Source organism: Barbatula barbatula (assembly GCF_947034865.1).
Source record: "Barbatula barbatula genome assembly, chromosome: 23".
NCBI classification, from domain to species: domain Eukaryota; kingdom Metazoa; phylum Chordata; class Actinopteri; order Cypriniformes; family Nemacheilidae; genus Barbatula; species Barbatula barbatula.
Window position 1 is genome coordinate 14,643,606 of NC_136786.1, and position 144,179 is coordinate 14,787,784.

Below are 144,179 nucleotides of genomic sequence, written 5' to 3' on the forward strand. Positions count from 1 at the left end.
TATTTTTTTTTAAATATTAAGGCTTTGGAAGTTACAGCATTTAAGCAGCTTTCTCAACGAGTGCTGTCTTTTTATTCATTTTTCTTAACGTGCGTCATTGCCTGTTTCATTTGCTTGAGCCGCAAGCGTGTTACACAAACTGTGAAGTAATGAAAGAGGGTCTTCATCACAGACAGGCTTGTCCCTCATGTCAGTTTGATTAAATCTGCCTTGTTTTGATGAATTGGGGCAAATTCATTAGCGTTGGGTGTGTGCAGCTCTGGGTCAGGGCCAGTCATTGCAAGCGCTCCCTCCACAGAAGGGCGGCGGTTGGTTAGGTGCCGTTCACGAGAGTTCAAGGGTCACTCGTAGAGAAACTTTCCTACTTCTTAACTTAATAAATCCCGACAGCCTAATCATGGGCACGCCTTTGTAAGGTTAGCCTCTGCAGATCCGGAGGGTCAAGGATGAGAGAAGAGGGTGCGATTCAAGCATCTGGAGAGATCCAGAGAGAGGCCAGCGGGGAGCGCCTTAGTGGGGGGGAGGGAAGGGTGTCACAGGCAAAGACCGCAGGGGAGTCTAAAGCACTTCCATCTCCTGCCATCTCCTGCAGCTTGCGATGGGAGAATATGATAAAGCCCCTGCCAGGATAATAGGCCCCGGCAAATGTCGGGGCCTGTGAAGAACATGGGGCCGGATCAAGAAGCTGAAGCTAACTTCAGGGAGAAACCTGAAAGCCAGGAGACGGGGCCCGCGGCTCGGCCGTGTAGGGGGCTCAGCGAAAGGGCGGGTGTGTGTATGTGACAAAGGCCACGGATGAAGGCGAGAGCCACCTACAAAGCCCAGGCTGTCTTGCAGGATTTGGGTGCCGTGTTGCTGGTAGAGATGATGCTCCCCTCTGATATCCTGGGGGAGATTATAGGAGGAGCGAGAAGATAAAAGAAATCTATAAACATGCAACTCCTAGTATCTGAAACCGCATGTAGGAGGGAGACGTCATGTGAGAACTTCTTGGCTATGACAGCTCACGTCTCTTTCTTGTTCTGCCTTTCTCTCTCGTTCCGCTGGGTTCTTAATAATGGCCGCTCTCTGACACAGGTCTGTGGCCTCCTCGGTTATAGACTCATTTGTTTCCCACCTCCTCGATGGCTCCGTTAAAATATCTTGTGGGAGTCTCGTTTAGTTTATAAGGTCTATTGATTCAACTCTTGCCACAATCTATTATGCTATTGTCTTGCCTTAAGTGTATCATCTGTACTATTCATGAACAGTTCACTATATATCAAACTCATGTTTGCTTTAGGACATAATAGATACGTTTCCATGTTCTTATTTATTTCTGATCTGTAATTTGTGCTGCGAGCAGACAGATTTCGGGAGCTGGTCATAGACTGACCAGACTATACAAGTTCTCCAGGGTCACCACTATAAGGAAACAGGATTTATGAGTGGTTACCAAACAGTGATCAAGCGAGGCAGTCTGCACGTCTTGAACATTCAATTTTACCGAAGACAGCTGAAAGGTTTAAAGGCCAAACACATCATCCACCCTCCCCACGTCCAAACCGCGGCTAAATATGTGTACATGCATCCCTTAATGATTATCAGGGCTGTTACCTCATAATCTATGGGAGGAAAATTCCACTCCTCCAGCGCATGGCCATGGATCATTTTGATGCTCTTCCTGAGGTGTCTCTGAAATGTAGCTGTTCGGAAATGATGCCGCGGATCGGACCTCTGTTTATTTAATTTACGGTGCTATGAAACTGGAAGCATTACTGTGTCATAGTTTTTCTGGAGTGTTAGTTGAGGTCAGGTCAGTGAAAAAACAGCTCGATGGAGGATGGCGACTGTCCTCTTGATATCTCAAGCAAATAGCTCATTTGGATTTCCTTAATAAAAAAGCCATTTAGGAAAACAAATTATTTTGATTTTCTTGACTGCAGAATTCATAAATATGTGTGATGACTTAGGAACGCTGTGCATTTACGTCCACATTACTGTCTGATGCTAAAATGGAATTATCGTCTCATCTTCTCAATTTCGTTCTTGGTAATTGACATGGCTCATCTCTAACAGCACCGCAAAGAGTTGATGTCAGCGTTTGGGTAAATATTGCTCTCTGTGGCACAAACAAGTTCTCAGTTACATCCCAATCAATTATAGTCTGGGAAAGATCTTGGATTACGGCAGGATGTGTCATCATGCTTTAAGTAAGCTAAGAGCAGCCTAAGCATTTTGTCTTTTCATTAATGCTAATGAAATGCTAATGGGTCCACTTTTGGTAATGTTTTAGAGAGCGCAGGCTTGAAATGGCAAATATACATTCCTGGGGATTAGAAATGTGAAATGTTACGTTCAAAACATGGTTTCAGTTCCAGCTCTGTTTTCTCACATGGTTTTACATAGACTGCCTTGGCACTGCAATTCGGTGCAGGATGTTGTTGAGTTGGGTGAGGTTGGGGTGTGGAGGGATGACCTCGCCCTTAGCACTATGTTTGAAGGCGAGTCTTAAAATCAGGTATGATCAAAGTATTGATTGCCTTGAAGAATCACCTCAGTCAAAATTATTAATGAATGGGCAACCAAAATCATTAATGAGGACAAAATACAGTGAAATAAACAGCATAAGACCTCCCCTAGGCATTATTAATAGATCCTTGGGAAGGAACAGAGAGAGAAAATGGAATGTTTGCCCGGTGAGTAAAGTGTGGTAGTCTTAATGGTGAACAAATTCAGTTTTAAGTAAATTTTATATTGCATTAGATTTTTAATACTTGTATTCTTCGCTATGGGCTCATTTCTCAGATGTTAAAATAAATAAATAAAAGCTTCAGAAAATGATCCGCACAGTATACAACAGCATGAAGTTTTATAGAAACAGAGTTTGCATTTTGTGCTTTAAAAATGAAGTCTTTATTTTGTTTGCTTCAACTGAAAGAAAACTAGGTGTTTCCGGTATTGACATATACATAACTATATGATATTAAAAACCATGATTATTGATTATTGACAAAAATTATAATATTGTAAATAATTCATCATCCGTTTACATTTTTGCTTTAAAGGGACAGTTCAACCCCCAAAAAATTTCTGTTATCATTTACTCACCCTCAAGTTGTTCCAAATCATATAAATGTATACAGATTAAAATTTCCAGTCTGGGTTTGGAAAGGTCATAAAATGAAAACTTCTTAAAACTTATCTTCAAATCTTCAGAATTCCACTTTTGAACAAACACCGAATGCAGCCGAACATGTTTTTTTGAGGTCGACTTTTGCTTACATACTCCATCACTTTAGTGGTGTTTTAAAAGGGAAGAAGATCTTTGATCAAAAGGTTTAAAACAATCGTAGGTAAAATTGCTCCAGAACTGTTTGCTTTCCTCCATTCTTAAAAATATCGTCTTTTGTGTTCAACAGAACAAAGAAACTGATAAAGCAATTTTTCCTATAGGGTAGTCGATGGTGGCCAAGAACTGTTTGGTTACAAGCATTCTTCCAAATATCTTTCTGTGTTCATCAGAACCAAAAATTATACCGTTTTGAAGAATTTAAATGTTTGGGTGAGCTGTTCCTTTAAGGGACAAGCTGATTCAATATATCAGTGGCTCTGTAGTGACCTCTGCTTCTTCAGCGTGTGCTCCATGCTGAGATCATGGCCTTTAAGGTTCCTGTACAGTGTCAGTCCACCCTTCATTAGCCCTCTCTCTCCGCTCTCCCCCATCTCTTGATCTCTTCATGCTCGCTCACTTCTACATCTGATGCAGGGAATTAAATATAGAGAGATTCTGACCGTTCCGCATGGGCCTTGACATGGCAGAGCCGAGGGATGAGAGGGTTCGAGACATCGAGAAAGACAGAAGAGAGAGAGAGATCACCAAGTGTCTCAATCCCCACTGTTTTCCTGTCTTAACAGCACTCGCCCTTAGATCCATAGGATCCGTATTAGTTTCTTAACGTTTTAAACCTTTTGCTCAAAGACATCTACTTCACTCTTAACACCACTAAAGTGATGGAGTATGTAAGCAATAGTTAACCTCAAAAATACATGTTTGGCTGCATTCGGTGTTTGTTCAAAAATGGAATTCTGAAAATGTGAAGATAAAACCCAATTTTGAAGTTTAATGACCGTAAGCTTTCATTGTATGACCTTTCTAAAGCCAGACTGTGAACGTCACAATGCTGTTGTGAGCGGCTTAATGCTTGCAATTCTATACATAGGAACGCCACAACATTACCATGGCCACTTTGTCCTCGCGCCCTGTGCTCACGACCATTATTCTTGGTTTCCCTGCCAGGCGCTCGCCGTATCAAAATAATTCAGCAAATAAATATGGCAATCAAAACAGATGGGCAGAGAAGCACTCGGCCTTATTTTAATGCATATCAATTTGATGGCTTGGAATAGTAGAATACGGCAGTGTGGATAGAGATATTTATGCCAAATATGCTATTTTCATTTTTGTGATTGTGTTTGGTTCTAGCAACGGTTCCCACTGGGTTACATGTTGCTGCACCCATCACAGTGAATCACACCTTCATCTATAGTTTAAACACACTCACTGCTTTAGTTTTCAACCGTCTACAGGACCTCTAGCACACGCATTCACACAGCAAAAGCCACCGTCGCCAACCAGAGCAATGTGTCAATTTGACCCGTGAGTGTGCTTGTCATCTGCTACCAGCGTGATTTGCGGAGTAAATTTCATTTACGTGTACCCGCTCTGAAATATAATGTATATAAACTTACACTGCAAATATCTACATCACATATTGAAGCATCTAGGGTATTTTGGTTAATGTCCTCATGAGATTCCGCCCAGATACTCCAGATAAGGCGAATAGATGTGGATCGGCTCCTCCCCGGCTGGCACGCTTTTTAAACATAGCGTGCTGCATAAATATTTCACTGATTTGTTTATTTATTTACTTGAGTCGTTTTATTAGAAGGAATTTTTCTTGGAAATGCCACAGCTAATTTCCTGGCGTGGGGAGCGGGATCCAGAGGCCCAGGCAGAGTTATGGCATACACAGCGCATTTGTGTGATGTGAGCCAACACATTAAACTCGCGGGAGAAACCGGCCCAGACAGACAGAGAGAGAGAGAGAGAGAGAGAGAGACAGAGAGAGAGAGAGAGAGAGAGAGCGAGAGAGAGCAGGGCAGAGCCACAGTAGCTGTGTATCTCTACAGAGGAAATACCTTTTTTTCCACTTTCATTTGACTTGCTAGCCTGCAGCTGTTTAAAGCATGACACAAGCAGTGTATCTGAGGAAGAGATATGCTTCGCATTAAACATACAAATCAACAGACGCCATTGCCTGAACCCATTATCGTCTAGAGACCCTATCTGCTGCTTAATTAAAGTGGATATATTTATATATCCAAAACAGCATTAGTTTTTACTATTTTCCATTTTTAAAGTTATTCCCCGTGTGTGAGTGTGTGTACAGTGTGTGTCAAATACATATTCATTTACTTTTTCATATGTCAGACAAAAACACCTTCAGCGACGTCAAAAACACGATCACAGGCTTTCCGTTTTGTTGTCTTTTTATTCTTTTTTCTTCCTGCGTGAAAATATGTTCTTTATTGTTTGGCAAATGTAATGTCATCTTGCTACAAAACACACTACACCCGTTTTTGAATCTGTCATAACTCTTAAAAGCCTGATCATATTTTTACGCCTTGCTTTCTTTTATATTTTAAAACACAAGTCAATAGGTAACGTTCCGGGGGAGCGTGTTTGTCAATTTGCCGTCATGCTTATTATTTGGCTTCGCTTCTGATGTGGAGATAGATGTGTCTTCACGAATTTGCCTGCAGTTCCCTGCAGAATAAAGCTCTCACAGGGACTTAAAGAAAAGTGATAGGAACAGATGCACACTCAGACCATGTAATGCGTTCAGACTTTTTCTTTGCAAATAATAGTTTGATGTGGCTGCTAATGTGGAAGAGGGTCTTAACCTGACTGACAGAATGCAAAGGGAGCAGGGTAAGTATTTATAACTCTCCTATATTGGCTGCAGTCACCAACTGGTGGGTGGAGTTTATTCTTTCTAATTGGCAATGAAAGTTTATTTTGTGTTTTTATGTATAAGGTTATTTTCATCGTTTCTGTAGATTGAAGTCAAATAAAATATTGAGCTAAAAATATTGGGAAAGCTTAAACTAAATGGAAAATGTAAATAGTAATAAGTTTTAAGCCCAAAAATGATTATAAAAAATAAATTAATTAGTCTTAAATGCAATGTAAAAAATAAACATTCTTAGTTTCATCTATATGATGCACTGTTGTGTACTGTTGTGAAAAATGCTAATAAAAAGATCTGAAATATAAATAAACAAATAAATTATAAAATGTCAAACGCATAGACCAAAATTGCTAAAACTTATCTAAAATTAACATAAAAATCTAAAATAAAAAAATAAAAGCTAATTAAAGATATTAATAAAAATAAATGAAACTAAAATAAAAAATCTGTCTCCTTCTGTCAGGACGGTTTTAGTTTTCCTTGAATATAAGTAATAAATAGGAGTAAGTCAGTTAATATGTTTTTCAAAAATGTCATGATAAATATTTATTAGTTTACAAGTTTGTATTGGCAAATCTGAGTACAGTATGGGGGTTTTGCGTGTACGTTTTTGTCTTGCAGAGACATTTGAGATTGAAGACATATCTCTGTTGTGTTTTTTATTTAATATCTTTAGGCATGCACATGCACCTGTCACAAAACCATAACAACATAACAATTTGATTGGATTAGTCATATTTTATATCTGCGAAAATGGTACATTTTCCACTGTTCAAGTCATTAAAAGATGTTTTTGTTAAAGAAGTAGGTTTAGGATCAATCCTGTCCCCAACATGAGCACTGTGGATGAAAGAAACATGGCCTGACCCTTAGGCCATAGGTTCAACAGACATAAAAATATGGAGTACATCATTGCATGTTTATTTTGTGAAAGATTTGTCAACAAGTTGAAAATGCTGCCATTTTATTTTTACATAGTACCTCATCAAAACCACATTGAGAAAAACAAACAAACCACCCTTGCTAGGAGCATCACATTCTCAAAACGGCACTGTTTATGTCATGGAAAATGAAGAACAGGCCAATTTTGAAATTCTGCAAGCCTTTTTATCTTTTCTTGGCATTGGGCGCGGATCTGTTTGTCAGATGGAATAGTTTGACCCATTATTCTGTATTACCAGCTGTTTGTGGCAGTAGCTTGCTTTACCTTCAGGTGACCTGTTAAAATACACTTAGTTTATACATGGTACGGATAAAGATGTGTGTCTTGAAAGCCAGCTGAAATTTTGCTTATTGTTGATTTGAAGACCCCAGAACGATAAATGTCCTCTTTAATAAAATGGTTATAGATAACGTAAAACTGTAAATTAGGACAGGCGCTTTTTGACTATGTGATGTCGTAATGGGTGTACTGTGTTTGGGCAAAGACGTCAACACCCCCTTCTGATGTAGCTCAGACTTGATGTTCAGTGAGTTTAGTAGCTCTCCTGCCTGCACATTTAAACACGACCACAGCTCGATCTCACTATAAATCCCCCCCGCAAAAAAAGCGAATCCCCAGCCAAAGATGATATCGTATTCATGCACGGTGGGGTGCATCTCCAATCATTAATCTCCGTCCAACATGTGAGAAATCCTGGAGATGAATAACCGGCCAGAGAGTGTGCCGTGACCCCAGCGCTAGAACAATGGACCGTCATGTGCTTTGCAGCTTAGCAGACGGTACGGAATTTCTGTTTGGAAGCAATAGCTACTGTCTATATAATATTTAAGACCTATTCACGGAGTAACTGGCAAGGAATAAAAGAGCTTCCGCTGCTAGCATCTGCTGGAGGAGGATGTGCTCCTCTGCCTACTCCTCCTCTCCTGCCTCTGTGCAAATAGCACAACATAGGAGACAGTTGTTTCTGGCTGCCCCTATGCCTGTCATGGCTGTCAAGAGAAATCCCATGAATTATGGCTCTTCCAGATGTAAGAGATTTCTAAGTTGCCTTGAACAGCCTGCGGTTTGCGGTGAGAGACAGACAGAGAGAGAGAGAGAGAGAGGGGGAGAGAGTCCATACTGTCTCATTTGAATTGCTTATGGTCCGTGTTTTTCTCTTTTCTTTTATTTCGTTCTTTTTCTGTCTGTTAAACAAATCTTCTGTTTTGTACCACTCAAGCAAAGATGAAATGAACAATACAGTTCAAAAGGAAGGAAAAACATGATCGTATAATCTTACTTTATATTGTTTCCGAAAATTCTTTTATGACCAAGGGAAGTTTTTCCTGTCATGGAAATGTTTGTTTAAAAAACATACAAACTGTTCATAAACATAAGATGTTTTTTACATTTGTATTACACTAGCCATATAAAACGGACAACCTGACAGTTGGTACATTCTAGTTATGTCAACTTTCTTTCTTTCTTTCTAGCTTTTCCTTTCCTGACACACATTTCTTTTCAAAGACACATGATCTAAATATGACTCCTAACTTTGGCGTTTTGTCAGAGGTGCTCATTACGACGTTGAGACAGGACAGTTTATTTGAAATTATTAAAGCATTAGGTTCGCTAATGTATCAGTTAAAAACAAAAATCAATAAGTGAAACCGAATCTGACTCTGGTTGGAAACTCTTCTGGCTGGATATGTTTTCCTCGCCCTGCTCTTAAATGGTAATGCAATTTGCCATCACTAAAACCTTCTCTGTAATTGCTGATTGCTCTGCTCTGAGCTGAACGCACATATTAGATATGCTCTCCTCTTCCTCACATCACACACACACTTTGATCATTGGAGCCTTCTCAAGCACCTGGACAGAATTATTATTTCTTTTGCCTGCTGTCACACAAGTCATTGCTGTTCGTCCTGACTCGGTCTGCCTTAAACACTCTTAATGACGGGCTTAGCGTTGGGTTCTCCAGTCCTCACGGGCACCCATCAGTGAGCCCTGCGAGAAAATGAAATGGGCTAAATGAGCTCAGTTATGGGCTGGATGGTTCTGCGTGGCTATTTTAACATCTGCTAGTGATTCCAGTGAATTCTTCTGATCAGGGGTCAGGTAGAGGTATAATTGTTTTAATTCGGCGGTAACTTTACTGCGTTGAGTGTTTGTGTGTGTGTGTGTGTGTGGTTTCGGGCTTTAGTACATCAACCTCTCGTGCTGCTTTACTTTCACTTCAAGCTCATAGTGAACATCCGAGCTGAGGAACTCACAAACTATACTACAAAACCTAAGACGCTGCCTACATGGACGACTATATTTATATGCTGTGTTTTAGCCATGATGGAAGCTCAAATAAGCTCATATTATAATATTTGAAGAGTGGACATAAATAAATTGTTACTTGCTTTAAGTGCAGTTTTTAATGAGTTTTATGTTAATTTAGATTATTTGTAGTTTATTTATATAATAATAATAATAATAATAATAGCAACAATAATATTTATGGATACAAATCACAAACAATGTATGCTTATTACAAAAAGAAAACAAAGCCCCACCCCTAAATGTCACTCGGCCATATGTTAGAAATGTATATTTACACCATAATTTTCATTTTTAAAGGAATAGTTCACTTCACAATTTGCTCCTATTCTTTTTTCCATTGTAGGAATACAAATTTTAAGTTTTTTTATTTGTGTTTATTTACGCAACTATTTTCTTGCTTCTAACTCACCATCATAAATTTCATTTCCATCGTTCCATCGTTTAATTGCAATCTGGGAATGTTTTTACCACAGACATGCAAAGCTGCCTAAAAGAAGATGTATTAAGAAAGAGAAAAAGAAAATAAGATGGGAGATCCAGAGGGATGGATATTGCTTTCATTTGATGGGAGCATTATGTAGGTCAATCATCTCTACTTTCATTACAGGTGGCACTTCCATATTACTACAACTGTCATTGGCTTTTTTGTTACAAGTTCAATTCCACTGATAACAACAAGCCGCTTCCTTAGCGTTTTCTCAGAAGTGTTTAATATATTCATCAGCAACATATCCTGAAGCTGTGAAAGTAAATCTCTTTGTTCTATGTGAATTAAAGAAGCACCGATGCACAGCCCTGTTCCGCTGGAGCCTGAAATCTGGCATGCCCTTGAAAAACTCGACTAAATCAACAGGATTGTGCACCGGTTCAGCTGAGGAAATGATTCTGATGCTTAGAAATTCAGAGCCATTAGCATTCCGATGGCGATGGCATTAACTTTAAGACACAATCTGCACTGCTTTCAAGTTGAAACGGGAACCCTGAACTGAAAAGCAGACAGTTTTGTGTAGCATTAGTGGCACCACCAGACAGCTTCACACTCTTCTTCTGGTTTTTCCTTTATGTACATCTGCACTTTGTCAACGGCAAATGGCAAAGAAAAGTCTGAAATGTTTGGGATTTACAAGGTGACAAAAATGGCATTGCATTATAGTTAGAGCATCTGTTTTTGCATTGCCTTAGACTTCCTAAGTGGACGTTTGGGGAATTTATGAGGTAAAAGGATGGATAAACTGTCTCCTTGTGAGATGTCTTTGCCGGGATGTAGTCGGGAATGTGAGGTTTAACATTTTATTACCAAATATTTTAAATGCAGACTGACTGCATTTAAACACTTTGCAAAGACTATGCAAAGTCAGTTAAACATGATTTGTCAACCCTGTTTCTGTTTACTGTGTCCTGATGGTGCGGCACGCTTCAGTTTTCTTAACTGCGCTGTCATTGTTTCACAGTTAATTACGATCTTGTATAATGAGAGATTGACTTTATGGCAACACTTAAGCGTGTCTTTGTACTATTCTCTCCTTCAGGATCCTGTTACTTAGCGTTTTTTAGTTCTGTTAATGAGTCTGAACACAATTTGCCCACCATTTTGACATCTTAATTGCTGCTATTTGATCCGGGAGATCGGGTTGCCTCACAGACGCAGCACTTAGCTTGATCTTATAGATTATTGCACCCGGAAGGTTGTTGCCTTAAATATAACAAATAGGTTGAGAATTAGTACATCTTCAAGTTGTTTTTGTGTTTCGTTTCCAACCTGCAGAGAATTTCTATTAGCTTTTCTTTGGAGTTTTGCTTTGTTGTCATGGTGCTGTTCCATCACAGTTGTCTTTGCAACATGTGTACATTTTCATGTATAGTATATAAATGTCATTCAAGATGGAGACTATTTGAAAATCAAAGTGTGCGGGAGTTGGAGTCTGCTGGTATCCACATTGCCATGTTTGATTTCGGCACAGATACTCTCACCAGCTCACATTTAGTTCCCAAACTTAAAGGAACACTTCACCCAAAGATGAAAATTCTGTCTTCATTTACTCGCCCTCAAGTTGTTCAAAATCTGTTTAAATTCCCTTGTTCTGATAAACACCGAGAAATATATTTGGATGTATGCTTGTAACCAAACCCACTATTGGCTACCATAGGAAAAATGGCTTTATACATTTCTTTGTTCTTTTGAACACAAAAGAAGATATTTTGAAGAATGTAGGAAAGCAAACAGTTCTGGGGCACTTATGACTACCTACTGTGGTAGTCAAGAACTGTTTGGTTACACGCATTCTCTGTGTTCATCAGAACAAAGAAATCCACACAGATTTGGAAGAATTCAAGGGTGAGTAAATAATGACAGAATTTTTATTTTTGGCGGAACTGCCCCTTTAAAAGTATAAAACTGCTTTTGCCAGTGTTTGGCACCCAACCGTGATGAAGTACTTACTTATGTTCTGATAAAAAGATTACTTGAATCACTTTCAGCTACTTTCTCTGCTTATGATCCCAACATGTGCATCCCTTTCTACTTTCACACAAAGCCAGCGTGGAAACTTTTGAAAGGCTTGGCCGATTTAACATAGTGTGCTTTTCGTTGTGTTCCAGATTTACAATGCGAATGTGAATTTGTTATAAACTTAATTGAAGTTTTTCATCTGAAATGCCACAGGCTTTGTTACATGTGTGTGATAGCTTGACTTATTGATTATGGAGCACGGTGTGCCCGGTTTCAAAGGGAAGAGTAGCCGTCCCATGTAACTTCAGAGAATTCATTTGACTCGGTAAGACCCTTCATGAGAAACATGTGTCTGTATTCTACTTCAGGTAATAAGATCTGCCTCCGCTTGTAATGAAAGGGCCCTGTAACATCCACAGACGCACATGCACGTGTTGACACACAAACACGCGCTCATACAAGTGCTACCCCAGAAACGAAAAAACAGAAACAATTTCTATCTTTGCTCTGTGGAATGACATTTTTCGGGATTCGTCTCTGTTCTCTGTACTCTAATTGTGTATATGTGTGTGTTTGCTTTGGAGTGGCCTGGGACACAGTTATCTGTCTGCATTGTACAGATTACTATCCAATGTGTCAAGATGCCATACAGTGTATGGGAGAAACACTTGTGCTAATTTATCAGCACATGGTGCTGATTGACAATCCGTCTGCCCCGAGGGGCTGTGGGAAATGAGAGGGATTGAGAGTCAAAGCGTGAGAGAAAAATAAGAAGGTGACTGAGCTGAGGAATGGCGAGAAATAGAGAGGATGAGTTAGCACGCGGACACCCTCAGGAGGCCGGTTATGTGTCTTTTTTCCTCTCACCCTCATTTCGAACCCCAGGACGACTGGGTCCCTGGTCGTCTTACAAGGTCCGATTGAGTTTCAGCCCTCGTTCAAAAGAGCCAGGGCCGTCTTTTATTTTCTCTGAAGTGTTCTGTTCATAACAAGAGGTGATTGGATGGCGTATTCCTATGGTATGCGAAGTCATAAATTTGTATGATATCATCTGTAGGGTGTTTTAACATAAAGCTCCTTTTCTGAAGAATCAAGCGCTACCCCTTTTTCTTTTTAATAAAAAACAGTTGATAGATATTTAATTTATATCTTAGGGGTTGTTTTAGAGACGATTTCATCGGACGCACGCATTGGCCCGTAGTAAATTTCTGGTTTGTGTAATTGTTATAATATAACAATTTATGTTCTATTTAAATTACATTAATATTACTTTATATTACTATTTTAGTGTATATTAATTGTATTAAATTAAATTAAAACTACTCAGTAGTTATTGATTCTTGGCTGTGGTCAACCGGAAACAGAATGTTTGTCGTCACCAATGTACAACAATATACACGTTTTCTTGATAATATTTAGAATTTCACGAGTATAAAATAAATAGAACCGAGCAAAGCCCTGAATAGGAAGAAGTCTGAATTTAAAAGAAAAGTTTAATATGTGAAATGCTTCTATGGTTATGTAGATGCTGTAGTCTCTTTTGTGTGTGTGAAGCAGTGGAGCGTGATACACTCCATGTTTAGAGGTCGAGGTGACAGGATGGCAACCTACTCTATCATGCTCTCTCGCCCTCTGATTTCTCTGCTGACTCTCTCTCTCTTTCTCTCTGCTTTGGCCTCTAAAATAGATGCTGGTGAGAGATATAAACCCTGTTTTTTGTATATGCATTTTCCTTTACCCGTTCCTGAAATTCAAATATGAGAGTCAAAGAGGGTTACACAGCAGCCTGCTCTGTTGGCAGAAAGCTAGCCCTTCACATTTAAACTTTAAAACATAAAATAACACAATAAACTTCAAGAAAACACTCAAAGTGTACTATAAACACTGAGAAGAACAAAATGGAAGTTTCTCAAGTCAAACGCTTTTGGTGAGTAAAACTTTCGTTCATAACAGCTTCCTGAATCCAGAAAGCGAATCTTATCTCATTTAGTGGTTGGTGAAAATGTTTCACCTTGTCACGATACTTATAAGAACAAACAAAAAAAAATGTAGCCGTGGATTCTGATGGTTTACAGCTAAAATATTTGAAAGTGCAAATGAGGGAACATGTTGTGACAGCCGAACAAATTGCCAATAGATGTTAGATTCAGAATTGGTGTCCTAAAAGGGTGACGACTCTGCTTCATTTGGGTTTCCCACCTTGTATGATAACGCAGAGCGGGATTAAAAATGTGCAGGTGAGGCTGTGCGCAATAGAGCTCCCTGTCACTGCGCTCCCTTATTAAGATAAATATTGCGATGGGGGGATTTTCAGCAGCGGCTGGGAAAAAAAGGACAGACACATTTATCTTTCCTCTGTTCGTGTTTTGGGTTTGTTGGGGAAATAGGTTTAAGCCCCTTTAACTCACCCCAATGTATGGAAATGTATGTGCATTTTTAAAGCGGGGGCCAAATTTATTTTCCCCCTACACATCTGAGTGGAGAACTGATAGACCCACAGATGGCATGATAGATGGACATATACATATAGAAACAAACAGACACGCATACATTCCCTATATATCCCCCCCCTGTCCTTCCTGTAGCATCCCTTCGCACCTTTAATATATCCATAGTTTTACATAATGCTTCTGCTCTGTGCCTTCGAGATAAAGATTGTATAGGTCTACATATATATGCAACAAAACTGCTGTTTAATGGGGGAATAAGCAAAGATTTTATCTGCTCTTTTTACCTTAGCATTTCTCCCAGACATCAACAGAGATGTTAAGGTCATGTTTTGGGTTATACAGGCTTTTTAAGAAATGAACAGGAATGGTTATTATTTGCTGACTATATTGGGACTTGTAATTGAAACGTATTCAACCATTTGGGAAATTCAGTGATCAAACATTTATATTTGAGTTTATGCAGATATTGGAATACATCTGCAAAAATTGTTTACCAGCTGTCAGACATATGTTTTAAAGAAATGAATTGAAAAACATTGTTAAGATATTATTAGTGCATTTTCAATGAAACCAAAAAATGTATTTCAATATATATTAGGAGTATATCACACATATTTTATATATTATTTTAAATATACATTTAATGCAATAATGTGCTATAGGTGTTCACCCCATGTACACCATTGTAAAAGCATTTCTGCCTTTGACACGAAACTAAAATATGTTTTCTTAATAAAAAACTGTCTTGGCAAAATAATATGTTTTTGAATTTGTCTCTTTGAATTGGTTTGAAAAAGAAGGGTCAAAAAGCTCATTTTTTTCTTTGCGTGTTCTTGCCATCTAGCATTGTGTTTATTCTAGACACATCTACAACAAACTAGTTTAATTTCATCTTTTTGCTCGGGGTGTGAAATATTTTCAGTTTTTATTTATTTCATGTATTTTATTTATTTTGTTTGTTTTTCATTTCCAGGCGGAGAGATTCAGGTTCTGTGTCACTAGCCGATTGTCTGTCCTCCATTTCCACTCAAGTAAGACACATGATGTCACGATACATCAACGCTAAGACCGACGGAAAGCGCAGGTGTGTTTTTTGCCCACCGTCAGCAAAGACGAGCAGAAGAATCACCTTTTCGCCATTTATGCGGGGAGGAAATTTGCAACAGGGCAGAAGCCCCTTCAAATAACCAAATGTAATGCTTTGGATTTATTTTTGAAAGGTGCACACGTGACTTAATCCCTTTACTAAATGTTTATAGGCCGATGGCAGACTGGAGGTTTGTGGGTGAACTAGCATCAGCGCGCTCAGAGGTCCTAGGAAATGACCTGCAGTCAGCCAATTGAGGATATCCTTGAACTTGACTGAGGCGGAGAGAGGGGGAAATGACAGGGCTGGATGTAAAACAAAGGCAGCCGGGCCTCAGCTGCCCACTGCCTCGGCATCGGCCTCCCACCGCAGAGTCGGGGGCGAGTCCCACGGGAAACCGCTATAGGCTGGGGAATCTCGTAGGTTAAAACGGGAGGGGGGTGCAGTGCGGTCCACCCACAGCATTTTGTAGGTAAAGACCGAAACCACGTCAGGCCTCTCTTCTGACCGCATACGCTTCAAAACCTGTCCGGCAGAATGCTTTTAATAGCCCCAAAGACTGTCAGAACAGCAGCTAATTGCCCATCTAAGACAAGCAAAGGTCTTCCTTGCAAATTGGTGAAAAGCATCTGCCCTGAATTTGATAGGATCCTTTTAGTCACACTTGTATCTATTATACAAACGCTCAAGCTGTAGACCAACATAAGAAAGTGAGGAAAACAATGTGTGTAATTGTGACTTAGTGTAGCAACAGTTACCGCATTTTTTGACGGCTCAGATCTAAGGTAAACAAATTCAGTAAACGTATCATATTCTGTGTGTTTTATTGTTGCTGAAGCCTCATGTATTTTAATACCGGTAAAGTCCCGACTGGATTCCAATTAAAAACAGGTTTTCGTCTGCCCTGGGGGAAAGGGGCTAATTATTCTGTTGTGGCGGAGGGGGGTATATTAGCTGTACACAGCTAATATACAGTATACTTTCATCTTTTGTGTTCTTGATTCAGTTTTAATAGTGTTAGCTCAAAATAATTGCTTAATTAGAGTAAGTGGGTAGAAACCGAATGCGGATCCTTCTGTCTCTGAGGAGAAACCTAGAACTATGAAACAGACCCCGTGGATTTAATAAAACCAAAGCCCGATAGACAGGCAAACCTTGAGAATGTGGAATGATTATTTTTCATGTTTGGGGGAGTTTTGTGTTAAGTAGTGGGGTCCAAAAATATGGCATTTCTAGTTTTTTTTAGGCAAATCTAGTTTATCATAAAATTTATAATATTAAGTTTTGAGGGTTTTTTAAATTAGATTTCGTAAATATTTAAAGCGAAGACAATGTTTTTTGTATTTCCTGTAACATAAGCAGGACATACTACCTCTTTATATGTCACTATGTAAGTTGTTATAATTTGTGACATTGTCAAAGTTATCATCTTTGGAGTTATTACTCAATAACTCTCAAACTTGTGTATATATTAGGGCTGTCATTAATCACGATTAATAGAAACCAGAATAAAAGTTTGTGTTTACATAATATATGTCTGTGCATTGTGCATATTATCTTTGTATTCATAAACACACACATACACGTATGCATTTTTAGCTAATATTTGCAAGTATTTATATTTACCAATCATTTAAATTGTATATAAATGTTTATATTATTCTAAAATATTTGCATATATGTATATGTTTTTCTGAATCTGGCCCTGATATAGATTTTCTGAAAATATGCACAGTTAACAGACATAAATGATGTAAACACAAACGTTTATTCTGGATGCGATTAATCACGATTAACAGTTCAACAGCCTTAGTTTATATACTGTGTGTGTGTATATATATATATATATATATATATATATATATATATATATATATATATATATATATATATATATATACAAAGTCCATTCCAACTCGATTAATACACAATTGCGAAAGGTTTTAGCTCAAACAGCTTGCGCTGATAATAAAAATTAAAATGATTTAATTTAATTAAAAAAATGCTAAACAGTAGCATGTTCACTAGTGGTCTCATGCTTTTGGACCCCACAGTATGTCTCCATTTAGATTTTCCCCTTTGATGTCATTCATATCTTAATATATTGAAAATTACCAAAAACCCAAGAAGGCAATCTTGAGTCTGAAAACATTTGCCCTATTAAAAAGGAGCACTTGTAGATAAGAAAGTAAGCTAAAAAACAGACTGCCTGATTTGCCACAACAGAATAATTGTTCGTCCTGCCAATTGAGTGTTATACAATATGTAATATATGGGTATTTTGTACAGCCTCTAGCCACCAAGATGTTTTCAATTTAGCATGGCTCTACGATCATGATATCACTTTCACAGAGCCGTTCCAGATCAGGATGGCCACAGCCATCCGAGGTGATCACCTCGTCCAACTCAAAGCCTTTCTGGAGGAAGAGTAATTCCACAGTTGCTGATGTACTGAGAAAGCAATCTGCAAAAATACCCCAGGGTCATGTCTTTGGTCGGATGATTTGTGTGAAATGTCATATATTAAATATAAGTTCGACATTCAGCCACACACTGTAAAAACTGCTGTTTCCCCCCAGTCTTGTTTTAGGTCAAAGCAAATGGTCACAAAGGAGACAGAACTCTTTCACCGTCGCACACCTTATACACACACTCCATCTATCCGGTCCAAAAATGACATGCAGCTGCGTTTCATTTGCAAATGCGAGCAAAATTTCCTTTCATTTGCTTCCGTCTCTGTTTTTTCTTGGGAATTCAGGGACACTGCTCAGGATGCAGGGCAATTCGCTTCAAATTGATGTTCTCCCGCAGCCTCAGCTTTATCTGGTGTGGGTTTCGTCTGCCAAGCAGTAAGACAAAGCTTGTAACTAATTCATAAAGTCCAGCCGTCTCCCGAGAGGTGCTCGAAAACGAACGCCGTCTCTGGGGATGTCAGAAAGCCGGTCAAGCCAGGAATCCTACTGTCCATTCAACTCCATGAATTATGACAGAAGAGCTACAAAGCATGTCGTTCTCAAGAAGGACAATTGATGTTCTCCTTTTTATTCTAGCCTTTTTTCTTTTATTCTGTCTTCGTATAGTGTTTGTTTTAGTGAGTGATTTTTTGGGAGAAAGTTTGTTCTTGAGGCGATCATAACAACCGGCATTTTGCATAGTTTTGAGCCCTCTCGATACTTCCAGGCACAATCTCGAAATCCCTTCGCCTCATATTTTGAGTGATTATGCTATAATATGGCTTTCAAGATATGATGTAATGAGAGAACCAGCACTGTTTTTATGTTCGTACTAGGATATGATTTTTGATTTTGTTTGTTTAGATAAATAAAAGGAAATGGATTTTGAGCCTCGGGTTGTTGTCGTGTAATCTTTACAAAATCTAGATGATTTGCATATACAGCCAGCCCGGAAACAGGTCATTTTTTCAATGCGGATCTCCTTGCAGGGCCAGATTTCATTGGACGTTGAGAGATGACTGATTTATCAATTGAACCTTGAAGGTGTTCTGGCACAGGTAGTCCCGCAATGGAGCTTTAGATCACATGTAAAGTTCGTGAACACACACGTGCGTGTGGTGAAACTTCAAAGCAGAACGTAAATACATTATCAGACTTCTCTGAAATGGGCATATTGTACATTTGTGTAAGGGAGGAGACAAACCCATCATCAATTATTTGTTCGAAATTGTATTGCTCCCAACTAGACTTTAATCTTTCATTTGGACTGCACAACATCTAAATTCATACGAGGCGTATCAATCCCTACCTTGAGGACTTTGATGAGTGTGTTTTGCGGGATTTGTGTGCTTCTTTATGCATTTATAAGCATTTTGAGGATGGGGAAAACACAAATATTCACCAGAGGCATGTGTGATGTGGGCACATCCAAGAATACATAATGGATCAGACAAGAAGCTCATTATGAAGATTCGCCGTGGGTCAGAGTCTTGGTAGCACAGGATGGCGAATCTTGAACAATGGATGTCTTAAAAGGGAGAGAGATCAAAGGGTCCAAACAGCCCATAACAATCCAATTGAAATGTTTTCAGCGTATCATAAGGAGGTAATGGATGGACGCGCGGCAAGAAAGAGGAGGCCATTTTGAACGCGGCCAAAAATTACAGTGTGCTGAAGAGTAGATGGAAAATTCATTTGACAGATTTCTGCACTTCTCAGTCGGGTGTTGTGCTCATCCCGAAGCTGGTCATTATAGACGCCCGAAGGCATTTCGCACACATTCTTAATGAGCCTGCAATATATTTTTCTTGCTTTTTTTGGTATAATTTGTATAGGTATGACTTTAATACTATAGCACAAAAATGTCAATGCCACAGATTTTTCTGTACTTAAGCTAGTCATTGTTAAGCAGTATTGTGTTATGGTATGAGACTTCTCTTGAAGTACTGTATCGTTGTGTTCTGTTCTCTCCAGAGTGGGTTTGTTCAGGTGGTTAAGGTCAGATTGATGGACAGCGGGGTGGTCACCTGCCCCCTTTAGCCTCATGTTTGTTCCCCTCTCACACCAATGATGAATATGCACTTATGCATATAGACAGCATGTCAGTCACACGCAGCATCCGCCTGTACAAGGGCATGCTGGGTCCAGACAGGTACCAGAAGTGTGTTCATGACATGCATCAAAGGAAATGGTATTTTACGTCTTTCAATGCTGTTTTAAGAGCTTATTCAGTCGGTTGGTTTTGTCTAAAGTTGCGGTATTTTTTCTCAGGTTGTACCGGTGAAATGGTTCACCAAATATAGAATTCTGTCTTTATTTACTTACCCTCATGTGGTAACAAAACCATATGTCTTTCACACAAAAATCTTTTTTAGATTACCAGTAAAATCAAATAAACCATTTTTATCTATTCCTCACAAAGATATGAAATATACTGGTCATATAGACAAATTTTATGTTCTGAAATGAGGCTTTACAGGCTATGCTCACAATTAACTTTCATCATAGGGATCTATGTTAAGATTATTTATTTTGTGTCTTTTACAGGAATAAAATAACATACAGTGGTTGAAATTATATGAGGGCGAGTAAATTATGTCAAACAGTAAGTTTATTTTTTAGCTAAACTGTTTCTTTAATATGTGGTTGAAGGGTTCAGGACTCATTCTGTCCAAATGGGTGAGAGGATGCAACCACTGTGGAGTGAGAGAGTCTGCAAATAGCAGGATGTCAGATGCAGTTCTCTGTTCTTAACATGCCATTTTCTACAAGTACGTTCGGTGCGTCTGAGAAACTCTGAGACAATTTCATCTGTGATCTGACTGTTATTTCCAGAATCCCATTTTTCTTGAAGAGCAGCGACTGCTGATTCTTGACTTTTACTTTCTTTTCAGTATAGTGTTATATTCAATTTAATTGAAAACATTGAACTCTTGCCTATGCAAATCATGTAATTTTGGGGTAGTCTATGAAGCAAAAACAATACAGTTCATATAGGCAAAACATAGGGGAACATAAACTTAATGATGACATTGTTTCCCCACGTATAAGATTAAGCAATTTAAACAAATACATATGAAATTTGAGTCATTTTGTGAGTGGCACAGCAAAGACAATAAAGTGTGTAAATTGGAGTATGCAAACATAAAATAAATATATCTGTATCAGTTATATTCAATGACTGTAAAAATATCCCAGGCAATGCAGATGAAATTGGATCATTGCTGTTGACTGTAATCACTTCTATACGTGACACACAAATGTACATTTTGAAGTATAAGTAAGACTGGGGCTAGTTTTCACAAAGTGTGAATGTAAATGATTGAACACAAGAAAACCCCATTTATTTACAATATATGCACATGACAAGTATTGAAAACCCTGTCATGAATTACTCAACCTAAAGTTGTTTCACCTGTATACATTTCATTGTTCTGTTGAACACACAGAAATATATAAGGAAGATATTTTAAAGAATGTCAGCCACTGAGATTTCTAGGGCAGCATTGGCTACCATTAAAATGGTAGTCAAAAGTACCCCAGAACGGTTTGTTTTCCTAAATTCTTTTTCATAAATGACAGTTTGGGGCACGTTTAATTACAATATTTGTTGACCAAAACTATGAGTTGCTATTTCTGTTACCTTTGACAATGTCAGTTTGTGTGATTTTTTTCGGTCATTGTAACAAATTCTTGTCATGTACCTGTACATGAATTGGCTTTTTAAAGTAAACCTTCACCGAGAAGCATTTACTGCAGTAAAAAGTGTGACACCTAACCCCGGTCACCTCTGCATATTGTTTTTCTCTCCGTTTTTTCTCTCTTAAGGCACCAGTATTCAGCTCCTGCGTGCTCTGTAACCCTGCAGAGAGAGAGAGAGCCGTCACACTCATTCATTCGCCCTGTGAAGTGTTGTCCCTCTTTATAGCAGCTCCGAGCACATTGATTTTACTATAGTTTGGCATTACCTGCGGTAACTAATGTGCAGGGGTTTACCCTTCGGGAGCAGCTGGACCGTATGCATTAATTCGGAGCCCCTGTTTGAGTACGCGACGGCATATGCTGTCTTTTGTCTATTATCCTTCTCGTCTGTTATTCCCAAATATTGACATCGGCCGTTTTTATTAGCACTAACCGCTCTCTAGCCTTCCAGCCTCATGCACGGCTCTATTTCCTACTATTGATTGGCTTCTTGAAGCCAGCAGGTAGCTGTCCTCTCCGGCTATCCTGAGGAATCACATCCAATGACTTTATACGCACAATTTACACGGTGCGCTTTAAAGAGAATATTATCCTCCATCCAAATCATCGCCCCCCCTCAATCCCCCCGACCTGGTCAATATCCCACAATGCCGTGTTTTGTGCCTCGTCATGGGCTTGTTATTAAAAGCAACAGAAATCAACATTTCAGCAATAATTCTCTCATGAAATGATCGTGGTGCGGACAGGCTGTACCCGTTACATGTTATTATAACAGAGAACTGTTACGGCCTGTTTACACGTGCTGTTTTTGCGCGTACGTTTGTTGAACAAGGCTCGGTCGCGACGTGTTCAATATAATCCGAACGAGAGTCTGAAATGTTTTGCGGTGTGGACTGTTTTCTATTACGATCAATCAGGCAACAGACAACAAAGACACTTTCATTTTAGAATAATGAAGTGAAAATAAAAGGCAGAAAAAATTTCAGCTGGCACAGTATAATGTTTAGCATGCCAAATATGGCATTTTGTTTTTGTCCTTTCTGGGGTTTAAAATGGTTCACATTAAAACGTTCAAAGAATTTTTTCAAGAAAGGTCAAAAGTATAACATAATTATACCGCATAACAGAGCTATAGGAAACATTTGCTCCGAATCCAGATGATTTTATAATAAACTGCCTTCAGCAGCAGCAGGGCAATGCCTGTTCGGACCAAAGCTGTTTTTGTGGAAAAAGAAATCATCGTCTGAATGTAAATGTTGTTAAAGGTAGGTCAAAGAAGCGGGCTTGTTTAAGTTTGTTTAATTTATTCAGCTCTCATTAACCCCTTTAATTTGGGTTTGTTTAAGTTGCCTCCCGAGGAGAGTTTTGCTTACGAGCGAGTCAGCCGGTACCAAACACACAAGCCCACCTGTGAGGAGCGGCCTACGCCTTCGTCTACGCCCCCCGGCTGAAAGATCTAACTCTACCTTAAAAATATCTTGGTTGTTGGTGAATTTGAGCAAAACCAACGCCACATACGAACGACTTGTAATATCCACAAATGCCTGCGATAACTTTCGCACGCTTCGCTGGACTACCTTAAGAGATTTTTGCTTAAAAAAAAATATTTGCTCTAGTGCTCATAAACAAGTTTCTCATTTCTCGCTCTCCCCTGAGCAGAAATGTGGGCTGTCACAAAAGGTGCATTCATGGGAAAAAGAAGAAGAATCCCCTCACCCGGATCCTCAGTGGCAGGAGATGAGCTGCTCGGTTCCAGAATTAAATTATTTTTAAATGCAGCTTATACATTTTACATGACCTGTGCTTCTAACTCTCTCCCTCTCTCTCTCCGTCTCTCTCTCCACTTCCTCTTTTGAAGAGCACAAATGGTGGGAGTCAGGATATGAACCCCAGGAATCACAGACTTGCTGAAAGTTATCCATTCTGGCCTGCTCGTGCCGTGCTCCCGAGCCCACCTGAAAGCCCGACCTGCTGATTTCCCCCTCATGTAAAAACAGCCCATGGCGGACTGACCCCCCTACACCCCCTTGAAAGGACTCATCGCTCCCCTGCAGGAAAGACAGGAGTGCCGGTCGACACTGCAGACACACAAAGGCAGGTGTGGTAGGCGAACGGTTTGCGTGTTTGTGTTCCGATACTGCGGTTTGCTTTCTGTGCAGTCTAGCTTGTGCCATGTGTGTTTGTCTGGGTTTCTCAGTCCCTGTACGGTGGGGGTGTGTGCATCTGTGTGTGTCTGTCTATCTATCCGTCTCTCTCTCTTCCTCTCTCTCTTCCTCATTCTTCTACTGAGTGTGTGTGTGCGTGCGTTTGTGTGTGTGTGTCTGGGGTTTAATGCCAGCAGGATAGAAAGAAGCCTTTGCAGACTAAGGTTTGATGTGCTGTTTGTCTTGGCTTGCCTCTTGCTGAGTGTTGTGAGGTGGTTCTTTTTGGATTTATCTGTATTTCCGATGTTCCCTCCTGTCGTGAAAGAGAGTGGAGATGGAAGACGGTCCCGGGACATTTAATCTTTAGGGAATTTCATGGTAGTTAGTGCTTGTCATCGATGGAATCGAATGTAAAACACTGTCGCAAATCTTTATTGGTGGTACAGATGTTTAGAACATATGCAAGGCCAGATTTCTGTTTCCGAATGTCGTGCAGATAATGTAACATGTCATAACGTTATCTCTTTTTGAGGAGATAAAACAGCTCTGGCTCTCGTGGGAGACTTGAAGCTGAAGTTTGGGGGGGCTTTGGTGCTTTGTATCTGTTTATTTGGACCATATGTGTTGGGGTGTGTGGGTGAGTCTTGTTTACATGCGCGTGGGCAACTACACGTGGACTGAATGTGCGTTGTGGATTTGCGCCGAAAATTTCCCCAGGTCTCTCTTTGACTTTCTTTTTCATTTCCATTGAATGTCAAGGAAGTAATCAAACCCATCAGGTCAGTCGGGTCTCGGTCCGGTGACAGGCGTACAGTCGGGGCCTTTCATTTCCACAGCCCAGCTGCTGCCACATTTGACATGACTGCATTAGTCCAAACCCTACATCTTTAAAGCCTTGTCCAAACATATTTTAATGCGGTTCATATATTTTTAGGCTAGGTCAGACTCTGTGACGTTATTGAAGTTTATGATCTGACAGAAGGCTTTTTTCTCCTTGAAAATTATTTTTTGCCTAAATGCGTCCTACAGCCCTGCATATTAAATAAATGAATCGAGGACAAACGCTGATGTCAAATAATACAAAAACACGACTGTATGCACCGTCATTTGATATAAAATTTAATATGGAAAATCATTTGTAAAATAGAATAATCCCTCCAGATATGACTCTAAGGCCTTCATAAGCAAGCTTTAATATTTTGACAAGCTGCTCAATCAGATGTTTTAAGGACATTAAATGTGGCAGGCCGCCTGTTACCCAGGTTTCTGTGAAATGGTGTATTTTCTTTCTTTCTTGACCCATTTTCCTTTGTTCTGCGTGCGAACGTAAGCAAGGCACACGTAACCCCTCCTGAATGATGTCTAGAAGGATTAGTCCAGGACTGGGCCCTGACAGATATGTTCAGGGAACAGCGAAAGTCACCTATTCTACAAAATGACTTTCCTTCATCCGCTGCATCCTTAACCAGCATGACATCTCATCCATTATTTTCATTTACAATAAGATTATCACTTAAAAGAGAATATTTATGATAATGTTGTATGGCTTGCTTTATATGTAGTTGTTTTCTTATTTATTACATTATTATTGAATACGTGTATTTGTTTATTTTTGTTATATGAACCACTGAAAGCATAAGGTGTTTTTAATCTGACTCTCCAGAGAGATGGATTTTGTACGTGTTTTTATATTTATACAGCATTTTGCTTCTTTTTTATTATGTTTAAGTATGCAGAGTTATGACATTGCATTAGTTGGAAAAGACTACATAAGAAAATATGCACTTTTGCCGAACTGAAAATGCATGTGACACTACAGGGATCCTTTTAACCATTCTGAGGTGGTTAAAAATGGTGAAAAAGAAAAAGTGATGCAGTGTAGCATATAAAATATATATTCAGCCTTGTATTCACATCCGTTTTTACCTTTAGTCTCCGTATTGATAAAATAACAGCTCGTGGACATGTTATGCACAACGCACATTATGTATGAAGTATTTATGAGTGGCTGTTCATACACATACATACATTTGTGCATGTAAGTGTGTGCATGCAAGTGTGTTTGTGAAATGTATATGATGCACCCCACTTCTAACAGACAATAGGGTCTCCCTCAGCCTCTCTCTCATTCTGTCTCCTTCCCTCTGTCTCTCTCTCTGAGATGCAATCTGCACCACAACCTCTGTTCTGAGCCTGAGCAGGTTGCTGTCAGTTTAAAAATGACTGTAATAAAAGTGACCATGAAGATGGATCTTGTGATTTTGCGTTTCTAATCAGTCATCTGTGAAGAGGACTTTTGCTTTGATTCAGCAGTGCCCTGACAGGTCAGATTGATAGTGCACAGGGGATAAAAAAAGGAGTAGAGAAGAAGAAGGTTATTAACTGTCTTGCCATTAAAGTTGGAGATCTGGGTCTTTGGCCTGTGAGACAGACGTGATTTAGGCGGAAACCTCTCTCAGGTGAGAAGAGAGAGTCTCATTGTCCGGTTTCACTCCTCACACTTCTGCTCCAGCAGATTAGACTCAAATTATCTCCTTTGCAGCGCTGGCAGTGAGGAAGAAGCCCTCATATAGTGCACATATGACTGCTTGCATGCGTATGGAGTATGAAAGTAAGGCAGATGAGCTAGACATAGCAAAACAAAACTCTAAAGACACATATTATAATTTAAATAATAATTTTAAATGAACTGCTCAGCAATAGTCCTTATTTTAGCATAATCAAATCTGTGCTTGTAAGGCCTACAGACCGGGTTACTAAATGTTGTAAAAAATATAAATTATTCAGTTATCAGAATAATTCAGAAAACACGCATGACAGACAGCGCAGGCTGGAAAGGCGTCTCGCAAATGAATTCAAATGGCACAATGTGTTTTGTGCATCTGACATATCATAGGAAGAAATCAAAGCACCGAAATTGCTCGCTTTAGAAACCCGGGCGAAGGCTGTCAACACCTCCTCGACATCAGCGCTTTCAAACAAAGCTCACGGACGGGCGCTTACCTTATGCATGACAATCCATCGAGTCTCTTTAACCAATCCACGATAGCCTTCGTACACCTCCACCGTAATGAGACACACAGTTTTTTAGCCACCCCATTCCTTTTTTCCAAGTGTCCTCAGTGCTGGTTCTGGTGAAACAGCGGTGCAAACAGACCCCAGCCTTTTTCTAAGACACCAAGGAGTCGTTTTTAGCCGTCTGGGCCGCGGGTGCATTTTAAATGTGAAGAAGCTGAGAGGAGCTTGAGATTCTTGTCCATGGGGCTCACAGTGCACAAACCAGTATTGCTAGATACAATCCTGGTACAACCATGTAACGTATTAAAAATTAGCTGGTAAATACATAAATATGTAAACCATTTGATAAGGAGACTTTTAAGTGTGTATGTCTTTAAGCCTGTTAAATATGATATTACAAGGTGTGATCTATAAATCAATCAGCAAGCCTAACTGATTATTGTGATCAATAAGTAATCTGTCTGGCTAATCTCCAGCTCGGGCACTCAGATTTATTTATATTGCTTTTAATGAACTGTGACTCGTTGTATTATGTAAGTACTATCGCTTTAACTGACCTGTTTTCTGTGACATTTGACTCATCGCTTTTTCCTCATGAATAGTGTTTTGCTGTTTATATTAGGTGTATTTAATTTACCTTTTACAGTATATGGGCATACAGGAAATTGTGGGCAAAGAGATCTTTGATGCCATTGCAGATTCACCGCTTAGGCTCTCGTGTGTAATGCATCCTGACATTTTGTTTTTGACCGAGTGCATGTAATTTAAGGGCATGATATGGAAAGCAGACAACATTCAAATGATTTTGAGGATTGAACTGAATCAGTGTTTTGAGATGTGTTCATTTGTTGACTAATTTGCAATGTAACTCAATCAAGAGTGTTTATTAGTTATAGCATTGTTTATGTAGATTTGCACAAAGCATTTCATAAACACACACTTTCTCTAGTCTCTACCAGGAGTGTATGAAATAATAAATATCAATAATAATTGAATGTGCTCTTGTTTATTAATTATTTAAAATTATGTTTTTAACTCTTAGGTTTCTGTATTTATGATACCGCAAAGATTTAAAACCACATTATATCACATTCATTCACCAAATAGCTGATGGCGTGTTTGACATCAAGCATCAAGATTTAATGTAATCCAAATATTGCTTGCAGTTGCAGCTTCTTTACCAGTAAGGAAACAATGCCGAGTTTGTTCTTCTCCTAAAGGCGCTTGACCAAGTTGACTGTGTTATCATCCTGTTTGGCTGATGGGTCTAGAATCTGTCATGTTGCCATGGTTTTGCTCTCTCGCCTCTCCTGTGCTGACCAATGGTAACCAGGTAATCCGCTAAATAGAATGCACCACTGTGTAGGGGGGAGAGGGCAGCTTATAACCCCTGGAGAGGCAGAAGAAAACATCTAGCCATAGTAAAGACTCATTTGGACTGAAAAAGCTGGAAATGTAATTATCTTGCACACAAAAAGACAAATAATTTAATAAAGTTCGTAAGACGAAAAGCACGGTTTCTACTCTGCTTTAGAGCATTAGCCATAACCCAGTGAAATATACACTCTTCTGAACGGGGCGATGGCTCTAACTGATTTGTGTTCTGAATGATTTTGGTTTTAGTGTGTGTTTAAGTGCAGACTGCCCAGTGGGCGCTTTGGTCCAGAGGGTGTAACCTCTGTCATGTGGAGGCTGGATTTTCAGCAGTGTTACACACAGCAGGAACAATCTTGTGCTTTTAATTAATTAGATGATTATTTCATTGATTAGTGAAAGAATATTTTTGAAATAACAATATTTAAAGGGCTACATTTAGAGCAATTTATTTTTATAATTTGTATTAATTGGGTAAATTTTATTATTGCTATTATTGTTTTTTTATTATTGTTAACTATTATTGTTATTATTGTCGATAAGATGTCATTATTATTATTAATATCGTCATCATCCTCATTATAAGCTATCTGTCCGTCCAAACAAAAGAACAAAGAATGCAGGTGCATTTTAAATAAAATCAAAGTCGTGTCTTTCATTCAAAATTGATAAATGATCAAGAAAAAAATACCTCACAATCAAATGACATGCCTCGTTATTAATAAATAAAAGCCGGCTGTACATTCAGGTGCTCATTGGGTGGACAGTGCCTGGCTAAAGCTATATAGGATAGATGGCCGAAGATGCAACTCCTGGCCGTTTGTCTATTAAAGAGGGATCAACAATAAAAACCTCCGCACCACGAGGAGCAAAGGGCCAAGTGGGAGGGGGCAGTGGGGGTGAATGGACTCAAAGAGAGGACCAAGTATGTCTCTGAGAGTGTAGTTTAGTGTACATTTCCCGATGAGATCGACCAGCCAACTGAAGTCACTTTTCAACCAACCATTTTCCCCTCTCAAACGTCTCGCTAAATAGTCCACAGTCACTCTCATTGATTTTCTTTATCAAATAAACAGAATGGCACTGCGTGCCTGACCGCCTCCCTCATCCGTGATCCCGGGACCTGCAGCAGCTGAGAGCTCGTGTGCATTTCCCAAATTTTAACAATCCCCTCACTGACATCACACATGACTATATAAATGATCATATTGATGCCTGTCATTAAAAGTGCGTCTTTCCCAATTATTCCCAATTATTTAAATATTCCTTAAGTGACCAGTAACGCTTGAACAGATCATTGATTGATTTATTTAATTTATTTTAAACGCATTTTTGATAGCCGTACTTACAACAGCAATATGTTTTAAATTAGATTTGGTTCACATTTCTTTATTTGTCTACAAAGCAAGACGTTTTTTATTTTTACTATTTTATAAGTGCACACTGTAGGCTATGCAGTTTCTAAAAGCAGTATGTTTTTCTACAATTTTGCATCTGGAAGTGCTTTTTTAATATAAATGTAATTGAATCGCTTGTTTCTGTTCTCACAGCTCTCGTCCATCTCATTCTCTTTTTGATGAAAGGTGAAAGCTGGGCTGATACCGGTCTCTTGTCGTATATCGATTTTCGTTTATATAATCGATCGAATGTCCCAATACATTGATCGAAAGTCCACTGTTTTACAAACAAGCATTTGTGAATCTCGATTTTACGTTGAAAGTGATTTCACCACGACGTTATGCACAGACACGCTGTTATTTTGACCATATGTAATTCTGTTTTTTAATAAAGCATTGCGCTCTTTTTATCTTATTTTGTTTTAAAGTTACAAGACCGTCGTAATTGTTAAATGCTTTCTGAATTGTGTGTCATCCGAAGAGGCTTGGGTTTTATGAAATTAAAGTTAGATAAGTCCGCATTGAGGGAGGCAGCACCCAATCCCCAACTTATTTCCCATTTTCTGTTCCAGCATCACCGCGCAACGCTCTTTTCAATGACAATGTGCCAAATCTAGGCATTTTCAAAAGAGTTTCCATATGCTTTAAGCGGAGCATCAGAGACAGAGGACACCGGGATGCCCTTTTATACCAAAGGTAGAAGCTTTTTATTTTCCCTTTTAGCTTTGTTTGTTATGAAAAGATGTAAATATACAAATATATTTATACATGTAAAACAAATATGATGCGTTTAAAGATGAAACGTGTAATGTCGCAATAGTATAACTGTAATTTAAAGGACGCACCGATTTGGTCGGAGACAGATTACGGAGAATTTGTGTTTATAGTGGATGTTAGGCATCTTTCTTTCGTTTTTATGAGAGAATGTGAGATTCCACGGTGGGACACATTCGAAAGGCAAAGGATTTTAATTGTGTTTGTCCCACTGTCTTGTGTGGGAAATAACATTGGTATTTATTTAAAACTGAAATTATTTTTCTTGTCGCATGTATTCTGGATTTTTGGTTATTTTGGGTGTTGTTGTTGTTGTTTACGCAGTCGAAGTGTGATTGATTTTGTAAATGCTTGACTATATCCACTTTATCAAAGTAAGTCATTCAACGCGATTTTACAGCTTATCAATATTTTTTATGCATGCATATGTTTTCTTTATGATAACGCGTTTTTGGCTATTTATTATAAAAAAGTGCGCTTTTAGCGTCTTCCACAAACAGTGAAAACTTTGAAAGTTTTCGTGATACATGTGTGTGCGGTTTTTTTTGGTGATAGTGGCCGGCTTATTTCTGTGTTGGTGGAACATTTTTGGACTGTTTTCGCGGCTAGTAAGGGTCAAATACTGTCAAAACCTGACCTCTCGGACCCCAGAGGGCGCCAGGCGTTTTTGCCAAACCTTTCATTTCTGGGGCAGGACAGTCATTCACTCATACAATACGAGCAAACAACCGAAAAACTACCGAATACCCGCAAGTCATTGTTAGACATCATACGTTTTAGAAAGACGATTATAAGAAATCACAGGTCGCGAATTGTATTATGATTGCTTTATTGACATTTCACTGAAATCAATATTCATGCAGTTTTTTGTCTCACAGACACGCTTCAAAATGTCAAAAAGCGAACAAACATTGTGATATTATTTGTGCATCTACATTAACGACATTGCATTAAAATCAGATAATAAACACATCACCAACGATATATTGTATACACTACACATTATAGCTTAAAAATATAAAATAACAAGAAATGTCTCTCAAAAACACATTTTATCAAAGTACATTCATTTTTAATTCAATTATACAAATAAGGTTCGTCATACATCCTAAAGAGAAAGAACAGCAGAAAGTAGGCTACTAGGGAGGAGACGATCAGATTTGAAAGTGCTGGAGATAAGCACCGCCAGCCTTTCAGCTCCGACTTACTTTCTCCATTTTACCGTGCAAAACAGTTCAAACGAGAGCACAGCTCTGCTAAAAGTACGCTAATGTGGCACACAGACATATCCGTCAAAGCATACTTGCATAAGAGGTGAAACCTTTAAATCAATAGTTTTAAAGTCCTCCGCGGTCAGCAGCCGAAATACAGTCGTCGGTGGTTAAATGTGAGAAATAACCTTTACTCCTGCGCTTTTGCTTTGCCTTTATATGAAGGTAAAATCTGAATCTCCGTGTCCTGCCGCATGCTCGCCTCGCTCTTGTTTCTGTTCTCTCGTTCATTCTGCTGAAACACCACTTGGATCTGGCAGGCACGAGTCCCCCGAGGACTAGAAACAGTGGATCAGGGGTGAAGAAGTAACGCCTCTGTTGACCACCTCTCGCCCATCCAAAGACCCACAATATCCAAGACATGCCAATCCAAGAGCTCTTGTTTTACTGCAAACACAGCACTGGTATAGCATCCTTATCGTGCGATCCGGAAACAGAGGCTCGTTCAATTCAACCCCTTCGATTTTTTCATAAAGAGGAGCCGATCTCTTGATTTTCTCCACGATTAACATCTTGTCGGGTCTCCTTTCAATGTCGACATTTTAGGAGACATCACCAAAACAGCTGGTCAATCGGAGCATTTGCATGAGAGTTTGAATATGAACTAAATGCCCGATGAGTAAGGTTGTGAGGTTCATAAGCTATATGTGAAATAGGTTATTATTGGCTTTAATTCCGAGGCCCATTCACTGTCTAGTTTTTGTTTTGCCCCAGGAAAGCTTTATTGTGACTATTTTCTAAAGGTGATATTATCTATATATACAATAGTTATCTGCTCTATATTTTTGTTTGCGACAAAACGTTACGTTTCGAAGTATTACTGTCATCAAACATCTTATAGGCTTGCTATATATCTTGCAAAATCAAAACAACATTATCATATTGTAGTTCTCTTACAGTGCAACGAAAAAAAATAAGTAAAAATAAAATGTTAAATTAATATATTTTAACATTAAAATGATTGGTAATGTTTTAATTTGTTTAACATTCTAAATGTGTCACGCGGATACCTGTTCTCATATTTATTCTCTTGTTGTCTTTTCTTCATTTACATTCATTCATTCATTCAGTGTTTACACCGCAGCTTTAACAGAAATAGTATTTAAAATCGCGTTTTTTCTGCAGGGCCTAATCATTAAAATACGTTTGATAACATTTTGTTAAATTATATGTTACATTTATTCTAAAGGATGCTATTGTAATACTGCTGCTGTCCATATAGCCTACATATTTCTGTTGTTTGAAATCTCACAATTTTCATATAGACTACCGATGCATTTACATAGCCTCTCCGAGATTTTTACCTCTCTAAAATGTTCTTTATTCGGGCGACACTGGTAAAAAATTATACTAAAGATGAATAGATTAGAATATATATTTTGCATTGGTAAAAACTCCGAATAAGATTCCCATTCCACGATGGCGTTGTTTTGTAAATCTCTGCAATTATTTTATTAGTTTGAAATACGTAGCTTTGATAAAATATGACATATTTAAAAAGTGCATATTATCTTATTGTCCCACCAAATGTTCCAGGCCTGTTACAGGACGTCTTGCCCACCGAAAAAGATTTTCCCCCTATTAGATCATTGTAAAAATCTGACCCGTTCAGCCCTTCGGCTCTCTAAGTTGAAACAGCGCGTCATTTGCAATGTGGAGACTGTTGATCACCTAACTAATTACGTCTCTCTCTTTCTGCCTCGCGCGCTCTCTCTCCCTCCCTCACGCGCAAACTCCCCCTCTCTCTCTCTCATTCCCAGAGTGCATATCGAGAATAGACACACAAAGACATGCGCACTCAACTTAATCAGCCATTTTTTTAAACAGGACTAAAACGATAATAATTAGCAGAATAAAGACATATCGGATTTTCATTTCCTTTCCTCCTTTCCCTTACCCCTCCACAAGCGAAACTGCTAGGCAGTCGTCGACACATCTTTTACACAACCGGACCCAAAGGATCGACTCATTCTCTTTCCTACTATAGTATTTACGTTTTTTCCAATAAAGTTGGAGGATTATTGTTATATTTTTCCTTTTTATCCTTTTTGTTACCTACTTTCGCTGTCATTGGATGTGATTTTCTTCAAAAACCCACATCAAGAGAAGAAGCGGAGGGAACTGCGGGGGAAGAAAGTAAGTTTTTTTCTTCAACTTTTATTGAGTAGTTGGCGTTAAATTTAGGTCGAGTATTGATTTTCTTTCGCGACCCGTCTTGCCGAATCTGCGTTATTTCGCTTTCGGAACACGGCTTTGCCCGATGCATTTTCGACAAATGTCAGTCTAAATATTTTCCTCTGTTTTGGAAAAACAGTCGTTTTGTTGAGGAGCCGCGAACTGTCATGCGATATGCTGTAACACAGAAGGCGTTACCGTGTCCCCTTTAAAACGTTTTAACACCTCTATTTCGCTTAACTTGGAGATAAAACGCCACAATCTAAAGTTTTAACAACACCTGGACGTGTTTATTCGCTTATACGAGAGAAACGTGTTCGGATTGTTGTGCTCGGGTCTGTTGTGTTCGCCTCTGGAGTTAGACTCGCCTCATCCCAGCAAACCCTACAGCGGGGCATTTTTACATTTTAACAAATAGTACGATGTATACCAAACACAAGATACGTCACGTAGTTCGTAATAACCCCCGTTCAATACGATATCAGTCATTTAAGGTAAACATGTCCTTTAATACGCGAAGGCTAAGTTATACATTTTTATGTCGGCTACCGTAGAGATCGCTCCGGACCGGTAATGTCTTAAGAAACGACAGAGAAGGTGCACAGTTACCTCATGGAGACAAAATAGGCTTCTTTACATATTTTACGATTACCTGCAACGTTTAAATGAGTCTTCACGCTGCGTCTCGTGTGATGGTAACGATAGGAAGGACTGAGCACTAACATCAGCCGAGGGTCCTTGCCATATCCCCGGACTCCCAGCCGTGGCCGTCGCGAAATCGGAATAAAAAGAAACGCGATTACTCATATTTTCATTCAAAAACATCCCGTGTTTAAACGACGTCTGTCTTCCGTCTTGCCCGTAAGTTTCTTCTCCTTTTATCCTCTATCATTTCACCGAGCAGTTGTCCCCGAGTTTATAGTAAACCACGGGATGTCGGTAGATTCTTAAAGTTCAGAGTTTTATATATTTTTGGTTAAATGTTAACATTGACATTTGAAGACTGTGACATTGTAGTGAGCGCTTGGCTTTTGGGTTGATGCTGAGTGTGAGACAGTCTTGGCTCCGATTGGAACGCGACAGTGACAAGGGCATCGATCGCTTCCATTGAGAGCACAGAAAAAAACACAGGCGGTGGGAGGCAGAGCACAGAGCCGCGGCGTGTATCGCTGTATGCGCTCTCAGCTCTGTGTTCCAACAAAATCACCAGATTTTCACCGACCGGATCTCTTTATTTGTAGGATTTTATGTTGTTTTTGGGGTTACTCATCACTGTTGGCAATATTTTTCCTTGTTTGTGTATTAAAATTAGCTGCTTTTGGGTTTTCTTCATTAGACAATGTGGATTTGTTGGCTTTTTGTAGTAATGCGATCCTTTGTGGATACCTGGATTTGTTTGCAAATCGGAATTGCGTCGGACATCTGTGCAGCTTTTTTTCTGGATGACGATTTTTTCGCATTTATATTATTTTAGATTGTTTTAAAATGTATTGTTTTTACTGTTCTTGTTATTAATAATCGTATTGTTGTTTTATTGTTATGGATAATATTGTTATTGTTGTTATTATAAAGACATGGCTTGCCTTAGTGTGGTCTATATTTTCGTATCAAACGTACATTTTTCAAATTCGAATTATTTGTATTTGTATTTATAAACAAATGTGTGTTTCATTTTGAAAATATGTTGCTATGCTGTGTTGCAATAACAGTAGAAGAAAGAATATTGTTTTTAGCAAAAGAGACTCCGGGACTACAGAAAAATGCTTCCTAGAAATAAGAGGAAAATGTGCATTAGTGTTTTCATTTTAGTTGTATGATGTTTGTGTGCGTTTAATTACAAGTGCCCGTGTAAACACAGTCATGTCTGTTTTTATTAAAACTCTTTTTGGTGTACTTGTTTTGCTCTGATTTAATATCAGGGTGTTTTTCAGTTGCTTTTTCTGTTTGCAGTCACACAATTTTGCACAGCGTACAGATTGATTCTAGGCATCTCGGAATATCGTGAAGCCAACGAGAGAAGCCCTTAATAACTCTTGAGACTCAGACATGTTCTGCAGTAAGATTGGCTGAGGCTTCTCCAAGGGTCGACAATGTGTCATTTCCATGAAGCCAAATTGCCCACTGCCTATATGATATTAATGTGCAAATCAATATTTCAGGGATTAAATTTCCCTTCTTCATTTTTTATGGTTTCTACCTCAATAAGTCTCAAGTCTAATAGAAGAGGCTGGATGATTTAAAATCCGCCTCTGCGGAGTGGCTAGCTACAAGCCTATCACTGCGTTTTGCTGTTCACTACTGCAAATCCTATGGCAACGTGCAGAGGTTGACTGCCACTGCTTTGTGACATTAAGACACCCAATTTGGCTAAAAGGCTGAGAGATGACTGCGTGTTCGGTTGAATGCTAATTTGTGGTTATCCCAGTATTGATAGTTGTAAAAGAGAAGCCCAATTCAAATACACACACACACACACACACACACACTGGCAAGTCATTGTTTGCATACACGCATACGTAGACACACAGGAGCATGCACACACATATAATATATGCACATATTTTGACAGCGTCTATCATTAAAAATCGAAAGACAACTATCAGCTGCTGTTTTTAGTTTTCTTTTTACCAGAATTCTGTAACAATATTTTTTCCCTTAAAGATCTTGTTCGTGGTGCCCACAGAGAAATTCAGTTTTTATTTTCGAATGTGGCGATATGAACCGTTTAGAGCTTCAATCCACTGGTGTATGGCTTGTTATCACGTTAGGATCATGGAAATTTGTTGTTGATCAGTAATACTGTGAAGAAGCAGGACATTTTCTGCTTGTTTGTTTTTTACTGACATTATCATTGTCATGTGAGCTCTTTGCTGTCTATCATTAGGTTTTTATCTTGCACCATCTGGGCTGTTCTTCACAGGGTGGCATGAATTTCATATGTGATAAAAATGTTTTAAACCTTTGAACAAACCGTCTCATCTTAAACCTTTGAACAAACCAATTTAATTTCGCCGGCACAGAAGGAAAAAACATACACGGTGAAGGACAAAGGCCTTTTTAATCTGGCTGCGGCTGTACGATTTCCTTTAAGATTCGCTGTCAATTAAATTTTCAAAAGTCATTTGGGTAATATTGTTTTTTGTTGTCATTTTCTGGAGAAATGTTTTAGTTGTGCTGTATTCTTCGAATTTAAAACAAGAGTGAATTATTTTACCATTCAAGAAAAATCTACCCCGCTGTTGAAAAACAGATTATTATGTACTCATTTTCTGGTGCTTGTTGTGGTTTCCCAACCACATTAACTGTTTAATAACCTCCTGTGCTTGTGTGCTTGTGTGTGTACTCCTCATGATTGCCGTAGATAGCATTGAGAAAATTGTCAGATTGTTGTTAGGGGAACTATAGGGCTTTTGTTGTCGGCCCAATTGAATTTGGTTCGGAGGATGCAGTGCACGCCTGGGTCCGCAGAGCAGTGGGTGGAAAGCTGAGAAGTCAGGAGCTGGCTTAATGTATTAAGGGGGGCCTTTTTGTGTCAGCCCCAAGGCATTTCTGAGGAAGCAAGAGCCTCCCCTGCTTAGAGGCTTTCTGAAGGGTTAAACACTTGGATGGGGTTCAAGCTCCATTGCGCCTAGGGAAAGTGCATTTGAATATGTACAAGTTTCATGTAATTAGGACTTAATTTTATTAACATATGCAAATTGTCAACGCAGAGGTTTGTTCAGCTGGTGGAAATCAGCTGAGCACAAACGGTTCATTGTTCCTGCAGCAAATAATGGATTTTGAGTCGGACGGTGGAAACGCATAACCAGCTATCTAATTTAAGTTGTACCATGGCAAAATTTCATTAGTATCCATGGAGATGGGGTTAATTGTGCTGACTAATGGCCTTGGCTACGATGATGGCCCCCCAAAACAGAAATAGCATGCCAACCTACTTAATCTGCCACACAATCACACTTGTTTAGACACGTTTCCCTTATGTGGGAATTTGCATATGCAAATTCAGGGTCTTCCTGATCTAGTTCGTTGTGTTCAGCTGTCAAACACACGGAAAGACGACGGGGAAAAAAAGAGCGAGGGCTGTTGCTGATCTCACCACAGAATGGACGGCATTATTTAGGCTGACAACATTCTTTCATAATTTGTTTCTGATTAATAGACCAGACTGAGGCTTTTTCTGTTCAGGCTTTTTGCAAAGAGAAGGTCAGGTCAGAAAAGAGTTTCCACAGCAACTAAAGATCTATTCTTTTCCCTTTGGCTAATTAAATCACATTCTTAAGGCCTCTCCACTTTTTTTGAGCAGAGTAGTTGAGAAAAAAATACAGTCTCAGTTAATCTCTAGTTTCCTTCAGCTATAGATGGGGAAGCCTGCTCCAGTGCTAGTTCTCTTGCAGTAATCCTGTTTTTTGACAGAAATGTAAACTGATATAATTGCTTTTCAGGAAAGGGAATGCAGGGTTTGTACAAGTGTAAAAAGCATCGGAAAAGGATTAGCATTTTTTTGCATAATGCACGCCAGCTTTGAATGGGGCACTGAATGGTTGACTGAGTGACTTAGATGAAAGCGAGATGGAAACGATGCCTTCTCCTCCTTTATTTCTAGGCCTCGGTTGTCCCCGAAGATGTTTGTCGAGGACTCGAGACAACAGGCGCAAGCTTCATATTTCTGAAGCCTCCCAAGGTGCCTGCAGATTTTGTCATCATGTGAAGTAATATGTATGATAATGGTCTCTCTCTCTCAACTGGTAAATAGCAGCCCCTATGCTTTATTCAGTAGCATTCGAGCACAAAAGAAGGGGTAGGGAGTGGATTCAGCAGAGATGTGATTTCGTTCTTTTTCAATTCTAGTGTCCTCACTTTCAACAGGAATAGATTTAATTGTGAATGCAAAAATGTATATACTTTTATTATTTTTTTAGTGCCCCTAAACTAAACCCTGAAAGGTATTGAGGACACCATGCATATATATGTAATAGTTTTTTAAATTTAAAAATAGAACAGGGTTCATATATTATGGATAAGATGGTTTGGAGATGGTTCACGATGGTATCGCGGGGGTCGGCGTGACGTGAACACAGGATGCTTCCGTGATCTCAGCGTCAGTAACGTCTCCAATGAACTGATCCGCTAAATGAACAGCTGCCGTGAAAGATACTTTTACATGTTTTGTTGCGTTCTACAAGACCTTGATCATCTTTCACTGACCTGTTATAGACTAGTGAACCTTTCAAATGCAAATGTTTAAGGAAAAGGAATCGTTTCTGGTGTAAGTGCTCGCAGGAACAAAGCAATTCCTCTTCTTTTCTGTCTCTTTTTCTAACCAGGGGTGAAAAGGAAGTGTAGCTTCGAGTCAATTGTGAAATGCGGCCGTGTCAGTCGTGTTTAACCCCGTCGCTAAAGAAAAGGGTAGACGCGGATGACGCTTCTCGTCTGTGCATTTCAAACAGGGCTCAGAGTTAGACAAGTCATGCTTTAGTGTCTGGTCGAATCAGGCGTGTACTGACAAGCTCAACCAGATGTTGATGCGGGCCCGGTTGCCAAGTGAAACTTGTATGCTGTCCCCTGCTAAACCACCCCCTCCACCCCTGCTGGCCCGCGAGTTGTGGACGGTTTACTCTGCAGCTTGGATGCAAAGCGGAATTACACATGATCCCCGATGTGTGAGAACACATGACTGATGAGGACATGGTCATTTCAAACAATCATAAGGCCTGTTATGGGAAGCACTTGTTATCGTGAGGAAATGTAATTTTTGTCCTCATTGAGAACTTTCATTTTTGTACGCAGTTATCTAAATGTTTTTGTTGCTCTTGGTTCGCTGCCAGTCGGGATCACATTACTTTTACTGTCAGCTCGCGTCTCTTCGGAGAGGGGGATTTTCCCCTTCGTATTCTCAGGCCTTCTTTGGGTTTTCATGACGCCCTCTCGACAGGATATTAAAAAAGGGAAAAAAGAAAATGGTAGTCTAACTGAAGCAACATTTATGCATCGCTATGGAATAAACAAAAAAATAAATGTGTGTGTCCTGAAGTGATATAAGCATCTGGAATACAGTGGCAGTCCTGTACAAGCTATGTTTAAACATAGCAATGTATACAATTCAAAGCTTTGCAGCAATAGTTGCATTTATGTTAATTCTGTTGTGTTCGTATAGCCTGTCAGATTTATATACCTGCTTCTGGGTCAGTTAGCAAATTGTGCAAATTAGCAAATTTTTACAAATATAATCAGAGAAAAACAGTTGTGGAGGTTGTTAAAGCCTGTGATGTTCATGCCATATGATATCAGTTTGTCAAATGTTTTTGTGTACATTTAACAGTATTGTAAAAATAAATTCAATTGTATTTTATAAATTGTTGTGCATTTTAATTTTTTTTATAGTGACAATCCATGACCGTTATTCTGTATGTTCTTCTCAGAGCAGGTAAAGGTTATCCTGAACAAGTGCAATACACTTCTAGTTTCTTCCCCCATATGATCGGGTTGAAGCTCCTCCATTCAAACATATGTACATTCAGAAAAATCATGCAAACTCTCGTTGCCAATCTCAGTTGGATAACAAGCCCATTATTAGTTGTCAAGAGAGGGATGAGACCATAATTGAATATGTATGACCGGTAGTGCCTTATGTAAACAGATAAATGAGAGCCTGCCCTCATGAATATTCAGGCAGCTCAGTTCATCTGGCCCTGTGATGAGGATATTAACATGGCTATTCCACCTGTATGTGTGTGTGAAAAAAAAACGAGTTTTCCAGACATGACACTGAACCAGTGTTTGTGTTAGTCTAGAGACTGAGCAAAGCTGCTTCAGTCCCCAGAGAAGTATTTGGTTAATAGTAGACTTCTCATATCCTGTCTTGCTTTGGTCTGGCATCTGCATTGGAATCATCTTTAATTATTTGCTTTTAAGGGGGTTAGACTTTCCATCAGGTCAGATGAGTAGCAGGGACTGAAGGATCGTTTTGTGTGGGTGCTCAAGGTCCTAATTTGTGTCTTCTCTTTAGTTTTAATGGCATGTAGCAATAGAGCGACAAGATTAAATGCACGGCTTGCAGAGCTCACGACAAAGAGTAGTCGGCATGAAATGAAAAGAACAAAGTATCATCACATCGAACTGAGAAAATAACAGTGGACAAGGCACAAGATAACTGCCGTTCGTATCGTCTGGTCTGATATCTGGGGTAGTTTGGGCTTTTGAAGAATCAACAATTTTCTGCCTCGACTCGTCCCTGAGTTAAATGGAGACAATAGGGGGCCTGTCTTGCCGTAGCCTTAACAATTTAAGTTATGGACAATCAAAGAAAGTATGGAAGGTGTAATAAAAAAGACCTATAGATAGAGAATGAAAAAACCATTAAGGAAAATTGAGGTCCTTTGAGGTATTTTATAGAAAATCAAATCAGAAACCTTTGCAAAGATCAAGTGATGCATACAAACGGTGGACTGAAGAGCTGTAAAATCTGACGAAGGATGGAACGGGGGGAGACGGACTGAAAGAATTTCAGAGAAAAGCAAAGATTATTTTCCATTTAATGCCAGACTCTGTGAGGTTTGTTGAAACTAATGTATATGTGCCATTTCATGCGCTTGCATCTGGGATTTTGCATTTCAAAACACTCCCTTACCACAGCTCTATGCTTATTACTGCATGGCATTTGATAGCAAAACAAATCATTCTTTCCCCTGACTATTACCATTCAGAGCTGTAGGTATAATGTGTTTTCTTTGCTTTAATTAGTTGGCGGTTACGCTGATCCATGGCTTGTTTTCGCTTCTAGGTTGTCATTGACCTTAAAATACCCCCAGTGTCTTGTTGAGGCCGTAGACATCTGAAAAACATAACACAATGTGGCCTGCCCCACTGCAGCCTGCCGATAATGTTACAACCGGGCCAAACTGGTCCATATAGGCTCTCAAATGGCACAAGTGGCAATAACCACAGACTCTTTTAATGTGTCTCTTCATTAGCGCTGCTCACGGATACTTTTCGGTCTCCTGCCCTTTTAATCTTAGAAAGAAATTTTTTTTGGCTCCCCCATACTGTACCATTAAATTAATGACTTTTTTTAATGAGTTAGAAAGGGATTAATCATTTTAGTGTGTGCGTCATTTTGTTTGGTAATTGTAGGAAGCAGACGGAGCAACTTGACTGCCAGATTTGTTGAAATTAACTTTGAAAATTGAATCGGTAGTTTGCGTGACATTCTGTTTATTTGATAATGGAATATCGTGGCCCTAATTTCGACTCACTCTAATTACATCTGACAGTTGTTTGTTTAGAGTGAAATCCAATTGAAGTGTTCACTTTTTCGAGCCGAATACTCTGGTTCCTTCTTAAAGAAATAATGACCCCATGATGGCACTGAAAACAAATGTTGTTTCGTGGCCATAGAAGGGTAAACTCGCAACAGCTGTCAGAACAGAGTTTGTTTAAAAAGCGAATGCCTTTGGTCTAAAGTTCATTTGGAGAGCGCACTAATTAAATATAGGCCCAAACCTTAAGTTAATTAGTAATTCTCTGGCTCCAGAAATTAGGGATATCTGGAGCACGATCTCTCGGCCTGCCTTATAAAGGCATTCGTCTTGCATGGCAGATCTTAGTTAGCAGTAATTCATGCTTTAATAGATTGTTTGACATGTTTTGTTAAATTCCTGAATGAAGAATGCCAGTGGTTAGCACATAGCTTACGGCGCAGGAATGCATGCAGGGATACCTGGCCTGTGATTATGTTTATAATACTAGATAATTACAGGACTTGGAAACTGGATGCACCGTCTTTACAGAGCAGCTTGAACTTTAAACTTTTATTGTTTCTCGGGGAAGATGACAGCACGGAAAGGTCAAAATCTGCGAATGAAAAATAGGCTCTTGTTAGAAATGGCGTCTGTTTACTGCACCTGGCCTGCACAGACAAGTGTCAAAACATTCATCAGGTTAATGTTAGTGAACAAAGGAAGACCATAGAAATACAACACCTGTCCAACAGGCTTAACGGGTATATTTTTAGAATTGCCCCCTCCCATACATGTGTGTGTATAATTTTTGCCTGTTCTACTGTGGTGAAATATGTGTTTGCACTGTTCTCAAACTGGCTGGGGAATATTTCGCGGATTGGTCATCTCTGTCGTCTTGGCTATATACAGGACTTATTTACAAACATAAACAAACATGTGATTTGAAGCACGAATATGTGGGTGCCACTCGTTCTGACAAATCTGCACAGTTTTAATTTCCCTAAATTTCGTTAGTTAGTTTGTTTTTATGTTGTATTGGAAGAGGGCAGCAAGCTTTTGCCTTTGAACAGATGTGCGTAAAACTGTGATTTATGTAACTGGTAAGCGCTTTCATATTGTATGTATTGTACTCTGCAAGAACATGTTTGACCAGTAGATTAATATTTATTAAGCACAGGGAAATCAAGGGATTAGTCAGTCATCATTTTAACTCTAATCCTGCCCGACAAAAAAACTAGACAAAGAGGCCGATTACTGAACACGAGCTGGCAAAGCTACAATTAGATTCTCTGCTCTTCTTGTTGAGAACGGAAAAAAGCACAGAGACACACACACATGCAAAGGAAAAAAAGCACAGAACTTTTTCCCCTCCCGTGAAAAACGCAGAAAGCAAACATATTCATCACTTGTGTTTGTGTGGACAGCAGAAAGATCACGAGATGAATTCACGTCAAGGCAGTGAATCAGAGAAAACAAGTCTAATTTTAGCCATTGCCTCCTTTGAGAAATGCACTGCTTTGCTTTGTTTCTACACACTTCTAGTTAGGGCTGCAACAACGAATCGATAAAATCGATAAAAATCGATTATTAAAAATGTTGGCAACGAATTTCATTATCGATTCGTTGTATCGCGCGACTATAACGCGCGCCACATGTTTGAGTGGCGTGAGCGTGGCGTTTCTGTTGCGTGTCAGCTCTGTGGCGGCTGCGTCGTGTTTTCTGTATCTTTGCACACCAGCACCGTGCCTGACGCGGCGCTGGCGCGCTGCTGCTGCTATAGGTGACATAGAGGGAGGCCGCCGACAGACAAGGGTCTTGTATTCACGACATGTTTAAACTTTTTTCACATAACCTACACCTTCCAAAATCCGAAAAATGAGTAAGTAGGCTGTCTGTTTATTTAAATAACATTTCCAAATGTTTTGTAGCTTTATTACCTGATGTTGGACCGTCACTCAGATGACACACTAGACTACGTTGTTATTGTAGTGTGTCATATTTTTTTCCATTTTTAATCACATTGTTAAGAGCATAAAAAACAAAAATAATTCAGTCACCAATACATTTTGGGGTTTAATACGAACCACAATTCGTATTAAGATGATTCTCAGATATGTTATTAAAGATGTAACGTAATCAATTGATGCACGAGTTTACTTTATGCAATATGTGTTTAAGATGGACATAAATTAATATTCCCATTCAATGCAATGTATCTTTTCATTGGATATAGCCTAAGCATTTTCTTGGAGGAAGATTTTATGGAAAAAAGTAGTTAATTGGAGTATTCATTTGCAACATTTTAGTAATAATATCTCATACTTAATAGGAATATTAATGTATAATTTATTTCAATATTCACTTGTTGTTTCTCCAATAATGCATTATAAACATGATTTAAGTCCTGATGTTTTCTACAGTGGACATGTAAACCCCGTAACGTGTAGATGTTGGTTTAATGAAATTCAATTTGAAAATACGTTCAAATAAATGATGATTAGCTTTCAAACATCAAAATGGCATTCATTAATATTTATTCGTGTACAAAATTACATATAAACATCTTTTCCTATTCTATTTTGCCTGGAAACGCTTCCAACACGCTTGCGTGTCTCGTGAAAAATAGGCGTCGATTCAATTCCTAGCATGCGCGCGTTTTCCTTGCGGCTCGTCTCACGCAGGCAGTGTGCAAGCTCTAACCTGTTAACATGGGAGCCGATTTAAAAACGGTCACGCCAGGCTTCTGAGACGCTCACGCCACGCATCTAGTGTGTCACAGGACTAAAAAAAGTTGATCGCGCCGCGCAGCATAGCGGAGAAAAAATAAATTAAAAAAGCAGAGCGGAGGTAGAGGAAAGACCATCAGAGAGACCCGAAAAAATTCCAGAAAAAAACAGCAAACCATGAGAGGCTTCTTGATGGGAAATGCATCATGTAAACCACAGCCAGCTGTAATAATAATATAATAAGTAATAATAAAGCTTTTGAAATATGTTTTGCAATGTCAGTTCTATTTTTCAATAAAGGGTTGAAAATGAATGCTTTTAAAAATTTGTATCCGATTCGTCGATTAATCGAACAAATAATCGACAGATTAATCGATTATTAAAATAATCGTTAGTTGCAGCTCTACTTCTAGTGAGTCTGTCTGCGTTTGCTTATAATCTCTGTCAATGTCTCTCTTTGTTTTTATTTGTTTGCTTGATGTGTGTGGAAACATTAGTGTGCTTTACTTATTAGGCTGCAAGACATGGGATTGGTAATGTTAATGAAAAGTATAACACGCTCATTTGCATGCAGTTTAGCAAAATACACAAGAATAAGATGGCTGATGCATCTCAGGTGGGCAGGCGTGGAGTGGTTTTCATTACCGCCCACTTTCAACCCCATCCAAGTTACAATGCAGTTAACTGGTGAAGTTAACTTTGCAAGGCCTCCCATTGGGTGCAGATCAAAAGCGAGAGAGAGAGAGAGAGAGAGAGAGGTGGAGTTAAAAAGATGATATACCATCACGTGGACACGGGCACCAAAAAGAGAAGATGTGAAACCAGATGTGGGGTGAAAAAAAGGCTAAAGAGGAAGACTAGTAAGGAACCTGCCAGCATATCTTCCCTTTTCCCCCTCCTTCTCTGTTTCACAGTTGAAAAAGAATGTTAATGATTTTTTTGCCCCCCCCAGTCCCACCCCCCGTCCTCCTCAGAGACACAGCCTCATTGTTTGTTGCGAAGACCTTTCTTTCAAACTTAATTACCTTCTCCCCTTTTTGGTGACTTGGACTGAAAGTTTGCACTGTGTCAGGAGAGGTCGTCACACATTCTTTTTTACCGGCCTTTTCATTATTCCCGGGTGTGCAGGCATTTCTGTCCGTGCTGGGACGGCAGGGGAGGGAAATGGAAGAGCCTCCGAACTATCCGCAGGAAGCTTGAAGCCGTTTAATGCGGCATAATAGTCTGGACATAGACTGGCCTTTGTTTGTGCGGTTCATTTCGAATCAGGCGTAATTAACTCCAGAGTGTTTCCAGATTGTCAGCGAGGAGAAATTGCAGCTTTCCCTGCTTTGAATTGGGAAAAGACATTAGCTATGTAGATTATGTTTCCCTTTGATATTGGCCCTCCTGTTAAAAGTTTTCAAATGGGCGAGGGAGGCGTATAAACTCAAGCACGGCTGAGGCACAACATTCCTTTTTTCTCTTTTAATAAAGGGTCTAAAGTGAAATTAAAGTAACGTATGAACAGGAATTTCTTTTTTTTAGATCTTGTTTCCATAGTAAAAATGTATCTTGTCTTCTTAAAATTGTGCAATTCCTTTGTTAAAAGCAAGCCACTGAAAGGTAATTTGTACAACAAGATTCCGCAGCTAAATAGATGTGTTTTTGCTGATGTGGATTTGCCACACCCGACAGTAATGATATGGTGCGTATTGAAAATGAGGCCCCTTAAATGTGGTTATGGCACAGGGGAGATCTCCTACTTCTACTGTTACACCTCTGGGCATGAACAGGGTCAGGAAAAGCCTTTGTGAAAAAAGGGTCATGCAAAACCGCATTTTTTCCCCACCGCTTTTCTCTCTCCTCTTTGCAATTCTCTTTTTTGGACTTAAACAAGAAAGAATTAAGCCTCCCGGTGTCCTCGGAGTCCAGAGAAGCTCTTGATGTTTGGATAATACCACTTTGATGGATTTTTTGTCAGTTCTTTCTGCATGGCAACAAATAAACAAGTATAATTAGACTTGTGAAGACCCATTCATGGCTTTGTTAGGATTAGATATATGTGCAGTTTGCATGCTGTGCCTCTCTTTTGTCTTTCCCTAACTCGCTATGACATTTTGATAGAGGATTTGGTGTTGATAAAAGCCCCGGCAGAGGCTAGGGTGACCTTTCCTAAATCGGATATAATTCAGAGAGGTTTTACCAATTTTTCCTGCTTTTTTACGCTCTTGTACTGTAGTTCCACTTCACTGACACGCTACACACATGTGCATGCTAACGTTTAACGTTTGTCTGTGTCTCCGAAAAAATACAAGCCGAAAAACTGTTTAGTAAGAAAGGGTAAGTGAAAATCTTTTCTAGAGGGGGTGTGTATGTTGGATCGGGGTGGGGGAGGCGCCTTTTTTCCCAAAACTTAGCAAACCTGGCTTTCCTCCATTATTCCTGTCTCTTGATCAGATCAGATTCTTTTAATCACTTCACAGGCAGCGTCTCCACAGAGCACCGAGAGAGAAACCGAGACAGTCTTAATTAAAAAACAGAGGTAGAAACACTGTTTGCCATATTTTACTTCTAATGGGAACGGGAGCCATATCCATGCAATAAGATCTGTCCTCATTGTTTTGAAAGAGAGAAAGAAAGTAAGAGAAGAGAGAGCACTCCGGTTCCAAGAAAAAAACATGTTAGTATTTGTTTTTTCTTTTCGTAGCCTTTGCTTTTTACACCGAAAAGAAGTGGAAAAGCAAGACAAGAGAGACACACTGTTTCAGAGTAAAGTTACACGTCGGAAGAAGTGAAGAACGGTTTATAGAAATGGTGCGCATTGCTCAAAAGGTGTTAACAGGGGAAAAAAGCAGTCAAAAGAACATAGAGCCCATTTTTAAGAGAAGGTATGTATTTAAGATTAGTTTCTTTTTTTAGGAGGGAAAGTGAACATGTTAACTATCGTGATGGTCTGTGGCTGGTTTGAAGAGATGCCTGCATGTAATTCTCTTTGAAAAGATGGAAGATGATGTAAAACAGTCATTCTTGCGGGCTCATCAGACATCTTGAGCGCTTGAGGATGTCTGGATAATACACTGCGGCTCGCTGTAGTTAACAGTGATTTTTTGAGAAGAAATTGATGGGCACACTTAAGTTGCCAGGCTTCGCTGTTGATTGTCAATGAAACAGCATCTGATGCGGAATATCAATATGAAAGCTGGAGGTGCTCTCAGCATCCCAAGATACTTGCCTCATATCAAAACACTCGTAGCTCTGAGCTGTTTAGCTCTTTTGTGCCTTGCTTTATAATTTATAGACATGTAACGATTCACATGTATAGCCAAAAATGCAACAGACACAGTCAAATCCAGAGAAGCCTTCTCTCAGCACTTCAAGTGTCAGGTAATGCATAATTCATTTCAAATGGTGCGTTTTATGTCCGCGGCTGAATTAAGTGATGTTGTTGCGATGAAAAATCAAATCAAAATTTTGGAGTTGGTTTATGCCACCTGAATGAAAGAAAACGAATTTGGAAACCGAATGTATAATTACATCTTCCGCATTGTATCAGTCTACGCTGTGTTTGTTTTTGCTGAATCTTAACAGAAACAAATCACAGACAGCCACTGACAAGGTAGACACATGAGGGGTAGGGTGTGTGTGTGTTTTGTGAATGTTGCTTGTTTTGAGATGTACGGTGGGTTTCGTGTTAACGTCGGTGGAATGTTGTGTGTGGCTCCGCACACTCATCCAGCGCCCACAGGCCCTGCAGGCACAGCTGCCGGCTCTGTGATGTGCTTTGTGATCTTACACCGAGAGAAGCAGAAATTATCACAGGAGAACATTGTAATCTAGCCTTCACTTCCCTGCCAAATGTGTGTTTTTGGAGACGCGCATTCTTCTCCACTTGCATAAATGACCCCCCCGCCAAACTACTCCCCTATACACACACCTTTTTCTTTTTGTGTGTTGTGTGAAGCTAATTCTAATAGGTGCTAATTTTGTACTAATTGACAAGCGGGATTGCTCTCAGGGCATTTATGGGCAATATCAGGAATTTATTTTCACAGCAATGTGTGAATAACCCCCAGCCCATTGTTCATCACTAAATTATATTTTTTTGCTTGTTTACCCTGATAGTTTTTTGTCTGCATTTTTTATGTTTTATTGCTGTGCGTTATTGGGTGGCATGCAGTAGATGATAAGATTACACTCCATTTGACTAGAAATAACAAAAATTTGATGTGTAATATCCATAGGACATCCAGCAAAATGTATCCAAGGGTTGATTAAAAATGAATCCCCAAAAGTTCTTGGCAAAAGAAGCAATTTGCACAAAGCCATATGTAGTGGGCATGGCTGAAATTGTTGCCTAATTATGAATCGTCTTTCTCTCACATTCACATTTGACAAAATGTGCTTTTCCAAATTGTATTGTGTTCAGTATCCTATTATCTGATTTCCTATATTCTTGAGAATAATTCGAAAATAAAACCTGCCGCAGCAGACAAGGGCTTACATTTTAACATTCTAAGCCTGTCTTGAGTCTATTTAATTTTAATTGAAAGCACAGCAGTTGCAAGCCATCATTGTTGGCCTTTACCTTAAATCTCTACCTATTTTGCACACACTGCTATCATCCTGTAATGCTAAAATTTTTCTAGCTAGTTTCTCACCGTATGCTATCCAGGCCTCACTATGGTTGGGACACATTCTCTGTTTTTGCATTCTATGTGCCTGGTTCCAGTCTTGGCATCTGCATTGCCAGCCTTAGGAATAAATCTTCTGTGGTCCGATATCTGCAGAGAAGAAAGATGATTGAAGGCTTTTCATCAGAAAGGTGCAGGTATGATTTGTGAAAGCCCGGAGAGACCCTGATTGAGGTGGTTTGGAGATGGGCAGCCATCCAGGATAGATAACATCGCAATGGTATTTCAAATGGTTTTCTTTATGTGCTAGAACTTTTTGTTAGCTGCCAAGAATGAAAAATGAAAAACAAAAAGAAGATAAAAGAAAAAAAAAGAAATTGCTAGATGGCTGGTCTGGGTGTGCAAAATATTAATTTGTGTTTGCGGTGATTGTCAGAGAGGCCAAGGTATGGGTTAGAATTTGGATGGCTGTTTAATCAGGGCTTGTTGGATACCTGCTGGGGGATCTATCTAAGGAAAGATTTGGAATAAGCTGATTTACTGAGTAACATAGGAACCAGAGAGATATACCGCCTCTTTCTGTCAAAGTGGTCGTAATTTGAATTTGGTGGGCTCTTTTCTTTGCTCATTGTTATTATGTTGCAGTGGTAAAGGGGCTTACAGAAACTTGTTTGTGAGTGAACTGATTTTAGAGGGGGATTAGCTGCTTTAGTTTACAAGTTTACATTTTAAAATATCTGCTATTTTAATACCTTATCTTTTTCGCTGATAGCATTTTGGAAAACTCTTTTTACAATTTAAACTCTCCTCGATTGAAATCATTTGTGTCTCTGTTCATTTAAAAAGAATACAGCTTTATGCAGGGTCTACCTGTATGTAGAAAGATATCTGCTGCTCATTTTCAAGCTAATTCATGCCTAATTGATGTGTAGGAATGCTCTCTGTATTATAAAGGACTGCAAACGCTGAAGATCAGATACGCTATCATTATACACATTCTAATGTCTTTTCTCTCTTTTGTTTTTTATTCATGCAGGTCCCTGACAGGCTGGATGAAATGAGATCCCCATGTAGCGATTGCCATGGAAACTTGTGACTCCCCTTCTCTCTCAAGGCAGGAAAATGGGCAGCAGATATCAAAGCTACGTGAGACGACACATCTTGATAATGAGGTGCCAGAGAAAGTCCTTGGGATGGAGACTGACAAGGAAAACAGCCCTGCAGATGACAACCTGAGGACGGAGGAGAGCCGTCGAGAGATTGCATTGGGATTTGGCGTGGAGAATCCAGTAGGCGCCACTACTAAAGAGATCCCCTGCAACGAATGTGCCACTTCCTTTTCGAGTTTACAAAAATACATGGAGCACCACTGCCCTAACGCTCGCCTTCCTCTTCTGAAGGATGAGAACGAAAGTGAGGTCAGCGACCTCGAGGATAGCGACGTCGAGAACATGACAGGAGAGATAGTTTACCAGCCCGATGGCTCAGCTTTTATTCTTGAGGACTCCAAAGAAGGTGGCCTGAATGCCCAGTCAGGGGTCAAAAGCCTCTTTTCCCCAGCACTGTTTTCAAACTCCCAAACTGCTGCTGGGGACAAGACTGAGCAGTCTGCCACAGCCCCCATGTCCTTTTATCCACAAGTGATCAATACTTTTCACATTGCTTCATCCCTCGGGAAACCATTTACGGCCGATCAGGCTTTCCCAAATACCTCAGCATTAGCAGGAGATGGTCCTGTGTTGCACAGTTTCCGTGTCTACGATCTCCGACACAAGAGTGATAAAGACTATCTTACTTTTGATGGTGCAGCCAAAAACTCCTGTGTGTCCAAAGATGTTCCAAACAATGTGGACTTGTCGAAATTTGATGGTTACATTAGTGATGGGAAAAGAAAACCTATTCTGATGTGTTTCTTGTGCAAGTTGTCTTTTGGTTATAGTAGGTCATTTGTGACCCATGCTGTGCATGATCATCGAATGACCCTCAACGAGCAGGAACAGAAGCTCCTTAGTAATAAATATGTCTCTGCCATCATACAGGGCATTGGTAAAGACAAAGAACCTCTTATAAGCTTTCTGGAACCAAAAAATAACAATTCTGTGTTACCCCACTTTTCTACTGCAAACTTCATGGGCCCTGATCCAGGCATGCGCAGTCTGTGGAACACCTTTCACATGGAGAACGGTGATTCCCTACAGGCTGGTTTCGCCTTTCTGAAAGGAAGTGCCAGCTTGGCATCTTCTGCAGACCAGTCACCCAGGAGCGCCCAGATGCCAAAGGCTGAACTGAACCTGGGGGGTGCCGCCACCTCGGCACGTAAATCCCCCGTCAGCATTGTGACCCTCCAGCATTTGTCGCCCGGGGCTGGGTGTAGGGATCAGGAGAGCAACTGTGAACGGCAGAAGGACGTCACCACTTTGCTTGCGAATGGTGAGCTCCCCATCAAAACAGAGCCCAGAGATGTGGCTGATGCTGAGGATGACGATGACACGTATTCGAATGATCTCGACGAAGACGGTATTGGTGAACTAGGCGATAGTACCAGTAGCAAAGATTTCCCTCTCTTAAACCAAAGCATTTTGTCTCCTTTATCATCCAGTGTGCTAAAATTTACTGAACGGGGTACTACTTCCTCTCTGACTGTTGCCAATGACCTCGAGAAGACAAAGCAAGTTGCCGCCTGCTTGGACTACAGCAATGACTCTAATAGCGGAGGCAGCAAAGACGGCTGTGACTCCAACGGCGGTAGAGATGGCACGCCGCCATCACATGACCTAATGCGAAGGGATGACGAAAGCCCAGGCCCACTGCACCAGCACGCTGCCACGCCCAGCACCCCTGGTACCCCTTGCCCGGGAGAGGGTTCTCCTGGAAGTGGCGTGGAATGCCCCAAATGCGACACTGTCTTAGGTTCGTCCCGTTCACTTGGTGGTCACATGACCATGATGCACTCACGAAACTCCTGCAAGACGCTGAAATGCCCCAAGTGCAACTGGCACTACAAATACCAGCAGACCCTGGATGCCCACATGAAGGAGAAGCACCCAGAGTCTGGAGGCTCTTGTGTCTATTGCAGCACAGGTCAGCCCCACCCTCGACTAGCTCGGGGCGAGAGCTACACCTGTGGCTACAAACCCTTCCGCTGCGAGGTGTGTAACTACTCCACAACCACCAAAGGCAACCTTAGCATACACATGCAGTCAGACAAGCACCTAAACAACGTGCAGACACTGCAGAATGGAGGAACAGAAGCCATCTACAACCACACCGCTCCCGTCTCGAACACCAGCCTGAGCGGATGTGGCACTCCCTCACCCTCCAAGCCAAAACAGAAGCCCACGTGGCGATGCGAGGTGTGCGACTACGAGACCAACGTGGCTCGCAACTTGCGCATTCACATGACAAGCGAGAAACACATGCATAACATGATGCTTCTTCAGCAGAATATGAAGCAGATCCAGCACAACCTGCATATGGGCTTGGCGCCGGCAGAGGCGGAGCTCTACCAGTACTACCTGGCCCAGAACATCGGCCTGACGGGGATGAAACTTGAGAACCCGTCAGACCCACAGATGATGATCAACCCGTTTCAGCTTGACCCTAGCACTGCTGCAGCTCTGGCTCCTGGTCACGGTGAGTAATTTTCTCTATTGGAAATGCTCGTCAGTCACTTTCTTTTGTTCTCCGTGTTTTGTCTTATCGCTCCTGTCATTATTACATCCGGCCGCTGACCTGTTCCGTGATTTAAAAAATGATTATGAGATCGTAAGATCTCGTTCTTAATTTTCTTAAGTCAGTTTAATCCTCCTCTTCACCAAGAAAGCTCATCTAAACATGGGAGCAAATTGCTTTGGTGTTTTATCTGAGACCTAGCACACAGCAGCAGCAGCAGCGTTCTGCTATCTCACAAACAGTGCACATACATTTGTTAAAAAACGTTTTTAGAAAGAAAAAAACAACATAGGGAACAAACTCTTGATTTTTTTTACATTAATTTCTCCTTTAAGGCTATTTCTTAACAGTGCAGAGATCAAACATCTAAAATAGAATTAGATGTAGGATAATCCGTTTTTTATAATATGAATATTTTCGACTAGTGTAGCGGCAGGCTCTTTTCATATCGATCAGTTTTCGCGTCTTTAAAGAAAGAAGAAAAACGTGCCTGAGTACAAACTCAGGAATGCCTGGTAGGAGTAATTAAAGCTATCTGATGAGAGAGTTTAGAACTTGAAAGGGATGATTGTAATTGATCCCGATTCAATCCTATTATAGCTTTTTATAGTTAAGGCTTTATAAAAGCCATACTCCTTACTGAGGCTTTATTTTATCAAATCCTTTTGTACCAGTGCCCTACACCAGCTCTTTTTAAATTTCATTGAATAAAACCCCCCTTTTCTATTTTTCTCCTCCCTGTGTCTCTCTGCCCCACCTCTCTCTCCCTCCCTGCAGTAAATAATGAGCTGCCTGCAGAGCTACGTCTTGCGAGTGGTCAGCTAATGGGTGATGACCTGTCCGTTCTCTCTGCCGGAGAGCTGTCACCTTGCATCAACGACCCGCTGCTGAAACTCTACCAGTGTGCGGTGTGCAACAAATTCAGCTCCGACAGCCTGGAGGCCCTGAGCGGGCACGTGGCGGCGGAGAGATCGCTTCCGGAGGAGGAGTGGAGGGCCATGATGGGAGACGTCTACCAGTGCAAGCTGTGCAACTACAACACGCAGCTCAAGGCCAATTTCCAGCTCCACTGTAAGACCGACAAGCACATGCAGAAGTATCAGCTTGTGGCCCACATCAAGGAAGGTGGTAAATCCAACCAGTGGCGTCTAAAGTGCATTGCCATCGGCAACCCGGTGCACCTGAAGTGCAATGCCTGCGACTATTACAGCAACAGTGTGGAGAAGCTGAGACTGCATGCCACCAACCAGAGGCACGAAGCTGTGCTGAAGGTCTACAAGGTCAGTAATGCTTTTGTTTACGTCATGACCTATTGTCATAGTTCTATTTTTAAAACTTGGTATTTAGTTTCTTTATTATTTCTATTACAATTAATATATTTTAAAATATTGAGGGGATAGACAGACAGCTGATTCAGTAACTGCGGTCAGGAGAACATACGTTTTCCCGCACCTCGGTTTTTTATGATGTCAGCTGTCATTAAGGTCAGCTGTAAATTTGATTTACCCTTCCATCCTTACCCTTTTCCCAGTTTCTCTCTCTCTCTTTCCTGTAAAGATTCTACAGACAGGAATGCGCCAGTCAGCCCTGTTTACATGATGCCTTTCAGAAATCAAACGTAATTTAATTTATGTCAGAAATATCAATATTTTTAACAGTGAAGTTGGCTGGTGTTGTAGCGCTTCGCTGAATCTTCACCTCAGAGAAAAGCTGCCCCGTCACCCACCGGACAACAACAAACATCATGTGAACAGCTAATTAATTTAGAACGCGTGCATGCGTGAGAAAATGAAAATTTCATGATTGTTTTTTAGATCGCCCTGCATTTTAGTGTGTTCGTAAAACGTAGACGCAATGTTCCAGACATTCCCTTTTTGATTTGCGGGTCATATTTTGCCGCTTTGTTTCAGACCCTGGGGCAGATAACTGATCCACAGTGGTGAGGTGGGGTAGAAAGGGGGAGTTTATCAGAGGCCACTGTAGCCTCATCCTGTTCTTAAGTGCATTTGGGTGTTGACTTACTGGACTGGTGTGATTGCCTGAAACAATAATACTAACATCCTGAAATCATAGACCAGCATCACATCCCAGACACATTAGTGGACTGCTCTGGATAAACTGTATTAACTTAATGAGGATCTATTGACCAGCATTAGTCACTTTTGACTTGCGTGTGTTCGTAAGCCTGAGCTGTATTTAGAAAAGTGAATTTAGCAGCTGACAATGGCTAGACTGCATGCAGAATTGGCAGCCCTGTAATGACAGCCATAACAAAAACTATTCATTACTTTGACCCAAATGAGCAAACAGTAGTTCCAAGGGGCTTTTTAGACCGGCCTCCCTGGCTTTCACACTGTAGTACTTCTGAAAAGGTTAGAATATCAACCAAAACAAGAATAATATATGATCTAGTTCTGCTTTTTAAAGCTGGAAGATCTTGAGCAGCTCTACGTTTATTAATGTATTCAAACAGTGTTCGAAATACAGACCAAGTAACTAAACAACAGAGCAAATCTTGCAACGGGTGAAGTCAGCATGAGGCCAGCGAAGGGCTAAAAGAATCGCATGTGGTATTTGAAGGCCTGGCTTAAAGACAGTCCATGGGAATGTTTTAAAATCCTTAGCAGTTTAAAAAGGGGTGGGGGTCAGGGGGCTCGACTAATTCTCTAAGCAAATAAAAAAGTCTCCATGGCAACAAAGAGCATTTCGGATCACGTCAAAAGACAACTAGATTGAAGATTAGGAAAAGAGAAAGGAGTAGCTTAGCTATGATCTTAGCAAGTCTCGCAAAAGTCTCGCATTTGTTTGATCACGTGCTCCTGAGAATGGGTCACTGCCTGATTATTTATTGTTGAGATGATTATATTTGTCTTTCTTGTAAACCAGTATAATATGCAAAGTTAAAGTTTTCCTGAATGTTTATATTTTAATTTTTTAAGTAATTTTTGCTGGCCTTTTACAGCTGTATTAGACAGAATAGTAAAGATCGAATATTGAAATGATATGGGGTGAGAGATGGGGAGCAGGAATCAAGTAAGGACCACAAGCCAGTATTTAAGCTTGAAGAACTATTGCGCAATACACCAATGCACAGCCCACTTGGCTGTGTTTGCCAACCTGAATATTTAGGTTGCATTATGTTCCTAAATAAGGGAATATATTTTTAACATTTACAATTGCTCTCATTTTTATTCTCTACACTTCTTTATTCTGCTGTAGAGCTGCAGGTGGCTTTTCAGAAATATGTAATATTTATAGAATGTCTAATAATATTATAAATAGTGCTGATATTTTAGGTTAATTAGTAGAAAATCTTTCTTTGTATCCCTCTGTAGAGCTTGAAAGGGAGTGATCTGGTCAAAGACAGACACATTTAGTAGAAGCTGTTTTTTGTAGGGTTTTTATGAACTGCCCTAAAGTTCTTGTGAAATCGAAAAAGCATTAGTACTCAAAAGGATGCCCACCCCTTTGAGTTTTACTGGCTCACACTTTAAGAGTTGTCAGAACAGGTGATGGTGCACAATTTTGATGGAGTCAGAAGGGTGTCCATTTGACCCAGAGGGGGTGAGGGGGTTCGGTCTAGCTTTCACATCTTGCGCCCCCACCTTCATTCGTGGAGGGTAAAATCTGTTCTGCAGATGCGGCTTCTAATGCTTTTGGCAGGAATCAGGCCTTTTCACTCATGTATATTTGGTAGTAAATGTTGGGGAAAAAAGACGTTTCTTTATTTGACCAGAAAAACACCTCTTCTTTTATGTTTTAAAGGTGAAAGGGTGGCACGCCGAAGAACAAAGTATTGATGACCTTTCCATATGTGCCCGGAACACAAAGTATCTTTATGGCCAAAAGTGATTGAGAATGCAAACAAAAAGCATATTCAGTATTTTTATTGCAGCATCGTTGCTGAATTCAGTTTTTCCAGACCCAAATTACTTTAGCAGTGCAATGTTTCTTTCTTGTGAAAAATGTAAGGCTTCTCATTGGCTGCTTTAAAGCTCCCAAATCCATGCATAAAGCAACCTTTGTTTTTTTTCCACCCTTATGAAGTAACTCCCCTATTAACATAAATACAGTGCACATACTTAGCTTCTAATAGTATTTAGCTTTAGTGTATAATAATGATGTATTATCGTGATACAATTATCGTTAATAAACACTGAAATAAACGCAGTTGTAGTCAAGTGTAAATCTGTCAAGGCCATTCAAAGACGGCGTAACGCTTGATTAAGAATTGGTGAGAAATGTGTTGCTCCAAAGAGCCAATTTGTGCTGGGCACTTTGGGTCATTTGAAGCCAAGAATGTTCATGCTCAGTGTGTTAGAAAGTCTGAGCGAGGGATGGGGGAACGCAAATAGAAATCCGCACCTGTTCACCAGGTGGTCCCTGCTTTGCCCATCACTTTCTCCCTCTCTGTTTTTCTATTCCCTTCTGTCTCCGTGCTTCCTCTCCGGAGGTTTGTGTGTAGAACATAAGGATGTCCAGTGCGTGTCTTCCAGTTTGCACGTCAGGAGCTATGAACTGCTTAATTACAGTAGCCAGCTCCCTCCCAGGGCATCCGTCATCAGACTTTTCTCTCTGTCTGGAGTCCAAGGCACCGATTCCATATTTGTATTTTCCTCCTCCCTGTCTCCCTTTTCTACCCGTTTCGAGCCACAGGGGCCTCGGCACACATAATGTTTCTGGTAGTAGCAGGCTGGGAGATGGAGTCGCTGCGACCGGCTCTCCATGCCCTTGTCCCCAGGGAGTTGCAGATAGCCCATCTCATTATCCATGATACGGATGGCAACACCATTGGTCAGGGCAGGAAAATGAGAAGGGAAATTAAAAAAGGACAGATTGTGAAAAAGAGAGGCTGGAATTTCTGATTTATCAAAAGACTTGTTTTTTCCTCAAACCGTTATTTTCATCCAGAAGGCCAGTGTATCCTGCTCATCCACCAGCGCCCCCCCTCTCCCTCCCTCCCTCCCTCCCTCCCTCCCTCTCCTTTTCTGTCTTTAAAACCAAGATGGCGGTCGCTTGACAGGCACATTATTATGTTGGTGGTTATAGCAAATTCATTACTGAAGGTCAGCCTCACTTCTTCTCATTTGAAAATCAAATGGCCCATATATATGCAGCACAAATTATTGTCTGTCATTTCACCCGATCTCATGGTAAAACGGACAGGAGATTGAATCAAGGGTATTTGCATAAAAAGCCATTGTGCCAGAGAAAAACAGGGAGGATCTGTTTTGCACACCCCTGTCCTATAGCATCATCATTAGTGTTGTTGTCGTCCAGTAGAGCATATTTCTGTATTTTATTTTGGTAATGACGGATGTTATTTAAACAGAACTGTAGAACTGGGGGTAATGCACAATGGCTTAGTGTGGTCGGAGGCCACAGCTTCGGTTCCCTGAAGTACCTCAACATATGTTGTTTTGACAGGTTTTGTTTGTCTTCGATAGCTAGTCAATACCAATTCCGTGACCGACAATATTTTCCTTTTTTTGCATTTATTCTCATGTTGACTGTAAACTTAGACTCGTAGAAAGACATCTAAACAAGTAGGAAATGGGAGAGTGAAATAAAGATAAAGAAAAGCAGACGTTGTCTGGTCTCAGCTGTTTGTCAATAAGAGTGACACGATGGCAGTGCCGTAGGACTTTGCTCGGGTCCAAACAGCATTATATCAGCCCTCACTTCACTTTACAAACGCAAACAAAACCACAGCCTCACAAATGCGTCGGTTTATCCACTTACTCTCTGCAGGCATAAAAGTATGTCAGCACTCTTTCAGCCTCCCGCTCTGACCCAACAGAGGGGCCAGATTATTCAGACGCTCTCGTCTTTCACCTGCACACGGATTACAATGGGAATCTTTCAGGGGAGGGCACGGGGGGAGGGTGTATAATTAAAGCATACAGACAGACGAGTGTGGGTGCAAACACAAAGCCAAGGCTTCGGCTAGGCCCTGCTGTCATTAATCCTCATAGATATTAATAGGTATTTCTTCCATCGTGCCCTCCCCGCTCGTAAGCAGATGGTCATCTCCACACCAGAGCAAACGTTTGCTGATGGAAACCTAAAGCATTGTGTTGAAGTGTGGCACCCCCAGGCACCCTGTTTGATCTGACCCCCCCCCATTTGCCGGTTCATTCTTTTATTAGTAGTTTTGTTCATTTGTGTGCATGCGTCTGTCTTTCGGCCCGTCTTTCTTGTGAGATGAGTGGGGGGCCACCATATGAGGATGCTCTGATATTAATAACCAGATGTGATCTTCCTGTTGGCCCTGGGTCAGAGGGGCCGGCCAGGTCAGCCCATTTGTCTGTGTGCAGGCACTGTGAAGGCTATTGAGGCTGACAGGTATGGGAACCGTAGCAGGGGAAATAAGACTTACTGAGCCCGAAAAGGGAGCGTGGCACTCCCAGGAACAAAGAGTGGCAAGAGTTTGTCATTTTTTACCCCATTTCTTTTCTTTCCTTTTTTTGTCTTTCTTTTTTCACCCCCCCCAACCATCCATTTCTCATGGGATTCGGGCCCAGCTTAACAAAGGATGACTCACAGTTCTCTGATAAGGCCAACAGTGGAAGGACTTGAATTGCAATAATATGATATTCTTGGTGAAATAGCTGGCTGAAGGTAATTAGCTTTGTTTTTAAGTCTCCAGACACAGGCGCAGAGCAAACATGTGACTTCGCCTGGAAAGCGTTATTGGACGACGCACGTATGCCTGAACATCACACGTACCCATGAGATGGCGCCTGTAACTCTGCTGAGATTTTTCTTTCACGGCTAACCTTTATTTTCCAAGTTATTTTATTGAAGTGTACACACGCAGGCAACGATCTGGCATGCTTAAAAAAGAAGCAGAAATATTATCGGGCCGGTCAACAATTAACAGCAAATGGAGAGTTTGCAGAAGAGATTGGAATTAAGATCAATATTGACGTGTGTCGTTTAATAAGACCCGTGGCCCAGAACTGATGCCGGGTGTAGACAGAGCCGCAGTCATGGGTGGCAGTTTTTGCTCACATTAACAGACCCGAATGCAAGAAAGCATTCCTCAAGTAATTGATTTTAAACATTAGGTGCTCACTGAATAGATAAGTAGAGTGTGATATTCGATTACAGAGCAAAGAACTCATTTAACCTCCTGTTCTCTCCTGGCCAGGATTTCCAACACAATACGATTTACCTCCCCTTAGGTTCAGTAGGATTAGTCCGCTACTAGTAATCCTTGATGCTTTGAAATAGACCTGATAGAAGTCCCACTCACTTGTTTGAGATTATGCTCATGATTTTTCCACATTTAGATGTATGAACCCACTGAATTATAATTTTGTATAATTGTTCTAAGCGCTATTTATATTGCTGTGCAATCCGAATGGCCAGTCGTTTTCTTAGTTTATTTAGTGTAGTGTGGAAGAACTGCAATTTTTCTGAATTTTGTTTAAACGTCGTCCTAAATTTCAATTTTAATGTTTTTAAGGGTTTCAGACTGACTAAAAGCATAATGGTTCACCCAAAGGTGCAGTCAGTTTGAATGGAAGGCTGCCTAGTTATTTTTGATTCTCCAAAGAGAACAAAGGCAAACATTTCGGTAATCTTCAAAGTGGCCAGTGGTATGTCGAGTGGACCGTGGAATGCAGACTTTGGCTAGGGCTTTTCAGCTAAAAACAATGGCTTTCCTTTTATGGCTTGTAACTACATAAACTATGGTTGAACCATTAGCTTGTATCAGTCATATTGACTTACGATACCACAACCTGAAAGTAGGGTTTCAAAAACCTTGTCTTAAATTGATGTTTATATGCATTAGAAGTGTATTTACGTGTGTATATCTCTCTGCATGTTTGGATATTCATACATCTCTTTTATACAGCGCTGTCTTCTCTCGATGTGTGGGTAGTTAAGAGCGCTATTTGCTTCGGCTCTTTTGATAAAGCGCAGGTTAAAAGCATTGGCCCTTACAGACTCGACTCCTTAAGATTTTTATAGGGAATATGCAAAGCGTTCGGCTAAGCACTACTTCTATTGAGGAGCGAGAGCAGCAAAGCAAGAGGCAAGCTCTTTAAACAGGCTCCTCTCCATGATCCCTGAGCTACCCTCCACCCCCAGCTTCCCCTCCCTCCTTTAATAGGATGCAAATCAGGGCCCTCCTCTATGTTGTTGTGGAAGGCTAAAAGGCAGATGGAACATGAAAGAGTTTAATGTTTAAAAGTATGAATAGGGAGAGCACGCAGCCGTGAGCCGGAGCGCCTTCCTCTCTTATCAGATACACGAGGTGGGAGATGGGCTCGTCTTTGCATGGGCCCGTTTTACAAGAAAGATTTCAGCCAGGAGATCACGCATCAGTTTAAATTGACAGAGGTTGCTTACGTAGGACTCATTCGAAAAATGACATTTCAGGATATCTGCTATCAATTGACATTAGAAAAAGTCTTTGTAGCATATAGCCGTAGAAATATGACTTCTAAAAAAGCAAACAAACCGAGTTTTAGGGATGTTTTGACATCAGGATGTTGGAGTCTCTGGTCTTTATCATGTCCTGATGGAGACAGGCAATGCTTTTAAGGGTAATGGTGACGTCAGTGGATTTAATGGGAGAGAAGTGTCTAGGCGACAGATTTTAAATCACCATAATATAAATACATCTCCATTTTCGTAGGGAGTTTGCTTTCTTTTATGGCAATTTGAGAAGCAGACGAGTGCTCGTGTCTGTCTAGGCAGGAGGAAGGATTAGAGGAGTGAAGATTAAGAACTGCTTCTTAATCTTCATATCAACTGCAGAGGTGAGAGGTTATATGCAAATAGATTTGTTGATGCTCATACCTTAAGTCTGCCAATTTTGTTTATAGAGACAAAATATGATTTTGTCTGATTACCAAGAGGATGTCATTGCAGTAACCAGTAGATTTAAAATATAGCTTTGTTTCAAAACCTAGTGAAAAGGATTTCCGGACATGTGGAGATTTCTGGAAGTTTCCATTTTTAATGGACATGTTCCTCTGTTTTTCTCTTTGTCGTCTTGGAAGATATATACATAAGCGGAGGTCCTTATTAGAATATTCTCTGTTCCATTTGCATATGAGCATTATATTAATAATGAAGGATTACATTGGGTGTTGTATAGTCGAGATGCCATTTAGCCCACATAATTCTCTTGCATTAGTCTAGAGTGCAGTAGGGACCTCCGGTTGACCTTTGAAAGAGTCAGACGGTGCAGTGGACCAATGGGAAGAGCATGTTATTAAGGAGCATCATTGCATGCCAGTCTCACTCTTTCTGCTTTACTTCACAGAAAGTGGCAACGTGTCAGAAGCGGCAGCGTGGTCTCCTGCACATTTAAGCCTTTCAAGGTTCCATTTGCTCGCATTCATTTCCTTGTTGTATAGGAGCATTATTACAGGCCTAATGATATATGCCAGAACAACAAACATTAGCGCCACATGGAAATATTTCTCTCCGAGCATCCCTCTTCCTCTATTTACCGTTCGGCTACGGTCTTATGAAGCCATGGCATATTTGGTTCCCAAAGCCCCGAGCACTGTTTACTTTAATATTGAGACGACAGGAATTGGCGCTAACAGCAATCAATGAAATATTGCGGCGCGGATCAATCCACATATTAAAATGCTGTTAAAACACATTTCTCACGGTCCGGTCCACAGGCGGACAGGAGAGTAAAACATGCGTGCAGACATTGACGTGATTAATATGAATGTAAAAAAATATTTCTAGAGAAACACACACAGAGAGGTCTTTTAAGACGTTTTGCAAACCCCATGTCGATTTTTGTAGATTTATTTGTTTTTAGTGGATTTTGTCTAGATCATGCTTGGCATGCCAACATTTACTTGAACTTGTCATGGCACAGTTAAGCATGCATTGACATACCGAAGGGAGATTTGAGACTGTTGTTCTGATATTCTCCCTAGTTCTTCTAACCATGTTGTAGTTCATCAAAGCAGTGTCCTGCATTGGTCCTGGAAAAATGGGCGTGTGCCGCTCTAGATCGGTCCGAGGGCGATTACAGTAAATGAGAGACTGTGGATGGATGCTACAGTAGTTGTGGGTTTGAGTCGTTTCGGTGGGACCCCGGGTGTGTCCCGCTCTCCTTACTGCGGCCCCGCCGAGCCGCCTCAGACGGGAGTGCGCTTGTGAAAGACATTGTGCTAATTCACTTATTTAACTTGGCATCCATTTGCAAGGATGATGATTATTATTATATGACCTAAGCAGCAAACCATACGGCCATGCGCTGGCGGTATGTCCTAAGCCATAATTACATATGATGAACCAGACGGAGTCAGAGAAAAAAATAAATAGGGGAGGTAATTTGGGGCACTTTGATGCATTCCTTTGGATTTGTTGAGGTAGGGAAGAGAGAGAGAGTGAGAGAAATAGAGAGAGGAAAAGAGAATAGTCTTGTTTAGTGCCTGTAGAAGAAATGAAGGCAAGATCTTCAGATGGAATGTAGGGGGCATGCCTCTCGCACAAGAGCTTCACTCAGGTTGCCAATAACTACAGCACCCATGATATAACATTACATTTCTGTCTCCGGGCTCAATTGCGGTTCCTGGTAACATGTGTTTGGATGGTGTCAGCATTGATGGAATCGTATACCTGGCTGGCCTCCAAGTACTGTAAGGCTGGAATGCGTTTAAAATGCTTTGTGGAACAAAACACGCTTTTGTTTATTTTCTTTCTTTCATTCTCGGGGGCCACCGGAAACGGGTGCCTCTTCGAAAGCATACAAACAAGCAATCGTGGCTAATACAAATTGGTACAATAAAAGTTTTTTATAAAACAAGAGCAATTCTACAACTCATTACATTCTTGTGTTCATTAGTACGACTTTTTTATTGCTAATGACAAGAAGAACGCTTTTAAACCGAATTACCTAATTTGTCTATTAGTTAGGGATGAGAGATTTTTCTCTGTGTTCTTCTTTTTAACCTTTAATTTTTTTCTTTTTTGTCTAAAATAGTCCTATCATCCAACCAGAGCAGGGAAAATAAACATCCAAACGGAAACACACATATTCTTATTGTGAATGCCACTAATGAGTGTTTTGTCACTGCAGGCAATACAAATGCTGCCAACAAATACTGCCAACAGCAGTCGGGCAGAGGGAAGGCAAGCAGAGGTGTTTTGTAATCATTGAAGTCAGTATAAATAAATAAGTCTCGTCATGTTGGGGAAAAAACACGCTCCCTGGGAATTGGGGCCTAGTTTGACAGCTGAAGGGTAGTCCCTTGTGCTTTGATTTGCATTGTTTTGGCAGCACGGTACGACGGTGTCTTTGCTTTAGAGTTGCCCCACCTCATGATTAGGTCCTGAGAGCCCAGAGAGGGAGAGGTTGGTGTTCCCACCCGCATCTCTCGTGCAGGGTGGATGTGCCTTTTGGCATGCCAAGGGGCACCCAGGGACCACAAGTTAGCTAAAATGATTGGACCCTGTGGGGTTTGAGTTCTTGGTTGCTTGCCAAATGCTAATCTGGAACAATTATCCATCAAGCGCCTGTTATATTGTCATAGATAGCCTCTCCGCCACCCACTACAACAGTGACTGGTTGCAGAGCTGTGACAAGATTTATCCACCACGCTTGTGTTCTCAAAGCCAGGTTGAGGAACCTTAGTCTTATTTTTTATTTGTTTTTGTAATAAAAAGGCTTCCAGCATCCTGCATTTTGCAGGGAGGAATGAGGACCACAATGGCACAAACATTTTGAACTTTGTATGTAGTATATAACTGTTCTCAAAGTCTGGCAGGACTAAAAATGGTAAGCTTAGACCTCATAAATCAGAAACCCCAGTTTCGGGTCTCTGAACAGCTTGCACCATTGCCACAGGGGTCTATAAAACAGGGAAGAAAAATACTCAATTTCAATATAGGTCTTAAACAAACAAAGCAGGAATGCTGATAGTGAATAAATTAATACATTCCAGAGTTATGCACAGTTTCTACCCGATACTTTGAACGTTAGACTTGTCTGTTTGTATTTTATTAGGACCATAAAAAAGGATACTCAGCTGCGATTGGGATCCAGGAAAAATTTAAGATGTGCGGTCAGCTCCGTTCACATGAAACACAAATCTATTTCATATTAGTATGAAAATAATAGAAAATCAAATGGAACTCCGATACTGATCCATTATTAGGATTTAAATGCTTCACAAATAGCTTTCAAGGAAATGCTTGTTTATTTGCAGTTGTTATTCACCCTAATGAGGTTTAGTCATCATGCGGGGAAAGCAACTAATATTACTGTTTTCTCAGAAACATTCTTAACCGGTCGTAATGGAACGTCCTGTGTTTGGTTTTGCTGCCTGTAAAACTAAAAAAAACATTTATTTACAATTGAAAGGTTACGCAAACATGCATTTTTGAGAGCATGGCATGGTAGATATCCAATACTCCAATAATTGGAGTTTTAGAATAACTGTAAGTAAACAGACAAACAGATACAAAAAGATCCCTGCAGATTGTCCAGTTGAATGCAGACCAGTGAAGTCTATATGGAAACAGGTAGCAGTAGTCTAGGAGGGGGGAATATCTCGGTAGGACTCTCCGACAGGGTTATACGGTATGTTGTTTAGGGTCCACGGGACACAGGCAGAGGCGGTTCATACAAACAACCTTGCTTGTTTCTGAAGGACTTCCCTTTGGAAAGAAACAAATATGGTGGTAATTAATGACCCTGAATCATTGCCAAAAAGGCTTTCCTCCAACAACTTCAACTTAATTAAAGCTTAAGACGTTTCAATGGTCACAGAGAGCCCCTTACGGGGCGTGAGTCCTGCAGACTCGTGAGAAAATTCTGCCGAGTTTATGAAAGAAAAGATGTGTGTTACTGCTGGTGCCATGACTCTAATCCCTGACAGTCCAAGAATCTATTTAGTCAAAAGGGCTTTCTTATAGCTGTCTCACACCTGCAGGCATGCTGGTACTCCTTAAGGCCTGGAGAAGGGTCGGTTTTGTGTTTTAGCAGAAAAACAGATAATGGAGGCCTCATTCTGGCCTTTGTTTTTAAGCATTGTTCATTAGGCCGCGAGTACTGTAGGCACACTTGATATGCTTGGCTTGCCTTGGGAATGGGGAGGGGCCAACTGTTTGTACGATGGGGGACATTGTGTGTGTTTGTGTGTCTATGTGTGTGTTGTAGGCAGAAAGGAGGCCTTGCAGCTCTCTGTGGCCTTGCATGGTGCACCGCTGCACAATTTTAATGCAAAACTTTAGCCCAAATTAAAGTGCATAATTGTCAGGCGGGATTGAATGCAGGAGCCCTGCTGTTTGAAACACATTAGAGCTGAATAGAACAATGCGCAAAGCTGGACAGTTCGGATTTCGCCTACAAAGCACTGTTTTAAATACTCTCTCTCTTCTTCTGTGTCCAAACCTCCGCTTGGAGTCTCTTGTCAGAATTAACAAGCTTAGGAAGCCCCACCAGCTCAGGGTGTGTGTGGTTGTCCCTAAAAAGACCAATCCAGTTTGGGGATAGAGGCTGTTCACCTTATCCGCACCAGTTCACCCAATGGAAGCCAGAATGCCAGGAGAAATAAAGCGTTTAGGTGCAGTTTAATAGCTGCTAATAGTGGTAGAATTAGCATGAGAAAGTAGCCAGGAAAAAGTTGTGTTTAGGCTGGGTAGGGCAGCTAATGTAATGCTATCATATTTTAGTATATTTGATATGTATTTACCAATTTTGTGAATCTATGTTTGACACGTGTTTCAATATTATTGTTTTTTTTTCTCTGAAGCTGAAGTTAGAGGTTCACTGTTGCCAAGTCTGTTCAAATTTTCCGTGTTTATCACTAAGGTTTTATGCACCAATGTAGCAATATTAATGTATTATGTACAAACGCACATCCATGAACATCTTTAAGTGATTATTGAATTTATTAGAATTGTATTATAAATTGGGCTGTTGAACAATTAATCAAAATTAATCGAGACCAGAAAAAAGTTTGTTTTTACGGATGTCTGTTTACCGTGTATTTCTATTTTGTATTTATAAGCACATACATGTACATGTATACATATTTTGTGTAAGTGAATTAATATTTTCCAATGTTTTTTAATTTGACATTTTTCTAAAATATATGCCGTACACGCAAAGCTGCATGTGAGCATTTAGACTACATAAAGCCCAATATGTGTGTATGCATATATTCCTAAACGGTTGGCCATTCCTCCACTGGCCTTTATGAGAGGTGTGGAATCAGACTTAGCCCCTCTATTGAATGAAGTTACAGACCTGTGGTAGTTTTATTGGCAGGCCTGGTAGATTTGTTTTCTTATCTTTATTGCGACACAGATAGTAAATTACCCCCACCAGATCCCATCTTGCTCTCATCTCTCTCTAAAATTGCACAGTCCAGACGTAAAGTTAAGCTAGACTTCTTGTCCCGGTAAATTACTTCTATGTCCTGGATTACGTGATGCCAGGCAGAGACACTCTGTCTTTTCTCTCTGTCTGTCTTTTCTCATTGGGCAGCCTCTTTAAAGCACCCGGCTTTGACAATCTCTCTTTGTTATCAGTATTTATGTTTGGGACAAAGCTTGAAGGAATGCATTTCATGTCACAAGATTATTAAAGGGGAAAGGAAGTATCTGTTTCACGCAGGTGCTGTCTGGGCCGTGAAACAAATGACGGCTGTAATTTCATGTGAAGCGAATTGTCCTTAATGACTTTTTCTCTCTGTCTTTCTTTCACTCTCTCTCTCTCTCTGTATCCATCCCATAGCACTTGCAAAAACAGGAGAGCGCGTGTATCTCAGAGTCTTGCTACTACTACTGCGCGTTGTGCGACTACTCAACCCGAGCCAAGCTGAACTTACTGCAGCACCTCCGGTCGGTCCAGCACCAGCAGAGCGAGGGACTACGTAAACTGCAGCTGCATCAGCAGGGTCTTCCCGCGGATGACGACAACCTCGCCGATATTTACTTCGTGAAAGACTGCCTTCCGAATGAATCCGGTGAGTGCACCTTTTAGCTCCTCCTCCGGCCAACCTCGGCCCACCCTCCTCCTAAACCGAAGCACGTCTTCTCCCGATGTAAAACACGGCAGCTGCCTAATCTCCCTAAAATGAACATGTTGTTCCCATTACGGCCTTCTTTTTATATCAGTACCACACTCAGTCCGCTACGCAGTGACATCTTTAGCAGGCATGCAGAAGGTTATGAAACTCTACCTTGGGAGGATCTTGCATTGAAATTTTTCCCCCCGGAGTGAGCTTTAATTTCCTTTCTCATGACCAAAGCAATTTGGCTTTCATTTAAAAGTTTCGGAGCTGCCAGAAGCTAATAAGTGTAACAGGACTGTAAAACATTCAGAGACACAAAAAAGGAGGAAAAAAAAGATTAATCGTTTTGTTTGAGAGGGACCTGTAATTTAAAACATAAGACCGAGTCAGGGTCCGTTATATTATAATGCCTATGTTAATGCCGTACAACCAAAATGAACGCTTAACTAGTTTTGCTTTCCTTTGCCAAATGAACGGACTAACACGTTTTGAATGGCATTCCAAAGCTGAATTAATCTCTGTTCCCCAAAGTGTCCTGTTTATATATGAACTCCAGAACCAGATGGGATTAAACTGAGAACCATATGTGAAACCCCCAGCTCCAAAACTACCCGTATTGGAAATAAACGAGTGTGTTTTACATTTGGCATTAATTATATCTGGATCAAAGGTGCTTCGGAGTCTGTGTGCACCAAAAGACCAGTTAGATAAATCATTATTTTGCATTTAGAAAGACAGCCTACCTCTCTTTCTCACACACTGCCTAATCTTGTTCTTTGTCTTTGCAAGCAAATACAGTACGTTATTACCTCTAAAAGTCTCTCAAAGCTTTTTAAAATATATATGAGATGCCCTGAATTTTTACAGACTGCATTATTTTCAGAGAGCATGCTGTTAGTAAACAGTTCATCGTATATGTTTCTTTACAACATTATTTTAATTGAGAGAATTGCTTCCCCGTTCCCCAATGTGTTTTTAGCTTCTTATTAACAGCGTTTATATTTACTCCAGCTAAATTTACAAACTCATTCAGAATTTATACTAAGCATTTAATGGCCATACGTGGGACGGACTGCAGACTGAGCACATTACGAAAGAGATAAACCTGTTGTCGTTGTTTTGGTCCTCTTGACATACTCTAGAACAGCTGTCTCAACTCGCGTGAAGCTAATGTTTTGATTATACACAACTACGCCTGCATCAGTTGAAGTTACTAGTTTTATTAGGTCCAAGCCTCCAGCACAGCGTGCCGAACTTCTTTACAACTTCAGATTAAAGAAAGAATTTTCAGGTAGTTTAACCCCACAATCCCTATGTTTGAAGTGTTTTCAAACAGGTCCAACACCAGCAAGGTTAAGGAAATGGATCGCTGGCGCCAGATAAGTCAGAGCTTATTTTCATGAATTGTTCCAAATGGAAAAGAAAGTGCAAGAAGTAAATAAATAAATGAATAAAGCCAAATGCCAGCGGAGGAGAAAGGGCTAGATAAATTGGCAGGTAGCAGGGAGCCTGCCCTCCCCGTGACACAGTGCCCACTGCGTTCTCAAGATCGGGCCTGGTGCCTGTGTGTATGTGATGGTAATAATTTGTGTGTCTGTTCCAGGGAAAGGTTCTGGAGTAAGCAACATTTCAGCCCTCGCTGAATTACAGCTCTGTGTTAAAGGGTTTGGTAGGTTTTCGTGGGTATAACTCCTTAGTTTAGCATTTTCTGGTCATTAGTCAGTTTCATGAAGAGAGAGGGGAGAAAAAAAGCAGATTTATTTAACTGCTGACCTGTATCTTTCTTTTAAAAGCGGCGGCGTGGCGACTGGCCAAATAATTATAAAACCATTTGGGAATAAAGGTTAGAATGCCATTGACTTCATGTACATGTGAATGGATTTTGTTAAACAATTTTGATGCCATTTTTAAGGCATAATTAAAGGGAGATTTCGTGGCGCTTTCCGTGGTTAAATAAAGGAGAAATACATTAGTGACAAAAGCCACACTCAGCAAACTACGGCCATGAACGGAGCCGCGGCATGGCACGAGGGCCATATATCCGACTGCTTGTTGTTTAATTAGAGTACAAAGGCACGACGGAAAGAGTTTGCGCTGCAGAATTCACCAGTGCTGTTTTGTTGATATAAACACAAAGAATGAAACAATTGCTTCTTAAAAACAGCATTATTTAGATTGAATACAAAACCCTATAATACATACATTTTCAAGTGCCTGACTACAGTTTTGGCCTTTATAGACTAAAGGACTTCGCTTTGAAGCCAGATACAGTACATTAAGTTGACACAACAACGTTTAGCTGATATATACCGTACACCTATGGTGTGATAACAAAAAATAAAAAAAATTATAATATAAAATAGCATAAGAGAGATATATTTTCATTGTTGCTTTTTGTCACACTATAGGACACATTTACACGTTTAATTCTCAACCACCCATACGTTTTTAAAACTTGGTTAATACTTACCACAGGGTCTTTACATGCTTTGCTTTTGTCTGGGATATAATGTATATATTTAGTGCACCATCCGGACAAACTTGCATTTTCCAACGTGTTAAATTAGCCAAATGAGACCCACCATGGCAGTGCTTCCCAGTCAGCCCCTGTGTACTTACAGTAATATTCTCTCATAAAGAGACTATTTGAGCATATTCTCCCTGTGAATCGGGCCGCCGGGTCTCCCAGGGCGACTGTAATTCCCTGTGCTCGGACCCAGAAGGCTCATCATTTACACAAGGTAAACATTGTGAAGCTGAGAATTTGAAAAGGCATGTTTTTGAAGTGGCGGCCCTCATTTGGATCACATGAATTCAAACTGATGCATATAGGCAAACTTATATGGCTGTAAAGGGTAACATCTAAAGTAGATTTATTTGGGAATAAAGTATACGGCTATTATTTCCATTTTGAAAGTGCCTTTGCTTTCCTTATAAAGCCAAATCGATATTTTAAATAAGGCTATTTGTATTAATAATTTATTTATTATAGTTTATGGCTCTGTGTACGGCTCTATGTTGCATTATATTGCGTTATATTTCTATATAAATATTTAACGCATTGATATTCATGATTAAAAGGTTAAATAACACTAACAATGCCTTTGTGTGTGTTCGTTCGCGTTTTATTTCTCCTCAAAGGAAAAGAAAGCGAGAACTGTAATTGCGTGCGTGTGGAGTGAGACCCATTTCCCTGCCTTGTAGTTTTGCCTGCGAAACGCCTGATGGGCTTGTTGATGCATAAAGGCCTTTTTTGCATCCTTGGGTTGCTTCTCCATTTTGTCGTTGCTCTAGGAAAGGAGATGGGATCTTATGGAGGTAATTATTTCTGAGGGTCTCCCCCGCCACACTTACCCCCTCCCTACGCAGATTTTAAAACTAGGCAAGAAGAGGAGACCTTTGTCTGGCTAGGGCTTAAACAAAAGGTCTAGCTGACTTTGGAGATGAACAGGTCTTTAAACGCTGCTGCCGGATGAGAGATGAGAGGGCCCTGCATGTCCTGCTCTTTTGTTTCTTCTGAGTCATAATGCTTCAGGAGGTTTGCATCCAGGACCAAATTACCACCAGTGCAGTGAGAACCATTTTCATAGCAGCTGTAGGCCAACAAAGTACACTAATGGACACGCTCTCTGGTTTTTGAGAGCATGCACGTGTTAGCACGCATTTGAGTGGGGTTGGCGTAAAAGAAGGACACGTTTTGTTTTAGCCTCATATGATTGCGCACGTATAAAGGAGACAGCCTGCTTCGAATGCGATTGTCAAAGCCGCTCTTTGTTTTCCCTGTGGTCGCCTTTTTTGTCCTCTTGCGTTTCAGTACCACGAGTAGATATTGCAAGGGCTTTTTTTTCTTTAAGGGCACACAGGCAATTATAACAGTTACTTTTCAAGATCACCTTCCTAGACAGTGTTTCCTGGGTTTGTGGCTATAATTTGTAGCCATTACATAAACTGAAATGGGAAAGCAGTGAAGTGAAAGATATGACATACAGCCAAATCGGTCTCATCATTCTGTTAGCCATGGGTGATGTACTAATGCAAGACCATCCATTTTCCTTTGAGTCCTTACACAAAGCAGAAGGCGCAGAGACGGCCACATTCCACTGTGATTAGACAGAGATGGGCCAGGCTGCAGGAACACAAGCCTTTTTTTCACTCTCTTGCTATCGTACCTGAGGACATTTATATTAAAAAATATATATAGAACTTCAAACAGTGAGCTGAAAAATGATGATTGTAGTTGCTTGGATCCAGTTCAGAAGTTTCATTTGAGACGTTCCATAACAATTGGCATAGTCAGATAAACTTTGTCATTGCAATCGGTTTAAAAATCACGTATCTTTCTTATATAAAAAACATTTATACAAAAAGCAAAAAAAAACAAGGCTTGCTTTCTCTAAAAAAATAGGCCATCCCAGTGAAACCAAATCCTCCTCACACTGCTGCCACGTCCGCCAAGAGAGGCTTTTTGTTGATGGACGTAAATTGTCTCAGGAGATCCATAGCCGATCCCGACTTTATATTGCTGTATCATTAAATGGAGACAATACTACTTGAATATTTTTTCACATCATTATAAAAAGGTTATGCGTATGTGTTATTATTTTTGCAAAGAGTAGTGATTTTACCAGAAAAGCCATTTTTCAAATGGCAGGCGCTCAACGTTGAGTCATTTCTGAATAATTCCGTCCAACGCTATCATAATTATTCCGCGGTTTCTGCGTGCGGAAAGTCCAAAATTATTTTCGAAAATAGCCAGTTAGTCGCTTAGTGTTTTTGAAAAGACATGTTTAGGACTGTCACGCTTGGCTGTTTTCCTTTCAGCGAGATCCTCCTTTGGAAAGGAGTGATACAAAAGCTAAATTGTTACCTCATGTTTTCACGGGCCGTTGTGGCCACTGACAGTTAAAATTAGCAGAAATTGCGATGATTATTCGCATTAACATACCTGACTTTAAACCATTACAGTTATTTGCGACACACAGCACTTCTTTTCATCCTGTTTTCTTTGCATAGTAATGTGAATTAATTCCTAAAGGACTTTTTATTTATTTATTTATTTATTTTGCTTAGCTTTGTAGCTGGCAGGTAGTCAACTTGCCGGGATGTGTTACGTTTAGAGCCGTGGCAGTTTCGTTTTACATACGCTCGAAAAAATAGACCCTTCTTTGTTCATCCTTCACAATACTAATGAGCCCTGCATAGTGAGCATGCCAGGTAGGCATGTTTCAAATCTATAATACACATGACCGGTAAGGTGTAGACAGACAGCGAAGGGAGACTTGATCTGGTCTTAATTCCAACATGGAGAGAGAGACATTGCTCCGCAGCTTCCTCATTGTGTGGTGATCTCACTGACACTAACCATAGGAGATAGTACAATGCTCTCTGTCACAGGGCATTAAGGGAAACAAGGCATTGTCAAAGCTCAGAGAACGTCACAAAGACAGGCAGCACAGAGCTCTGATAAAGCAGCAATTAACTAATTGCCTCAAGCAGTACAACAGCAGACTTGTGTTATTATTAATGTGCGATAATACGGATGGATCCCCTCACACGAGTGTACTTCCACCAGCCATAGTTGAGATGAAACTGCGGAAGTGTTACGTCTATGGGTTCGTGTCCAACACCCTTGTCATTAGCTATCATCTGTAAAGAGCACCGGGCCCCGAATCCTTTCAATTCTGATTATACCACAGGCCGGTGATGACTGGGGCGTCCAGGTGTCAGGGTAAAGTTAGTGACCCCGTCATCTTCAATGCATATTGCCTGCAAGTAATTAGTCCTGACTTGAACCATCACCTTCTCTCTCCCTTTCCATCTCTCTCTTTCACCTCGTTGACCTTGTATCTCTTCTCTCTCTCTCTCTCTCTCTCTCTCTCTCTCTCTCTCTCTCTCTCTCTCTCTCGGTCATTTTGTTTAAAAACAAATAAATGTACACACACACACACACACACACACGCACTCACACATACACATATAAAAACATATTATTAAACATATAACATAGAATTTTATTACATTTACATTTAGTCATTTAGCAGACGCTTTTATCCAAAGCGACTTAAAAGAATTCAGGGAGCAATAAGCGATATGTCATACAATGGGATTGTATTACAATTACAGATTGTATAAGAACAAAAACATAATTAAAGTAAAAAATGAATATTGCATTTTCAATATTTTATACGTATATGAATATATCCATTTTATTTGTTTATTTACTTGATAGTTTATTAATTGTTGATTTTAATGAATATGTATCTATTAAGTGAAATAATTTTTTGTATTTATTTTAGTTTAATTAAGTCATTTTAATGTATTTATTTGCTAGTTTATCTAATAACATTTTTATTGTAATTATAATTTATTATAATTTAGTAATTTCGTTTTTTCAAAAACCTCAAATATTTTAGGTTAAATAATAATTCTAATCCCTCATTTCCAATATGTTTTCAGGATTTTGAAACCATCCTATACACACACACACACACACAGACCTGTTATATCTATATTATAATTTTGTGATCCAATTCCGATCTTTCGGGTTTAGTGTGCATGGTGCATAGGTGGCTCTCTTAGAGGATCTGTTTATCTCTCTCCCCTCGGCTGGCTCTCTCTCTCTTTTTCTCTGATAGAGTCTGCTTTCTGCCGCTTTTCCATTCCCACCTCATCCATCACAACAAAGTATGGAATTGATAGCAGCTATTGATTATCCATAGCAGTGCCTAATCGTGGCTAACCGTAGGAAGCTTTGCAGATTAAGCCAGCATCAGGCCAGGTCCATTGATAATGCAGATGGACTTAATACTGTCATCATGTTCTCATACAGCCTCCGACCATTGCCTGCTTTTTTGCACTGTGTGTTAGACCCACCACAGTAGATTTACCAAATGCAATCTTGATTGGCTGTGATATTTGTGGTAATAATGGCATGCTCAATATTGTGCACAATGTGACCAGGTAAATTTATATAGTAGGTCATTTAGTGATTTTTTTGTGTTGTGTGTAATGTTATTTTAGGTAACAAAATAATTTTGGCAACACTTTACAAGCCTATTCATTAACATTAGCATCACAGCATTAGCAAACATGCTAACAATGAACATTCTATTTTATTGCATGTATTAGTTGATACATATATACAGTTGTTAATTGTTTGTTCATTTTTAACATTAACAGATACAACCATTGATTTTAAAATACGTTTTGGGAAATGTTAAAATTAATGTAAACAAGTGGAGCCTTATTGTAAAGTGTTACCAACATTTTTTAAACAGGAGATGAGTGGCACAACAGAACTTTCAAAGAAATCTGTTTCAATCCAAAAGCTACATGACCGCTCACATTAGCCTTCTTTCCTCATCTTTTTTCCACGTTGTCTTCTTGCACTGATGAGTAACTCTCTTTAATAGGCTGCCATTATGCAGGCAGATTGGGAAGTTGACTGGGAAGTGCTCCTAGCTATTGCTGCATTTGAACCCTGTTAATATATGCAAATTAAAAGGAGTTGGGCCCCGGGATTTGTCCTGTTTTAAATAAAACGCGAATCTGATCAAGGCAATCTGCAGATGGGGTGCTATCAGAGGGAGCTCGGTGCTGCGGTTGATGATTCCTTGCCTGTATCTCTCTCTTCCATCATACCACACCGCATTAAAGAGACATGATTCATCAAGCGCAGGCACTAGTATTTTATGAAATTTCGCTCTCCAGGGCAAAGGCTTTTTCCCTTAATCAGAAGACATTGGGCTTGCTTAAGTGGAGTTCTCCACTCCCCGTTCATGCCGGATTTTGATTTAATTTGTGCGAGGGGCGTCTAGAGCAGGTGTGTATGATTGTGTGTGTTCCGCTGTATAGTGCATGTGGCCCATTATGTTTTATGGTTCATAAACTTTATATGTGCACCTGTTGGTGAACGAGTCAGCGGTGAAGTTTGCTTTTCAAATGAAGGCTTTTCTCCTTGCCGTTATTATTTTTGATGTGAATGAAATACCTTAGACACTTTAAGAGAACACTCAGTAGGTAACGTTTAGTGCCGTCACCAGGGCGAAGGCCAGCTGATTGTTCATTGGCGGGTCGTATTTGCATAATGCCCATCTATAGCTTTCCAGCCCTTATCATCAGCACCAAGGATTCCTGAAGCTACCACACTGTAGGCCATCTTCCAGGGTTTGACGATCCTTCCTTTGTGTGCAAGCTTGAAAGTATGGGTATTTTTCTTTCATTTGAAGCTGCTAAGAAATATCTTCTTCACAAACCAATTAACTATGTCTGAATAATTCATCATTCAGGGACGACTCTGACCGATAACAAGCCGAATTCCAATAAGTAGGACAGCGTAGACACCTAGGAGCCTTCAGTGTGCATGAAAGATCAACAGAAGGTCATTTCCATCTCTTTCTCACATGCGTTCTGATAATGCGACATACCTTTCACACTGATTCTCTCCGCTATAATGCACTTCATGTCTCGGTCTGCTCACTTTCCCATGACCCGTTCCCGAGGGTGGCACAATACAGTCACTTTGTGATGGCTTCCTCTCCACCACCATTGCAAAAAGCACCATTCTAAGAATCTCACCATTCTTCCCAGAAACCGTTCGTTTGAGACATAATTAGTTATAATTTTGAATGAAGAGCAAGACGTCTGCTGCCGTCAGGTGATTGGGGTGATAGTGGAGGGATGAGGAATTAAATGGACTGATGTGGCGTGAGTCCGTCTGACATTCCTGTGTGAGAGGATCATCTAACAGCTGAAGCTCGTAATCCAGCCCTGTTGATAGAAAATAAAATGGACATCTTTCATCTTTCTCCCCCGGACATGTACTGCAGGCAGATTGTATTGCTTTGAGGGGTAGGCTTTCTTAAAGACCCCATGAAATTGTTCGTCGAGCTCGGTTTTCTTTCTTGTTTTGACATATTTGCTGTTTGTTTGGTCAAATAAATTGTATAGCGCTTGTGATTGGGCCACGTCTGCGGAGTGCAGGATGAGTCATCAAGGCTTTTGCTCAGTTTTCCAAGATAACCAATTGTTAATATATAGATTGACATGGACATAGAGTTGTGAAACTCCATTTTAAATTTCATGAGGCCTTTTAAAGATATTGCCAATCTTGCTCATTTCCTCCATGTTTTTTCTGCTATTACTCCCGTGACCCCTCCTTTCTGGAAAAGCTATTAAGGCGTTGTCTCGAGCTTGTCAGATCATGGCCAGGCAGAGGGGAAATATTCCATCTGAGCAGCACAGCATCTTCAAGTGCAGCAATTAAGAGTGTCAGCATGCGGCCGCAGTCCTGTCTGACTGCAAGGGGACAGCAGGGGGGTCACCAGGCCTGTGCCACCGAGCAGACACGGCTGGAACCGAATTGGCCTGCCCTCCCTGATATGGTAACGCCACTCTGTTTGATAAAGGAAAACAGACGATTTGTGCAGAAAGCGTGTAGAGTGTTGAGCCAATGAGACTCTCTCGTGGGTCAAGTGGTGCATTTGCATTTTGATGGGATGTTATCGAGTAATTAATGCACTAGTCAGAATGTATTACCTCAGGAGTGAATTGAAAGGTTCATTACCAAATCGCCCTCACTCCAGGAATAGGTATTTCTCCAGGCGTTTGCTTCAGTCATGATGTTATTCTCTCTCTCTCTCTCTCTCTCTCTCTCTCTACCTCTCTACCTCTCTCTCACTCTCTCTCTCTGTAGAGGTGAACAGTGCCTCTTAATAAGGGCATTCACTTTGGAGAGCGCTCATCATAGTAAATGTACACATCAGGGCCGTGCCTCCTTGTCACTTTAATTGCTTCTGGAGGTTCTTAACAAGCCAATCTTCATCAGCCCAGGCCATGTTGTGAATAACTTGGGGCATCAGAGGAATTCATGCTTAATAAAAGGAACCCAATTTATAAATGTGGAGTGCATTGTTTACAAAGCACACAGCGAAAGCTCTCCAAAGCTCAGATTATCCATTAAAACAAGAGGAAGTCAGAGAGGTGTCCACTCAGATTCGCTGAATATATGCAATGCAATATATTAGTATTAGGCTGGGTTGTTTAAACTATGGTCTGTGTATTTATGTAGTAGATCTTGGGTCACATCTTGCTGTGTTGAATCTGTAAGAGCAACATAACCAACCCTAAAAAATAGGTATTTTTGGCATGTTGTATATAGTTCGGTTTGGTATGAATTCTCAAGCATACATTATGAATCTATAGAAAGAAGAACATTACTTAAGCTAAATTTCTTCTGGAGTTGGGTATATACTACCACCTAGTGTGAAGCACAGCTGATTGTATACCATCACAGAATCCACAGTACACCTCTAATTTCTGTCTAGACTCACTTATTTGCCCCCCTTGCCGAATCCAACCGCGTACAGAGGGAAATTTGAGTGTGCTATGAGATTAAAGGCTGAAATCAGGACCTTGTGAGCAATCATCAAATCCTGAGAACATTCTTTCATCTTCCATTCTTCCACCATAATGCTAACGGTTTCATGTCACAACATTGTTGTTGCTTTTATCATTCTATAATAACTCTAGGACAAAAAAGAGAGGGAGATAAGAAGAAAAAGAGGCTAAGAGAGGCCTGTTCTTTCTCTGCGATCACTGTAAATTTACACAAGGCCCTTCGCTGTCACCGGAGCTGTTCCCTTTATATTAGCGGCCATGTCTTAGCCTTGGGACTAAACCCAGAAATACCCCACCGGTACATTTATAGCCTTTGTTCTGTTTTCCATAATGAAATCGAGTATTGTTTTCTGCCTCACATGGTATTTTGAGGCAACAATGGGTAAGAGGGGGTGTCTTGTCATCATGTTTTGCTGCGCTGGGGACAAAATGGCGACCGGGTAGGAGCTGACAGGCCCGTAAATCCCTCTCTTCCACTCTTGTCCGTCAGCAGACCATCAACGACGCCAAACCGCAGCCCATCTCCCGGCCTATCAGCAGGTCTCACACGCCAGTGAATCCGAGCCTTTTGTTCCCACGTGGGCTGATAGGAATGAGAAGGTAGACCACGGAAAAGCAGAGCAATTTTCTGCTATTTAGGCTTGGAGAGATGCCGTTCCTTGGAAAGTGTGCGAGTGTGTCTGTGTGTGTGTAAAAGGGGTCCGGAGGTGATGGGAGTTCGTATGCAGTCACTGGTCAAGATTTTTAGATTTAGGCATGCATGGAATTGAGGTTGAAATAATCTCAGATGTGAAATTGAAACCTGTCAGCTAGCTGATGCTGTCCCCTTTCCCAAACATTTTAGTGACTTTCACAGACAAACTGTTTATGAAATCTAAAAACCCCATTAGTTTTTTACTTTTAGAGCAGTGAGCATACGGTAGTATGCACTGCAAATAATAATTTTAGAGATGTGGAATATTTATAGGTTTGTGCCACAATGTGATTTGGCTCTTGAGGCAAGAGTTGGATAGTACACCCTATATAGTCATTTATTGGCTTGGCTTACACACTAATAGAAACTGATGTTTGTTTAATTGCCTCAAAAACAATGGCAAAGCTAATTGCCTAAAAGAAAAATTGTGGAACATACGCTAAGCCTTTTTCCCTGTAGCTATGTCAACAAAGAGGGGACCTTATAAACAATGTCATGTTGTATTATTTAAATTACTGTCATTTAGCTTTTCCTTGATTTTTTTTCTTTTACCCGAGGTTATAAAGCGTTATATGTGTGCTCATTATTAATCTTATTTATGTGCTCGCCATGTGACAGCCGAATTCCAGCCTCCAATGACAATTGCAAACAGTAGTCTCCTTTTAAAGGTATAATCACCCATATCTTCTAATTAGGTGAAGAATGCGCGCAAATACAAAGGCCTCTGTTAGGATGCTGCCCCGAGCAAGCGATAACTCCTGTGCCTCACCGCAGCCTGATCCAGGATCAGCTTTAGGGAGGCAGTATCTGACATTAGATTAAGGAAGGTTATTTGCGGAGGGGGAGTTACTCAGGTTACATTCCTTAAATGGAAGTGGCTGGCTGGCTGGCACCCTGTCTTCATTTCACAGGCCGGTAAAGTGAGCAAGGGCCTCTCATATTATTTACCGGGCAGACTGATCGAAGCTCGGCTCGATAGCACTAAACCAGCTCATGCTCCGAAGATTTGTCTTACAAAACCTTGAAAACTGCTCTGAACATCCATACATTGATTTTTGTTGGCGGGGATCTCCGGGGCTTTCATGTAGAGGCAGGATCCATGTGGGGATGAGGAGAGGGCTTCCCCCTTCTCCAGAATGAGCGGGGATTCCGTTTCAATAACCCGGCCGGAGGAATTAGAAACACGGGGTTGTGCTTAAACACACCCACCCCACATGCTTTTATAACTTCTTATATATAGTAACTTTTGATATTGTCATACATTTAAACACAAAATACCTGTAAAAAGGTTCATATGCCGTCCCTCCACTTCCTGTTAACATCCAACTATTCTGTTTTCTCTCTCTTTTGTTCTTTCCCTATCATGTTCTCCCTCTCCTTCGCGACTAATTCCTATGTCTTTGATGTGATAAGGAAGTGTTAAATCAAAGTGAGGCCTAATTACATATCTTGGGACTGGCTGTTGTAAAGCATTGTTCATATTGTTAGAAGGGTAGCGAGAGCCTGTGTAAGAGGAGGGGTGCACGCGTGTGTCTGGCTGGCAGCTGCCAGCATGCGTGCCACCTGCCATACATCTCTCCATTAGCATAATCACTCTCGAGCAAATGGCAATAATAGTGTCATGCACCTCGGTGTAATTGCCGCTGTCATAATACGTGGCTGACGATTGTGTTTTCCGATTCGACGCGGAGGGAGCGGAGATCTCCGGTGCCACATTCACACACTGAAGTGGCTTTGATCTGACACGGAGGAACAGGGTGCTGCAAGGACATCCCTCTCTCAGTCGCACCGCCGTCACTGAGTCAAATGCAAATGAGAGAGGATCCTATGATAATATTTCGCAAGGCTATATGAAACGCATCGCTGCTTTTGTTAATATCACAGAAAGTTACGGCTTGTGATCACAGGGATTATTAGAATGGCAAGCGTGCACGGGATGGATTGTGGGTGTTAGAAACAAATACCTCAATATTTGTTTTGTATGTGTATTGTTTTTCCGGCAGTTCATGGTTGAACGTGAGATTTAGATCTGGATACTTGTTTGCAGTATGAAGGCAGGAAAAGAGACATTCATAATGAAGAGGATGAGAAATCGCCAGCTTTTCTTACACTGATGTTTAACATAATTAGCCCACTCACATTTCGCTCAACGGGACAGCTAGGGCAAGCAAATGAATAGCTAATGATCGTAGCGGCCAGAGGCGGTGAGGTCCGAGCGTGACTGACAGATGCCGCAGCCATTGTGACTGGCTCTGGGCTCTAATTGGACCGGGGTCTGGAGAAGAAGGAAAATGTAGGATGGGGAAGGGGTGTGCGGGTGAAACGCAAGCAGCAGACGAGTCAAACAGGAATTCTAATAGATTGCATGCTAGGCTTGCTGACACCTTATTGCATCTAACATTGCGTTATTTTGCAAGGGTGGCAAAAATTATACATTTACTAAGATGGTGCTTGCATGTATTTTTCTCCATCTAGACAGGGTGCGGGTTGCGGTTAGCCGCCCCGTTGTTTGATGTATAGCAACAAAATCGGGCATTTGGCGTAAAACCTTGCTTTCCTAATAAAAACAGATGAAGTTACATTTTTTTTATGAATAATTCACTCCTTTGCGGCTCCTTTCGGCTTATTTGAATGCATTGACATTCCCGATTCAAGGACGCTGGTCTTCCTCTTCCTCCCTGCCGCAAAGGTGGATGATAAATTCTGAGCAATCCCTCCCCTAATCGTTCAGAGCAGGAGGAAAACACACAGCCTTTTTAAAGCATCTGTGTCTTAAACTGTCATTGATTAAATGTTAACTGATATACTCCAGTTGGCAATCTTGTTAGAGCTTCCAGTAGCCAAGATAGACAGTTTAGAGTCCCGGTTGATCAATATTACAGATAAAGATTTCATCCATCAATGAGCTCCCAAAACAAAAGGTGTCTGTTACCTGATTAGGCCGGCCAGAAACTCTCCCCCTCCGGACTGCCGACACAGCACAAGGAGTTTCATTCGATCGGCTACAAACATGGAGCCCTTGTAATTACAGCTCCAAACAGTTCCGCAGATAACATGCCTTTGACTTAGCTCTGGATAAAGGTTAATCTCCCTCTGTCTGTCCGGCAAAGATGGGTCTGGGCTTTATATATTTATTTAAGTCTTTCACTGAGGCCAGCAGCTGTTAGCGTGGTGCCTGCGAGGAAAGAGTTAGAAGCCCCTGCATACCAATGCCAGCGCAAATGACCGAATCGATGGCGAAATGGCCACCGCTGTTTAAGAGTATCAATAAATGTTCCCTTATTTTCTCCTCAATGGCTAAGTGTTGTAGTTAAAAGTCCAACAGATGTCTTAATTGAAAGTTGATTTTAAATCAATGACGGGAGTCATTTAAATATTGATCGGACTCAAATTGGAACTATGCTGGGGCCATCCCTGCATAATTCCCCCATTATTCCCCTCACCGTCTTTTCCAAACAACTTTGTTCAGATTCAATCAATAATCCACAATTAAGACGTTGTGAAAAAACCATTGACACTTCCTAAAGGCCCACTGGGTGTGTCATTGTCTTTTCTAACGCAGATACACTATGCTCTTAATTGCACATTTGCACAGTTGTAAAGTTTTAATTGTATCATATCATGGTAAAACCACACAGTAGCTGGTACGTGTCTATTTAATTCAAGAACACATGAAAATATCCAGATTTTGCTCCACATCGATCACCATTTTGTAGAATTACAGGTTTGAAGTAAAAGCACACACGGTATACACAGAGTATACTTCTGATTTCCTCTGTCAGACAAATGAGGCCGAACGACAGGAGCTGGAAAAAAAACCAGGGAGAGACAGAACAGAGAACATTGTCAGAGGCCTCTGTCTATCAGGGTAATCTTATTTATTTAAAGCATATGTCTGCTGGTACTCCTTTGTCAGGGACTATTAGGGGGCAGCGCAGCCCATATGACATTGTTTAGCGAGTAATGAAATGGACATTTTTTGCATGTTTTTATATAGTTGGAAGGGAGAGGACAGGCTCATTCATTTCCCGCAGTGGATGCCATCTCTCAGCCATTGTCAGAGACTTTCTCCTTGAGCCGCGCTGCTGTTGTAAACGCCGTTTCCATTAGGAGATTTGACCGAGATGTTGCCCAAGCGGCCTCATTACATGTGGCCGCTGAGATTATTTTTCTTTGTTCTCTTTAGAATTACAGTTTTCTGAACCACACCGCTGGCCAATCAGAAGAGAGATCTATTTATGATCAAACTGCATCTGGTGCTGACTTTAACCTTCAAATGACCCCAGATGTTTGATTGACAATAATAATGTGCTCGCTAAAAATACTGTTGTAGGCCTTCTCATTTGTCAGTTTGATATTTTCCAGTTAACTTTTTTGTCCCTGTGTTTGGATTAATGATGTGACACTCACATTTTTCTTATTATTCTGAAATACACCGAAAAATACAGTTTGTATGTACCACGACAGTGTTACCTCCTTATGATGAGCGTTTTTTTAATTTAAAAAAATATATGGTTTTAAAATATTACTAACAATGTTTAATATAACTAGAGTTAGTTATAACATTTAAAACATATATAATATAACATTTAGGAAAATAATGTATATTGTTGAAAATAATGTTATGTGCACTTATGTATATGAAATTTTTACTTTATGGTTAACCACTTGACATTACTAAATCAAAATATTTGTAGAAATTGGCATAAATGTTTTTTTCAAAGATGTATTAAACATGAATACATAGATTACATTTCTAAGAACTTGGCACATGTTGGACAAACTAAATTTTTGTTTTTATCCTATCTGACATCCTTATTTGTCATTGACCCGTATGCATTTAAAAAATCTGCATGCGCGCCAGACCACAATTCAAGCCGTCTGCATGTCTTCACTTTGCACTCTGGGTTTTCGGTCGAGGCTTTCTTGGATTTCCAGAGCAGACCTGCACAGGGGTGACAGATTGGTCTTATTTGTCTGATAGAGTTGAGCAAGAAAATAGATCTAGAGCTGGTTACTTCATTAGGTTCTCTCATTGATTGAACCCCTTGCTGAAGTGATGCCGCAGCCTGCACTGATAACTACTGGTAATAGAACAAAATGAATTCTTATCACAGAGATTGGAAAGGCCATTAACCCCGGCCCCCAGTGCCTTTCAGACGTCACAGACAGGAAACCGTGCGTTGCGCAGGAGGAAAAAAACGGCATGCTCCGTCTGAGCCGAGGTCATGTTGGCGGCCATGTGTGAAATTTCCAGCCCTTTTGGCTCCTGTGTAGATGAAACGGCTACCCGGGCAGATGTTTATAATCATGTCTTGAATAAATATTGGACGGAGAATAATAAAAAGGGAAGATTGGAGAGAGAGGGGAGGGTTGAGGCGACCAAATGAAGAGGAATCTGTTTATATTATTTTCGAATGCTGAAGTAAGCCGGACCACGGCGTTTGATTTTCTCTGCGTGCCTCAGGTGATCCGAGTGGCACGAACACAAAAGCCTTTTTGTGTACAATACAGGTGTTCAGGGTTTGTCTGTGGAAACCTTTAAAGGTGCATTCTTTAAAAGATTTAATGCTAGTTATTTGGGACCATTAATATCTCTTATGGAGGCAGATGCAGAAGTCTGCAGAAATTGAGAGGGAGAGTTCTGTTGGTGCAGCAAAAGGAGAAGCTTTAATCTTCATCATGTTTATTCATTTGATGGAGTTGATTAATGGTGATGAGTGCATCATACATCCTGAGTACATCACCGAGGAAATGGTAGCGCAGGAGAACTGTCTTGGATGAAAGCGACTGACAACAACAAAGACGATTCGGCCGAGTGCTGATATGAGTTTTTTGCATTAAGAGGCATCTGTAGCAACAATATAAAATAATGGAGTTTGACATTATGTCTCTTTGCGGTTACGGAAAAGTATGCATTTACTGCTAAGGAAAACAAACTTTTAGTTTGTCAATGGAATCAGTATAGAATGGGTTGAAGGTTTTTAAAAGGTTTCAGTGCTTTAGTTCGGTCAAAATGGTACTGTATATAAAATTGGCTGCATTAGTACAATTGTTAAAGTACTCCTATTATCTTTGAAAATCTAAACAATGATTCAAAAAGGGTTTATTCTTAAAACCAACATTAAAAATATTGGAGGAAATTTGCCTTTATTCCAGGTTATCCGCAAGGCATTTCGAAGATATCGCCACAGCAGCTGAGCATGTCTGAATGTGCAGGGCAGCTTATGTGTCTCTCCGAGATCTGCTCCCAGCATCAGAGGCACGGAGGGAAACGGGCCTGATCTCTGCGTGGATGTTTAGTATTTTAGACATGGTACATTAACGGCATCTGGTTAAGATCTAAATGCTGGTTAAATACACTGAAATTTGGAAAAAGAGGGCGCAAAAGAGAGAGAGGAGAAAAAAGATTTGGGTCGGGGGACTGTGGATCAACAAGTCAGTAAAGCTTATTATCCCAAAATGTATTACAACTGGCCCTTAACAAAGTAGTACAGGGTCTAGGGTTTCAAAGATTCCTTTAAAACGGAGTGACCCAAATGAAAACCATGGGGGGAAAGAATGTGACATCACGAAAAGCGTGGGCCGCTCAGAGCCAACCTGTGGCGTTGTGGGAAATTAGTGTTCCCTACACCTCAACAAGAGGAGACAGAAATTATAATTGCAACCAGATTTTGCTTTTTTAAACGGATTTAGAAAATGTATAAATAACAATTAACAACAAAAACGTATAATATAGTAAATATTATTTTTATATTTTAAAAAATGCTTTCTTACGACATAGCCTTACCTCAATAACAGGACGTGCTGGTGTTGTTTTGTTCAGAGACATAAATAAACAGTGTACTCATAGTGCAGGTGGGGGACACATTTTAATGAGCCCAATCCTTTTTGGGGTATCCTTCAACGTGTGCAGCAGGCGTATGTTTTACCGGCCAGATAATGACCAAACTGTGGTGTTATATACCCAGTTAGGAGAAGAAGAGAGCCACCCACCCTCCACGTCCATTATTATTCTTTCTCTACCAGCTTTTAATGAAGAAAAGTGTGCGGCATCACATGTATAAATTGGCAATTCCACCTCCTCTATCTCTACATGTAAAAACAGCAATACACTAGTTTCCGTAGTTGTAAAAGGCTAAAAACACAGCGATAATTGTGACGCCTCCTTGACCCCGAGCTCCCCCCGGCACGCAATCATCCCACATCAGAACGTGTCTCGCGGGACGTTTAGACTGTTGAACGGCAAGCCGTCGGAGATTTGTGGTTGGTATGTTTGCGGGTTCGCTTGAAAGAGACGACGGGGGCAGTAAAAGTTGTCTACGGCTCTTCTGTTTGCGATTAAGTTTGATGGGCAGAGAGTCCCCCCATCCCGTCCCGCTCCAATGTTGCTGACACATTGCCTCTGTAAAGCATTCAGATTACTCAAACTGTTGCCAGGGTCAGGCACAGTGCAGACACCACTGTGATGTATAGGAAAGCATGTCTGGGAGTATCTCTCGCTCATGAAATGCATACCAGAAAAAGTGCAGAACACCCTACTTAAAGACGAGGGAGAGAGGGACAGTGGAAGGAAAGGAAAAAATGCCGTCTGATGAGACCCAGATGATAGCAAGCCGTCTTTTTTTCTCCCTTATTCCTTCTGTTACTACCTTCATAATTTGCCCTTTTCTTTTTGGTGACACTCTTGTGTTTTATTAATACATTCCACGATCGCCTTAAAAATTTGATGTCCCCTCGAGGTAGAGACGCTCGCTAGCACTCTGACGCTTCATTTCCCAGCTAGGGGGACTGGGTCAGTAAATGTAGTCGACTGAGGAGAGCAGCTCACGTTGCGGACGGGTGCTGGAGGAGGGGCGAGGGGGTCACGAGTTTGCCCCCATACCCTTAGGGTGTGACATTGTGCTGTGGTGTTTGTATGTGTGTGTCTCCTTTATTAACCGTCCTGAAATCTGGTCATGATCACAGACCTCCAGCTGGTCCTCGAAACCCACCCCCCCGCTCAAGTGACGCAGATTCTCATCTGCCTACTGAGGCTAAGCACTCTCTCTCTTTCTTATTAGCCCTCTGCTTTGACACTGGCTTAAGCTCAAACACAACCTCCGTCCAGACCCCTTCTGCCCCAGACACCTCCTTCCCACACACCCCACACCACTCACCCTCTTTCACCCCTAGCGTTGCTTTAACTGCCTGTCTTACTATAAAGACAGAGGTGAACTAAGGAGCACTGACCCTACAGTTTATGTGTGACTGTATGTGCTTATTAAAAAAGCATTTTACTGTTTTAATGAATCCCTGTGCATGTTTGACTATGGAATCTAATTCATAGAAATGTGTACTTATATTTGTATGTGATTGGGTTGGTAAGAAATAAAAGCCTACACATACACACACTCATACACACAGCTTTCTTGTTTCCTGAAGAAATGCAGCATGTACATCTAAAAAGACCCCCAGCTATCTTACATATACACATACACACACAGTGCCTTTGTGTATCGGGACGTATTAAGAGCACACCGTCGGCGCGTCTGCGCCAAAATAGCAATTTTTGCAGCCGGCTGCCAGCAGTGACAGGAGATATTTCATCCCGTTGTCAGAATATTATTAATAAAACATCAGGACTAGAGTGCAGCACAATTTTGCCTTTCAATCACTCTCAGCATCTGCCATGAAAATTTCATGCTGTATATAATTTCCACTTAATGTATTGCACTTAAAACGTCGGTGCCAGTGCTGTGTGGGGATTTTTAAGGGGTTAATTATATCATGTATCCGCAGAGCCGGGGCCCCTCTGCTTACCAAACAATGACTTGAGTGATTGTATGCAAATGTGCCGGTGACCTCCTTGCCTCCCCGTGGTCAATTTATATGGTTATTAAGGTTTTATAAAATGGATGAGCGCAGCACTTTGAACGGCATTTTCCTGCCTCACGTCGTCCTAATTTATTTCATTTCTCGCGGGGTCTTCCAAAATATGTTTATTTCTCCCCCTCACGCGTTCTCGGACCGTTCCGTCTCTCTCTTTCTTCCCCCTGTCGCGTGCCATGTGATGGAAGCTGCATGGGGCGGAGGGAGAGAGACAGGAGTGGTTATCTGGCATTACTCAGCCTGCTAAAAATTCATTAAAATGTGACATCAGCACAGTGAGAGACAAATGCTCCCTGGATGAAAACGAACAGTAGGCCTTTCAGGGATTAGAGGCACATGGCCTCAACCTATCACCTAACAGCATAAACAGATTAATCCACTGGCAGTGCTGCAAAGATACACAGAATTATTAAACACGGGCGGGGGAGGTTGAGCCTATGGAAATATTTCCATGTAATCTGCCCAGCGCTAACAAACTGGGGAAGGTTGTAATGTGGACCCCAGAAGACGATTCATATTTCAGAACGTCCTGGGGTGTGAAACCAGATGGACTCCCATGATCTCGACATGCACGCCAGTGTTAAACTGTTGAGGTGCTGGTCATCTGTGGCATATCTTGGGTTCAAAGATGATTCACCCTAAGCTCCAGTGGGTAACCGAATGCCCTTCCTGTGTTCAATTGTAGAAGAACCAGTCGAAGACAGCGAGGAATCCCCACGAGCCTCCTCATTGGCCGCGGCCGAGGACAAAGACTCGAGCGGGAGGGACGCCATAGAGGGCAAGACGACTGAGAAGGACTCTAGTAAGACCTTTAGTTTTGGTCTTTTTCCTGGTATCCTCTCTCCAAACCTCTCTGTAATACATCACAAACACACGTTTTTGTTTTCCTCACCTTTCTTTCTCTTGCATTAATAGCTGCATGTGTGGGTTGCATGTGAATTCTCTCGGTAGCCTCCCACTGACCCATTTTAATCATAGCCATCTGATGGCAGAGATGTGGATAAGGCAAAGAATATTCCGCAATGACCACCAAGATTATTTTTTAATCAAATCAGTTTGCGTGCTTGTAATTTCTAAGCGCCTTTCATTAATCTTTGCTGTTCTTGCGATTCCTCTGATGACATATTAATTTTGTGTAAGCACAGGATTAAATGGCGCTGGAGTTTTTTTACTTTCAAAAAATTGCACCCTTGCAACCCTTTCCCTGTGTGTTGTTTTCCCAACGTACTAGACACCGCCCATCGGAGCCTTCAGCGCAGAATAACTGCAGATACGACTGGTAACACATTAGCAAGGGCAACAATCCTTACAAAACAGCGTTGTGTTGAGATCAGGAAACAGCCCCTGGAGCTAGCATCTGGCATCACTACCTAAGGCTCTGTTGTATTTGATTTGCTAAATAAGAATTCATATGTGCTTTTTTTATGTATGAGATGGAAATATATGGTGGAAATGAATATTACATTAGACGCCATTCCATGCACACCCTACCTAGCTACATAATGTTGGGTTCAATGGAGCAGAGGAAATGCTGAAACAGGACAGAGCCTATTAGTTTAGCCAGTCGTTTATCTTTTATCCATATAACCATGACAGGCCCGTCTGAGGCAGCTCGCACTCAATGCATTTACATGAACTATTACATGCAGCGTCATTTAATGCGGTGGCCTGGATGCAGATATTACTTAAACTGGTGTAATGTGAATATGGATGTTAACTTTTTAGTTTTTTACATCTTTTCTATTGAAATAAAAAAAATCCACCTTGAGTGGTTGTTGTTTTGATTTTAGAAATCCATTGCTTCCGTTGAAAGAGTTAGAATGGATTTTAAGGCTTGCTCCTTTAAACCAATATGTTAAATATCTAAAAGCTAAATCTCGAATGTGGGGTTGAATATAAAACGCCAGGCTCCCACATATTAAAGATTTTATAGAGTGATATTCTGTGTTTTTGTAGTTCATTTTTACAGGGAAGATCTCTCAAAACAGTCCCCATCCTCATTTACTCGTTTTTTTTAATTTAGTGTCACTGTGGATTAATTATAATCCGAATAGTATTTTCCATGCAAATGTCCTAATCTGGATCAAATCCTGATTATTTTGTGCTCTGTTAGGATGTAACATGGAAGCTTGTCAGGGTATTGGCTTTAGGGTAAGATTTAGAAAACACAGCAAAGATGAACATTAGCTGTCCTGATTGCTAAGAACATTTTCTGCATACCTGCCCGTAAATAAGCAAGGAAATGAAACCATTGTTCACAACAGCCCTTTTTCAAATCAGTAGCTCGTGCGATTTAAAATAATGCAGCCGAATGAAACAAAATGCAAGGCAGAGCGAGTGCTGCATATTTAACGTGAGCATTTGCAACATTATTTGCATGTTTCCACCACGTTTTCAGCTCTGAAATGAGCATTTATTCAATTGCTGTCTATCTAGATATTAAATTAAAATAAATTAAAAGTATTTGCATATTTCATTGACAGCCTAGAGCTATGAATTCTGTTACTGACTTAATCAATTCAGAGAGACCTGTAGGATTTGCCAAATATGACATCCGTCGGTTTACGCCTCGTATGAAGCGCGATGATAAAGCAGATGGACTCGGACGCAGTGTGTGAGAGCAGAACGCTGGGCTTCAGTGTACAGGCTGAGAATTCACAGTGTGCTATTCTAATGTTATCTGCTGAACTGTAGGTCACACTAATGCGTAACCTTAACCTCGTGTCCTTGTAAATCACTAAGGTTCTGGGAGCGTCCCAGGGCCCAGCTTTATTTATTGTGCTGTCACCTCGGCCAGACTGGCTGGACTGGATACCAGTAAATTGAATAGTAAATTTATGATGCCTTTATCGGGCGAGCCCTGTGTAATTGCCGTTTGCAGGGGAAAGAATTTGTGAAATAAAATCGCTTTTTATTTAAGAACACGCCTACGGTTTACACGTGGAAGACATCCACTACGTAAAATTGTTGTCGTTTAATGTCATCCGGAAACCAAGAGATGGAGAAAACCACACGTTAAATTTTAACAAGACACCTTATGCGAGGACGATTAGATATCTGTAGATTCTTCTTTTGAAATACAGTTTGGTTGAATTATCAGAACTGTATAAAGAAGCGCAGGTTGCATGATTTTAAAAACCCCATTGACAGTTGTAAATAAAGATGGGTGGCCAGTCTGCAGCTCTGCTCCATGTAATGCAAACAGCTTGAATGTCATAAATCACTGTTTGATTTATCTAATCAAGCAAGGTCCTGCTTCTCAAAGACATTTGTCATTCGGATGGAAAGGGGAGGGGGGGGGCTGCTGTGTCAAAATTATTTTCTCTATTGCTTCATTGCACTGTGCGCGTGTCTGTGTGTGTGTTTGAAGACAAAGAAAAGGGCAGTTTCATTTAGTATGAGGTACAGAATACACAAAGAACCTAGCCATTGAGGCCAGACACAATTCTACAGGAAGATAAAGGCTATTGTGTGGAGGTATTACCATTTTTTTATTTTATTTACTATAAAGATTTAAAATAGTCATTTTTGCTGAGTTTAGCAATGTGTTATGCACGGCATGTGTTTGGAGACGTTAGACTATGCAATGGCTTTTCCCCCTTCAATTTTTCCCTCTAACAGTAATGTGTCCATCTGCAATATCCTTTAAATGTTTATGAAAGCAGAGGTTTGATTAGGAAAATAAATCATAAGGATGGATACTCATGTCGAGAAGATTAGCCCCCAGACCGCACATTTACATTCAATATGATGGCAATCAATGGACGGGCCTCATTGCATTGTAAAATATATTTGCACCTGCTTGTCCAGGAGTTGCCTTCTCACCCGGGAAATAATTTCGTTGCAGATTGACTGGAAGATGGTGAAAATTGAAAGTTAAAATTAGAAATCCTCATAATAAACAGGAGGGAGGAAAAAAGGTCAGATGGTGCGATATAGCAATGAGATTGGGGAGCCTCGCAAATGAGGTTTTCTGTTTGTCATGAAATGCATGTGACATCCCCCCAACACAGCGGGGGATATCAAGGCCAGGAGAGAAAAAAGATTACCTAGCTATTTGAGACTGCAGACCGTACTCTGATGCTCTTGGAAATTTGTATCGCGCCCTTGTGGTTTTTACTCCTCCCGTGTCACTTTCTTTGGCAGGCTAATATGTCAGGCTGCTGATTTGTAAGACCACAATAAAATAAGCAGAAGTCATTGTAATGCAAAGAATTAACATGCACGAGCGTGCGGCAGGTATTGAAATACATTTTAAACAAGTGAGCAGAACAAAATAAATTTTTTAAAATAACATCTTTTTCCTCCATCCATTGTCAATACCTGCCTTGCTAAGCTTTGATTCATAAAAGTAATACACACATTTAGCCTGGAGTGACCAGATTAGAATGAAGAATAGCGAGCGAGGTCTCTTTGTGTGTAGCATATGCAGCGAGAGGATAAATTGCATTGACTGAGGAGGCTGGGACACTGTCTGTATCTGAGGATACAGGGGTAATGAAAGATTTATCACTCTGTGCAGCATACTCTAAATACAACTGGGGGCTGATTTGCTGAATTGAGCTCAGCTGAAATGGAAATAACATGGCAACCCCCCTTTAATACAGAATATGAGGCATGGATATTCAGGGGGATGCGGGAGAAGGTTGTCTATACCCCCAAATAAACAGCATAATGGTACTCTGACCTGCAATGCAATAACAATGAATCCAGACCTCAATTTATTTACGAATATCTTCATAGCAGAAATTGCTTTGTGAATATAGATTTTTGTTGGGTTCTCTAGTGTTCATGCTCAAAATCAATATGTGCATTTTACATGCATTGCAATTCAGTTTAATTCCACTTTTTTCTCTGAATCATTATCACCCCAATAACCTTTCGTGAGATCTACAGTCCCGATAATCTTATGCTACCCAGATGTGATTTCTTATTAAAGGGAGGGTCATTATACCCGTAAGTAGATTCTTAGTATCAGGAGTACAGAATAAGCTTGTGACAGAAGATTTCTTATCTGTTTTACAGGAATTAATACACTGGCTAAGGAAACCCTGGGGACTGCTACAGCAGGCAAGCGGTCGCTTCAGCAGGAAAAAGAAAATGACACTCCACCCAAGAGGCCTAAATCAGCTGATGACCAGACGCTGTCCAATGAGCAGGTTAGTTACATTGATCTGTTTTCAAAAATGAGACAGACTGAATCCATTTGTGTATTAATAGAATTCTTTTTTTGTATTATATTCAAATGCATTCCATAAAAATGTTACATCAAGACTTTTCAGTTTAGCCATACACCATGTAATGAGGATTAAGCATAGTCTGAAATAGTTTTTTGTAATCTTGTGATTGGAAATTCCAGCCATTCATGTTTTGTGAATTAAGTCACTTGAAATGAAGAACTTGTGAATTAGAGGAATTAGGTTGGAAAGACATTATAAGGAGTCCTACTCTTTTTGTTTGGAATTTGGTTAATTTCCCTTGGGGGCTATCTTATCATTTACAGCACAATCACTCATCTGGTAGTTTACAGCAGTACTATAAAGTATGGCAAATTTATTATAAACTTTGTTATTTCAGGTGCAGCAGTGCCCATACTGTAATTACAGTAACAAGGATGCGAACCGTTTACAGTTGCACATCATGTCCCAGCATTCCATGCAGCCTATCATCAGCTGCCCACTGTGTCAGGATGTCCTCAGTAACAAGATTCACTTGCAGCTGCATCTCACTCACCTTCACAGCGTGGCCCCAGATTGTGTGGAGAAGTTGCTTATGACAGTATGTACTGCATAAATACTTGTCATTTATTTTATTTAAATGTATACAAAAGCTGAGAACTAAGCTCTTCTAAGCATTTCATAAAAAACTGCTTAAGCACTGAAGCTGCTCTTCTAAATAAAATTTCAGTTTGTGGTTTTGGTCTTCATATGTCTGTTTTAATAAAGGACTAATATGTTGTTTTTTTAGGTTGCGGGTCCAGATGTTTCAGTGCCCAATCATTCCCTGTTGTCTGTATCATCACAAGACAAAGTGCCATATTTGATGGATTCTTCAACTGTTATCCCGGAGGCAGCAGGAAAACCCACGGGTAAGCACATTATACCACAATGTCCACTAAATTGTATGGACTGCATTAGAGAATTCCTCAAAATATATCATAATAATCCTTTAAGATAAAAATCCGGTAGAACAAATCTAAAATCTCTGCTCTTTTTTTTTAACAGGAATTGGCTCTAAGGATACGAAAAGCAGCACAGGCCAAGACAAAAGTGAGGTTGATCGTAACAATGAGGAACACAAGCCACCCAAGGAAGCTGTTGATGCCAGTGACTGGAAGAAGGCTAGCAGTCAAGACAGGAAGAGCCCAGATTCACTGCAGGAGCATCTTAGTGATCAGCAGAAGCGGCAGCAGCTCTCAGTTTCCGATCGCCATGTCTACAAATACCGCTGCAACCATTGCAGCCTGGCTTTCAAGACGATGCAGAAGCTTGAGATACATTCCCAATACCATGCCATTCGTGCAGCCACAATGTGCAGCCTCTGCCAGCGCAGCTTCAGGACATTCCTTGCTCTTCGAAAGCATCTGGAGACCGGTCACCCCGAGCTTAGTGAGTCCGAAGTGCAACAGCTCTGTGGGAGCCTGCCTCTAAATGGTGACATTGTTGAGAGTGAGATGAGGGCTCTGGAAGAGGCACAAGCTTTTGAAAACGAACTAGACAAAGAGGATGAACTTGACCAAGAAGGAAAGGCTAGTCCCACTGGAAGTGATAGCAGCTCCTTGCTTGATGACATGGGTTCAGAACCAAAGCGTACCTTGCCCTTTAGGAAAGGACCAAATTTTACCATGGAGAAGTTTTTAGACCCCTCACGTCCATACAAATGCACAGTATGCAAAGAATCATTCACCCAAAAGAACATTCTTCTCGTTCACTACAATTCTGTCTCCCATTTACATAAGCTAAAGAAAGTTATCCAAGAAGCCTCAAGCCCAGTTCCCCAGGAGACCAGCAACAATGTTGACAACAAACCATACAAATGCAATATATGTAACGTTGCTTATAGCCAAAGCTCAACCCTGGAGATCCACATGAGGTCTGTACTTCATCAGACAAAAGCCAGATCAGCCAAAATGGAGTCTAGCAGCAGTACTGGCGGTGGGAGTAGTGGAAGTACTTCAGCTAAAAGCCCCGTTCCACTCAATCAGGGAAACACAGATTCTGCAAGTGCACCAGTATCCTCTAAAAAAGAAAACAGTGTAGATGCCAAAGAAGTTACCATGAAGCAAACTACTGATCACATCTCTGTGCAGCCCACCCACCAACCAGCTCAGTCACCAACACAGCTTCAAATGCAACTCCAGCATGAGCTTCAGCAGCAAGCTGCATTCTTTCAGCCACAGTTTTTGAATCCAGCTTTTTTCCCCCACTTCCCAATGACACCAGACGCCCTGATGCAGTTCCAGCAGCCCCAGTTTCTTTTTCCCTTCTACATTCCTGGAGCTGAATTTAACATCAGCCCTGAGCTTGCATTGCATTCAGCTGCATTCGGGATGCCTGGCATGACAGGATCGTTCCTAGAAGATCTGAAGCAACAGATGCAGCAACAACACCAACTGGGCCAACAGCAGCAGCTTCAGCTCTCACAGCATCAAGCCCAACAACAGGCCTCCCAGTCTCAGATGCAGCAAAAAGCACAGCAGCAGAGCCACAAGCTTAAAACTGAGTCCAACCACATGGCTCTCTCTGAGATTCAAATGTCTAAAGATGCTGAGGAACATTTAGAGAAACATGAGAGCAGAGCAAGGCAGGATATAGCTACTGATGGCACAAAAGAGAATAAAGATTCCAAAAAGCCTACATTTTCAGAGCCTCTAATTCCTCCACCACGCATCATCTCAGGAGCTAGAGGTAATGTGGCCAAGGCACTGCTAGAAAACTTTGGCTTTGAACTGGTAATTCAGTACAATGAGAATAGACAGAAAAGCCAGAAAAAGAACAGAGAGGAAGAACTGACAGAAAAACTAGAGTGTGGACTGTGTGGGAAATTGTTCTCCAATATGCTCATTCTTAAAAGCCATCAGGAACATGTGCACGGCCAGTTTTTTCCTTATGTGGAGCTTGAGAAGTTTGCCCAGCAGTACAGGGACGCATATGACAAGCTGTACCCCATAAACCCAGCATCTCCAGAAACTCCTCCACCACCCCCTCCTGCTCCAGTAACTGCACTCCCTGCTTCCACATCAGTGGGGAAATCACAGACACCATCACCTGCACCTCTACAGACTCCTCAACAACCACCACCACCTCCCCCTCCACCACCTGCACAACTCACTGCACCTCCTCAAGTCCAGCTCCCGGTTTCTCTCGACTTGCCAATTTTCCCACCACTGATGATGCAATCAGTGCAGCACCATGGGCTACCCCCACAGCTTGCGCTGCAGCTTCCAACAATGGACTCTTTATCTTCTGACCTCACACAGTTGTGTCAACAACAACTGGGACTAGATCCAAACTTCCTGCGGCAGTCTCAGTTCAAGCGTCCTCGCACCAGAATTACAGATGATCAGCTAAAAATCCTCCGTGCTCACTTTGACATCAATAACTCTCCCAACGAAGAGCAGATTCAAGAAATGGCAGACAAATCTGGCCTTCCACAGAAGGTCATAAAGCACTGGTTCCGCAACACACTCTTCAAAGAGCGTCAGAGAAGTAAAGATTCCCCTTACAATTTCAGCATTCCACCCATGACCACACTGGAAGATATCAGACTTGAATCCCAAGTAAACATGCTGGAGTACTACAGAACTGAAGCTACGGCGAACAAAAGGTCATCAAGAACACGTTTCACTGATTATCAGCTACGAGTTCTCCAAGACTTCTTTGATACCAACGCTTACCCCAAGGATGATGAAATCGAGCAGCTTTCCACTGTTCTCAACCTACCGACACGAGTGATTGTGGTGTGGTTTCAAAATGCCAGACAGAAGGCCCGAAAATGTTACGAGAACCAAGCTGATTCAAAAGACACTGAAAAGAAAGAACTAACAAATGAACGATACATCAGGACCAACAACATGCAGTACCAATGTAAGAAATGCAACGGCATTTTCCCACGAATTTTCGATCTCATTACTCACCAAAAGAAGCAATGTTATAAAGATGAGGACGATGAGGCTGGAGAAGAAAATCACTCTGAGGAATCAGTAGAGAACCATGATCAGATTTCGGCAAAGCATACAGAGCAATCAAGACAACCTTTTATAACAGCAAGCAGCTCTGGCTCCAGCTCCCCCTTAATGCCATCACCTCGACCTGATGTAGGGAAAACCTCACCCAATCCTGAACTTCTCCATGAAAAAACAAAAGTTGGAGAAAATGCACTTTCACAAAACCCCAAAAGCTTGAGTGATCTAAAATCATCCAAGGCCTCGACTCCACAGCCCCCACAACAGAAAGCACCACAAATATCAAGACCCCATTCACAGCCCCAGTCTTCAGCTGTCCCCTCAAGTCCTCTGTCCATCGCACTGTCTTCACTCAACAACAGCCTCCCCCCACATATGCTACAGTACCACTGTGATCAGTGCAAGATCGCTTTCCCAACAGTAGAACTTTGGCAGGAGCACCAGCACATGCATTTTCTGGCAGCCCAAAACCAATTCCTACACTCCCAGTTTTTAGAAAGGCCAATGGATATGCCCTATATGATCTTTGACCCCAATAACCCTCTTATGACTGGTCAGCTCCTGTCCGGAGCTCTGTCGCAGATGCCAACACCAAGCAACTCTGGCCTCGCCTCGGCTGTTAGCTCTAACGCCATGAAACGTAAATTAGAGGAAAAAGATGATGGAGCTCATGAAAAAGATAGCATCAACAGCGGTGAAGATCAGCACAGAGATAAACGTCTCAGAACTACCATTACTCCAGAGCAACTTGAGATCCTCTATGAGAAGTACTTACTTGATTCAAACCCAACACGAAAAATGTTAGATCACATTGCTCACGAGGTTGGGCTGAAGAAAAGAGTCGTCCAAGTCTGGTTTCAAAATACTCGGGCTAGAGAAAGGAAAGGGCAATTTAGAGCACTTGGGCCTTCCCAGACTCACAAAAAGTGTCCATTCTGCAGGGCATTGTTTAAGGCCAAGTCAGCTTTAGATAGTCACATTCGTTCAAGACACTGGCATGAGGCTAAACAGGCAGGCTTTAGTTTGCCTCCAAGTCCAATGATGCCTCAAGAGGATGAAGGTCAAAGCCCTCAAAAGCACAATTTTTCTGACTATTTACAGATGGCCACAAAGACTGAAGGGAATGATAGTGAGCTTCCAAACGCATCCTCCACTCCAGTCAAAACATCTGAGCTGCCGCTAAGAAACCTATTGAACTTATCTTGCTTAAAAACAGAAAACAGTGATGAACTTGAGGGGCTTAACATGAGTTCCACAGAGGCCTCTTTTGATGCTAACAAAATTGACTTTGATGAGACGTCGTCAATTAACACGGCCGTAAGTGATGCTACAACTGGAGACGAGACTAATAACGAGGTTGAGAATCTCACAATTAATGGAAGTGAGAAAATGATGGAGAACAAAACAAACCAAGCACAACTCATGGAGCTAAATGAGGACAGATTCCTTTTCAACATGGTTAGCCCAGCGCTAAGTTTCTCTGGCAAAGACAGTGACTACTTCTATTACAGAGATGACGACTTTGACGAAAATGCAGACAAGAGCGAAACTTCAAGCTTAGCAGATCCAAGTTCTCCCAGTCCTTTTGGAACTGCCAATCCCTTCAAGTCATCAAAATCCGGCGGGGAGAGACCGGGCCACAAACGTTTTAGAACCCAAATGAGCAACCTACAACTTAAAGTCCTCAAGGCTTGCTTCAGTGACTACCGCACACCTACTATGCAAGAGTGTGAAATGCTGGGCAATGAAATAGGACTCCCAAAACGTGTTGTGCAGGTTTGGTTCCAGAATGCCCGCGCAAAGGAAAAGAAATTCAAAATAAACATTGGAAAGCCATTCATGATAAGCCAAGGTTCCCCAGATGGGCCCAGGCCTGAGTGTACAATATGTAGAGTGAAGTATACAGCTAGACTTTCGATTCGTGACCATATATTCTCAAAGCAGCACATTGCAAAGGTGCAGGAAACCCTGGGGAACCAGGTGGATCGTGAAAAAGACTATCTTGCACCTACCACTGTCCGTCAGCTTATGGCTCAACAAGAACTTGACCGTTTGAAGAAGGCAACCGATATACTCAACTTGCCGGCCCAGCAGCAACCCTCAGTGGATAATAATGCACTTCATGGCCTTAGCCTGCCAACTGCCTACCCGGGAATATCTGGTCTCCCACCAGTACTACTTCCTGGTGTCAACGGGCCATCCTCGCTTCCAGGTTTTCCACCAAATACACCTGGTGAGTTAGTATGACAAAAATAGTCTAGTACAACTTCATGAAAAATGTGTGCACAATTTAAATACCCCACGTGCTTGTGCTGTTAAGGACTGTGACATGGATTTTTAAAAATACATGTAATGCATGCATTCACTGCAGAGGAGTTTGGGTGTGATTGCTTCATTTGCATTGGTTTCATGCTTGTGCTTTTCTTTTCTTGTTCATTTTTATAATCGTTTTTATATAACAAGCCTGTGACAGTTTTGATCCATAACAGTAATATCAGAGAAAATCTTTGCTTGCATAGTTTAAGAGTGATTCTACAGTCAAATATTTCAATATTATCTATACCACTGTATTTCAGCTTTAGCGTCTCCTGGTGCTGGCATGCTTGGGTTCCCTACTCCAGCCACCCCTTCTCCTGCCATGTCTCTCAGCAGTACCCCAACCAAGCCTCATCTTCAGACACCTCCTCCTCCACCCCCCGCACTTCCTCTTCCTCCTTCTCCTTTGGCAGCAAATCAGACTGAGCAGCACATAAAAGAATCAGAGAAAGACAAAAAGTTAGAGAAATCCAAGGTCAAAGAAGCCAACACTGCCCGCCCCGAGACCCCCATCGTTAAGAAAAGGGAAAAGCCCTCGCAGATGACAGGAAAATTGGGAAGTGAGGCTCAGATGGACCCAGCACAACTGCAAGCACTTCAGAATGCCATCGCCGGTGACCCAGGCTCCTTCTTAGGTGGACAGTTTTTGCCTTATTTCATCCCTGGCTTTGCATCATGTTTCTCGCCCCAGCTTCCTGGCGGAGTACAGGGAGGATATTTCCCTCCTCTGTGTGGAATGGAGAACCTGTTCCCCTATGGTCCCGCTATGCCCCAGGCGATTGCGGGGCTTTCCCCAACTGCCCTGCTTCAGCAGTACCAGCAGTCCCTCCAGGATTCCTTACAGAAGCAGCAGCAGCCGCAAAAGCAAAGTGAACAGAAGCAGAAACCCCCCCCTATGAAGTCACCGCAGAGCAACTCTGTCAAACCAAAAGAGGCTATCGAGAACAAGGATGATAAAAGCTCTTCAACAGAAAGCACAAACGGAGAACCCCAAACAGAAACCAAAAGTCCAGGCTTTCCAGATGCGTTTATCGTTCCGTCCATCAAACATGAGTTTATATGTAGAAAGTGCCAGATGATTTTTGCTGACGAAGACTCTGCGGCTCGCCATCAGAAGTCCTTCTGTTACTTTGGTCACCCATATATCGATCCGCAAGAGACGGTGCTTCGTAAGGCAGTGAGCAAGTATAACTGCGTAGCCTGCAACGTGTCCGTCAGTGGGAACGAAGCACTTGGCCAACACCTTCAGTCCAGCGTGCACAAAGAGAAAACAATCAAACAAGCAATGAGAAATGCCAAAGAGCATGCTAGATTATTACCTCACTCAGTCTGCTCCCCTTGTCCTAACACCACATCTACCTCGCAGTCTGCAGCTTCTTCAAATAACACCTTGCCTCATCTCTCTCACTTGTCCATGAAGTCCTGGCCAAATATTCTTTTCCAGGCCTCAGCCAGGAAAGCTGCTTCCTGCCCATCTGCTTCTCCTCCTACCCTTTCCTTGCCTTCAACGGTTACCTCAACTTCGTGCAGCACCTCAGGGGTTCAAACCTCACTACCCACTGAAAGTTGTTCAGATGAGTCTGACAGCGAGTTAAGCCAGAAGCTGGACGACTTAGATAACACGTTGGAAGTGAAGGCTAAGACACCGTCTGGCCTAGATGGCAATTTCAATAGTATCAGAATGGATATGTTCAGTGTGTAGGAGTGAAAGATGGATCCCTTGCTTAAAAGACAAAAAAAAAAGACTTTAACCGCAGTTCCAAAGTTTCTCTAACCCAAAAAGTTACAGTACCAAAAGATTGACTCAGGATTGTTTTTCCCATATTGATATGCTGGCAAGATAATGATTGATTTTTGTTATGGACAGAACTGTTGCAGATGCTTGACTGAGCTTATATTGTATACAAAAAAAACATGGAATAGGAAAACTTTCACAAGTTCTTTGGAGCTTGATTCAAGCCAAAAATTCTCACGATAGCAAATTGCACCTCCGCTGGATTGATTTCCAAATGCTAGCATGTACTGTATGGGATAATGATCCAGAACTTTCAAAGAGAATTTCTCTTAGTTTAGTTAGGTGTAATTCAGTAGCTTTAAATTCTCAGGTCAGAACATAACATTTCTCATTTGTTGAAACAGCAACGAAGCCTGCTTATAAATGGCTTTTACCAAAACATGTCAAGCTTTATTGGAGGCGTTTCCTTGATGTGTGTAGTGTACCAAGAGACAATATTACTGTTCCAGGACAATGCGCATATCCTTTTAGTTTGCCCGAGTATGAATTTTACCACTGAGGGAATTTAGAACGGTAAAGTAAAATGTGTTGAACGCCCCCGTGTTTGCCAGTTTGTGTTGCCACAAGCTGTATTTATATACAACACCCCTTTTCTTGTAGAATCTACTAATAATCTGTGCCAACTCTTACCTTCTTTCTTTTACCTCTCGTCACACCCTTTTCTGAAGAGGTAATAATTCTAGTTTTGATAGACTCTCTTGAAGATTATGTGAATAGAACATTTTTCATTTGTGAATTGCTATACTGTTATGGTACTTGCTTGTGTCTGGACTATAGTGCACTTATTTTGTTCCTCATTTTATTTTTTATTTTATTTTTAGGTAGGCCATGTCTTAATTTAATAGATATCAGTTTTTGGTGTTTGTTTGTTTGTTCGTTTGTTTTAATTATTATTTGTGTGTAGGTCAGCAGCAGATTGGTCCACAATTGTTAGAAACCTTTGACACCGAACAATCCAGAGACATTCAATTGGTGCATCCATGAAAGAAGTACTGTATACTTGAAACTGTAAAAGTGCAAGTTGGACAAAATATGTTGAAATGGTTGGGAAAAACAAAGCTGCTTTAAAATGGGGGCAAAGCTTTTGTTTTATCAAATGAAATTACCCTTTTTCCTATAAGACTGAACACAGTGTTACCCCTACACACTGCCATATAGTGGATGGGCCATTTCTTCCATTTTTCTCTGGGCACTTCTCTTAATGTCACCATTTTCCATCATGTTTAGTGATACAAGTATTATCTTACAACGTTATGCTGCTACTGTGTAATTTCTTTTTTTTTGAGTGTGTTGTCTTTTTGTTTAAATTTTTGGTTTTTATCGCTTGCCATACATTTCAGATTCCTACTAGACTGAATACTGATTCATGAATTACATTGCTTTACTGTTTTCGTTTCGTTTTCAGCTATGTAACTTAAAGAATGTGAACGCTGTCAAGGGTGTTTAATTTTTTATGAATCACTTTCCGGTTTTCTACAGTAGGACAACGTGATTCATTCCAAAGTAACAGAAGGCATATGTATGAAAGTAAAAGGCTTGTGAACAAAGAAAGCTAAGCTGTTGTACATATTCGTAGTTGGCTGTGCATGGTACAAATTTATTATTATGAAGAAATGCAAAAATGTATTGCTTTTGGTATTCCTATTCTGAGATGAACAAGTAGCATGTAATGCAACTGTTTGACAGGTTAAATCAAATCATGCTTAAAAATTGTTTCAAACGATGACATTAAGTAACATTTCATTTTAGTTTTTATTGCTGTACAGGTGATTTCTTTTGTTAAAGGTAAAATGTTACACTTTTTAATTCTTTTTTTTTTGTGGACTTTTTAATGTTCTTATTTGGATTTTTTGTAATATTTTAACGCTTATTTTAATCCTGAAGACACTTTTTGATTGTGTTTCTCAAGAGACATCTTGGCCTCCTAAGGTGCAATCCTGCCTCTGTCCAAAATATGAGCGACTGTCCTGATTCCAAAGGCTTTTTGAACTTTTGAGCTTTTGCCTTTCCCTGAATGTGGAGCAGCATTTAAAGACTGAACTGTCAGCTGGCACTATGCGCTAAAGTGTTAGCTTGAACCAGAATGCTTCCCACACAAAGGAATGGTAAAGCAGAAAAAAAAGAAAAAAATCCCAAAAAAACAAAAAACAAAGGATGGTCCAATAATGTAATTGTACATAAACTGCACAGCAGCCAAAAAACCTTTCTACGGATGGATAACGTGTCAAGCATAGGAGGACAGCCTTCTAAAGGTTGATATTAGGATTGTTCTTCTGGATTTCAAAGGGATGATCGAGACGTAATCATATTCTACACAATACGTACTTTCAACGCCTGGGTATCATAGGAAATGCACCCCAAGGTTTTAATAAAAAAAGACGCCCCTATGGCTAAAACTTTAAATAAACTAAACCAAAAATGTTATTGATGTTTTATATATAGAGAGTAGTCTCATTAGTTTTTGTTACTGTAATGTTTGAGGTCTCAGCTGTACCGTATTACGGTAATAACATGGTTTTGAAACTTTTTTTATTTTGTCACAGACCTGTTGTCATAGTTGAAATGACGTTTATTGTAGATGGTATTTGAACAACTTCTTCTGGAAATAGTTCATCAAGTATGTTTGTTGCTCATTGTTGTGATACATTAAAAACTGTATCTGCAAACCAATTTTTGGCGTGGCATCACTGTCCCTGCTTCCTTCCTGTTTTCCTTTGAAAATGTGCAGCTTCACACCGCATAACATTTTATATAAGGATACGTACAATAAATCAAGGAGACACTTTCCATTTTATTCTTTAAAAAAAATTAATATCAAGCTCTCATTGCAAGTGAGGTACAGGTCACATTATCCCTAAATCCATACTCGGAACATGGTATGCCTTAACATATTATTTGGTTGTAATCTGGTTTTAGCCACATGCGTTGGATTATGGCCAGAAGTGTCAATTTTAAGAGTCTTTCTGCAGGTATTTGTCTAAGCTTCTCCCACGGATGAGATGATGCTCATAATGGATTATTCATAGATCTACTGAGCAAATCATCTAGCCTTGAGAGTTTTTGAAGTTTTAACTTTTCAGCATAGTCAAAAAATACTCGTACGCAACTGTGTGATATAAGTAAAATGAAGGAAACAATCGATCTATGTATTTTATATCTTTTCAACTGATTTTATTTCTACAATCGGCTTGGGTAGTGTCTGGAGTCCAAATAGTTTTACCAAGCACATCCAAATCATTATTTGAATATTTGTCCTTGTATCTGTTTTGCATTCGAACAGATGTTTCCCACAAATCTCTTACAGCTCATTGTTGAGGGACATGTGGATGTTATTCCTGTTATTTTTTCAGCGTCTGACAGTTCCGTAGTGTTAGGGTCACAGTATTTTGTGATTGGATAGGGTTTGACCTTTGGAAGAACAATAGCAAAAGGCATTTCAGTTCTGCCTTCTTTCCACACCTTCCATCTATCTTTCCACAGTTGTTTGCTGACATTTAAGACTCAGGGACCTATCCCAGTAGTTCCGCATGTATCCTGTGCTATGTGATCTTGGCAGATCATGCTATTGTTTTCCTCTGGAGTGAGATAGAACATCTGATGTGAATCCGCAGACATACACTAAATTGTCTTCCAGTGTTTGTCCAACCACTTGGCGATGTTTTGACACCTGTTCTTGTAAATGGGATTCATAACACATCATCATCGTCATTACTGCGTTATTTCTTTAGATATAAGAGGGCGTTTACTGTCAGTTCCTAACGGTCTGGAAAATGGCTGGAATATTCTGCAATTTATTTGAATGTCTATCTGTCACGAAGGGTTCCTCGAAATACTTGGAAATGTAATATCGCATCAGACTAACAGATAATTAAATCTGTCCTTAATGGGATGTTTGTTGTATAATGGCAATACTTATACCGTCAGAAAGATGATACGCAGCAGATGTGTCGTATGCTAATGTTTATTGACACGTTTATGCTTGATATTTTCTCAAACCATTTGTCAGGTCTGCGGACAGTAAACTGAATAAAAAGTGATTGGATCTTTGTCTCTCCCGCCACTGCAATCCCAAGTGTGGAATACTAATTCCTCTATTTGGTCCCTGAACTCAGGTCTTTCATTTTAAACAGATTCCGCTATAATTAAATTCTGCACATGGGAATGTATCATTACTGCACGTTTGCCTAATTTACGGTACCAAATATTATAATATCCCAAGAAAATGCATTAGCTGAAAGATTTGTGTGTTTTTTCTTTGTTTTGATTTTTATATTGTTCTTTATTTTTCCAATTACTCATATAACAACATTACCAATTATGAGACGCGAAAGCAACAAATATTGGCGATCTTAAAACAAAAATGATGCTCAAAATCGTCAAAGCACAGATAGAGATTTATATACATTTTATGTAAAAATGGTGAACTTCAATGATTGTTTAGCTCATTTGTGAGTCACTTTGGATATAAGCGTCTGCTAAGATGTAAAGAAAAGTGTGTGAAAATGTTTTATTCATCTTCATTCAAAAGATCCAATTACATTTCTGTTCTCGGCAGCTTACAACTCTGTTTAAAAAAGAATAATGCAATATAATACATTCATTTAACTTGACCTTCAGGAAAAAAAGTATTTTTTACTTAAAAGCACACATCTCAGTCGATTTTAAAAATTGATAGTCTCTCAAATGATAAAAAAATTACTTTTTCTGTATTTGCTTGCTTTTTAGGCTTCTGTTTTTCCGCTTTCATTTCATCTTTTCTTTGTCTTTTCTCCTGCTCTCACCACTGATCATAAGAGCTATTTTAGAGTTTCTTCTTTGATTCATAAACCTGCTCTGTTCCACACACCTGTGTTTCATTTAGCATGCTGCACCTGAGCAGCCCCACCAGATGTGTGTTCATTCTCTGGGCGAAATTGCTCATAATTTATGCTGCTCTGACTTTAGAGGCCTTGTATTAATAGAACAATTCTGGATTTATGTCATAGATCAATTCCCTTATTCCAGTTTTGCATTCATCGTCGGTCTTAGTAACTGCCTATGTGCATTCACGTTTGATTTCAGTTGTTCAGGTTTTAAACAAAATTATGATGCATTTGAAAGACTAGAAAACCGGATTTCTTAATTGTATTGACAAACTTTAGGTTTTGTAATGTATGATAGTTATTGGGGCGGTTTTCAGAACAAGGATTAGTTTAACTAGGCTTTACTTAAATAAGGAGATTTGAATTGTTTCGAAAAACACACTTGACAAAAAACATTACTGGTGTGCATCTTTAGACAAAACATATTTTAAGATATGCTAGTGCAAGTTATTTTTGTTTAAAGATGCTTCTTTTCTGTAAGTCTGGGACTAGGTTTAAGCCCTGTCCAGGAAACCGCCCCATCTGTGCTCTGTTCTGTACGATAAACCCCAATATAAAATGATTTGCAAGTAACAAGAGAGACCCCATCATTCACTCCCAACATCCTTTAATGTCAAGACTTCAAACTTGTACAATATATAAAATTCCCTCTCACAGACCACATCATAATGTAAAAGAATGGAAACGAAGGGTGATGGAAAATAAATACACAAGGAAAAATGATTTCATTCTGTGAGTCAAACAATCTCCTCACATTTTCAATATCCATGTAGTCAATGGGCTCAACACAAATATCAAACTAATGGGAGAGTTAGGAGAGCTGGGAGATATCTGAATAAGCCAGAGAGCTATACCTTTGAAACAAATGCTTGCTAAAAAGAGGCTGTTTGGAACCCGCTGGGACTTTCCAGGCAGATGGTTCTGTTCTGTTTTCCGATTTATGCTCAGAAAACCACTCCTCCCCGATGGCTTGAGATGAAGGTTGGGAGACACTATTGCTTAAGACAGATAAAACTTGTTGTATGATACCATTCCTCACATAGAAATGTCTTATTTCCTTCTCGCAAATAAGACAATATGTCTCGGCTGATGTTCAATGCGTTTTAGTTGAGGCCATACATCTGAAGAAACCTTGTGAATTGCTGAACACCTGAGGCATTGACAATGTTTAAAGAACACTGCTCAGTTTTGTGGATTTGATATCACAAAAGAAAAGCATCAGTGTTTCTGCGCGCTCCATGCATGTAAAAATCTAGTTTTGTTATACGAACGTCTGTGTTCTGCTTCAGACTACGTTTATTTTCTACCTCAAAGTACAACTTCTGTTCGGAGCTCTTAAGATTGCTGAATAGGAAAATGGCTTTTATAACTTTTAGCTTTAATGTTTCTTAAATCAACAAATAGTCGTGGGGATTTCAGCTGTGCGCCGGGAACGCTTTCTTCTAGCGGGCTGAAATAGCAGATGCTTTATCAATTCCATCAAACCCGAAGTCTGTTTGAACGCAAAATCTGTACACTATACAGATAGTCTGTATGATGCAAAAACAAATGTCCTGCATAAACATCGACTTGGAATGAATATTTGCTAATGTTGTTTTAAGAACTTTGTTTACTAACATCGCTTGTGATCTTATAAGTGAGGGTTTGGGATGAGAGATCTGCTTGGTGGCTACAGCCAAATATTGCATTCAGATTTTTAGCCCTTGAATTATACTTTGCTCTACTTGCAACGATTTATACAGACAGATCAAAGTTAAGAAAAATGATATACACACATTTAGGAATACATTTGATAGTAAGAAGTTATGACTTACAGTAAAGAATGTAAGCAAAACAATTGTGTTTGCTCATTATGTTATTTACAATTCTTAAAGGGAATGTTCACCCTAAAATAAAACCTTTATGAATTTCTTTCTTCTGTGAGAAAGTAGAAATGTTGATAATCAAACAACATGTACCTCCGTTGACTTCCATTGTACGGAATCGCTTTATTGTTTTCGTCATCCATGCCTAAATGTAAATGCAAAAACCCAGACATCATTTTTTCACAGAAGAAAGATGGCCATGTGGTTTGAGAGATATAGAAGAATTGAAACTTTAAGGTGAACTTCCCCTTTAAGATGCAATTCAATCCACAGCCGTCACTGCTTTCTAAAATGCCATTTTTAAATCTGTTTTTGATTTTAGGGAATGGTAGCACCTTCTTGAAAGTCTCTTTAGGAAAACGTGTCTGCTAAGAGCATTAAATATAAGTGTAAAGTAGTTTGGATTTGATTTTGTGAAGGAAAGTGAGACAAAACCCTGAATCCTTCTTTTAATTTTCTTCCAAAGCACGTACCGCTGGGACCACAGTGAATTGCGTTTGAAACTGTACAATACAATATTTGTATTTAATAGTTTCTTAAACTGGAAACAACACCATGGCAACCGCAGTAAACATGTCATCTTTCATAGCACTTGAAATATATTTTAAGAAGTATTTAAGCAGAGGCTTCAATTTTTATGAGCGCCGGGTTGTTTTCGGAAATGGAGCTTATATTACTACTTAGCGATGTAAAGGTGGGCGGGGTCCTGCCCTCGTACCACAGGCCCTTTTAATGTTTGGGTATGTAACTATTAATTATATTATTTTATAAATGCAGAACAGGGTCACAAATTATTAATACATTCTTTGTTCTGAGTTTAAGTTATTTATGTATCGATTGATTGATTTTGGAGTGATATGAATATTTAATTAAAAGCTGTTTAAATAGTCAGCACCCGGTCTAGTTTTTTGATTCTACACATCTCATCTCGGAGCAGCCACATGCATGTTACTGACTTCTTCTGGCACAATGTTATTCATTTATTCATTGCGAAGATGTTGAACAAGGGGCCAACCATTGTGTTCCAGGAGAGCCGTTGTGTGTGTTTTGGCAGCATCTGTCTGGCGTAGCGGAATTCTCTCTCAAAGAGCACAGCCATATGTAAATTACAAAGCAGAGCATCACACATGCGGCGGTGCTACACAAAAGCCCCTCTCATTTCCAAACATGAAACTTAGATTACAAGCATTTTCCTTTCTAACCTGTTTACCACTCAAAGAGGGCGTCTCAGATCTGTAGGATGAAGCAATCACAGAACGTTCAGATTTGCTGAGCTCAAGTGATGTCATAAATAAGCGGGGACCTTTTGCCATCTTTTTGAAGTATTTATGGATTAATGCTGATGGCATTTGAATGTCTTTTGAAAAGGAGCGCTGGTTGTCGCACGGTATTGTCACAAGAGCTCTATCTCATTGGTTTTACAGCCGATAATTATATAAAAGTGTTTTTAAAACCCTCCTAAATTTAAGGTGGGAACGATATATACGCATTCTGTATCGCGATACAAATATTGATATGACGTCAATTGGTTTAGCTCCCATCACGTTTTGCTTTCAGTAATTCCTTAATTTCATCTCTTTAAAAAAACTCTTTAAAGTGTTATTTTTAAATTCAGTTGAATTATTTATTCACAGACCTATTCAATTTAAATGTTGTCAGTTCTGTAAGTTGGAAGTTGGAAGTACTAAAAAAAAGGAAATATTGAAAAAATTTGATGTTTTAAAATAATTCTGTTGTTTAAAGTTTAAAGTTACAGTTTAAAGATTTCTGTACATTTTGCTTATATTAAAATTGCGTTACTATCGTCAACCCAGTGTTGTGTATTGTATCAAACCACGAGCAAAGATATTATCATTAATTTAATCAATATAAAATATAATTTATAAATATCAGGACAAAATGTGTTTTAAATTTTCTTTTTCACACTATATAAAATTCAATAACATTTATCACAGAACAATGGACAATTTACTTATTTTTACACCTACTGCTGTTTCTTATGAGTCTGACTCGAATCCGTTATTAAAAACTGCATTAAAACACTTCATCCAAAGGTTTGTCTGCTGTCTCATCCGTGCACCTGTGAGTCACAGTGACTTCCTGTTTACATCCGGACAACATCATAAATACACCAATTAAGGTTTAGCTTCTATTTTTTGGCACGTTTCCACATTCTGTAATGACTGTTTCTTCCACTTCTACCCTTAAAATGCATCTTAGTCATTATAGGGAACTTGACTCATGGTCACACAGATAGTTGTCAACACCTCTGATGTGTATGCTGTGTTTTCTCAAAGAATCGTGGGTAATGCTGCCCGTGCCGTACACTCATTACAACAGCATTAGTCTTTCTGGAGCCCCGGCCTGATCTTGTACACATCAAGCCAACACATTTGCCACTGATTGCCATAACAACCTTCACAAACCCTCAGGTCCTCTCCGGCTTTCATCATCGTCATTATTTTTCTCTTTTTCCCTGTGGTGTGTGTTAGGGCATGTGCCACACTTGCATTACAACTTCACAGCAATGCACAACACATACGGATCTTACATAACAAACAAAAGTAATGTCTTGTTTGTTTACAGAATCACATGTCGTGATGTTTTCTTGAGGAATACGTTTATATCGCATCTGTGAGATGTGTTGTTTTCTGTCACGATAGTAGGCGCTGAAACTGATAGCTGAAGTGTAAAAACGAGTAAAGCTGCAGTGTATTTTGATTCATTTTACATTAGAAAGGAAATGTGCGTAGAAGCTGAAACTGATGTATACTCGAAAGTATATCCGACTTAATAACGCATCAGTATTTAGACACCTGAAATGATTTCTGTGATCTATGGATTCCTGCTGGCAGAACTGCTTTCAAAAGAACAAGAATTCTGAGTGAAATGAGTTTTTTGGGGAAAATAATGGTATAAACTCTATGTCTGACTGGGAGAAAATAGACTTGTTGATGGTTTTTGGAAATCATTTTTATTAGTTTTAGACTGTTGTTTATTGGAAGCTTAAATCTAAGCCACTCTGTCAGTGTTTTGAACAGTGAGGTGCAATAGCTGTACAGTGAAACAGATCATATATTCAGAAAAGTGGCTCCGGCAACCAAAACAATAACAGTTCATGTCTGATGTCAACAAGACGGCAAGAGAACAAAAGTAGTAAAACAATATAAAACAAACATTGATGTCAGTAGACGACAACTTGAATGTCAAAGAATGATATAAAAAGATGGCGATGAGAACAGAAGAAATGTAGATACTTTCTACAAAGAAATTACATTTTTACACAAAAATAAAACATCTTTCAGTATTAAAATATGTGTATACAAACATGGATGTACAATATATACCAAATATACAAAGCAGTTAGTCAGATACTGTTAATATTTTTGAAGGCGTAGATTTCCAGTGGCCATTCTCCTGGTCATATATTGGCTATGTGGAACCCCTTCTGGTGTTAAAAAGGCATCACCAAACATCAACGTTCGTTATTATATTATTGTATATGTATCAAATAATATGAATACTAAATTGCATTTTTATAAATATAGAAGTGTGTTAATATTAGGAGAATATGAGTGCATTTAGAAAGCTCTGTTTCATTATTTGTTTTGAGGATTACATTTACACTAGATATCTAGAGAGATCTGATAATAATTCATGCTGTAGCTTGCAGTAGATTCAGTGACATTGAACGAATTTTACCATCACCGTTATAGGCCCATTTCAAGGACGAAGGACAAGTGCATCTCTTGAGAGTTTTACTTTATATTTCCGCTCATCGGTTGTTCTGAAAAACACGGCCGGCCCCTTCCTCAGCTCTGTTATTGCCATATTCAAATATTCTTTGTCAGGACTACCTGGTGTCAACAAGAGGATATTGAGTAATTGTTGCACTCCATCTTGCTCAGCTACCGGGTCTGTGGAGAAGCGTGGTACTTCACCAACACTGCATTACGACTGAACAGGTGAAAATAACCATTAAAATGCAAAATTACTAGACACGCAACCATGGAATGGTGAAGTTGGCTCTCTGTGATGAAGCACCCGGCCCCCCAGAGCTGAAATTCACAAATGGCCTTTCGCAGGAAAGATGGTGTGGCGTTGTGGCTTGGCTGGGCGGACGGCTATAAATCACCAAGGGGTAAAGGGTTTTTAATGCAGCACTCTGCGCTCGCTTCCTCCATTTTCTGTCACGGCACAGTAAAAGATGAGAGGCCCGAGGGAATACCAGCCCCCGAGATGCTCTGAGCAGAGCTGTAGGTCATGCTGTGTGCCTCAATGGATAAATACATAAATACATGCAGCGATGCAACTCGGGACATAAACGCCGCTGTGAGATATAAATGCACACACATTTGTAGAGTTTCTAAGAATCACAAAAATAAATTCAAATCTTTAAGATGTGCACTGGAAAAAACATCCATCATTTAATATTTACATATTTTCCTGATGGTTCATGGTCCTGTTTTAAATGAACGTGTATGACATTTGGTCAAACTGTACAAATATAATGCAGATCTTTCAGAAAACAACATCTGTTCCCTTTCTATCGGTCTCTCGACGTTGTGTCGAACCGACAGATGGAGTTTGACTTGAAAACCTATCATCTTCTGACTATTTTGAAAAGGCCAATGAAATTGGCGAATGAAATTTGCATGCCGGACTCTGCCCCCGGATATCCGGGTATAAAAGAAAGACGGCGTGCTACATTCATTCACCTTTTGTTCTTCGGAGCCTTCGCATCTGATGACAATACTTCTAAAAGAGCTGATTTCTTGACGTGGTGCAGCGGACTGTCCCTCATCAGTGACTTCCCTTGGCGTCTCAGCGGTTCCGGAGGAGTTTTTCTCTCTAAAAGAGCAAATTTCTACAGCGCAGCATGTCTCGCTGTCCTCACGGGTGCAACACACTCATTGAGGAGGAGGAGGGACACGATGTCTGCCTTGCGTGCTTGGGGGTCCAACACGCTGACGCAGCCGTTGTGGATAAATCCTGCCTGCACTGCGAGCAGCGTGGGTGACATGGGGATTTCCGTGAGAGTTAATCCGTCAGCCACCGGCTCGCGGACCGTTCATGCCCCGTCTCGCTCGTCTAGCCACGCCCTAAAAGACGGCACCTCGCCGTCTTGCTCCTTCCCTACGTACTCGGACACGATGCGTGACGAAAATTAGATGTCCCTTGCAGCATCGGAGGGTGACGTACAGGCTTCCGACTCGACCCAAAGGTAATGCAGGAACTGCGCCACCACCGACCTGGTGGCACGGGCCCTGGGTCAGACGGGCACCTCTGGCTCAACCTTGCCCAGATGCGGGACGCCGAGAAGGTCCGCTTTCTCGATGCTCCCATCTCGCAGGGTGGGCTGTTTGGTGAGCCCCGCCGCGGGCCGGCCGCCTTCCGGCTGTCGAGGTCCCGTTCGGGGTCTGCTCCTAAACAGCCCCGGCCACCTTTGTCGTCATTCCCGGTTCCGGCACCCCCTCCTCAGGCGGCCCCCCGGAGAAAGATGTCAGCCGCTCTCACCCTCTGCGGACGGTGTTTGGCGACTCGACATTGCGTCACGGTGACGCGCAGTTCAGAGTATAAACATAGCCAGCCCTCAGCACTCTCACCTCGACGGTGCGTTGAGCTGCGCCATCGCCAGGTAGGAAACACAGTGGAGCTGGTCCCTTCCCGTGGGGGGTCTCCCCCGGCGGGGGACCAGCACTGCTGGCTGTTGAACCACCCCATCGCGGGGGCGATGAAGCAGATCGTACCGCTAGTCCCCCTGTTTCGGTCTTTGGGTGCTTGGGTAGCACTTTCCAAGCCGTCACGGTGGCTACAGAATACGGTCCGTCTCGGCTATGCGATCCAATTCACCAGGCCTCCGCCCAGGTTTCGGGGCATCCTCTTCACCTCAGCAGAGGCAGAGATGCTCCTGTACTACGAGCCGAGATTGCCCGTCCCCCGGCCGAGATGTCCAGCGGGTTTTACAGCCCGTACTTCGTCGTCCCCAAGAAAGGCGGAGGGTTGCGCCCTATTCTTGATCTGCGTACCCTGAACAAGCACCTGCAGAAGCTGCCGTTCAGGATGCTCACACAGAGGCGCATCTTGACGTCTGGCAGACGTCAGGATTGGTTCGTAGCAATCGACCTGAAGAACGCATACTTTCATGTCTCGATTCTCCCTTGTCATCGGCCGTTCCTACGGTTCGCTTTCGAGGGACGGGCATATCATGGGTCCTCTCATTCGGCCTGTCTCCACGGGCCTTTACGAAGGTGTGCGGGTACTCAAATTTCTCGACGACTGGCTTATCTTGGCACACTCGCGAGATCTGTTATGTACACACAGGGACTTGGTTCTCCGGCACCTCGACCGATTGGGATAACGGGTCAACCAAGAGAAGAGCCAGCTCTCCCGGGCGCAGAGCTCCCTTTGTTCTCGGTATGGAACTCGACTCTGTCTCCATGACGGCACGACTCACCCTAGAGCGCGCACAGTCAGTGCTGAACTGTTTGAGCCTTCTCAGACAGCAACCAGCGGTCCCCTGAAATTATTTCAGAGGCTCCTGGGGCGCATGGCATCCTTGCCGGGGGTGGTCCCCCTCGGGTTGATGCGCATGAGACCGCTCCAGTACTGGCTACAGACAAGGCTGAATCTGGCCCGTCTGCGCCCCGTTCCCTCTTGGGACCTCAATGTGGTCCTGGCGGCCTTCAGAGGCCCCCCTTCGAGCCCCTAGGAGGCCGCTCTTCCACACCTCTCGATGAAGACTTTCTTCCTGCTGGCGCTCGCTTCCATCAAGAGGGTAGGGGACCTACAAGCATTTTCCGTATCCCCGGATTGCCTTAAATTTGGGCCCGGTAACTCTCACGTGATCCTGAGACCCCGGCCTGGCTACGTGCACAAAGTTCCCACCACTCCCTTCCGGGACCAGGTGGTGAACTTGCAGGCGCTCCCCACTGGGGAGGAAGACCCAACCCTGTCCGTGTTGTGGCCGGTACGCGCGTTGCGCCTCTACCTAAACCGCACGCAGAGCTTCAGAGCCCTGAAGGTCAGCATAAAGAGGGCTGTCTCCAAACAGAGGTTGGTGCCGTTATGGCGGCATACCAATCACAGGACTGCCCGTGCCCACTGGCACTGAGGGCACACTCCACTCGGGGTGTGGCCTCCTCATGGGCACTGGCTCAGGGCACCTCTCTGGCAGATATTTGTAGAGCTGCGGGTTGGGCTACGCCTTCAAGAGGTTCTATAACCTCCGTGTAGAACCGGTGTCAGCCCGAGTCTTGCATTTTGCCAGCCAAGAGACCGGCAGCCGGTTGGGTGTACGCCTGCGAAAGCGCCTTCCCCCCCTTTCCGGGCGGGTCAGTGCGCTTATTCAGCCTCACTTCTTTCCCCTCGGGCGAAGGACAGGCATTCCATCCATCACTAAGCACTCCATGGCGGCGGACTGTGCGGAACAGCCTGCCTCCTATGGCCGGGTATCAGCTGAGTTATCACATAGCTCTAACCGGACCTAGTACCCCACACGTAGTAACCCCCCAACAGGGTGGTTCCGTCTGACGTTTTCCTCATGAGATGGTCCCCTCGTGGTGACCCATGACCTCCTCCAGGTGGACATCCACCTAGAGGTACCTTGGTCCGCGCTTACCTCCCATGAGTTCTCCCCTGCGGGCGAGACCATGTTGGTGTCTCCACTATATTCCTCCCTGTGGTGGGTAGTGGTCTCCGTAGCGCATTTCCCCCTTCAGGGAACAGTGCTTCCCCAGTGGCCCTACGGTACTGGACGGCTTCTCGCCATTAGAGATACAAGGCCTCCGTCTGTGGTGGCCAAGGGCGGGTGCCTCTCATGTTTGCCAAAGCTCTGGGACGCCCTGCCAAACCCACTGGATGGTTACAATTTTGCGCTAGCGCTCTCGTCTGAAATGCCAAGGCCAGTCACCGTCGCTTCGCTCGAGATTGTGACGCGGCATAGTGCTGTGGCGTTTTCCTTAGGAACCCCATATGTCGGTTCGTCGAGAGACCGACAGAAAGGGAACGTCTCGGTTACGTATGTAACCTCCGTTCCCTGATGGAGGGAACGAGACATTGTGTCCCTCATGCCACAACACTTGCCGTTCGCTGCAGAAGTCAAGAGATGCTCTCAGGCCCCTCAGCACAAAATTTTTATACCCGGATATCCGGGGGCGGAGTCCGGCATGCAAATTTAATTCGCCAATTTCATTGGCCTTTTCAAAATAGTCAGAAGATGATAGGTTCTCAAGTCAAACCCCATCTGTCGGTTCGACACAACGTCTCGTTCCCTCCATCAGGGAACGGAGGTTACATACGTAACCGAGACGTTTTTAAACCAAACACAATGTAGTTTAGATGGGCACGCAGAAAACTGAAAGAATAATATGTTTGCTTCCAGTGGTAAATACGGGTAGAAAAGATCATTCACGGTCCGAAATTGCTACAGAGCCACAGCTGTTGTGAATGCAAAGCAATCACACGGGGCATATAGAGGGCGGCCAGCCCTCGTACAAGTGCAGTGTCACCGCTCTCTTAAAGATGGATTGTGCTTTAGAGATGGAACGATATCTTAGGGTTGACTTTCATTGTGGTGTGTTGACAATGACCTCTGGAGAAGCAAGCTGGACTGAACCACACGGGGAAGTATGTCATTCATTGGTGAATAGAAATGTATTCAGCATGAAAATTTTTGTTCATGTTATTTTTTCCAACATTGCATTATAATGGGGGGAGTAGTGCGGGATTTTCAAATAGAACAAATTCTGTTTCATGGGTTAATATCTGTCGACATGTCTGCTTCTGTGATTTCCACCTGAAGTTCAGACAGATACCTTTTGCAGTATGGTTTCCATGGAAACGAGGAAATGATTTTCCTGGCCAGCTGCATCGAAATGAACATCTGTATGTTGTCATTACCGGTCAGGTGATTTGCACGTTAGATGTATTCAGCTTATATGTGGCAGATCTATTATAAACAGTATCATTTACGGTCACCTCCGGCGTGTCATGTTGCCCATTCTAGAAATATCACATTTTGCTTTAATATTTTGTTGCATTTCTGCTTTGTAGAAACTGTAGCGTACAAATCTGTTATTATTTCAAACATCCTGTGATTATACTAATTCACTCTCATCGAAAAATGAAATACATTTTAAAATGCATTGCATTTCGAGCCATAAAATTGCATATACAGTATAAAATGTAATAATTCTGTATCTTTTATAAAGGTATAACCAGATAACAGTGTCTGAAGGTATTATTTGCCTTGAAGCCCCATAAGATTCCCTCGAGATGGCATGACTGTCATTAGGGCAAAAGTTAAACATCTTTAGATGCCTGCACGCTACATTCTTCCATGTGCAAGGTTTCAATCAAACTTGCTATTTGATTATCAAAACTTTCAAAGCACGTTCGATTCGTCCTAAGCCGCAGGAAATTTAAAGGGACATCTGGAAGGATGTCTGTAGATTATTTGCAATTTTGTGTGTAGTAGACATCAATGAGAGGCCTGCTCAGACTTTAGCTAGAACCCGCCTCACCTCAGGCTCATTACAGCGCAGACTTGCCCACAATCCCCCTTTAATCCTCGATGTCGTTCATTCTCGCTTTAAAACACTCTAGTCCGGCACGGCCAATGAAGCACACAGGTATTGGCTTTTCCTCCAAGGCACATATAGTCTGTCTTTGTAGTTCTCTACATGAGTCAGTGAGGCTATCACTTACCGTGCCAAACTCATTCCCTTCACCTCAGACGGTACCAGCAGATAATGTGCCAGGCTTGCATTCATTAGCATCAAGCCAAAATAATTATAAAACTGTCCTGGCTGTTTTTAGTATGACTTTACTTAAAAACCTTTTATTCATTTGTTGCTTGTCCAATCCATAATTAAACTATTGTCAAAGATTATGTCAAAGACTGAAATAAAACTTTAATAGTGTAAAATTGTTTGAATAATATTTTTTACGGAAGTTGCAAATGTCACTGAGTTCAATACCCGAGTTCAATACGATCATTCATATATAGTTTTTTATGGATTACATACTTTAACAATGTAATTTTCATGCATTATATGTTATATATATAAAAAAATAAGTATTTATTTCTCAGAAGTTAGTAGTAACAAGACTTGCTTGCTAAATGTCAGCTATAAATTAGCCCAAGACAAAGAAAGATTTTTTTTAAACATCCATCATTTCCAGCACAGAATGAATTATGATTTCAGATGTGGTGGCAATAACAATAATGGTTCAGGGAAAACAACAACAAAAATGTCAATTCTAGTGATTCATGTACAGTGTGTCTGTTGCACATTGTTAGTAGACAAACTAAACTTGTAAAAGTGCACAAAGTTTTCATTTCTAAAAGTCCATAGGGCCGAAAGTTCCTAAAGAAACACCGTTATATAAGACCAGGGTTTATGGTGATATTTCAATGCATTGATGCATTTTAAAAGCATCTTTTAATGCGAGTTCAGCAGTTTGACAAAAATCTGAAACCGAGTCAATTACAGCAAGAGATACAAATTCTTGTTTGATCCGCTGGTCCAAAGTGAACCATTCATGTTGACAAATCAGTGGGTGTCGGGAAATATATAATTTTTTGGTCTCATTGATTCTCCGCATTCCCAGTTTAGAGTGCAAATGCTCTTCCAACAGTGAAAAAACACAGATAATTGGCCACTGTTGACAAGTTGTGTTAAATTTGCTTTTTAACTGTGAACTTTAGGTGCTCACATTTAGTTAGGAGTCGAGAGTAGATAGCCAAACATGGGAATGAACAAGCTCAAGTATTTTATGTTTGTTTTTAATGACTTTTGCTGTTCACACAGGCACGCAGCCACAAAAATAACCATACACGATCATTGTATTTAAACCCAGACAGCCAACATTCAAAGATATCTTTTAGTATGCCTTGAGCTTCTATTTCATTAAGCAAAGAATGGCTACAAAGTCTGAGTATTAGTTTTATGAAGACTAAAATAGAGCTTCAAATCTATTAATCAGAAAAATCAATGCCCAACATCAAAGGATAAAGAATATGGATTGTAATGAGCAGGAGAACTCATCAAAGTGTGAATCCTACCACGTCCTCTGTAACATCCAGTCCGCATGTAAAAAGCAATATGGGCAATTTGCAAAGTAAATGACGTCAAAGACTGAAGATTTCATTAAATGAGATTTGGAAGAACAGATGAAGTAATACAGAAATGTTAAAATGCTTTCGATTCAACTCACTATGTCTATTTTTACAGCCTCACTCAGTAATATTTGCCCCTCTATCGCCATATCAACCTAAAACCAAATTGCAGGTTACCTACATGGGCTAAAATGACATCAAACTGATGTAAACCATTATTATAAGCTTACTGTTGTAAACCAGAATAAGGAAACAGTTTTCAACATAGATTTTTGTGTTTATTTCAAAACAAACACAAACCAACAAAAAAAGCCACAGCTTTATAGCTTTGTGAAATGCACAGAGAAAGCAAATCCAAAATGTTCTATAAACTTGGCAAAGACTTCAGCATTGTGCATGTACTTTTGATCTTAAAAGTAAAGTTCGATACTGAAATAAGCGCTCTCAGTTTTATTCGTGGACCTGCCTAAAAAAACAGAACCATATGTTGTGCATATTGTAAATATGCGACCGTTACTGGAGGACATTTCCAGAACAGTGGCGGCTAATTCCTTTAATCCTGTGAAACAAAACAAAGCTTATGAATCTATTCTGTTTCACATTAAATATCTTTTGAACCAAGTGCATGAGTAAACTTGGATAGTACCGCATAGAGTGAGAACTAGACTTCTTGGTGGTCCTGTGTATGTGACTGTATGCATAACATCAATGAACACACACGAGGGCAGAGTAGCGTGCCACAAAAAATCTTTTTTCACAGCAAACATTATTAAAGCGATTACAAAAAAAAGACAGAATATAGCAAACCACAGGAACCCAAGAAGTGACTGATTGCCTTCACTATGGGCAATTAAGTCAATGTGGTCAAAAAAGAAAAAAAATGAAGTGAGAGATTCCAGCAGGCCGGAGCACATTTGGATGTGCTTGGCCCGAGGCATGGCTCAATGGAGAGGGTTAACATTAGAATAAATACCCATCTTTGCCGTCATTATGAGGCTTAGAGCATAATATGCCTGAAATGTGCATTGGTCCTCCTTGGGTTTGTTACAGTTTACTGGCGTGTTAAGAAGGGCCAAGGAGATTATAATGGAACGTCTGTCAATCTGCATCCAACCCAACTACCCCCCTGGTGCTATCACGGCCTCTCCTTGATCTTGTGCAAATTTTTCACTTCATAGGGGATGAGGGGAATTGGATCGTGCAGGCAGTTGAGCAAAGGGTTGTTTTGATGTTTATTCATTTGCTCTACGTTCCATCTGAGAACGCAGAAAAGTGGACCTCTGATAGGCGGTTTTCATCAAACTTTAATGAAGATGAATAAATTAGCGACACAAATGATGTTGTTTGAGAATTTTACATCATTAAGGTTGTCTCCAGTCAGTCTTTGTACAAAACCCTGCATATTTCATGGCAACAAATACTCTCGTTTCGGAAAAAAGGCACGGGACGTACGCTTTCATCAACCAATCTCTATGATCGACTCAAACGTTCGACTTGAAACACACATATGGTGGAAGAACTCGAGATCAAATCAATCCAAGGCGTTCCTGTGGGAACTCAACTCTGATGCAACTCAGTCATCTCAATCTGAAGCCTGACGGGCTCCACCGTTGCCGCATCCGCACCACACTTAGGGCAGGTGAAGGAGATGTCGGCGATGGTGTGGCTCTTTAGGCAATAGTAGCAGAACACGTGTTTGCAGCCGATGGAGTGAGGCATTGTGGGCCACTCCCTGCAGATGGCACACTCCGTGCAGTAGGTGACCTCTGAACCCCTCCCCAACTCATTCAGAGGGGAGAACATGGTGGAAACGCAGACCTTCAGCTTCCACACATTAACAAGAGGCAGCAGGAAAATGAGGAACTCCGCAAACCCGTGCCACAAAAGCTCCCTGTTCAGATATTGGAAGTTGACGTCCCTTGGTCCTTGAGGTCGGATGAATACAGGCTGCACTCCCAGCAATCTTTCTGTTAGGGTAGGAAAGGTTCCTGTCTGAAGGAACAAAAGAAAGTTGACCAAGCTGGCCGCTTTGGTGAGCCCCATTACAACAGACAGCAGTTTGCGTGCTTTGTGGATGCTGGACTCTGCAGGGTGGTTGAGAAACAAGCTATGAGAACGTTCCTTTAACCATCTTTCACCAACAGTGAGCAAAGCAAACCAAAGCTTCTTCTGCCGGCTCATGGGCCTGTATTTATGACCCAGCACACGAGCATCCTTGTATCGTATATTGAGCAGCGACTGGCCCACGGTGGCGCTGTTGGAGTAGACGGTGAACCTCCATAGGAGAAGCTGTAGCAGTGCCTTCAGTTCCGGTTCCACGGGGGTTAGGAGCCCGGGCTTGAAATGCTGGAAACATTGAGTGAACTGTGACCAAACAAGCTGTTCCAGTGCCCCATCCAGTTCAAAAGCATCCAGCTGACTGATTCTCAAAACCCGAGATAAAGGGCTTGGGCCGGCGTCGGTGGATGGCTTGTCACCTCCAGCTCCAGCTACAAGCAGAAGAAGCATACGGTTATGCGTTTTTGCATTTCAGTTCAAATCACTTTTCACATGTAAAACCCATCCTAAATTCTCTTTTAGCTGCGCAGGGCAGAGGCACAGGAGGTGTTACGCTGTTCCCCCTTGAGATTTGGTCTGAGGACAAATCACATCACAGGAGATTATCCCAACAGCACAGGCTTGGAAAGGCAGTAAACAGCCGCAATGTGGAACTACTTTACTTTGACGGCTTTTATATGGAATCTAAGAACTGTGACGTTTGACGATTTTGCACGGAATGCGTTTCTATCGAGCTAAGTTTATCTCTTTAAATGCGATGGTTAAAAAATGAGGGCCAGGGGCTGTGGTGACCATCTCTTAGCTTTCAATGTAACAGAGGACTGGATTTGGACAATATGCGCAATAAACTGGCTTAAAGAAATCTCCAACAAAAGTCTTTCTTTCAGACTTTGGGCAGCATTCGTACCTAATGCATTTTTCGACTGAAAAGTAATTAAAAGTTTCTCGTCACGTTTTTATAATGTCATAAGCATAACAGACAACGAAAGGGTGCAAATATTTACTTAGGGACTGTAATGTAATATAATTCATGCTTAATGTGCTCAACCTCACCTACTCTCCATGTGTGTCACAGGAGCAGTTCGATAGTTTCTCAGCCTAAGAAAAACCCAGCACTGCAAACCGACACTCAACCAGGTGAGACAAATCAAAGCGGCTGGGATACGGCTTTTCGTGTTCTCTTCACAGGCTTTTATTGAGCAGTTTACAAGTTATGAATGAATATGTTTTATTTGAGAACATAATATTGACAGCAACTATCAATAGTAATGTGACTATTGTCAAGGGGCTGTCAATAGTAATGTAATTATGATTTAGAGGTCCACACAGATGTTAGCTCGGGCAAGTAACATCTCTTGTAGGACTGCTATCAATATCAGGATTACTATTGACATGTTCTTTCAGACTCAAAGTACTTGCCAAATATATAACAACTAGACACTTTTGTCAATGTCGACTGCCTATAAAAATTACGCTTTTGAATGTACAGGGCTTTGACCGGAGAGCTGAAAATCTATGTGTCTTATGTAATCGGCCAAATTCGTAATCAATGACTGTGTTTACCGCTATTGTAATCGGAAGACCCGGCCTACACGGAGCGCTGGGATTCCTATGCATTCACATTTACAGCTTAGCTAGTTGCGATAGCATATAAAATAAACATGTGGATTTTATACTTATTTATATGGTAGTATCTCCATTCTATGCTTTACTAGCTGAAAATAACTATATATTTAAACAATTATATATAACAATAAATGTGTGTCTATGTATGTATGTTAGGGCATTCTTATTTGATATATATATATATATATATATATATTTCAAGAGAATATGCCCGCTTCGTTATTTACGATGTTAAATCAACCTACCTCTGACAAATAAGCAGAATTTTCTAGTAAATCGAGCTCATCTTCGGGCTGCAAAATGGATGGGGAACGCATATAAGGTTATATCAGCCGAGTCAAGGTCCTGACAAGCAGCATTAAATGACAAATGCCTGACACCAGCACGGGCTATAAAACATGTTCTCCTGAGGCAGCCCACTGGAGGCACAGGCCTGCGGTTCTGCAACTGATAAGCTGGGTCACAGTGTCACCTTGGATTTAGCATTTCAAGGCAGCAGGCCATGGAAATCTTGCATCCAGTGGACATTTGGAATACATTTTTTTAAAGAAAGCCTAAGATTTTGTGACCTTGCCTTCGACCGTGCCATAGCCTTTGCACCTTTGGGGCGTGTGGGAGAATCTTATATAAGATATAGATAGATATGAACTTATAGTTAAATTAAAGGTTTATTAAATTATAATATTTTGAACCACAAATAAAAAAAATCCTAAAGCATATGATTTTAAGTTTCACAAAAATGCCTAGATATAAACATGTAAGTCCCCAAATAAATTGTATTTAATTTATATTTTATTCCGTTTTATTTTGTTTATACTTTTTTTACTACGAAGCAACATAAAACTCTTAACCTTGAAGTCTAAAGCTTCCTCCGCCCAATCATTCACCTGATTTAGGTTACTAAGCTCCCGGCGCCATTTTCAGCTGCCAGAAGAATGAGCCAGTCTCCCTGTCGTACGTTCAACTTTTAACTCCGTCCCAGAAGTATCTGTTTTATTATGAGAATTGATGGGTATGTCAGTTTCTGAATTTTAAAGGTGATGTCATTCCGAAATGGGATTACAGGACTGCTAAAATACCCATCCTGTGGCTGTGACCGTTCTAATTGTTCGACGTCTGTATCATAAAATATGAATGTCTGCAGAAGCACTCGAGGTTTAAGGTCCGGCCTAATGACTGCCCCATTTCACTAATTACCAATGAGTCGCAGAAGCCATGGTCTAACAAAACTTCAAGTCTAAGAAACATATTTTAAAGCACGTCTGACGCAAAAATATGCGTTGCTAAATCTCGTTTGCACAAATTATTTAAAAGAATCAATTGAGTTTGCAAATACGAAGGTGGAAGATTTAAAGCCTTGAGTATTAAGTACAGAGTTGGGCAGAAAAATACAGCTTAAAATCTCATGAAACATTTAAAGGCTGAGCCAGCAGGAGCGACTCAACAGTTAATAAATGAGAAAATTGTGAAGATGCATACTGCAGTGTACTGCAGGGCAGTGCGGCTGTGCTGTCCACATAGAACATCTGTTTCAATACAATTCCCCCACAATTTTTCACCATCTCTATAAGATGATGCATTTAATAAAAGATGTATTATTTATTAACAAGAGGTTTTTTGGAGGCAGCCACAGCAAACACACCCTTTTCAATCAATGACACCCCATACTAAATCACATCTATTAAACCATTTTTGAGAATTGCTTTTCTTCTCACCCTCATCCAGATTAAGTTTACCACCTTAATGTAATATCATATTAAATGTCTCCATGTTTATATAGAACTTATTTTATATGAACTTATCCATAAATGGCATAAAGAGTTAAGCTCAGGTTCACATAGGCAAAACAACCTGACAATAGTCTGCTTTTCAAATCTTAATCTATTTAAACGCGACACCGGCAAAAATCTATAGACAACCTTTTGACCTGGGCTGAGATCATACTGCAGTCTGATTTGAACCCCATTCATTATGTTAAGTGTGCCATGGGCACTTAGACCTCCATCAATTCCACAACAATCCACTGTCCTAATTCTGCACAATGACGCCATCTCTGTAACTTACGCATGCAAAAATGCACAGAAACTATTTTTGCTACGGTGCAATGCTTATAAATTAATATGGCATCTCATTCAAACACTGCACACCTGTCAAATAAATCTGTTATTTTATTTATAATTCGGGACATTTATTTATCATGACAGTGGTGGCAAATTATATATTTTAAATCACAATAGCACAATAATTTCGATCACCCCCTCATGAAAACTGACCACTGTTTTATCATAGTAAAACTTTATTAAGGATGCTTTAGGAAATTTTCACCATTTGTATTACCACAGTTTTACTACAAATGTCACAATTTATATGAATCTAGTAGTTACTGTAGTAAAACAATGGTTGGCTTTCGTAAGGGTAGAATAATTGAAAGGGAATTTCGTAGATTGTGTGTCATGAACAGGAAAAGTTGTAAAGCACGGTAGCGTGTGTATTTTAACAAATACAATAATGTGCAGGGTTTGTTTTACAAATACTTACATAGGATTATATAGCTCCGCACAGAGCAAAACTGACATTGATAGCAGCCAGTATAAGTGTAACTATACCAACATATAAAAGCTATGCATCTATAAGTCTCTTGAGAATACAGTTCACTCGTGTATATTGTGTACAATTGTCTATTATTTATGGCTCAAATGTATGTATATTCTGTATAAAGTTTGTATTGTGTTGTTTATATATATATATATATATATATATATATATATATATATATATATATATATATAAAATGTCGATTATTTTCATATCTTGTTGCTTGTACTGCCATGGCAGAGTTTTGTACCTAAACTTTCACCATCAGAACACTTGTGTGCATGATGTGGGACAATAAAGAGATTTGATGAACGCTCTTTAAAACCAGTGAAGAAAACGTAACGTTAAACCTAATATTATACCGAATCAAGAGGAAGCTGTACCGCACCGACCCGTCCTGCACTAAACTATATACATCTTTCGATCGGCTTTATTCGTGTCTGAATTAGTGTGATTTTTTTATATAGGAGTCAAATGAAATAGTTACCCATGACAGCGTATGGATCCTCCGTCGTTTCCGGGTTATGTTGTTAGACCACGCCTCCAAGCAGATGAGCCAATTGCAAATTACATTTCCTCTGCGCCCTTGATCACATGCATCCAATCGCATTCTGTAGCGTTAATGTCTGATTTAAGCCAGGCACCAAACGCGAAACGCGAAGTGAATGCGGGGGAGGAGCTTCTTGACGTTTACGTCTAGGAACGTGCTGTCCTATCAAAAGCGCCGTCGTTTGATGGACCGCCTGCGCTGACCAATCGTTTTAAAGAGGAGGCGGGCACGGGTAAGCAGCATGGTGTGGAGCTATTTGCAACAGACGGCAGGAGATGAAGAAGCTTCACAAAGACGGTTGTTGTCCTGCACATGCAGACGATATAGTTCATGTTTTGTCTTCGGGGTTATCTGCAAGTTTTGCACTATTTGAAGAGAAAAATGGACGGAAAGTAAAAGGGAAACGCGGTTTATAGTGTGTGGTTATACCTAGCAATGGACGCACATAGATGTTTGTAACACCTAAGAAAATTATATTCATAACAAATGAAACAAAACACGTCAGTCAATAATATGCAATATGATATTTTATTTGGACTGCTGAGTTATTCGTGACTAAATAACTACATATATTATAATGACGCGATTCGTGTACATTGGTTTAAAGGAATCTTTTTAAAAGACAATGGGAGACGGCTTTGTTGATAGATTGGCACATACTTACGTGGGTATAATAAAGTATTTTATTAAATCGTAACACTTTTAAACACCATTCTCTTTTGGCAGTACATTTAGCTGTGGTTATATATGCTGTGCTTCTCTATGAGCTTTATACAGACGACGGTGTGCGCACGTTACTGATTGTTGACAAGCTATTTCAGTAGGTTGTTGACTTTGTGTACAGGACTCTGCATCCATACCCTCTTAAACCCCTTTAAAAAGTTCTCAAGGTTTATTTTTTCATGAAGACAGTCATTTCAAAATCAATCATGCTTGGTTCACATATATGCTTTTGTGTTGAATGAGTGTTTACTGTTTGGTGTACACCTTGATAAAAACTTCAGATTAACAATGATTTAAATATATATATATATATATATATATATATATATATATATATATATATATATTCTCCCTGCTGATTACATTTGCACAATGAAAAGTTGTCCTTCTGTCAAAAATGCGCTTAGATTACTAATAATTTCTTCTGTAATGGGGAACTAGTCTCTAGTTGAACATTCACATTACTCTCCTCAATATGCTCTAACTGCTATTTAGCATGTGTAATAGATATTTTAATAATTAATCGGTATGTGTTGTGAATGATTTACCTCTCTGTATGGTCATTGGTGCCATTGAACCTAACCTAGTTTAAAGCCGTTCTCCCTAACAAAGGTAAGATTGCCAATTTAGGGAAAAGTAGGTTCATTTTAAAGGGGTCATATGGCGCAAATACGTGCTTTTCTGTGTCTTTGGTGTGTTATAAGTTGCCCATGCATGTATTAGACACGTAAATTGCAAACATTAAAGTGTGGTGACATAGAATGCATTCTATCCAAAGCATATGCTCTCCCAGACCTGCCTGAAACGCTTCGTGTAATTACACCCCACAAATCTACGTCGGTTCGTCAGTATGATTTGACTAAGGGGCCGCTTACACAAGACTGTTTTGCGCTTTCACTTGAAAACGATTTATGCGATTTGGCTGTCCGTTTACACGGAAACTGCGTTTCAGGGAACTGATAACGCAAACTTTTTAAAAGGGGTTTCAAAGTGCAAGTTTTTAAAAACCACGGCGTTCTAATTTCCGTGTAAATCCCGAAGTCAAAAAGAATGAGAAAACAACATCGTGCGCATGCATATTAGGTGTGGGGGTGTGGTTTGCGCGTGTACATCCAAACACAACGAAGAAGAAATAAATACATCAATGGCGGATTACATGTTTTTTTTGCACTGCGCAATAGTTTGTTAACGCTTTTTTAGATTTTAATTTTGTAGATTTAGATTTACTACACCAGCGCTATAACCACCAGCGGAGCCTACATCTTATCTACAGCAAAATCGTAACACTCATTCACGGTGACAAAGAGTTTTAAACTGTGCTTTTGGATCAGACCCGGGAGGACGAGTAGATGGTGGTACAACTTTGTCGATGGCGTTGTTGACGAGCTTCAATTGAAGAACCTCTGAATGTCCAAACTTTTTGCCATCTTGTTTGTTTGTTTGTTTGTATATGTGCGCAAGCTTCTCTTCACTATGAATGAGTAGAAATGCAGCGCTCTGTATTGTATGGTCTCTTTAGCGACGGAAGTCCGCCTTCCAAAAAAACGTCAACCAATCGTCAGGGACTCTGGTATTTTTTCTTTACAAACTGATGCCGTAATACAGCATTTTAGTCATTTTTGCGGATCTGTGTAAACGCGGATTGTTTTATTAACGGTGTCGTGTGTACGTGAAACTTTTCAAAACTGCAAAAGAAAAACTTTTCAGTTTTTCATTGTGTAAACGTGGCCTGTAAACAAACAATAATATTTGTTTTAGCTGCTTCAAATGACCTCTTTAAGTTATCCGTTTAGTCTGTGTCATATGCAACAAGCTGCGCATTTGGTTAATATTTAGTCTATTGTCAATATTAGCTGTTATTACTGTGAATGGGCTATAAAATTCAAAGAAAAAAGCACGCTACTCAGATTACTATGGAGTTCATTAGCTAGACTACACAATATCGATGATACAGTTGTGTTTGAACTCTATTTCAATCCTTTTATGTTTTCAAGAATCAGCACAATTAAATTGAAGACTGCATCTCGACTCTCCCACAGGCATATTATGCTGTTGTCCCTTGACTGCAGTAACCATTGTTCTAATGTACATAATTGGCAATTGAATAGATTCAGAGCATTAAAAGCTGCTTATTTGCCTCTCGTAATGTAAAGAACGCTTCGAACTTTGTAACACGAGCACCAAAATGTCCTGATTGAATGGTTGCGATACATAACCAGATTTATTAACCCATTTTGTAGGATTGTAATTGTTTTAAAGAAATGGGCTTTTTAAAGCACTGCTGCCTATTACAATCAGTTTACTCAAAGACATGATGACTGTTTCAAACAGTAAGGGTTGGTTTCGAGTACAGTATGCACAAAGAAAAAACAGTTCCAAGTATGTTTGGATCTAGAAACAGTAGATACTGTATGTGAATAATGTTTCCTCCTATTTTTAAAGGTTATAAATCCTTTTTTTGCATTCCTAAAGGGATACTTCATCCAAAATGAAAATTCTGTCATCTATTACTCTCCCCCAAGTTTTTCCAAACTTGTATACATTTCTTTGTTCAGTTGAACACGAAGAAGATATTTGGAAAATGTTAGCAACTGACATTTCTGGGACATCATTGACTACCATAGTAGAAAACATCATTGCATCTTTTTCAGTTCTGGGGCACCAGGGGTGCATCACTGGTTTAGAACACATCGAGTGGGTTTTGAAACTACTTTTTCAAGATCTATCATTTATCCACATGACCCCTTGTAATTACTTGGAGTTTCGTATATCCATGTTGTTGTGTTTTATCAGTGAGCACCATACATAGGATTAATAAACCCCGTAAACCTTGTGATAAGCTATGCTTATGGCCAAGAGGTCTCCTACACCCAACCTGGAGCAGATGTTTCAAAGCTCATATCAAAGCTCAGGCTAAAGTGTTCGTTTAGACAGATTGCATTTGCAAAAGTGTGGAGGGGTTTGAGATGTTGCCTTTGATTTTGGCAGGATTTGGACCTTATGCCTTGAGGAGAACAGCAGCTGTCTGCGAGTCGAGATCCAGGAGCTGAAAACTGACTTTAGCTCCTCACATAAGTGATCCATCGCTCTCAACACATGCTTGGCCTGGATGTGAGTCATATGCCTGTGTATTCCCCTGCTTCGTTCTCTCACTCAATCTCTCTCCCACCCCAAAGTCACGGGACGGTCCCTCATTCATTTTTCAAAACTCATTTTCCGCCCTTGAGCTCAGGATTTTTAATTCTGGCTTCACCTTGACTGCTGGCCTTTGGGCATAAGGGATCAGCGGAGCCGGGCTTTGATCCAGCACGCCGGCGTGGGACTCATTTCCAGGCCTGCCACACTGATGCGACTCAGTGGGTTCCACTTGACCTCGTGGTTCCTTTGAGCCCCTCTGGCCGCAATTGACAAGACCCGGCTCCCTCCACTTTTTCCAATCAAATGGTACTCTTTTCCTCAGCTCTGCCTTTGATCTGCTTAATATGCCTCCACTTCATCTATTTTCTCAGTTTACCATATCGTGCCTGAACGTTGAGAAGATGTTTGAAGGAGGTTAGTACTGTATCATTTTCATTTTAGCTCTTTTACTGACATAGTTGTGAGACATCCAAAACTGTTGGTTAGTACTATTTTCACTAACATTGTTTTAAAAATGTAGCTATTTTTTTACCAGTAACTGTGGTTCTTTATGCCGAAATAGTATTTTTGGTCTTGCTAATGCCCATGCATGCTTTTGAATAAACAAACAAGCAAGCTACTTTAATGGTATAGTTTAGCCCAAAATCACATAATTTACTCACCCTCTTGTCAATTCAAATCTGCATGACTTTCTCTCTTCTGCAGTACACAGAATATATATATATATATATATATATATATATATATGTATCAATATACACATGAATGTACAAGAATGGTTTGGCTCCACCCCTAAAATGTCACTGCCAAAATGCCTTTACTGCCCTAGTCTCTTGCGTAAAACATGCCCGTGCCAAAATCCCGCTGCTACACCTTTAGCCGTGACAGCACTCGAGTTGACCCCTGTGCCAGCTGTGCCCGCGGGGTGGCTTCTGTAGTAATGAGGGTTGGTGTGCGCGCCCCACCCGCCCCCATTGTGTCGTCGATGAAAACAAGACCCCCCTTTCCTGTTTCAGTGTGTTTCACTGGATGATAAACACAGGGGAGGAAACTCTGGCAGAAGGGCTCGTCTTAGCGCAGAACAAGGTGTAGCAGCCTGGCATGTGCACTAATTGAAGCTCCTCCAGGCAAAGCTCCCATTAGCTGCAGCAAACTCAAACCCTCTGACCAGCGTGGGCAGGGGCGATGACTAGCGCCACCGGGGGGATCTTTCCGGTCACCATCGGAGGTTATGTTAATTTGTTCGTTAATGACTTCCTTTTTGAGTGATAATTGATCGGCTTCATTAGCATATTTGTGTGTAATGCTATGTGACTGGAGCAAAGCCCCCTGTAATGAATGCTCTGTTTGATTTTTCAAGTATGAACTAATTAGACTAATTGAAATCAATAAAGGTGCCAATACAAGGTTAGGCATGGGCCTGCGGTCTCTATCTTTGCTCCGCCCGAGTCACCAGCTCGGTTAAAGGAACCTAATGCTGATTTATGGGTCCTTGATGGTCATTAGTTGGAATAAATTGCGCTGAGGAGCCGAGACAGCATTATTCAAGTACAGGATACTAAGTGCATTGTAAGGTCAGCAATAAGGGCAAACCTACATATGTAGTCCAATGGCCTTGTAAACCTACGGTAATATATCAGGTCAGGATGGCGATGGATGCTATCACCTGCCTTTGAATGCTCTCTCAGCGCCGTACTAAGTAAACGTAAAAGCTTATCCGTGCTTGCAAGCCATTCAATATCTCAGTCCAGGCTCAACATGGATTGAGATTCAAATGACAGCATATTATAAAGGTGTTCTTTGATTTTTATCGAAACAACCGTCTCGGCAATTATTAAAGACCTTCCTGCAACAAGGTCGCAAACAATATGTTGTGATTGCATCAGACAAAGCCATGGCTTATTGCTCTTTCATTAGTAATCTGTTTTCCTTTGCGATTGCCACAGGATTTATTTTTTATTGGCTCACGCCCCTCTCGGATGCCATATTTAGGGCAGATGCACCCCACGTCTCCAAAACCCTAATAAGAAGGTGGAGAATTATGTAAAATCCTGACTGTTTCTGACAGGGCCAACATAAATTGGAGGGTCCCGGCACTGACCTAAATTCTTGTATTTATCTCACTTTTAGCCAGTAAGCCTGGTTATTTTTCCCTGTGTTGCTGCCTTGGGCGGTGGTCTGATCTCTGACGCCTTTTCCAGCTACTTGTTGCATTTTCTGCTCTTATTTCAACCATATTAATGTTCGAAATGGTCCCGAAAAGTAATTTGTGTGATGTGACATCCATGTTTTGCCCTGTTATATATCAGTGCGGCTTTACTGGGCTTGTGTTGTGCGCTTTTTTCTCTGCAGGGTAGTTGACCATTACTTTAATAGTTTTTTCCCCACACAAGCTTTAATGATTGAGTAGTGTTTGTGCCAGCTTTTGCCATTCCTCTAACAAATTAGTTTACTGTGGTCATAACCTTCAGAAAGCTCATTACCATAAATTGCATGGCTTTTCATAAAGGCTGAGAGCTGCATTGACGAATCACAAATAGGACCTTTCTCTGGACACTCAGTATTGCTACTAAATTAAAAACAGCACTTCCCCCCAACATTTCTTAATCAGCTAATGTTTTTTATTTTCTTTATTAATCTTCCCATTTTCTAATTCATCTGAATACCTACTATACTTGTTTGAGTTTTTACGTGGCCTCTTTTTAAACATTTCTGAGGGAAGTAGCCTTTCAGATGTTGCCTGTTTATGAAATTACACCAATAGTGTGCTTTATGTGTCTGGTTGGATGAAGAAATGATATTTCCTGTCCTTGGTGGTTTGAGGGAGAGGATTTGAGTGGGAAAGTGTTGCATGTCTTTTGTTTTATTTATGGTTAAAAGAAGACCTTGCTTGCATTTTAGATTTTCTTTCTCTGTATTGAGGTATTTATAAAAAGGCAGCTGATCTTTTCTTTGGTTTTCCATATTGTTGGATTTAGTTACCTAAGGCTGCTATCAAGACTCCTGTGGATAAGAGTTTGTAGCCATTGGGGCCATACATGGTGTCTAGGGTCAAAGAAAAAATGTATTAACACAGTAAACCTCTGAATGTGGTTTCCAATGTGTAATTTTTCAGTGGATCTTTTGACAGCAATACAATATAATATGCATAACTACGTCTTTATTGGTGTATAAAGACCTTACATAAGGATTTTCTTTTTATTGCCTTAGAATTACCTATTTCTATCTACTGTACATCCCCTTGCATGGAATTTACTATGTTGTTTCCACATTAGCCCTAAACAACCTTCTCTACAGAGCACGTTGCCTAAATACGTTATCTTCTTCAGCAAAGAATCGGAAACGTGACGATATGTTTGTCCTGTGTCAGCCATCGTAATGCTTCCAATGGGAGGGATACAATTCGAAACCTCCCCACTAGATGCAGCTTCATTTCACACACAGGCCCTTTAACCCCAGTCCCTTTGTTTTCATTGGCTGAACTGTGACTTGTTATACAATTGTTGAAAATATCTCAAAAATTACATGCGTACAATAAGGAAAACAATGCCAAATGGTAGGGTTCGTTTGATAAGCACATTCTTAATCAAATCGCACTGTTAACCGTAATTAAAAAGCGCTAGTGAAGAGCCGCTTTGCGTAGCCACTTTTTAAAGCCACCGATATAGCAGCCATCTCTCCCGGGGCTCAAAGCGAGAGGCTGTATGGAATTTAATTTCAGTTATTGTCTCTTCACGCTGGCCAGTAACATTTTTCAGTCTGAGATGTAGCACATAATAGGGGACTCTTGAGCTTCCTGATCAGCCTTCCGTTTAGTCGTTTAAGCAAGTGCTCCATGCATCGCTCCTCCAGCTCGCTTTTATTGTTTTTCTCTTGCAGTTTAATTCCCCTCAATGCATGTGGCCACCCTGCTTTACTCAACAATAATATCAAGCGTACACCTTCAATGAGCGAGCTGTCCTGCGGCTCAGACTCCCTGGTTAATTAACCTCACGCGCAGCCGCATGCTCACGCACGCTAGCTCGCAACGGTGATACAAAAATATGATGACACACACTCACACATACAAGCTCACCTCATTCTCCCCTCAGTTTCCATTTTGTTGTTAGCATTAATCTACTTAAGGGGAATTGCAAAGTGCACTGAGCAAAGCTAGTTTTACTTTAATCTTTTTCCCTTATGAAATTGAATAGTGGAGAAATCCTTAACACGCTTGTTTGAGGAGGTAAATTTGTGCTTTTGCAGCCACGCTGTATAATTGGTAATTCCTTCTGTGTTTTTTCTAAAGTGCAGGAGATCCATCAGTGTTCCTTCTCGTTTGTTGACTTGTGCATTAAGGGAATCTTGGCTGACCTAAAAAGCCAAGCATTAGAGCAAAATAATAGCAAAGAGTTTTATCTCTGGATCATGCATAAAATATTACCCTGCCTTTAATGGCTGTATCTTGACCCCTGTCTTTGAGCGTTCCCCCCCCCCCTTCCAAATAAAAACAACTGCGTCCATGTTGGCTCCCCTAATGCACTTGATGGAAAGAGTGCTCTAGTCATCTGGAAGTCGCTGAAAGGCGTCGGCTGCCGTGGCCGTAGCCGTAGGGAGATCTGTGACACATTTTACTTAAGTTGTCCTCTAAGCAAGGTGAAATACGTATATTTTTGTTTACAATATTTTCTATAATATTTATAATAATGTGTAAAGCCTTGTAACAAAGGACCATATAATATCAACTAAGCATGTTTTTAGGACAGTTCACCCAAAAAATCTTTCATAATTTACAATTTAACCTGTATGGCTTTCTTTCTTCTGCAAAACACAAAAGAAGATATTTAGAAAAATGTTGGTACCCAAAAACCCTTGGTGCCCATTGACTTGCATTGGTTTTGTGTCCACACAGTACAAGTCAATGGGGACAGATGCGTTTCTGATACCAACGTTCTTCAAAATATCTTCTGTTGATATTTCATACAGATTTGAAATGTCAGGACGGTGATTAAATGAGTAAGCTTTGGCCACGAAATGGAGGAATTATTATACACATTTGTTTAATCATTTTTGAGAAAGATGAAGCAGCTCTGCTGGTGTTAGTCGGAGCTCTCCATTAAACCAGGTCAGGGAGAGAAAGGGCCATGTGGTTCGGGGACTTGACCTGTGGGTAATTAACATCAACATTGATTTCCTTTTTCCCAAGAGTGACGCCTGTCGCTGCGCCCTTCAACCCCCCATCACCCCCTACACACAAACACACACTACATTTCACCTACATGGCCAATGTCAAACCTTAGCTTTCCAAAACAACACCAAGCGTGGTGAGGAGAGACTAATTAGGTGGAGTGTTTGTCTGCTGTGGTCGGTTTGTTCGGCTATTATGAAGTTTTCAGGCATGTTTGTCTTCTTGACTGTTGCCCAGAATTCACAATACTTCCCTGTACAGAATTGTGTGTACTTTAGCGGGCTGTTATGACCGTATACAGTATATACTGAGAAGTGATGATACAAAAAGCCCACAGTATTTTATAAGGGTATTTTTTATCTTTTTGACACTGTAGTCTTTTGTGTCTGTTAACTAACTATATTGTGATAATTTCAAGGTGACCGTATATAATGTCGTGTTCATTTCACCCACTCCAATACAGCATTTGCTTTTAAAGGATTTATTGGATTTGCACATAATTGACAGTACCCATATTTTTATGTTCATTTTTCTAATTAGAGTAGAGAGTACGCTGGGTACATGAAAGGTGAATGGTGGAAATCAGAGCGATTCTTCAGTAAACCACAAATCAAAGGCTGATGTACCATTCATGAAATGGTAGTGTGGTCATCACCGTGTTTGTAATGTTTTTTGTAATTGTAAAGGATTGTAGTTTCCTTTGTGCAATGGGTCACAAAGGTCACTTTTGGTTGTAGAAGTCAAAGGCATTTGAATCCACCTTTGCTTCATTTGTTCATAACTTCAGTTATTTGGTTTTGTTTACCTTATTAAAGTGTGTAGTTGCTGTTTTATTGTTGCATCACATGTGCGTGTGGTTTTAATAAGTGGTTTCAGAAAGGAACGTGTTGCTGGAAGTTGAAGAGTCTGTCTTCTACATTGTGTAGATATTCACCCGCAGCTAAATATTAGATTAGATTCAACTTTATTGTCATTACACATTTACAAGTACATTTTCATGCACATACATAGTAGTATATATGTTAAATCGCACTGGCATCAGTTCATGTAAATATGAAACAGAGGCAGATCCTGCCACCATCATCAACATTAGAGGCAGTAGATTGAAATGATCCTTGGGGGTAGTACCACTGTTGGTGGGTGATGGAATTTTATCTGGGTTTCTTTTTTCCTATTTGCTTTATATGCTTATTTATTTATATATTTACATGTCTTTAGCGTAACTTAGAAAGGGGTAAAAAGTGATTTTATTAATCTTTCTCCTTGTGTAAACCAACCTGTAGAATTAATGGTCAAAAGAAAACTCATAAGTAGTAGTAATTATTTTCTTTACACAATGGTTAACATAAGATCTTTCTCCACTTTTCTTCAGCCTGTCGTTCTTCTTTTGCTGTCTTTTTTCCCACTTCTTTTTTGGCAAGAAGCAGCAATGCCTTTGAAAGAGTGAAATTTCACTTTTCAGAGAGCTTTGCTTTGGGGGCGGACACGGTTTTTTTCTTGTATTGACTTTATCCAGGTTCTCCTCTTCTCCGCTTATTAGGGAAGCAAACAAATCAATATACTACACTGTGGCTGGAGTGCAGACATGAGATCTCCGGCCTGCTGTCACTAACAATCCAGCCAATCATCTGGCTTGCTATATAGACTTCCTGTTCTGACATATTTGCATTCCAGAAGTTCCTCCGTAATTCTGCCTATTATCTAAACTAATAATAACACAAAGACCATTTTTTTGTGTGTGAGAATAGTATGACATTGAGCATTTCAGAAGACTGTTACATTAATAATGGACATAAAAAAGGTCTTAATTTCTTTAGCTCCACATGACTCATGTTTACAGCCATTTTCATTGGTTGCCTGTCAGATGTTGTTCATGTTTTAATCCAAAGCAACAGATCCTATAGCTGTTAAGTGCTGTCACTCATAGGGAGTAGAACACCCCCCTCCCATCCTCAACCGCCCCATCAGTCCTCCCCAGCTGGAGGGTTTTGACATCTGCTGGTTTGGGATGCGAGAGAGCAGCTGTCAGCAGCAGGGGAGCCTCTTTCAGCGTCAGTTGGCGGGATGGCCGGATGCCAGCTTGTGCCATCTGTGCGCCTGACATTTCCTTCTAATTAACAGAAGGGTTAATTGTTGTCGCAGGCTCAAATGCAGTGTCTAACATTACCCGAGGGAGATGTGTACAAGTGACAGAGTGGAAAGGTGGCGGGGAGAGCTTGGTTAACGCCGCCCGCTGCCACCGTAACACTCCGGGCAATAGTCACAGATTGGTTACCCTGGTCGGGCGCAAGCGATTGGGCGAAGGTGTTTTTCCTGGCTGTTTCTGATGAATTATGCCATGCCTCTGTAATGATGTAGAGAGAATTGAGTTTAGAGAGGCAAAAGACCACTGCCTAGAGGCAATTGGGAGGGAACAATTTGCGTGGTATTACTGCATATTCATAACTAATTGTGTTAGGCTTTGCTAATAGAGCAGAATGACAGATTGAAAAATTGAGAAGTTGTTTTAACAGCTAGCAAAATACACCAGCATTTCTCTCGCCGTTCTAAAATACGAGGCGCTGAATGATCATTAAGATACTTAGCTGCTAAATATAGCACCTTGTTCCATTTGTCAGCCTGACATGATGTAATCTGTTTAGCGCTCTAATTTTATTTTAGTACACGGAAGCCATTTTTTACCGCGCTTTACAACGGCACGTTATGACACGTTCATGTTTGGAAATTGCGTTTCACCGCCGTATATTAAACATTAACATGTGTGAAATTTCAGAGCGTTAATTACGACACGGCTGTTCCATGCAGGCGACAATTCTTGCAGAATAGAAAATAGGAAAATCAAGCCGAAAAATCCGGGAATGTCTCTCTGTGATCTCCAAGTTTTTGTTTGCATGAGATGTGGCGATTTTGTGTATCTGTGTATTCTGTTTGGCATGTATTTTTGATACAGTAAACGTAACCATATGCATGTCACGATGAATGATTAATCGCATATCGTTTTGGCATCAAAGACTGCGTGAGCGCTGATGCACTGACACGTAAAGGGGGTGCGGTACGCTGTGCCTGCACACACACGCGCCCCGGCACACACACACGGCTGTAGTGAAGGGCTAAATGGATGCCCTCTGGGTTTTGGAGTCTGAGAGTGGCAATTTGCACACCTCCCTTGGCCCCTGTGCATTGACTGGTTGTCAGGGGTGTGCGCCGAGAGAAATCTGGACCCCAAAGAAAAGAGACAGGAGCCTTTTACCCAGCATGGGAGAAGCCTGAACAATCCGGCAGTGGAACAGGCTGCTTTTTGAAAATGTCTCGGAGAGGAACTGGGACTCAAATTGACTGCAGTTAGTTACCTTTCAAAAACCTCTCCTCTATTCACAAGCTTTCATTTTCATCTCACACCTCAAAAGTTTTTCCATGAATGTCGGATGATTGATATTTGGCAAGCGGCACTAGATAAAGTGCTCGAATCTTTGACGTAATTTCGAGTAATTGAAACAAATCGGACCTTTGCTGGAAATGGATTAAAAATAGGCCAGCCGCTCTGTCAGCTGACTGCGAATCATTTTTAAAATGCTTATCTGGGACCCGCAGGGAAATGGACAGTTTTTATATATTCGATGTGTGTGTGTTTGTGTTTTATATATATATACATATATATATACATTCTGTGTATATACACAACGGGATCTGAAAGTCCAAAATTTTTATTTTGCATTAAACTGATTTTATACATTGTGCATTATCACATTAATTCATTACAAATTGTCTGATAATTGGAATTACTAAATCCCTCTTTTGGTTTAATGATAGCACGCACTTGAGCAAAGTCTGTTTATAGAAACCATGTTTTCTTTATTCTTGTATCAAATTACCGTCCATATTTGATATCCATGTCCTTCTCATCTATACTTTGTATAATCTTATTGAAAAAGTTTGATACATGTTTTGTTTCTGCTATTCTTTAGTCAATTCCTGACTCCCTTGTCTGTGGTTTCTACATGATGTAGCGAACACGCATTCCCCCTCTTAAGCACTTGATTTCACCATCATTTCTCACATCTCCTCACGTGTTTGATGACATGGGATGTTCAGGGAAAAGAACATTTGCGCTCACATCCCTGTGTTAGTTTTCAATAAAGCCTACATTTACATATCCAAATATAGGCGTGTGGCAGATGCATGTTTTGCAGTGGAAACATTAACAAGCAATATTTATAAGATGAGGCTAGGATATCAGTCGAGAGGTGGTTGATAGCATGGCGCTTAACAGCTGTCACTAGCAGCTTCGCAGATCCCGTCAGGAAGCCTGTACTGTGTGCCCGCTATGTCAGAGAAGTTTACAGTGTCGTGCTGAGCTGGAGAGGTTCAGGGAGCTGAGCTCAGTGTGAAGGAAGTGCACAGACTTCTCACTCCTCCAAACCTCCATCTCATGCTCTGTCACATCAAGAACCTTCCCTGCCTCCCGGCCCCTCCGGATCGCCTGTCCAAAATCTGCCTCTGCCTCTCCATTTCTCCTCGCTGTTGATAAGTGTCATGCTGGTCAGGACCTAGCTGCTTCCTGTTGAGCACAGCGTGTCTTTTGTGTATGCGGATGCTGCTGTGCCACCTGAGTTGTTGTTTCTCGTAGTATTTTGGATAGAGGCCTCTGTGCGGTTGCTTTTCATTTAGATTTATTCAGCTGGCAAATGCTTTTTTCAAAGCCACTTACAGCGCATTTATAGACCACTTTGCAAGATGGAAACACTAGTCTTGCAGCACTTCCGGTGCTCCGTTTGTTAGTGTATTATTTAAAATCTTACATATACAATAGCTCTTAAAGCTACGTTTAATATTTTGAGTCAGTTATAAATGTTCTGTTGGTTGTATTCTGTTCAAATGTTTGTGCAGTGTTCAAAAACTGAAACGGGAAGTGGTCTACGTCTTCCAAAGTAGTCTACATTATCAATATGTACTCAAACCCATGACTTTGGAATTAACTTTTGGTTTATTCCTGGTCATTTTCCAACTCTATGTTTGTGCTTAAACATTGACATTGACATAGCGCACAGTTACTTGAAGAATAGGACGCAGGTTTTTACACCAAAATACTTGTTTAGTGCATCCGTCCCATGTGAGTTCTGCCATTGTCTGCTAAAATAATGACTATAGAGCGAGCGGACATATATGCTGTTTTCACAGAGAATTCGTGCTCCGTATGCGGTTAAACCTCGATTCCGCTGCACTCCAGGTGTGCGGTTGAACGCCCGCCCCCCGGTGAGTGACAGTTTGACAATAATGATGCAGAAAGGGAGGGGGTGAGACCCACAGGCCACACAGAATTAACGGAGTAAAGAATGCCCTACTCACTACATAGTAATTATGGTGCTCACCGGGGGGTTCTGAGGAGAAAGGATGGCGAAAGAAAAGAGGAAAAACTATACAAACTATACAATGCAGATTGGGAGATTCATTAAGACTTTCTCATTAGAGCCCCATTACCTTTGAAACTCTAACAAAGCAACAGAGGTGCCATTAGGAGGAGAATAGTGTCTGGAACAATTTTAGTCAGCTTTTCACAAGAACAACTAATGGCTCCTTATAAACGTCTCACAAATTGCGGGCATCTTTAGAAAGAGTGCGTGTTGTTTTTACAGCTCGAATGCAAGTATATTTTAAGCATTTCTGCTAATTTTAGTCGGCAAAACACAAACGTAAGTTGTTTGCATCGTAGATGTTTTCATAAGCGAAATCCAGGTCGTATATGTCTCGCATTGAATGACAGGGCTGGAAGTTGCACTTAATATTCCTCGTGGTCTCTCGTTCACAGTCCAAAGCCAGAGGACCTTCTGAAGGCTCAGGTGGATGATCTGAAGAAACAGCTCAAGGCCAAGGGCAGGATTATTCAAAGGCTGAAAGAGGAAATTAAGAGTCCTTTGTTCCAGCGAGCACAAAAGAGGAATTGAGGTATGAAGACGGCGAAATCGCTTTTCCCGTTCTATTTCAAATGAGTAGAGACAAGTTTGGGATGCTTTAGAATGAATACTATTGCTTTGTGATCGTGCTGTAAGCCTTACATGTGTTGTGTATTAGCTGGCGCTTTTGTTCTGTGACAAAAGGCAAATATTGTGAACCCTGAAGGCTCGGTATGGCATTTAAGCTGAGGCTGGCTTTTACTGCCTCCCCTACCCCTCCATTTGAGGTGTCACCAAATTAAAACCACTGCTGTTTTATTGTCTGTGGGTTTGGCTTGACAAATTGATGGTTGCGGTGAGCCAAATATAAACAATGTGTTTTTTTTTGTCACACATGGTACAGTTTACACATGATTATATCCTTAGATGATAGAGCATATTGATTATGATTTAGAAATGTGTTAATACATGACAAAGTACATTTTATGAATAAACAGTTCCTATTATCGTTTTGGGTTATTTCTAGTATGCAGTACCTTTATATATATCAGTCCAAGTGAGGCTGTTCATTCATTCAAACGCCCTCCTTGCTTTAATGCGTGATTCAATTTAAATTCATATTTATCCCTGTAAAGTTCCATTTAAAGATATTGTCTATACTTAAGTAGCTTAAATGTGACCCTGTCTGTGTAAACCAAGCTCTACAAAATCGTCCCACATAATGTAAAAAACATTCTGTAATATCTGTATATAACCTTGATACCTTTCATATTAACAGAGTAATTACATGTCAAAGTGTGATGTCATAGTAAAGTTATCACACTTTGATGCTTGTTTTAAAATGAGATCAGGAGACTTTAGACTGGTTTTACAAGCAGGGTTACAAATGTTGTTATGATTTTGCACTGTATTTAAAATGAGCTTTAGCCCTATAGCTTCTCCATCAAACAGGTTTATGATAGTGGTTGCCTTCCTCTAAAATATTCCAGCCTGTTTGATAAAGCTACTTGTAAGCTATTGTAACTCTCAATCCCTTACAGAGCGTTGGTTAACATTTATTTCTCTTCATTCATTTATTTAGTCCTGTGCTATAATGAAGCACAGTGGAAATACACACTTTCTGAACAGGCGAATGTGTTTAAAGCAAATACAACCATCCTCCTCCTAACCTTTCAATGTATCACACAGTGACATTCATTTGCTGCACAACCAAAAATTGAGGTTTTTAATGAGAAACTCACAGCAGGGTCACTGATTGGCTTCTGTACCTGAACAATGAATGACCCCCTTACAATGCACGGCTGTAGCCAGTACTTAAAAATGAAAATCATTTATTTCTGACACAGAGTCTGAAATTGAAAAGGTGTTATACGCAATAAACCAGTATGATTAGAAGTGAATTAGCTTATCAGGACAATGATATTGTCAGTTTGGTGTGAACGTGTTTCTAAACGCTGTAGCTTCTACAGACGAATCTCGGCTTGGCAGTCGCCTGCTTAGCAGGAGGAGAAGGGTTTATGATACAGGCATCACCTGCAGGGATATATCAACGGGATATTAAGAAGCCCTTTTCCTTTCCTAATTCTATTTCGGCGCAGCACCTCTGTCATATAATCTTTAATTGAGGATGGATTTATGGTTGTGTTTGCAAAAGCACAGAGATAAACATGCTGATATGACATCAGGCCAGTTTAATGGGGGCATCACAAGTGGACATGAAGGGAATTATGTAATGCAACTTCCTGTGACCTCTTTGGTTACAACCATCTTGTATTAACATACTGTAGACGGAGATTATGAATGATCCTCACGTTTTTAATGAATATAGTGAGGTGTTGAATCAGACAGCTTGAAGAAAATCACATTATTCTGGATTTAGGAAAAATATGTGCTGCTGGGTTATATAATGTTTCTAAACATGGTTTTGATATGAAGAAAAAATGCAGGGCATCCTACTTTGTTATAGTGTCGGTATGATATCAGGTTTTTAGGACGCTATCTAGATGTATCCATATACCACACAAATTGATATGCATTCGTACTGTATTTGTCACACTTTCGCAACCACACTGCAATAATAGTAATACATAAATAAATACAATGGATTTCTTTGGAAGGTAAATGTACATAAGAAGAAAAAGGCAGGATTAACTTTACTTCTGTCTTATTTGAGGTTGTATAAAAGTCATGCCGTCATACTTAAGGGGACAGTTCACCAAAATAAAAAAAAAATTCTGTCATCATTTACTGACCCTCTTGTCATTTTAAACCCGTTTTCTGCAGAACACAAAAGAAGATATCCATTGATGTTCATTGTATGGACACAAAACCAATGAGACATTTCTCAAAATATCTTCTTTTGTGTTTCTGGTCTTGTACAGGTTTTGCACAACATGAGTGTGAATAAATGATGACAACATTTAAATTTTTAGCTATCCTATTTTATTTAGGATGGCTAAATAAGTCAGTATTCAAACACAATGCAAGTGTCATTTGGTCAGAACACCGCGAATAACTTTGTCAAACAGGCAGAGTCTCACCCCGCCTGCCCTTTCACAGAAGACAGGGTCGTGTCTCTTAGCTTAGGGAGTGCTGATAGAGCTGAGCAGATTTGTTTCAGCTGTTAATACCAATCAGGTCAACACTTTGAATGGATGAGTTTTATTCCCAGAGAGTCCTTGAATGCCAGTAAAACTTTAAAAATGCATTAAAAACAAATTTGTGCGCCACAGGGTTCAAACCAATTGCACGGCTTGTTCGGCTACAGTCCCCGGTGGTGCGTCTACGCTTCGCAATAACAACATTTCACTCGCAAAGTGTTTCACTTTTTTCCTTGCCAAGGTGATTTTCTTTGTCTTATTTATCTTATTTATTTACTTGGAGAGCTAATTTTTGGCAGATGCTCAGTTTAGGAAGCTATAAACGCACCCTGGATCCTGAGCTGAGATCTGCTTACACATTCATATTGCAGCTGAACCTTGCAGATTACTCACAGAAGTATTGATTTTCAAGCGGTAGCCGTACTATCTGTCTGCATATTAATATGAAAGTCTTGTCTTTCTCCCCGTGTTTAATTTCTTTATATCTTCATAATTGATTAATGTTCTTTTGTGAGGAACCGAATGAATTATTTATAAACCCAATAGCCTCTGGCTAATGAGAAAATGCTTAATTTCGCTAAACGTGTCCGTGTTGTAGAGCCCCGCCGCTGTTGATACTTGAGAAGAACACTCTAGCAACCTCCTGGAATAAGAAGCGAGCTGGCGAGAGCTGCCAACGGGATAATTACGTCTAACTGGCATAATGCTAATGAAAGATTGAAGAGATCTTGTTGAGAAAAAGCACCTGATTGTTAGCATCTGTTTTACAGATTTGATGAATGCATTTTTAATTGTCTCTACTCCCCGACAGCTTGTCTGCCGGAGTCCCATTGAAAATGTGCCAGCTACAGAATGAGGCAAATTAAATGAACAGCACTTATCGTTAACAAGGAGCGTAATTAAA

At 40.7% G+C, this 144,179-nt stretch overlaps 2 protein-coding genes across 3 annotated transcripts; one reads left to right on the top strand and one right to left on the bottom strand.

The window, feature by feature from the left end:
• Nucleotides 1-33,151: 33,151 nt before the first annotated feature.
• Nucleotides 33,152-103,746, top strand: zfhx4 (zinc finger homeobox 4). Of its 2 annotated transcripts, XM_079447356.1 has the most exons (10): nt 33,152-33,522; nt 50,174-52,770; nt 53,587-54,089; nt 67,541-67,772; nt 88,469-88,585; nt 92,809-92,942; nt 93,361-93,561; nt 93,751-93,871; nt 94,008-99,200; nt 99,544-103,746. In XM_079447356.1, the coding sequence occupies exons 2-10, from the start codon at nt 50,220-50,222 to the stop codon at nt 100,983-100,985; spliced, it is 10,494 nt and encodes a 3,497-aa protein (XP_079303482.1). In that variant the 5' UTR covers nt 33,152-33,522; nt 50,174-50,219; the 3' UTR covers nt 100,986-103,746. The 2 variants fall into 2 exon arrangements, with proteins under 2 accessions (XP_079303482.1, XP_079303483.1); XM_079447357.1 differs by lacking the exon at nt 88,469-88,585.
• Nucleotides 103,747-118,596: 14,850 nt separating this feature from the next.
• On the bottom strand, nt 118,597-125,812 carry pex2 (peroxisomal biogenesis factor 2). Its single transcript, XM_079487629.1, has 2 exons — nt 125,694-125,812; nt 118,597-121,416 (listed from the first exon to the last, which is right to left on the bottom strand). Exons 1-2 carry the CDS (start codon nt 125,695-125,697, stop codon nt 120,485-120,487), a joined length of 936 nt encoding a protein of 311 aa, XP_079343755.1. The 5' UTR covers nt 125,698-125,812; the 3' UTR covers nt 118,597-120,484.
• Nucleotides 125,813-144,179: the final 18,367 nt, after the last annotated feature.

Bases quoted from the DNA above. Each gene is read 5' to 3' on its own strand.
- zfhx4 (XM_079447356.1), top strand. From the start codon at position 50,220: ATGGAAACTTGTGACTCCCCTTCTCTCTCAAGGCAGGAAAATGGGCAG. The intron at 52,771-53,586 runs GTGAGTAATTTT...CCCTCCCTGCAG, and splicing joins AGCTCTGGCTCCTGGTCACG to TAAATAATGAGCTGCCTGCA. The intron at 93,872-94,007 runs GTAAGCACATTA...TTTTTTTAACAG, and splicing joins GGCAGCAGGAAAACCCACGG to GAATTGGCTCTAAGGATACG.